This window comes from Dendrobates tinctorius, unplaced genomic scaffold (assembly GCF_039654945.1).
Source record: "Dendrobates tinctorius isolate UK_male_01 unplaced genomic scaffold, ASM3965494v1 ptg000017l, whole genome shotgun sequence".
In the NCBI taxonomy this organism is placed as follows: domain Eukaryota; kingdom Metazoa; phylum Chordata; class Amphibia; order Anura; family Dendrobatidae; genus Dendrobates; species Dendrobates tinctorius.
Window position 1 is genome coordinate 7,692,411 of NW_027361685.1, and position 144,179 is coordinate 7,836,589.

General features: G+C 46.3%; 1 long non-coding RNA gene and 1 other non-coding gene across 3 annotated transcripts; both read right to left on the reverse strand.

Moving 5' to 3' along the window:
* Positions 1–53,077: 53,077 nt before the first annotated feature.
* On the reverse strand, positions 53,078–81,269 carry LOC141082270 (uncharacterized). 2 transcript variants are annotated; one of them, XR_012230483.1, is made up of 4 exons: positions 80,994–81,269; positions 59,201–59,303; positions 58,955–59,122; positions 53,078–58,688 (listed from the first exon to the last, which is right to left on the reverse strand). It is a non-coding gene; the product is annotated as an uncharacterized lncRNA (long non-coding RNA). The 2 variants fall into 2 exon arrangements; XR_012230482.1 differs by lacking the exon at positions 80,994–81,269 and having other exon boundaries at positions 59,201–61,158.
* A 17,320-nt stretch (positions 81,270–98,589) lies between these two features.
* On the reverse strand, positions 98,590–98,672 carry TRNAL-CAG (transfer RNA leucine (anticodon CAG)). Its single transcript has one exon. It is a non-coding gene; the product is annotated as a tRNA-Leu (tRNA).
* Between the last annotated feature and the right edge of the window lie 45,507 nt (positions 98,673–144,179).

Consider the following 144,179-nt stretch of genomic DNA (forward strand, 5'->3'; position numbering starts at 1 on the left):
GAAGCGGTCTGATGGTCCTCCCTATATATTGCAAACCGCACGGGCATTCAAGCAAATAGATAACGAATTCTGTTGAACAATTCATACCATGTTTGATGGAAAAGGATTCTTTTGTCGAGGTAGATTGGAAGGTGGTTGTCTGTTGTATACTTTGACAACAGAGACATCTATTTCTCCTGCACTTTGAGACCTTTTTCAGTGGTTCTTTACTGGGTTTCGTGGTCATTTTTTGTTTAAGCCGACTTGGAGCTATTATTCCTTTTATGTTTGGGGCTCTACGGAATGTTATCCCTGGTTTCCCAGGTATGATTGATTTTAAGATGGGGTCACTCTGAAGTAGATGCCAATGAGTGTTCAAACATTTCCTGATGGTTTTGTGGCAATTATTGTATGTTGTTATAAAATTCAGTGCTTTCGCTTCCTCTGTCTTTTTCTTATTCTTCTGTGTTAGGAGAATTGCTTGAGGGATTTCTCCACTGTGTCTCTGCGTACTGGATATTAATTCCTTCGGGTAACCTCTCTCTAAGAATCTATCTTTGAGGATTTGGGATTGTGATGTATAATCTTCTTCTGAAGTGCAGTTTTTCTTTATTCTTCTGAATTGGTTTGCCGGGATATTACGCAACCATTTTGTGTAGTGTCCACTCTTGTAGTTGATGTAGGAATTCTTGTCTGTCGGTTTAAAATATGTTTTTGTGTAGATCTGTGTATCAACAGAAAAGATTGTAAGGTCAAGGAAATTGATGTTGTTTTCATGTGTTGTTGGCACGAACTTGATGCCCCAGTTGTTGTTGTTTATATTATCAAAGAAGTTGTCGAAATTGCCAAGCTCAGTGTCCCAGATGAGGAACAGGTCATCAATGTACCTTTTGTATAGGACCAGGCCTTTCTTATGTTCGTTGTCATATATATGTATTCCTTCAAAAAGACCCATAAATAGGTTTGCATAAGAGCAAGCTGTTTTTGAGCCCATTGCTGTGCCATGTTTCTGGTGATACATTGCACCATCAAATGTGAAATAGTTGTTGTTAAGTATAAAGTTCAGCCCATCGAGGATGAAATTGATGGTTCCTTTATCCAATTGTGTATCCTTTTTCAGGTAGTATTCTGTGCACAAAAGTCCTATGTCATGTCCTATGTTTGTATACAATGAAGTAACATCCATAGTGACAAATCTGTAAGATTTCTTCCATGTCATTCCTTTTAGGAACCTGATCATGTCTGTCGAATCTTTGATGTAGCTGTCTAATGTCACCACATATTTCTGCAGATTTTGGTCAATGTAGGTTGCGAGATTACTTGTGAGAGAGTCAATACCTGAGATTATTGGTCGTCCAGGGGGATTGACCAAATTTTTGTGAATTTTAGGTAGATGGTATAGAAACGGGGTGGGGGGTTGCCTTTTTATCAGAAATTTCTTTAAATCTGCAGTGATTATTTCTTGTTGGAATGCCGTATTTATTTTTTGGTTGTAAAGTTTTATCAGAGAGGGATATGGGTTATCTTTGATTTTTTCATAATATTTCGTATCTGATAATAACCTTGATGCTTCTTTTTTGTAATCATCAATATTTTGTATGACGATGCCCCCACCTTTGTCGGCTGCCCGAATCACTATTTCTCTGTTCTCGCTCAGATTCTGAAGTGCTTCTCTTTCTTTTTTCATCAGGTTATTTTTGTCCTTCATCCTGCCTGTGTAGGTGTTATTATTCTTTATAAGAATATCTTTCTTGAGGTCTTTCAATAGTAAATCTTGAAATGTCTCAAGTATGTGGCCCCTGCTCTCCAGGGGATAAAAACTGGACTTTGCTTTTAAATTGGGATTGGATTGTATTATGTCTCTATTATCACTGTTGTTGTCAGGTTTAAGTAAAAAGTGTCTTTTGAGGGTCAACCTCCTAATAAATTGATGCACATCTATGAAAAGTTTAAAATCATCTGGCTGGTTAGTGGGGCAAAATAGTAAGCCTTTATTGAGAACCCTTGTCTCCTCTTCTGTTAGTGTATGGTCTGACAAATTGATGATGTTCTCATTATTATTGGTAATTTTTTGTTTCAATCCCGAAAGCTTATTCTTACTTTTTTCCTTGCTTCCTTTTCCTCTTTTTCCCCTTTCTTTCTTTTTCCTGTGGTAGGGCTGAAAAACTTCGTTATATTTTGGTTTGATCCTTTTACTGCGGCTAAAAAAGGAACTATGCCATTGTTGTCATTTTTCGAGTTGTCCAGTATGACTCTTTGTGTGGGCGTGTCACTGTTCAGTTGTATCGTTGTTGGTGTTGTTATGTTGATTAGATCTTCCTGGATTTGATTGGTGCCTGATATGACCATCAAATCTGGTTCTGGACTTTTGTTATTGTTTGTTGTCTTGCCATTACTGTGCAATATGATTGGATCTAGGGGCTTCTCCCTATTGATTTTATTAATGAGTTCTTTGATCTTCTTTAGGTGTTCTTCATCACTTGTTGTTGCTTTTTTAATGGGTGTGTTGTCCTTAGGGCTATTGTGAACTTGTGCCACAGTGGTTATTTGGTTGTTACTAGCTACTTTATTTGTAGGTGTTGCACTATTTTCACTGTAAATCCTGCTGTCTGATCCCATCAAATTGCCGGGTAGTTTTGCCACATCAATGAACCCGTCCTCATCAAATATTTCATCTGGGAATAAACTGGATTCCTCCTCACTATTGATTTCCTCTTCGTCCATTATTTCAATCTCATCTATTGTTTCGGAGCCCGTTTTTCTATCCACTGCCTGTGTCTGATTTGGTGTCTGTGGGTTGGATTTGTTGGGGACGTTGTTGGACACTGTTTTAATCACTGACTGTATTTCTTTACTATTAGGTGGCATGACAGTGCTGTCCTTGATGTTGTTCTTTTTATTGTATATGGTTTTTTTGTCCTGATTATTATTATTAATATTCTTGTTACTACCCCTATCTCTCTCTTCATGATTCCTGTTTCTCCTATAGCTATTGGAAAAACTCCTCTCTCTTTGTTCTCTAGAATGTGTGCGAGTTCTGTTCCTTCTGTATGTATTGTTTTCCATGTCTGGTTTGCCTTGAGCGTAATCCTGTCTGTCTCTGTTGAGTTTCCTACTCTTCCTAATCGCCATATCGTGCTCAATTTGCATTAAGCTGGTGCTGATATTAGAATAAATCCTTTTGAATTCAGTACATGTGTGAAATCTATTCAAACTTTCACTAATCAGGTTAATTTCATCTGTCGCGGCATCTGCTAGCTTAGACCTTTTATCACATAAAATCCTTAATAATGTGTTCATGCATTTTCTTAATACAAAATTCCAGTTCGTGGTAAAGTCATTGTCATCAGGGAATGGAGAGTTCAATACTAATCTAAGGCCCCTAGGGCAGATGTTCTCTTCTATGTAAACAGATAAAAAGCGGGCATCAATGCCATACTGCACCAAAAATGGTGGGGGGAACAAGAGGCGCAATAGTGCCCTATCACTAGTGACACTGGAAGTAGTTCCCCCCACCATTTTTGTATTGATACAGTGAATCATCGTTTCTGTGGGAAAGGAACGTTGGTCTGGGACATAGCATCCCTATTTGAACAGAGTGCAGCATAAATAGAGTAACAAGATGGATTATTTACGTGGAAGATTTGCTTCCAGGGAGAAACTGATACAGCGGACCATAGGCGCTGTACAGACATCTTCTGAGGATAATGTGACTGTGAGTGGAACATTTAGCACTGAGGAAATTGAGAATATGAAAGAACTTTTGCATGCTTTGGAGGATGCCCTCAAGAAGGAGGTGCAGTATGGCATTGATGCCCGCTTTTTATCTGTTTACATAGAAGAGAACATCTGCCCTAGGGGCCTTAGATTAGTATTGAACTCTCCATTCCCTGATGACAATGACTTTACCACGAACTGGAATTTTGTATTAAGAAAATGCATGAACACATTATTAAGGATTTTATGTGATAAAAGGTCTAAGCTAGCAGATGCCGCGACAGATGAAATTAACCTGATTAGTGAAAGTTTGAATAGATTTCACACATGTACTGAATTCAAAAGGATTTATTCTAATATCAGCACCAGCTTAATGCAAATTGAGCACGATACGGCGATTAGGAAGAGTAGGAAACTCAACAGAGACAGACAGGATTACGCTCAAGGCAAACCAGACATGGAAAACAATACATACAGAAGGAACAGAACTCGCACACATTCTAGAGAACAAAGAGAGAGGAGTTTTTCCAATAGCTATAGGCAGGGCCGGATTAAGGTTGGTGGGGGCCCCTGGGCAGAAAATCTGGTGGGGGCCCCCATATCATTAACATTTTAGCCATAACAGTAGAGCGCGAACTGTAGCACTTAGATGTACAATCTAATCTTATCCTCTTGTTCTGCCACATTTCCACCACCACCATCATTGCATTCTCACCCACCACCCCATCATTGCCCTCTCGACCATCACCCCATCATTGTCTTCTCCCCATCACTGCCTTCTCCATCACCCCATCACTGCTTTCTCCCCATCACTCCCATCATTGCCTGCTCCATCACCCTATCACTCCCATCATTGTTTGCTCCATCACCCCCATCATTGCCTGCTCCATCACGCCATCACTCCCATCATTGCCTTCTCCATCACCCCATCACTGCGTTCTCCATCACCCCATCACTGCCTTCCCCCATCACTCCCATCATTGCCTGCTCCATCACTCCCATCATTGCCTGCTCCATCACCCCATCATTGCCTGCTCCATCACCCCATCATTGCCTGCTCCATCACCCCCATCATTGTCTGCTCCATCACCCCATCATTGTCTGCTCCATCACCCCATAATTGCCTGCTCCATCACCCCATCACTCCCATCATTGCCTTCTCCATCACCCCATCACTGCGTTCTCCATCACCCCATCACTGCCTTCCCCCATCACTCCCATCATTGCCTGCTCCATCACCCCCATCATTGTCTGCTCCATCACCCCATCACTGCCTGCTCCATCACCCCATCACTGCCTGCTCCATCACCCCCATCACTGCCTGCTCCATCACCCCCATCATTGCCTGCTCCATCACCCCATAACTCCCATCATTGTCTGCTCCATCACCCCATCACTGCCTGCTCCATCACTCCCATAATTGTCTGCTCCATCACCCCATCATTGCCTGCTCCATCACCCCCATCACTCTCCTCATTGCCTGCTCCATCACCCCATAACTCCCATCATTGTCTGCTCCATCACCCCATCACTGCCTGCTCCATCACTCCCATAATTGTCTGCTCCATCACCCCATCACTGCCTGCTCCATCACCCCATCACTGCCTGCTCCATCACCCCCATCACTGCCTGCTCCATCACCCCCATCATTGCCTGCTCCATCACCCCATAACTCCCATCATTGTCTGCTCCATCACCCCATCACTGCCTGCTCCATCACTCCCATAATTGTCTGCTCCATCACCCCATCACTGCCTGCTCCATCACCCCCATCATTGCCTGCTCCATCACCCCATCACTGCCTTCTCCATCACCCCCATCATTGTCTGCTCCATCACCCCATCACTGCCTGCTCCATCACCCCCATCATTGCCTGCTCCATCACCCCATCACTGCCTTCTCCATCACCCCCATCATTGTCTGCTCCATCACCCCATCACTGCCTGCTCCATCACCCCATCACTGCCTGCTCCATCACCCGGCCCCATCACTGCCTGCTCCATCACCCCCATCATTGCCTGCTCCTTCACCCCATCACTGCCTTCTAGACCATCACTCCCATGTCCCATCACTGCCTCTGCCTGCTCCATCATACACACAGATATACACACACACAGACACAGACATACATACATACATACATACATACATACACTGATACACACATACATACACACACAAGACACCACCTCTCTCCTCTCACCTGTCCTCCGCAGCATCGCCAGCGCTTCCTCCCTCACACAGCAGCGGCCGCTGAATGATGACGTGTGAAAACAGGAAGCGCGGCCTCCGGGCAGGAAGCAGGATGGACCCTTGCCTGCCGCTCCGTTCCTGCTATTCACTGACGGCGTCTAATATTTATCCTCGCGCTGCGTTGGCGGTCGCTGCCCAGTGGTGGGGGCCCCCTTAGAAGCTCTTGTGGTGGGGGCCCTGGGGCTGAAGCCCCGCCTGCCCCTCCTATAATCCGGCCCTGGCTATAGGAGAAACAGGAATCATGAAGAGAGAGATAGGGGTAGTAACAAGAATATTAATAATAATAATCAGGACAAAAAAACCATATACAATAAAAAGAACAACATCAAGGACAGCACTGTCATGCCACCTAATAGTAAAGAAATACAGTCAGTGATTAAAACAGTGTCCAACAACGTCCCCAACAAATCCAACCCACAGACACCAAATCAGACACAGGCAGTGGATAGAAACACGGGCTCCGAAACAATAGATGAGATTGAAATAATGGACGAAGAGGAAATCAATAGTGAGGAGGAATCCAGTTTATTCCCAGATGAAATATTTGATGAGGACGGGTTCATTGATGTGGCAAAACTACCCGGCAATTTGATGGGATCAGACAGCAGGATTTACAGTGAAAATAGTGCAACACCTACAAATAAAGTAGCTAATAACAACCAAATAACCACTGTGGCACAAGTTCACAATAGCCCTAAGGACAACACACCCATTAAAAAAGCAACAACAAGTGATGAAGAACACCTAAAGAAGATCAAAGAACTCATTAATAAAATCAATAGGGAGAAGCCCCTAGATCCAATCATATTGCACAGTAATGGCAAGACAACAAACAATAACAAAAGTCCAGAACCAGATTTGATGGTCATATCAGGCACCAATCAAATCCAGGAAGATCTAATCAACATAACAACACCAACAACGATACAACTGAACAGTGACACGCCCACACAAAGAGTCATACTGGACAACTCGAAAAATGACAACAATGGCATAGTTCCTTTTTTAGCCACAGTAAAAGGATCAAACCAAAATATAACGAAGTTTTTCAGCCCTACCACAGGAAAAAGAAAGAAAGGGGAAAAAGAGGAAAAGGAAGCAAGGAAAAAAGTAAGAATAAGCTTTCGGGATTGAAACAAAAAATTACCAATAATAATGAGAACATCATCAATTTGTCAGACCATACACTAACAGAAGAGGAGACAAGGGTTCTCAATAAAGGCTTACTATTTTGCCCCACTAACCAGCCAGATGATTTTAAACTTTTCATAGATGTGCATCAATTTATTAGGAGGTTGACCCTCAAAAGACACTTTTTACTTAAACCTGACAACAACAGTGATAATAGAGACATAATACAATCCAATCCCAATTTAAAAGCAAAGTCCAGTTTTTATCCCCTGGAGAGCAGGGGCCACATACTTGAGACATTTCAAGATTTACTATTGAAAGACCTCAAGAAAGATATTCTTATAAAGAATAATAACACCTACACAGGCAGGATGAAGGACAAAAATAACCTGACGAAAAAAGAAAGAGAAGCACTTCAGAATCTGAGCAAGAACAGAGAAATAGTGATTCGGGCAGCCGACAAAGGTGGGGGCATCGTCATACAAAATATTGATGACTACAAAAAAGAAGCATCAAGATTATTATCAGATACGAAATATTATGAAAAAATCAAAGACAACCCATATCCCTCTCTGATAAAACTTTACAACCAAAAAATAAATACGGCATTCCAACAAGAAATAATCACTGCAGATTTAAAGAAATTTCTGATAAAAAGGCAACCCCCCACCCCGTTTCTATACCATCTACCTAAAATTCACAAAAATTTGGTCAATCCCCCTGGACGACCAATAATCTCAGGTATTGACTCTCTCACAAGTAATCTCGCAACCTACATTGACCAAAATCTACAGAAATATGTGGTGACATTAGACAGCTACATCAAAGATTCGACAGACATGATCAGGATCCTAAAAGGAATGACATGGAAGAAATCTTACAGATTTGTCACTATGGATGTTACTTCATTGTATACAAACATAGGACATGACATAGGACTTTTGTGCACAGAATACTACCTGAAAAAGGATACACAATTGGATAAAGGAACCATCAATTTCATCCTCGATGGGCTGAACTTTATACTTAACAACAACTATTTCACATTTGATGGTGCAATGTATCACCAAAAACATGGCACAGCAATGGGCTCAAAAACAGCTTGCTCTTATGCAAACCTATTTATGGGTCTTTTTGAAGGAATACATATATGTGACAACGAACATAAGAAAGGCCTGGTCCTATACAAAAGGTACATTGATGACCTGTTCCTCATCTGGGACACTGAGCTTGGCAATTTCGACAACGTCTTTGATAATATAAACAACAACAACTGGGGCATCAAGTTCGTGCCAACAACACATGAAAACAACATCAATTTCCTTGACCTTACAATCTTTTCTGTTGATACACAGATCTACACAAAAACATATTTTAAACCGACAGACAAGAATTCCTACATCAACTACAAGAGTGGACACTACACAAAATGGTTGCGTAATATCCCGGCAAACCAATTCAGAAGAATAAAGAAAAACTGCACTTCAGAAGAAGATTATACATCACAATCCCAAATCCTCAAAGATAGATTCTTAGAGAGAGGTTACCCGAAGGAATTAATATCCAGTACGCAGAGACACAGTGGAGAAATCCCTCAAGCAATTCTCCTAACACAGAAGAATAAGAAAAAGACCGAGGAAGCGAAAGCACTGAATTTTATAACAACATACAATAATTGCCACAAAACCATCAGGAAATATTTGAACACTCATTGGCATCTACTTCAGAGTGACCCCATCTTAAAATCAATCATACCTGGGAAACCAGGGATAACATTCCGTAGAGCCCCAAACATAAAAGGAATAATAGCTCCAAGTCGGCTTAAACAAAAAATGACCACGAAACCCAGTAAAGAACCACTGAAAAAGGTCTCAAAGTGCAGGAGAAATAGATGTCTCTGTTGTCAAAGTATACAACAGACAACCACCTTCCAATCTACCTCGACAAAAGAATCCTTTTCCATCAAACATGGTATGAATTGTTCAACAGAATTCGTTATCTATTTGCTTGAATGCCCGTGCGGTTTGCAATATATAGGGAGGACCATCAGACCGCTTCACGAAAGGCTAAACAAACACCGTTCAAACATAAAGAATGGTCATAGAGCCCATGGTGTGTCACTTCATTATGACACCCATCACAACAGAGATATAAGAGCTATCAAACTAATCCCAATTGATCACATAGCAGACAATGTACCAAATAGGTTCGAACACCTAAAAAAACGTGAGAAATACTGGATGTTTAAGCTGGACAATTAAAACCAAAAGGCTTGAATATAATTTCTGAATTGATATGAATTCCCACACCACGCTCACTTCCTGACATTTATCTAAGTGGGTGACACAATCACAGGTAATAGATGCTATCAGTATAAACACATACACACTGAGATCACTCCCAATCCCTTTCTAAAATCTGTTATTTTCAAATCTGTTTCACCCACAGTTTTGTATTTACTTTTATTTATTTTTTTTTTTCCCCCACTGGTATATAGAAATCACAATTCACTAGTATTTGTTAGAATAATGTTCACTCGAACACAAGATACACGAATTCACAACAATAAACTGATGGTTTAATATATCTATTTCTACATAGTAACAGCATCCACACTGCTTGGTATGAATGTATGTAGTGCCATCTACTGGTGCTTTAGAATACTAACACAAGATCTAATGAACAGCTATATGAATTTGTCTTGTTTTTTTCTGGTTATTGAAGATAGTATATGAATACCAACACAAGATCTAATGAATACCTATGTGAACTTTCTGGTTTTTCTGATGGCGTGTATTTTCTCCTCATTGTCCTTTATGCTATATTGCTTGTGCTATATTGTTTGCGCCTGTATGGAGACCTGTGATCTTCCTAGGTATTAGAACCTAGGTTTGCTGTGCCAACAGACACACGATCTATGGGTGATACCACCACAGCCAATATATAAAATAGTGACCATAAACACACGGAAGATGAGAAACAGTTTTTAAGTCATTTTTAATAGTTTTAATACAATTTTTTAGATAATTTTTTATTGACAATAAATAATTAAAATAAAATAAAAATAAAAACTTTTAAGAAGCAGTTGATCTTAGGAATAATCTGGTTTATATTTTATGAAGTTTATTTTAATAGCAGTACCACTCTTTGCTCCCCTCCTAAAACAAAAATAAAGAAGATTGTTTGTTACCATAATAATAATATTTTTGACATATTTCTTTGATAATTTTTCATAACAATTCTTTTATAACAACCATAGGACCATATATTTAACAGGATAGTGTCATGAAAAAGCAGTTTATAGAACCTTCGATCCACAGGCACTGATACCAGTGAGATGGTGGCGCTCAACATTAGTCACAAGCGAAAACACTGAAACCAGCAAATACATGGGTTCTTCTACCCTGAAAGTCGGGTGATAATGGGTTTATAAAGCATTTTTTCTGCTGTGATAGTCTGGATATTTTAGCAATGTTTCTGCTGCATTTTTCATGGAAATTTTTACATCATTCTGTATGTAAGATTTTTATGTACATTTTAGCAAGTGTTTTGGACCATTTTCTTGTTTTATCATGCTATTTATGTGAAATTCCGCCAAAAATGTTGGCCCCTCCCCCAGTGATGACCATTATGACATCACATGTAAACAGAACACACCCATAATTGCTAATGTAAGGGGCTATAAATTCCCTGCTCCTATGGCTGATGTAATATCCCTGAGGAAGGTGCCAGGAAGGGCGCCGAAACGCGTAGGAGGAAATAAAGGAGTACACTGCTACAACATCTTGCATCCCAGGTGATTTGTGAATCTCGGCAGCGCGGACTGCAACACACCCTGCTTCCCACAACTTTCTCTCCAATTGTTATATGATAGCCCTATCACTTATGTAAAACTCCCATCACCACATCCCACTCCAATTAATATTCAGAGGGTACCAGGCAGGGCTGTCCTCTATCTCCGGCTCTTTTTGCACTTGCAATGGAACCCATTGTGGAAGCAATAAGGAGAGATCAGAATATCCTGGGCCCTGAGAATATGGGAGACCAATATAAAGTCAGCCTCTTTGCGGATGATCTCCTGCTAACATTAATAAGTCCCCACACTACACTCCCTCACTTGTTTTCTCTCCTTCTTAAATTTGAGAAGATCTCAGGGTTAAAGATTAACATTGATAAATCCGAAGCATTATTTGTAAATTTTCCTAAGAGCAAACTAATATAGCCTCCCATTTTGGGTTTATACACAAAGAACATTATCTAACATATCTGGGTATCAACTTAACAGCCAACAGGTCACCTCTGTTTCGGTGGAATTACACTCCACTGATCCAAAACTTCCAGAGGGACCTGGATAGATGGGCTTCCTCAAAGTTATCCTGGCTCGGCAGAATACAGGCATTAAAAATGGTGTCACTGCCTCGCTTCTTATATCTATTTAGGTCCCTCCCAATTATGGTACCAGCCAGAACGTTCACTCAGTTACACTCTATGATGTCTAAGTTTCTTTGGCTCGGAAAACAACCCAGAATTGTTCAAAAACTTATGTTCCGTCACAGAAAAGAAGGGGGTTTATCCCTCCCTAATTTTACACTTTATTACAAGTCGGCACAGATTGCTCCATTAATAAGTGCGTGTTCATATCCCAATAGTCCGAGATGGGTTATTCTGGAATCATTTCTCTCCAAACCATTCTCTTTATCAGGCCTAATGTGGACCACAGACCGACTTCCACGGGGGTTAATGAATGTGGCTCCTTTTACAGTCCACTCGTTGCTTCTTTGGAGGAAAGTCCGGTTTAAATATAACTTACAATCAAGCCCTTCTCCCCTGACAGCTATATTACAAAACCCCATGTTCCCGCCAGGCATTGAGCCACAAATGTTTTCTTGGTGGAAGCTGAAAGGTATTCATATACTTAAATTTGTGCTCCCCATTTAATATCTTACTTGACAGACAGAAATGGCCGGAGTGAGCCTCCCGACCCCCTGGAGGAGGCATGGGCGGAGGCCATCATGATAGGGGGATTGGAGGTTTTAGTGAGGGAAGGGTTAAAGGGGAGGGGGAGCTGGGGGGTATTTAAGATAGGGACTGGGGGGTTCCCGCCCTCTGTTCCTGTTTTCCCAGCTCCAGAACACTCAGTCCCATACACTTACAGGGATGGCTGGAGTCGACCAGATCCTGGACAGGCTGCGGGCGGCAGCGGCGGCGCAAGCTCCAGGATGGCTGGAGGCTCAGGTGGCCGGCCTGCTTCAGGGGGCGCCAGCGCAGGCCGAGGTGAGGGAGCGGAGGTCCAGGCGGGCGCGGCCTCCAGAACGGTTATCGCCCGACACCGCTCCCCGGGCCTCGCGTCGCTGTCGGAGCCCCTCCCGGGACCCTCCAGGCTGCGCGACGCTGACTTCCCCATCCGTGGCGGCGCGGCCTGGGAGGAATCCTTATGCGCGGCGAGGCCCTGCGGCGGCGTCCGGACCTTCGCCCCGGGGCAGGAAGGGGGCGGAGCCGGCGCACACCCGACTTCCGGCAGCACCAGCTCCTTCGTGGGGCCGCGGCGGTTATGGACGTGCCACGCGGCCTGCCCCTGCAGCTTCCAGCGTTTCGGCCGCCGGCAGCCTGCCAGGCGGCAGGGCCGGGTCCTGCTTCGTCCCCCAGCGGTGCGGGGGAACCGGCTGGAGTGGGGGGGCGCTACTGCGCTGGCCCCGCAGCGGCGCTTGCTTCTGACCCCCTGAACGTGTTTCACAGCCCTGGGGCTGCAGCGGGACCGGAGAGCAGCCCGGCTGGGTCGGGGCCGGCTGCAAGAAGATTCGAGCGGAGGACACTGTCGGGCTCCCAGTTGCCGTGGGGGGCCCCAGGCGGCCATGTGCCTCGCGATGGCACATCTGGAATGACTCTCGGCGGGGGGGCCAGGAGGCTTCGGATGTGGGGGTACTTACTGCTGCCTGGTTCAGTCCAGGGGTTCAGGCCTCCTACCCCGGCCCAGGCTGCGGGGGTGTTCGGGCCACAACGAGGCGGTGAGTCCGCCGCCGGGAGCCGTGAGGTCCACGAGGCGTCAGGGGATCCAGGATTTCTGGCTGGAGGGCACACAGCCCCCTCGCAGCCCGGTGAGTATGCGTCTATGTCCCCTGTTTGTCACCCGCTATTATCTTCGTCAGTGGTGGTAGGGGGCCCCTTAGCAGAATCCAGGGGCGGTGGGTTTGAGGCTGGGTTGAGCAGTTCTGGGTCGGCCGGGGGTGTATGTGATATGCTGGCGGATGTGCGTAGCTTGCTTTTACGTTTGGAGCGGGGTTTTGTTGGGTCGTCACCGGTAGCAGCGTGGGTCGGGCCACAGGGTGGTGGGTTGTCAGGTCAGGGCGCGGCTGCGTCGGGCCCTTGTGCTGGTGAGCCGGTGTCAGTGTCGGTGCAAACCGACAGAGAAAAGGAGTGTTGTGTGCATCTGGATGATCGGGCGCATGGCGAGGTGTATGTGTGCTTTGAAGGTTCGTTGGGGGCACATTTAAAAAAGGAGGTGAAAGAACGGATTTGGAAGGATGAATATGTGGAAATATTTTCGCTATTGCCTTTTGAGAAGTTTAATTTGGATAAAAGTAAGAAAGAGGATAGCAAAAAGGAAGAGGAGGAAAAGCGGAGGTGGCGCTTGATTCCTCAGACATTTGTAAATTGGCAGCAGGCTTTTGCCATTTTAGCGAGTGTTATTGGGGAACAGGCCCCTGATAATTGCACAGCGTTGTTTTGTTATTTAGATGCTATTGGGGAGGCTTACAGAGTATATGGCGGTCAGGCGTGGCTGAGGTATGACGAGCAATTTCGTCAGAGGAAAGCTGTGCGTCCGGCTATCCGCTGGGACCAAAAAGACATTGGTTTGTGGATGCGTGTGATAGCGCAAAATAAGTCTGGGAGTTCCTTTCATGGGGGGGCTGGAAGCACCAGCCAGAATAGTGGCACCTCCAGCTCTACGAGTGGCGGGGGTCAAGGGCAGTCGGGATCGCACAAGGCGGGGGTGTGCTGGCAGTTTAATGACGGCCAGTGTAAGTTCGGGGCCAACTGTAAATTTAAACACCTCTGCTCAAATTGCAATGGTGCCTCACACGGGGCATCAAAGTGTTTCAAGAAAGGGAAGTCCAAATCTGGTGGGGGTAATTCGCAAGGGGGAGACTCCAGTGAATCTGGAAAGGATGGTCCCCTATCTAAATAGGTACCCTGATAGGGTAAGAGCGGGGCTGTTGTATTCAGGTTTTAAGGAGGGTTTTCGCATTCCGGGTCCTCCGTTTGAAATCCCGCTTGTTTTGAAAAATTTGCGCTCCGCCTTGGAGCATTCTTCAGTTGTTTCGGAGAAAATCCGGAAAGAAGTTTCGTTGGGTCGCATGGCGGGCCCTTTCGTGTCCCCTCCTTTTCCGAATTTGGTGGTTTCCCCGTTGGGGGTGGTTTCGAAGAAGGAGCCCAATAAATTTCGGCTAATTCAGCATTTGTCTTACCCACGTGGGAGGTCGGTTAACAACGGTATTGATCCAGAGATTTGTTCAGTGGTATACTCTTCATTTGACGAGGCGGCAAGTTGGGTCCGGAAATGTGGTCGGGGTGCCCTTATGGCTAAGACTGATGTTGAATACGCTTTTCGTTTACTTCCGGTCCACCCAGAAAGCGTGAGGTTGTTGGGCTGTTTTTGGGAAGGCAGGTTTTTTGTAGATAGGTGTTTACCTATGGGTTGTTCATTGTCTTGTGCGTATTTCGAGGCTTTTAGTTCTTTTCTTGAGTGGGTCGTGTGCGACGTTTCCGGTTTTGATTCGGTGGTTCATTATTTGGACGATTTCTTGTGCATTGGCCCGGCTGATTCTTCACGTTGTCTCAGGATTTTGAAAGCGATTGAGTGGGTGGCGGATCGGTTCGGGGTCCCGTTGGCGCCCGAAAAAACTGAGGGCCCCAGTACGTGTTTGCGTTTTTTGGGGATCGTCATCGATACCGTCGAATGGGAATTTCGGTTGCCTGAGGACAAGCTAGAAGATTTGAGGTCTGAAGTGGTTCGTGCACGTCGGTTGCGAAAAATATCATTGCGGGATCTTCAGTCGCTGTTGGGAAAGCTTAACTTCGGTTGTCGGGTGATGCCGATGGGTCGAGTTTTTTCACGTAGGCTGGCTAGCGCTACTTCGGGGATTCGGGCTCCTCATCATTTTGTGAGATTGTCGGCGGAGCTCAGGGCTGATTTGGTGGTCTGGGAGTCCTTTTTGGAGGCGTACAACAGTCGTTCGTTGGTAATGGCTGATGTGGTTTGTAACAATGCGTTGGATTTGTTTACGGATGCGGCGGGTGGATTCGGTCTTGGTGCCTATTTTGGAGGGCAATGGTGCGCAGCTCAGTGGCCCGCTGCGTGGGTTTCGGCTGGGTTGGTGCGTAACATCACGTTGTTGGATATTTTTCCGATTCTGGTGGCGGTACATTTGTGGGGTCAGGATTTTCGGAATCGGCGCGTTCGTTTTAATTGCGACAACATGAGTGTTGTGAGCGCGATTAATGGTCTTACTGCATCGTCCCCTCCAGTTGTCAGGGTTTTGCAGAAGTTGGTGCTATCATGTTTGTCTTTGAATGCGCATGTGACTGCGACGCATGTGCCTGGAGTGAAGAACGAGATAGCTGATTCTCTCTCTCGTTTGCAATGGGATCGTTTTCGTTCCTTGGCTCCGGAGGCAGAGTTCGAGGGTCTGATTTGTCCGGAGGAGTTGTGGAGGGTGGCTTACGAGCCGCAGAGTCACTGATTGTATCGTCATTGGCACCAAAAACCTGGGAGGCCTACCGGAATGTGTGGCGTATGTGGGAAGAGGTCCTTATGGCTGGCCCCACCAGTGGGGTTAGGCTTGAGCAAGAGGGTCTGTTGTTGTCTTGGTTGGGGCAGGGCGCAAGCGAAGGTTGGTCTCGTGCGAAGATGACACGTTTGTTGGCCGGTTTGTCTTTCGGTTTTCGGTTGCGTGGGTGCAGGGATTTGACGAAAACGTTTCTGGTGAGACAAGCGGCGAAAGGTTTTCACCGTTTCCAAGGGGGGGTGATTTAAGACGGCCCGTGTCGTTTAATATACTAGAGCAATTCGGACTGGTTCTGGGATCGGTTTGCGCAGATGGTTATGAGGTTGTGTTGTTTCGTTTGGCTTTTTCCTTTGCATTTTTTGGGGCACTGCAGATTGGGGAACTCGTGTCTCACAATAAAGAGTCGATGGGTGGGTTGCTAGCCAGGGATGTGGTTTTGACTCCCCAGGGGGTCGAGTTCTGGCTGCGTAGGTCAAAAACGGACCAGTCTGGAAAAGGCCGTCGAGTTGTGTTGGGTGTTGTGTCTGGTTCTGGAATGTGCCCGGTTCAGTGTTTGGGTAATTTTTGGGATCTTCGTCCCAGTCTGGGCGGATCTTTGTTGTGTCACGCAGATGGTGGTAGTTTGTCTCGTTATCAGTTTGGCGCGGTGTTTAAAAAGTCCATTCGGTGTTTGGGGTTAGATGATTCTCGATTTGCCTCTCATTCTTTTAGGATTGGTGCGGTGACTGAGGCAGCTGAGCGTGGTTTGGGTCCCTCTTTCATACAGCGCATCGGCGGGTGGAGGTCTAATCGTTATCGCAGTTATGTTCGGCCTTAGGTGTGCAGGAGGTCGGCTTGGTTGGTGGTGTCCATGGGGTCGATTGAATGTTACAGGGGTTGGAGTTCTATCTTTGTTGCAGATATGTTTTCCTGTGAGTGTCGTTTTGTGTTTCAGGTGCGGAACCGCTGCTGGTCTGGATATTTGGTCACTCCTTTGTTTATTGGGGAGCGGTGCGAGCTGATGTCAGGAACGACGGCAGACAGTTGGGGATTTCCAGAACGGTGGTGGTGGTGCGGTGGCTCGGTTTTAGGGGCCTGGTGTGGCGTCGGGTGTTGCCGGAAATTCACGAGTGTGTCCGGTTGGACCGGGCACCAGATGTTCTCGTTATTCATGCTGGGGGGTAACGATCTGGCTGTCCGTCCCTTTCGGGAATTGATCAAGGACATTAAGCAAGATTGCTTGCGGTTGTGGGTAACGTATCGGGAGATCACGATTGTGTGGTCTGAGATTGTGCCACGTAGGCGTTGGCGGTCCATGAGATCGTTGGAAAAGGTCAATTGGGCCAGGATCATGGTCAACAGAGCGGTGTCTGCTTTTATAGTTAAAAATGGGGGAGTTGCCGTGCGACATTTCGATTTGGAAAAGGGTGAGGGCGATTACTGGTTGGCGGACGGGATTCACTTGAATGCAGTGGGTTCTGATATTTGGGCCCTTGCCCTTCAGGAGGGTATAGAGAAGGCTGTCGCTTGGCGGGTTGTGGGGGTCTCGGGTCATTGAGGTGTTCAAAGGCCCCTCGTTGTGGCAGTTTTGGGGGAGGGGGGAGTCCTTGAAGTCGGTGGAAATTGGTTTTGGAGACTCTGTGGGTAGGGTCTCCTTCGTTTAAAGGTATGCTGGTCGTGATCTGGTGAAAGGTGGATGCGGAGTTTTCCGTTGGAAGAGGGCGGATCTCCAAGGAGTTTGTGGACAATATCTATTGGTGTGCTGGTGCTCCCGAGCCTGTGGGGTAACGGCTGGGAGCAAATGGTTGGGGGTTGTTCACAATATTTTGGACTATTTCACCATGATCTTGTGGCTTCAAGGACTTCTCCTTCCAGGGTTAAATTCATTGTACTCATGTTATTTATGATACAGTGTTTATTGTTTGTTTGTTGTTGTAATAAAAGGCTGCTGTGGCCATAAAAATTCCAAAAGAAATACCGGTGTCTGTGTATTAGCTGGCGCCGAGGTGGTGGTGGTGGTTTTATGGTCACGGTGGGGTTTCGGGGGTAAGTCAAGATGCTTGTTATCCCCACGAGGTAAATACTTGACAATACCAACGTCAAGAAATTTGTTCAAATATTTGAACCTCCAGTTAGGGAGGTAATACAATTAAACCAGATCTTACACTTTGCAAAGCAGATCCTCCCGAGCGGTACTACTCTCAGGGCAACCAGTTTTGAAAATAAATGTCTAAATGACCCTTTGGGCAGGGGAACGATCTCATTGATCTACTATGCTATAAATTCTCCACAAGATGATAAAGAATTGAAGTATATGTTACAGTGGGAGAAGGATCTGGGATTTGAACAGTCAATTGATGAATGGTATCGTAGCTGTGACACCATATCAAGACTTCCCTTGTGGAGACCTCCTTAAAACTATTGCACAGAGTCTATTATGTACAGGAAAAAATTCACAGCATTTTTCCTAAAATCTCGGGAGACTGTTTTAGGGGCTGTGGAATATCTGGTGACATGAGACATATTTGGTGGTCTTGTATGGTGGTTTCTGAGCTTTGGGAGAAGGTGAAGCGTCTGATAGCACAGATGTATGGTGGACCGGTTGTTGTGGAACCTTCTACCCTTTTACTGGGAACAAGGCCTTCCCGTCTTCCAGAAAGCTTTCAGAAGTTAGTAAACTACTTATGTATGGCCACTAAAATCCACATTGCGGCAAAGTGGAAGTCGCCCTCACTGTCAATATCTATGGTGAAAGAGAAGATGAACGACATTATGTTATTCTCATTTGTGGCCCCAGCGTTTCTTGTAGAATAAATCCCTTTCTCACACAGTCCTGTAGTAATGACTTTGTTCTCACGTTTTGTAGGAGGGTTCGTCTGACTCCATCTTATGTTATCAGTATAAGTGCGAGAGATGAGAGACCGATGACCACAGTTTTACGGTGTGTCCGGCGTCATTTCTACAGTGTGAGAGATGCGGGGTCTGTGACCGAAGCTGGGGATATACGGGTGTATACAGCATACACAGAGGGGTCTGTGACCGAAGCTGGGGATATACGGGTGTATACAGCATATACAGGGGTCTACGACCGAAGTTGGGGGTATACGGGTGTATACAGAGTACACAGGGTTCTGCGATCGAACCTGAGGGTATACAGGTGTATACCGTGTACACAGGGGTCTGCTACCGAAGCTGGGGGTATACGGGTGTATACATCATACACAGAGGGGTCTGTGACCAAAGCTGAGTGTATACATTGTACACAGGGGTCTGCGACCATAACTGGGGATATACAGGTGTATACAGTGAACACAAAGGTCTGTGACCGAAGCTGAGGGTATACGGGTGTATACAGTGTACAGAGTGGTCTGCGACTGAAGCTGGGGGTATACGGGTGTATACAGTGTACACAGAGGGGTCTGTGATTGAAGCTGGGGGTATACGGGTGTATACCCTCCAAGACTTCTCCCGAATAGCCCCTATTCTCTGGAATTCTTTGCCCCAACAGGTCCGACTATCAACCACATTTGAATCCTTCAGACAGAACCTGAAAACCCACCTCTTCAAGAAAGCCTACAGCCTGCAATGACCCCGCTACCTCCTTCTCTCTCACCACTACCGGCAATATCACCTCAACCAACACCGTAACTGCTGCAACCCACCAACCTACTGTCTCCTTCCCCACCATCCTGTAGCATGTAAGCCGAAAGGGCAGGGTCCTCTCTCCCCTCTGTATCAGTCTGTCATTGTTAGTTTGTTTACTGTAAGTGATATCTGTAATTTGTATGTAACCCCTTCCAATGTACAGCACCATGGAATCAATGGTGATATATAAATAATAATAATAATAATACAGCATATACACAGGGGTCTGAGACTGAAGCTGGGGGTATACGGTGTATACAGTGTGAGAGACGCGGGGTCTGTGACCGAAGCTGGCAGTATACGGGTGTATACAGTGTACACGAGTCTGCAACCGAAGCTGGGGGTATATGGATGTATACATAGTACATAGAGGGCTCTGTGATTGAAGCTGTGGGTATACGGGTGTATACAGCGTAAACAGAGTGGTCTGCGACTGAAGCTGGAGGTATATGGGTGTATACAGTGTACACGAGGGTCTGCAACCGAAGCTGGGGGTATATGGGTGTATACAGTGTACACGAGGGTCTGCAACCGAAGCTGGGTGTATACAGGTGTATACAGTGTACACAGGGGTCTGCAACCGAAGATGGGGGTATATGGGTGTATACAGCGTACATAGAGGCGTCTGCGACTGAAGCTGGGGGTATACGGGTGTATAAAGAGCACACTGAACTGTCTGCGACCGAAGCTGGGGGAATACAGGTGTATACAGCATACACAGAGGGGTCTGCGACAAAACCTGGGGGTATACGTGTGTATACAGCGTACACTGAGGGGTTTTGCGACTGAAGCTGGAGGTATACGGGTGTATACAGCGTAAACAGAGTGGTCTGCGACTGAAGCTGGAGGTATATGGGTGTATACAGTGTACACGGGGGTCTGCAACCGAAGCTGGGGGTATATGGGTGTATACAGCGTACATAGAGGCGTCTGCGACTGAAGCTGGGGGTATACGGGTGTATACAGCATACACAGAGGGGTCTGAGACTGAAGCTGGGGGTATATGGGTGTATACAGTGTACACAGGGGTCTGCGCCCAAAGCTGGGGGTATACAGGTGTATACAGCGTACACTGAGGGGTCTGAGACTGAAGCTGTGGGTATACGGGTGTATACAGCATACACAGGGGTCTGCGCCCAAAGCTGGGGGAATATGGGTGTATACAGCGTACACTGAGGGGTCTGAGACTGAAGCTGTGGGTATACGGGTGTATACAGCATACACAGGGGTCTGCGCCCAAAGCTGGGGGAATATGGGTGTATACAGCGTACACTGAGGGGTCTGAGACCGATGCTGGGGGTATATGGGTGTATACAGCACACACTGAGGGGTCTGAGACTGAAGCTGTGGGTATACGGGTGTATACAGAGTACACAGAGGGGTCTGAGACCGATGCTGGGGGTATATGGGTGTATACAGAGTACACAGAGGGGTCTGTGATTGAAGCTAGGGGTTTACGGGTGTATACCCTCCAAGACTTCTCCCGAATAGCCCCTATTCTCTGGAATTCTTTGCCCCAACAAGTCCGACTATCAACCACATTTGGATCCTTCTGACAGAACCTGAAAACCCACCTCTTCAAGAAAGCCTACAGCCTGCAATGACCCCCGCTACCTCCTTCTCTATCACCACTACCGGCGATATCACCTCAACCAACACCGTAACTGCTGCAACCCCCCAACCTACTGTCTCCTTCCCCACCATCCTGTAGCATGTAAGCCCGAAAGGGCAGGGTCCTCTCTCCCCTCTGTATCAGTCTGTCACTGTTTGTTTGCTTACTGGGGGGAGGACAAAATCCAAAATTCAACTAATGGTCATAATAAAATTGCTTTATTAGAGTGGTCAGGCAAGGTACAAAGCAACATGCTGAAGTGCCATAAAAATATAAAAACATGCACATAGGGACACAGAGACTGAAGTTACCACTGCTGCACATTACAATACTGAAAAATATCTAATGAAAATATATTGCACTCAATAGAAAGAACATATTAGGTCCAGGCAGCAATCAAAGTATATATTCACATGAATCATAAGTTACCTGGACACAATAACAAGAAGCAGGTGGCAACCTGGGGGTCCCCGTGACCGCCCCAACGCGCGTTTCGGAACACCTTCGTCAGGGGGCGCAGCATGTAATATAAAAAGCGCTGTTTAAATAACGGGCAAAGACCGGAAGTAGGACTGACGTCAAAACCGGAAGTGTCATCCGTTACTATGGTGACGCGCATACAATCGCTATGTGGCTAATAGAACTAAACGGCGATGTAAGCCGATATCAGGGAGACGCCCACGCCATCCCCGGCATCACGACAGGAGAATGTGACGCCCATAAAACCTGACATCAGCACAGGGAGTGCAGTGGAAGTCACACAGACGCAAAAAGATTACACTCAAGGAGACGCCACCATATTAGAAACTGGCAAATGTGCATGGATCTCATAGGTCAATGAGGGCAGCTGTTAGCACAGAACGACCAGTATATCATGTTTATATAAGGTCAATACTGAAAAAAGAGACATTATAAAGGATACTATTATTATTATTACAAGCAGCAATAATAGAGCTAATGCATGTACACGTATCTGAATAAGGATATGCGCTGCTATGACATACATATAACAATAATCCAGATGCCAAATAGGTCAGAAAAGACAAATATATGCAGCCCCCATATATGCACATACATACACACGTACACACATGTTCACCACATACACACCCGCGTGCACGCACATGAATTACATACCTGCATACACGTGCATCCGTCCACATGCTCATACATGTGAACACAAAAATCAGCCGTCCCATACAAGCAATAACATAACAAAATATACCAAAACGGGGGTGGAAAGAAACAGCAAGGGCTACTCATATAGTCCTTACAGTATCATATAAACACAGATGCACAGAAAAGATGATAATAATAATAGTAAGCCAAGGGAACAATACAAGTCCATAATGCCATATAGAATGTTCACAGACATGCAGCTGTATAGACTCCCGGCACATCACCAGTAGAGAGGAGATACTTCATAGCTATACACGTCCACACCAACGGATTCATCCAGAAGCCCGTAAGCCGAACAGGATCAAACTGAAACAATAAAAAATAATTAAAAAAAAATATATATATAAAATATATAGGCAATAAAGCAAGGGGAACTCCGCAAATACCTATTCCAAAAAGGGGGCGAAACTGAGGTTTTCATTTAACCCCTGAGGGTGCACAGTCCTTAAAGTCCAAATCCAGCGGGATTCAAGACGTGCTAACTTGGTAGAGAGCTTACCTCCCCTAATACTAACATCAATGGCATAGATGCCCCTGAATCTAATCAAACTACTGTCACTCTCATGGAAAAGTTTGAAATGACGGGGAATCGTCTTTAATAAGGATACATCTACCTGGCCGACTGACGCCTCAATGCCCAGAACATGTTCACGCACACGCACCTTCAACTGACGTGTAGTGAGGCCCACATAGATAAGGCCACATGGGCATGTTGCATGATAAATAACATCGTGTTGCACATGTGATCAATTTCTTGATATTGTAGATCCTACCACTAGAGTCAGGGAAGGTGGTGGTGCGATCCATGTTCGGGCAGGCGACACAGTGGCCACATGGATAACTACCATGCCGCATTGCCCTACTGTCAAGAAAAGTAGTCCTTGGCTCGCCTACACAGAGTTTTGTGAGTTCATTTTCCCCTTCGTCACTGAGGTCTGGTGAACTCCCTATTCTGGTAAAGGAAGGTAATGAGCCTGATTATCAGGCACCTGAGTCTAATGATGATGACTGGCTGAGTGGAGTCACGGACTGGATATTAGGCTGCTGACGCCCTTCTGCCCTGCGGGTGATTTCTCTGTGGACTTCTAGGAAACCAGTCTGATTCCTGCTCCTCTAAAGCTAAGTTTTCTGCTTTGCCTTTTAGCATTTGTGTTTTGTTTTTGTTTGCCTTGCTTTTCTGGATTCTGCCATTCCCTGCTGGGGTAAGCTGATTCTTCTTTTGCCTGTTGCTCTGTCTTCAGAATATTCCTGAGTACTGACATAGTCTTTTTGAAGCCTAGCGTCTTCAGGGCCTTTTTCACTGTCAGTCTGTTGGCTCTTATTTTCGTAGGGTTTTTCATGGATTGCAGACAGCAGCCTTCCTGTCCTTTCCTATCTAGTTAGCTTGGGCCCCGTCTTTGCTCAGTCTATCTTTCTGTCTGTGTTGTGTTCTTTCCTCTTGCTTCACCGTCATTATATGTGGGGGCTGCCTTTTGCTTTGGGGTCTGCTCTGGGGCAGTTTAGATTTCCCTTTCTGTCTTTAGGCTATTTAATTCTCCGGCTGTGATCGAGGGGTCAAGGGCATCGTAGGAACCCCCCACGGCTACTGCTAGTTGTGTTGATAGGTTCAGGGGTCTGCAATCCGATAGCTACCAACCTCTCTGGTTTTCTGGACTTAGCTAGCATTTCTGTTTTTGCCTCCTACGGTGACTCAATCATAACAGAATCACCCGCCATACCGCAGATCCTAGGGTACTCAATAGCAGGAAAGAATTGTGTTTAAAAAAAAAAAAAGTGTGTATATTCTTTCCTCTATATCTCTGAGGCCGTAGGGGGAATTTTTTTTTCTCTCAATGGAGATAAAGCAATTGTCTGATCGTGTGGAGCAGCTCGCTGCGGAAGTGCGGGGAATTTCCGCCTACCTTGCTCGTTCGCATGCTGTTGAACCAAAGATCCCTACACCTGATGTATTTTTTGGGGATCGGTCTAAATTTTTGAGTTTCAAAAATAATTGTAAATTATTTTTTGCCTTGAAGCCTAACTCGTCAGGGAGCTCCGCGCAGCAGGTTAAAATTGTCATCTCTTTGCTGCGTGGCGATCCCCAGGATTGGGCGTTTTCTTTGAAACCAGATGATCTTATTCTGACTAATGTGAATGCATTCTTTCAAGCCTTGGGGTTGTTGTATGACGAACCTAATGCTATTGATCAGGCTGAAAAGACCCTGTTGGCATTGAACCAGGGTCGAGATTCTGCAGAGTTGTACTGTCAAAAGTTCCGAAAGTGGGCGGTCCTTACTATCTGGAATGATAATGCCTTGGCTGCTCTCTTTCGGAAGGGTTTGTCAGAAGCCGTAAAAGATACTATGGTGGGATTTCCTGTTCCCTCTGGTCTGGACGATTCTATGTCATTAGCCATTCAGGTTGATCGGCGTTTACGTGAACGCAGGATTGCACGAGAGGTGTTGCCACCGGTAGAACAGACGTCGGAACCCATGCAATGTGATAGAGTTTTGTCTAAGGCGCAACTTCAGGAGTTCAGAAGGCGTAATAAGCTGTGTTTTTTCTGTGGAGATGCCTCGCATATTATTTCTGTTTGTCCTAAATGAGAGAAACGCTTTGCACACACGTTTTCTGTTGGTGGTGTTCAACCTAAGTTTCTTCTGGCAATTACTCTGATCTGCTCCCTGTCCACATTTTCCGCCAAGGCTTTTGTGGATTCGGGAGCAGCGCTAAACCTAATGGACTTGGATTTTGCTAAACGTTGTGGATTTCCTATGACACCTCTGCAGACGCCTATCCCTTTGAGGGGGATTGATGCTACTCCTTTGCCGAAAAATAAACCTCAGTTTTGGACCCAGGTGGTCATGCGGGTCGCCCCAGACCATCAAGAAAATTACAGATTATTGGTGTTACATGGTCTGCATGATGCCGTTGTTCTGGGGTTTCCCTGGTTGCAAATTCATAATCCAGTCTTGGATTGGAAATCTGTGTCTGTGGTGAGTTGGGGTTGTCGGTGTGCCTGTAGTGAGGCTCCGGTTTTTTCCACCTCTCCTCAGTCGCATGATGTTCCTGACTATTTGGCGGACTTTTATGATGTATTTAGTGAGAATGAGTCTGCATCCTTGCCTCCTCATAGGAGTTATGACTGTGCAATTGAACTGAGCCCGGGGTGTAAATTTCCCAAGGGTCGGCTCTTCAATTTATCTGTACCCGAGCACGAGGCTATGCGGTCCTATATTAAGGAGGCGTTGGAGAAGGGTCATATTAGACCATCCTCTTCACCCTTAGGTGCCGTTTTTTTTTTTTGTGGCCAAAAAGGATGGTTCTTTAAGGCCTTGTATTGATTATCGTGCCCTCAACAAAATTACTATTAAATATCAGTATCCGTTACCCCTGATTTCGGATCTATTCTCTAGAGTTAGAGGTGCTTGCTGGTTTACCAAGCTTGACCTCAGGGGGCGTATAATCTTATCCGCATTAAGCAGGGGGATGAATACAAGACGGCGTTTAATACTCCGGAGGGACATTTTGAGTACCTGGTGATGCCTTTTGGGCTCACTAATGCCCCTTCTGTCTTCCAGTGCTTCATGAACGATATTTTCCGAGACTTTGTCGATAAATTTTTGATTATCTATCTGGATGATATTTTGATCTTCTCCAAGGATTGGGATTCTCATGTGGAACATATTCGGACTGTGTTCCAGATCTTGAGGGAGAATTCCCTGTATGTCAAAGGATCGAAATACCTTTTTGGAGTACAGAGGATTTCATTTATGGGATTTATTTTGTCTCCATTAACTATTGAAATGGACCCGGCCAAGATACAGGCCATTTATGATTGGGTTCAGCCCACTTCTTTGAAGGCCCTCCAGAAGTTTTTGGGTTTTGCTAATTTTTATCGGAAATTTATAGCAAAATTTTCTAGTATTGCCAAGCCATTGACTGATCTGACTAAGAAGGGTGCTGATGTGTTGAATTGGTCTCCGGAGGCTGTTTCTTCCTTTCAGGAGCTGAAGGGAAGATTTACCTCTGCCCCGGTTTTGCGGCAACCTGATGTCTCACTCCCGTTCCAGGTAGAGGTGGATGCTTCTGAGATTGGTGCAGGAGCTGTTTTGTCCCAAAAGGATCCTGTAACATCTAAAATGAATCCCTGTGCTTTCTTTTCCCGAAAGTTCTCTCCATCTGAACGTAACTATGATGTGGGGAATCGGGAACTGTTGGCCATGAAATGGGCATTTGAGGAGTGGAGACATTGGTTGGAGGGAGCTAAACATCAAGTTGTGGTCCTCACTGACCACAAGAATTTGATTTACCTAGAGTCGGCTAAACGCTTGAACCCTAGACAGGCTAGGTGGGCCTTGTTTTTTACAAGTTTTGATTTTGTGGTCTCTTTTCTTCCTGGAACTAAGAATGTCAAGGCAGACGCCCTCTCTAGGAGCTTCTTTGCTGATTCTCCTGTGGTGACCAAGCCTGCTACCATCTTAGGCGAAGGGGTAGTTCTTTCTGCCATCTTGCCTGATTTGAGACTTGCTCTGCAAGAGTTCCAGGAGGACAAACCTGAGCGTTGTCCCAGTGGAAAGTTGTATGTTCCTGACCAGTGGAAGAGGAGAGTGATGTCTGAAGTTCATTGCTCTGCATTGGCTGGTCATCCAGGTATTTTTGGTACTAGAGATCTGGTGAGTCACTCTTTTTGGTGGCCCACCTTGTCTCATGATGTCAGGAATTTTGTGCAGTCCTGTGGGACTTGCTCCCGGTCTAAATCTTGTTCTCGCTCTAGTGGGTTGTTGATGCCTTTGCCGGTCCCCAGGAGGCCATGGACCCATATTTCAATGGATTTCATCTCTGATATGCCGGTCTCTCAAAGAATGACTGTTATTTGGGTGATTTGTGATAGGTTCTCTAAGATGGTTCATCTTGTACCACTCCCTAAGTTGCCGTCTTCCACTGAGTTGGTGCCCCTGTTTTTGCAACAGGTGGTTCGCTTGCACGGGATTCCTGAGAACATTGTATCTGACAGAGGAGTTCAGTTTGTGTCTAGATTTTGGAGGACTTTCTGTTCCAAGCTGGGAATTCAGTTGTCCTTTCCAGTTGAGCCTTCTGCCTGCCCAGGTGTTGACACTGTGGTGGAGAGAATGCACCAAATCTGGGACCAAGTGGTGGATAAGTTATCTCTCTCCCAGAAAAGGCCCAGCGGTTTTCCAATCGACATAGGACCATTGGTCCCCAGTTTAAGATTGGTGATATGGTGTGGTTATCATCAAAAAATATTGCTATGAAGGTGGCTTCTCCTAAGTTTAAGCCTAGATTTATTGGACCTTACAAGATTTTGGAGATTATTAATCTGGTCTCTTTTCGTTTGGCTCTCCCAGTCACATTTAAAATCCATAATGTGTTCCATAAGTCCTTGTTGAAGAGGTTTGTTGAACCAGTTGTTCCTGGGGTGGCACCTCCGGACCCTGTATTGGTGGAAGGTAACATGGAATATGAGGTAGAGAAAATACTGGATTCCCGTCTGGCTAGACAGAGACTCCAGTATTTGGTTAAGTGGAAGGGTTATGGTCAGGAGGATAATTCCTGGGTCTCTGCCTCTGATATTCATGCCAAAAATTGGTGCGTGCCTTTCATCGGGCTCACCCTGATCGCCCTGGTGGCGTGGTTGAGGGTTCGGTGACCCCTCCTCAAGGGGAAGGTACTGTTGTGAGTTCATTTTCCCCTTCGTCACTGAGGTCTGGTGAACTCCCTATTCTGGTAAAGGAAGGTAATGAGCCTGATTATCAGGCACCTGAGTCTAATGATGATGACTGGCTGAGTGGAGTCACGGACTGGATATAAGGCTGCCGACGCCCTTCTGCCCTGCGGGTGATTTCTCTGTGGACTTCTAGGAAACCAGTGTGATTCCTGCTCCTCTAAAGCTAAGTTTTCTGCTTTGCCTTTTAGCATTTGTGTTTTGTTTTTGTTTGCCTTGCTTTTCTGGATTCTGCCATTCCCTGCTGGGGTGAGCTGATTCTTCTTTTGCCTGTTGCTCTGTCTTCAGAATATTCCTGAGTACTGACATAGTCTTTTTGAAGCCTAGCGTCTTCAGGGCCTTTTTCACTGTCAGTCTGTTGGCTCTTATTTTCATAGGGTTTTTCACGGATTGCAGACAGCAGCCTTCCTGTCCTTTCCTAGCTAGTTAGCTTGGGCCCCGTCTTTGCTCAGTCTATCTTTCTGTCTGTGTTGTGTTCTTTCCTCTTGCTTCACCGTCATTATATGTGGGGGGCTGCCTTTTGCTTTGGGGTCTGCTCTGGGGCAGTTTAGATTTCCCTTTCTGTCTTTAGGCTATTTAATTCTCCAGCTGTGATCGAGGGGTCTAGGGCATCGTAGGAACCCTCCACGGCTACTGCTAGTTGTGTTGATAGGTTCAGGGGTCTGCAATCCGATAGCTGCCAACCTCTCTGGTTTTCTGGACTTAGCTAGCATCTCTGTGTTTGCCTCCTACGGTGACTCAATCATAACAATAGAGGCTGCGAGTAAGATGGTCTTTCAAATTTCTTGCTCTTCTGAAAGATAATGCCGGTCTCTCAGGTATAATTTTTGATAAAATAGGATCTACTTTTAAAATGTGCCAAGACTTCTGGAGGGCTTGCCGCACCCTAGATGCCTGGGAGTTATAACCAGTTACGAATCTAACTTGTGATTCGTTAGATGGAATAGCAACACCCCTGTCACTATAGAGGAGGGACGACCGTACACACGGCTCCGCTCCGTACACCTCGTACACACACGGCTCCGCTCCGTACACCTCGTACACACACGGCTCCGCTCCGTACACCTTGTACACATGCGGCTCCACTCCGTACACCTCGTACACACATGGCTCCGCTCCGTACACCTTTTACACACACGGCTCCGCTCCGTACACCTCGTACACACACGGCTCCGCTCCGTACACCTCGTACATACAGGGCTCCGCTCCATGAACCTCGTACACATACAGCTCCGCTCGGTACACCTCGTACACACACGGCTCCACTCCGTACACCTCGTACACACACGGCTCCGCTCCGTACACCTCGTACACACGCGGCTCCGCTCCGTACACCTCGTACACACGCGGCTCCACTCCGTACACCTCGTACACACGCGGCTCCGCTCCGTACACCTCGTACACACACGGCTCCGCTCCGTACACCTCGTACACACACGGCTCCTCTCCGTACACCTCGTACACACACGGCTCCGCTCCGTACACCTCGTACACACACGGCTCCGCTCCGTACACCTCGTACACACACGGCTCCGCTCCGTACACCTCGTACACACACGGCTCCTCTCCGTACACCTCGTACACACGCGGCTCCGCTCCGTACACCTCACACACACATGGCTGCACTACATCCACCCTGTAAACCCCTCCTGACCCCACACATAAACTTCCCCTCATCCAGCACCATGACAACCAGCACAGCAGAGTCCTGCACACACTGAGGCCCCTGATCATGTGACCCCTGACTCCTCCCCTCCTGTGACCTCATCACAGGTCCTGTGTGCACAGAGCAGCTGTAGAAATCTCCGGCCTCCGGGGTCTCACCAGACTTTGCTCTTTTCTTGCAGGGGCCGCAGTGGATTTCATCCTGGATCCATAGAGCTGAATAGAGGAGCAATGTTCCTTCACTCTGATGGGAATTGATGGTGATGTTTGTCCAACGTCCACGTTACCGAGTAAATCCCCCCAGGACTGCAGCCGGTAAAGACCCCGATATCCACAGGTGTCCCCACTAATTGGGGAAAGGGATAGAAAAGCCTCTTATCCCGAGGGGAAACCCTGTACATGGAGACATCGGCCTCAGATCTCTCCTGTCCTGTTCTTCCAGAAAAGCCTCAAACTTCTGTGTGACTCAGAGCTGAGATCTAACGTGAGAGAAGATTCCAGTGCGGGGAAGACGGGAAACCTTCATATAGACGGCCGGTGGGGATGGAGGCAGTGACCGACTCTGGCCACATCTGTCTCTAGAGCCGCAGTAGAAGATGAAGATGTCGTCCTCATCATGAAGGAGTTATTTCTCATGTCGCGTGTAATGAATATCTCCTGCAGTATTGCTAATGCTGATTCCAGTGTCGGTAATGAGACGAGAATTAGCGTTATGGAAGATGAGTCTATGAGGAACGTGTTCAGCTGCCGACTCCGAGGAGGAAACTGCTTGTTGTCTGTGGCCTAAATATATAGGTTTTATTAGTAGATGTCAGGGAAGAAAACTAAACCCTGTAAGATAATAAATCTCCTCATATGTTTCCCTTATTATCTCCAGTAATTGTATTATTACACAGGATTCTTATGATGTTACATCGGATCATCTTCTCATTCAGGTCTCTACAATATCGGATCCTCTCAGTGAAGATCTTCTACAGAAGAGAATTTTCCTGATTTACCCATCAAGGATGGATATGGACAGAGACAAGATGGCGGAGAGGATATTACACCTCACCCTAGAGATCCTCTTCCGTCTCACTGGAGAGGTGAGAGATTCTGATGACATAGTAACATAGTTATTGAGGTTGAAGGGAGACTTTAAGTCCATCTAGTTCATCCCATATCCTGTCCTAACTTTCCCTAACATGTTGATCCAGAGGAAGGCAAAAAACCCATGTGGCAAACAGTAAGCTTCACATTGGGGAAAAAAATTCCTTCCCGCTTCCACATACGGCAATCAGACTAGCTCCATGGATCAACGCAATATTAAGGTAACTAGTGTATATACCCTGTAATATTATACTTTCCAAGAAAGGCATCCAGTCCCTTCTTAAATTTTAGTAGGGAATCACTCATTACAACATCATATGGCAGAGACTTCCATAGTCTCACTGCTCTTACAGTAAAGAATCCGCGTCTATGAGTATGCTTAAACCTTCTTTCCTCCAGACGTAGAGGATGCCCCCTTGTCCCCCCCGTCACAGGTCTAAGAGTAAAAAGATCATTAGAAAGCTCTTGGTATTGTCCCCACATATATTTATACATTGTAATAAGATCACCCCGAAGCCTTCGATTCTCCAAACTAAATAACTCCAGGTGTAATAACCAGTCTTGGTATTGCAGACCCCCTACTTCCCTAATAACCTTGGTCGCTCTTCTCTGCACCCGCTCCAGTTCAGCTATGTCTTTCTTATACATCGGAGACCATAGCTGTACACAGTATTCTAAGTGTGGTCGCACTAGTGACTTATATAGAGGTAAAATTATGTTCTCCTCATGAGCATCTATGCCTCTTTTAATGCATCCCATTATTTTATTTGCCTTTGCAGCAGCTGCCTGACACTGGCCACTAAATGTGAGTTTGTTGTCCACCCATACACCCAGGTCTTTTTCAGTGACAGTTTTGCCCAGTGTTTTACAATTAAGCACATAATTATACATCTTGTTCGTTCTACCCAAGTGCATGACCTTACATTTATCCCCATTAAAGCTCATTTGCCATTTATCAGCCCAAGCTTCTAGTTTACATAAATCCTCCAGTAATATAAAATTGTCCTCCTCTGTATTGATTACCCTGCAAAGTTTAGTGTCATCTGCAAATATTGAAATTCTACTCTCTAGCAGCGGGCCCAAAACTGACCCTTGCGGTACCCCACTGCTAACCGTGACCCAGTCCAAGTGTGCTCCATTAATAACCATCCTTTGTTTCCTATCCCTGAGCCAGCTCTTAACCCACCTACACATATTTTCCCCTATCCTGTTGTGAGTTCATTTTCCCCTCCGTCACTGAGGCCTGGTGAACTCCCTATTCTAGTGAAGGAAGGTAGTGAGCCTGATTATCAGGCACCTGGGACTAATGAAGACGATTGGCTGAGTGGAGTCACTGACTGGATTTAAGGCAGCCTACGCCCTTTCTGCCCTGCGGGTGATTTCTCTGTGGACTCTTGGACACCAGTCTGATTCCAGCTCTCCTAAAGCTAAGTTTTCTGTTTTGCCTTTTGCATCTAAGATTTGTTTTTGTTTTTCTTGCTTTTTGGATTCTGCCACTCCCTGCTGGAGTGTGCAGTGTTCCGTGAGCTCTGTCTTCTGAAAGTACCTGAGTGCTGATTTAGTTTTTGAAGCTTAGTTGCTTCAGGGCCATTTTTATATCAGCTTGTTGGCTTTTGTCGCTGATAGGGTTTTGGCAGATTGCAGACAGCAGCCTTCCTATCCGTTCCTATCTAGGTAGTTTTTGGGCCCCGTCTTTGCTCAGCCTGTCTTTCTGTCTGTGTAAGTGTTTTCATCTTGCTTCACCGTCATTATATGTGGGGGGCTGCCTATTGCTTTGGGGTCTGCTCTGGGGCAGTTAGATTTCCCCCTTTCCTTCTTTAGGCCTATGTATCTCTCCGGCTGTGATCGAGGGGTCTAGGTCATCGTAGGAACCCCCCACGGCTACTGCTAGCTGTGTTGATAGGTTCAGGGGTCTGCAATCTGATAGTTGCCAACTTCTCTGGTTTTCAGGACTTGCTAGCATTTCTGTTTTTGCCTCCTACGGTGACTCAATCATAACATAAAAGTTTTGTCTAAGGCGCAATGTCAGGAATTCAGAAGGCGTAATAAGCTGTATTTTTTCTGTGGAGATACCTCACATGTTATTTCTGTTTGTCTTAAACGTGAGAAACGCTTTGCGCACACGTTTTCTGTTGGTGGGGTTCAGCCTAAGTTTCTTTTGGCGATTACTCTGATCTGTTCCCTGTCCACATTTTCCGCCAAGGCTTTTGTGGATTCAGGAGCAGCGCTAAACCTAATGGACTTGGATTTTGCTAAATGTTGTGGATTTCCGTTGACACCTCTGCAGACACCTATCCCTTTGAGGGGGATTGATGTTACCCCTCTGGCTAAAAATAAACCTCAGTTTTGGACCCAGTTGGTCACGCGGGTCGCCCGAGACCACCAAGAAAATTGCAGATTTTTGGTGTTGCATGGTCTGCATGATGCCGTTGTTCTGGGGTTTCCCTGGTTGCAGATTCATAATCCAGTTTTGGATTGGAAGTCTGTGTCTGTGGTGAGTTGGGGTTGCCGGTGTAACTTTAGTGAGGCTCCGTTTTTTTCCACCTCTCCTCAGTCGCATGAGGTTCCTGACTATTTGGCGGACTACTATGATGTATTTAGTGAGAATGAGTCTGCGTCCTTGCCTCCTCATAGGAGTTATGACTGTGCAATTGAACTAAACCCGGGGTGTAAATTTCCTAAGGGTCGGCTCTTCAATTTATCTGTACCCGAGCACGAGGCTATGCGGTCCTTTATTAAAGAGGCGTTGGAGAAGGGTCATATTAGACCATCCTCTTCACCCTTAAGTGCCGTTTTTTTTTTTGTGGCCAAGAAGGATGGTTCTTTAAGGCCTTGTATTGATTATCGTGCCCTCAATAAAATTACTATTAAATATCAGTATCCGTTACCCCTGATTTCGGATCTATTCTCTAGAGTCAGAGGTGCTTGCTGGTTTACCAAGCTTGACCTCAGGGGGGGCGTATAATCTTATCCGCATTAAGCAGGGGGATGAATGGAAGACGGCGTTTAATACTCCGGAGGGACATTTTGAGTACCTGGTGATGCCTTTTGGGCTCACTAATGCCCCTTCTGTCTTCCAGTGCTTCATGAACGATATTTTCCGAGACTTTGTCGATAAATTTTTGATTATCTATCTGGATGATATTTTGATCTTCTCCAAGGATTGGGATTCACATGTGGAACATATTCGGACTGTGTTCCGGATCTTGAGAGAGAATTCTCTGTATGTCAAAGGATCAAAATGCCTTTTTGGAGTACAGAGAATTTCTTTTTTGGGATTTATTTTGTCTCCGTCAACTATTGAAATGGACCCGGCCAAGGTACAGGCCATTTATGATTGGGTTCAGCCCACTTCTTTGAAGGCCCTCCAGAAGTTTTTGGGTTTTGCTAATTTTTATCGGAAATTTATAGCAAAATTTTCTAGTATTGCCAAACCATTGACTGACCTGACCAGGAAGGGTGCGGATGTGTTGAATTGGTCTCCGGAGGCGGTTGCGTCCTTTCAGGAGCTGAAGCGTAGATTTACCTCCGCCCCGGTTCTGCGGCAACCTGATGTCTCACTCCTGTTCCAGGTAGAGGTGGATGCTTCTGAGATTGGTGCAGGAGCGGTGTTGTCCCAAAAGGATCCAGTAACATCTAAAATGAATCCCTGTGCTTTCTTTTCCCGTAAGTTCTCATCTGAACGTAACTATGATGTGGGGAATCGGGAACTGTTGGCCATGAAATCGGCATTTGAGGAGTGGAGACATTGGTTGGAGGGAGACAAACATCAAGTTGTGGTCCTCACTGACCACAAAAATTTGATTTACCTAGAGTCGGCTAAACGCTTGAACCCTAGACAGGCTAGGTGGGCCTTGTTTTTTACACGTTTTGATTTTGTGGTCTCTTTCCTTCCTGGAACTAAGAATGTCAAGGCAGACGCTCTCTCTAGGAGTTTCTTTGCTGATTCTCCTGTGGTGACAAAGCCTGCTACCATCTTAGGCGAAGGGGTAGTTCTTTCTGCCATCTCGCCCGATTTGAGACTTGCTCTGCAAGAGTTCCAGGAGGACAAACCTGAGCGTTGCCCCAGTGGAAAGTTGTATGTTCCTGACCAGTGGAAGAAGAGAGTGATGTCTGAAGTTCATTGCTCTGCATTGGCTGGTCATCCAGGTATTTTTGGTACTAGAGATCTGGTGAGTCGCTCTTTTTGGTGGCCCACCTTGTCTCATGATGTCAGGAATTTTGTGCAGTCCTGTGGGACTTGCTCCCGGTCTAAATCTTGTTCTCGCTCTAGTGGGTTGTTGATGCCTTTGCCGGTCCCCAGGAGGCCATGGACCCATATTTCAATGGATTTCATCTCTGATATGCCGGTTTCTCAAAGAATGACTGTTATTTGGGTGATTTGTGATAGGTTCTCTAAGATGGTTCATCTTGTACCACTCCCTAAGTTGCCATCTTCCTCTGAGTTGGTACCCCTGTTTTTGCAACAGGTGGTTCGCTTGCACGGGATTCCTGAGAACATTGTATCTGACAGAGGAGTTCAATTTGTGTCTAAATTTTGGAGGACATTCTGTTCCAAGTTGGGAATTCAGTTGTCCTTCTCCTCTGCTTTTCACCCTCAGACCAATGGGCAGACAGAGAGAACAAACCAGACCTTGGAGTCGTATTTGAGATGTTTTATTTCCGCTGATCAGGATGATTGGGTTTCATTTTTGCCCTTGGCCGAATTTGCTTTAAATAATAGAGCTAGTTCTGCCACTTTGATGTCACCTTTTTTTGTAACTTTGTTTTTCACCCTCGATTTTCTTCAGGGCAGGTGGAGCCTTCTGCCTGCCCAGGTGTTGACACTGTGGTGGAGAGAATGCACCAGATCTGGGACCAAGTGGTGGATAAGTTATCTCTCTCCCAGGAAAAGGCCCAGCGGTTTTCCAATCGACATAGGACCATTGGTCCCCAGTTTAAGATTGGTGATATGGTGTGGTTATCATCAAAAAATATTGCTATGAAGGTGGCTTCTCCTAAGTTTAAGCCTAGATTTATTGGACCTTACAAGATTTTGGAGATTATTAATCCGGTCTCTTTTCGTTTGGCTCTTCCTGTCACATTTAAGATCCATAATGTGTTCCATAAGTCCTTGTTGAAGAGGTTTGTTGAGCCAGTTGTGCCTGAGGTGGCACCTCCGGACCCTGTATTGGTTGAAGGTAACTTGGAATATGAGGTAGAGAAAATTCTGGATTCCCGTTTGGCTAGACGGAGACTCCAGTATTTGGTTAAGTGGAAGGGTTATGGTCAGGAGCATAATTCCTGGGTCTCTGCCTCTGATATTCATGCCAAAAGATTGGTGCGTGCCTTTCATCGGGCTCACCCTGATCGCCCTGGTAGCGTTGTTGAGGGTTCGGTGACCCCTCCTCAAGGGGGGGTACTGTTATGAGTTCATTTTCCCCTCCGTCACTGAGGCCTGGTGAACTCCCTATTCTAGTGAAGGAAGGTAGTGAGCCTGATTATCAGGCACCTGGGACTAATGAAGACGATTGGCTGAGTGGAGTCACTGACTGGATTTAAGGCAGCCTACGCCCTTTCTGCCCTGTGGGTGATTTCTCTGTGGACTCTTGGACAACAGTCTGATTCCTGCTCTCCTAAAGCTAAGTTTTCTGTTTTGCCTTTTGCATCTAAGATTTATTTTTGTTTTTCTTGCTTTTTGGATTCTGCCACTCCCTGCAGGAGTGTGCAGTGTTCCGTGAGCTCTGTCTTCTGAAAGTACCTGAGTGCTGATTTAGTTTTTGAAGCTTAGTTGCTTCAGGGCCATTTTTATATCAGCTTGTTGGCTTTTGTCGCTGATAGGGTTTTGGCAGTTTGCAGACAGCAGCCTTCCTATCCGTTCCTATCTAGGTAGTTTTTGGGCCCCGTCTTTGCTCAGCCTGTCTTTCTGTCTGTGTAAGTGTTTTCATCTTGCTTCACCGTCATTATATGTGGGGGGCTGCCTATTGCTTTGGGGTCTGCTCTGGGGCAGTTAGATTTCCCCCTTTCCTTCTTTAGGCCTATGCATCTCTCCGGCTGTGATCGAGGGGTCTAGGTCATCGTAGGAACCCCCCACGGCTACTGCTAGTTGTGTTGATAGGTTCAGGGGTCTGCAATCTGATAGTTGCCAACTTCTCTGGTTTTCAGGACTTGCTAGCATTTCTGTTTTTGCCTCCTACGGTGACTCAATCATAACACTATCCCCATTGTTCTCATTTTATGTATCAACTGTTGTGAGTTCATTTTCCCCTTCACTACTGAGGCCCGAGGAACTCCCTCTTCTGGTAAAGAAAGGTAGTGAGCCTGATTATCAAACACCTGAGCCTAATGATGATGACTGGCTGAGTGGAGTTACTGACTGGATATAAGGCTGCCAACGCCCTTCTGCCCTGCGGGTGATTTCTCTGTGGGATCCTTGGAGACCAGTCTGAATTCCTGCTCTTCTAAAGCTAAGTTTTCTGCTCGGCTTTTTGCATTTGTGCTTTGACTTTGTTTTGCTTTGTTTTTCTGGATTTCTGCCATTCCCTGCTGGGGTGAGCTGAATTCCTTTAGCTCTGTCTTCTGAAAATACCTGAGTGCTGATTTAGTTTTTGAAGCCTAGCTGCTTCAGGGTCTTTTTCCATATCAGCTTGTTGGCTTATGTCTTTGATAGGGTTTTGGCAGATTGCAGACAGCAACCTTCCTTTCCTGTTCTGTTTAGCTAGCTTGGGCCCCATCGTTTGCTCAGCCTATCTTTTTATCTGTGTGAGTGTTTTTTCATCTTGCTTCACCGTCATTATATGTTGGGGGCTGCCTTTTACTTTGGGGTCTGCTCTGGGGCAGTTTAGATTTCCTTTTCTGTCTTTAGGCTATTTAGCTCTCCGGCTGTGATCGAGGGGTCTAGGGCACCGTAGGAACCCCCCACGGCTACTGCTAGTTGTGTTGATAGGTTCAGGGGTCTGCAATCTGATAGTTGCCAACTTCTCTGGTTTTCTGGACGTAGCTTCTATTTTTGTGTCTGCCTCCTACTGTGACTCAATCATAACAGAATCACCCGCCATACCGCAGATCCTAGGGTACTCAATAGCAGGAAAGAATTGTAAAAAAAAAAAAAAAGAGTGTGTATATTTTTTCCTCTATATCTCTGAGGCTGTAGGGGGAATTTTTTTTTCTCTCAATGGAGATAAAACAATTGTCTGATCGTGTGGAGCAGCTCGCTGCGGAAGTGCGGGGAATTTCCGCCTACCTTGCTCATTCACATGCTGCTGAACCAAAGATTCCTACACCTGATGTATTTTTTGGGGATCGGTCTAAATTTTTGAATTTCAAAAATAATTGTAAATTATTTTTTGCCTTGAAGCCTAACTCGTCAGGGAGCTCCGCACAGCAGGTTAAAATTGTCATCTCTTTGCTGCGTGGCGATCCCCAGGATTGGGCGTTTTCTTTGAAACCAGATGATCCTATTCGGACTAATGTGAACGCATTTTTTCAGGCCTTGGGGTTGTTGTATGACGAACCTAATGCCATTGATCAGGCTGAAAAGACCCTGTTGGCATTGAACCAGGGTCGAGATTCTGCAGAATTGTACTGTCAAAAATTCCGAAAGTGGGCAGTACTTACTACCTGGAATGATAATGCCTTGGCTGCTCTCTTTCGGAAGGGGTTGTCAGAAGCCGTAAAAGATACTTGTCATGTCGGACACTGTTCACACCAGGGTGTCCGGCAGACAGCGGTAATACCCTATTCCACTACAGTATTGTCATGTCGGACACTGTTCACACCAGGGTGTCTGGCAGACAGCGGTAATACCCTATTCAACTACAGTATGCTCAGGGACTTTGTTGGGTATTCTGTTCCAGTCGGGATAGGGTTAACCAGGTTGTCATGCTGGCTGAGGGCTGGGCAACGCCCTTGGTCTTTAAATAGTCCGTCCTGACTATGGGCGTCGCCGACTATAGCTTTTGCCTAGTGCTAGCAATACCGGTCAGCAGTGGTGGTTTTGGAGCATCTGATATCTGGTGCAGTATATCTCTCAGTTGTTCTTTCTCCTATCTGTTATATATTTATATTTGGTTGCCCTTGCACATTATTGTATTCCCTCGTGTATTAATGGTGTGGTGTTTCTTTTACCCCTGTCCATACGTATTTGTGGGGTCTGGTGTCTGGTCCCCTCACTGGGTGGAGGGTGGTGGGTTCAGCTTAGGGCTGGACAGGAGACAGGGACAGGGTGGAGGCCCAGGCAGGCACACCTTCAGTGTAAACCCTGGGTTGAGGGACAGACAGGGTTTTCCCTAGTCTGAGGGACACTGCAGGGGTCCCGGGGTTTTCGCCTAAAGTAACCTAGGCATACCATGATATTACTATGGTGGGATTTCCTGTTCCCTCTGGTCTTGACAATTCTATGTCATTAGCCATTCAGGTTGATCGGCGTTTGCGCGAACGCAAAGCTGCACGAGAGGTGTTGCCACCTGTTGAACAAATGTCTGAACCTATGCAAAGTGATAGAGTTTTGTCCAGAGAGCAGCGTCAGGAGTTCAGAAGGCGTAATAAGTTGTGTTTTTTCTGTGGAGATGCCTCGCATATTATTTCTGTCTGTCCTAAACGAGAGAAACGCTTTGCACACACGTTTTCTGTTGGTGGTGTTCAACCTAAGTTTCTTCTGGCAATTACTCTGATCTGCTCCCTGTCCACATTTTCCGCCAAGGCTTTTGTGGATTCGGGAGCAGCGCTAAACCTAATGGACTTGGATTTTGCTAAACGTTGTGGATTTCCTATGACACCTCTGCAGACGCCTATCCCTTTGAGGGGGATTGATGCTACTCCTTTGCCGAAAAATAAACCTCAGTTTTGGACCCAGGTGGTCATGCGGGTCGCCCCAGACCATCAAGAAAATTGCAGATTTTTGGTGTTACATGGTCTGCATGATGCCTGTTGTTCTGGGGTTTCCCTGGTTGCAAATTCATAATCCAGTCTTGGATTGGAAATCTGTCTGTGGTGAGTTGGGGTTGTCGGTGTGCCTGTAGTGAGGCTCCGGTTTTTTCCACCTCTCCTCAGTCGCATGATGTTCCTGACTATTTGGCGGACTTTTATGATGTATTTAGTGAGAATGAGTCTGCGTCCTTGCCTCCTCATAGGAGTTATGACTGTGCAATTGAACTGAGCCCGGGGTGTAAATTTCCCAAGGGTCGGCTCTTCAATTTATCTGTACCCGAGCACGAGGCTATGCGGTCCTATATTAAGGAGGCGTTGGAGAAGGGTCATATTAGACCATCCTCTTCACCCTTAGGTGCCGTTTTTTTTTGTGGCCAAAAAGGATGGTTCTTTAAGGCCTTGTATTGATTATCGTGCCCTCAACAAAATTACTATTAAATATCAGTATCCGTTACCCCTGATTTCGGATCTATTCTCTAGAGTTAGAGGTGCTTGCTGGTTTACCAAGCTTGACCTCAGGGGGGCGTATAATCTTATCCGCATTAAGCAGGGGGATGAATGGAAGACGGCGTTTAATACTCCGGAGGGACATTTTGAGTACCTGGTGATTCCTTTTGGGCTCACTAATGCCCCTTCTGTCTTCCAGTGCTTCATGAACGATATTTTCCGAGACTTTGTCGATAAATTTTTGATTATCTATCTGGATGATATTTTGATCTTCTCCAAGGATTGGGATTCTCATGTGGAACATATTCGGACTGTGTTCCAGATCTTGAGGGAGAATTCCCTGTATGTCAAAGGATCGAAATGCCTTTTTGGAGTACAGAGGATTTCATTTTTGGGATTTATTTTGTCTCCATTAACTATTGAAATGGACCCGGCCAAGGTACAGGCCATTTATGATTGGGTTCAGCCCACTTCTTTGAAGGCCCTCCAGAAGTTTTTGGGTTTTGCTAATTTTTATCGGAAATTTATAGCAAAATTTTCTGGTATTGCCAAGCCATTGACTGATCTGACTAAGAAGGGTGCTGATGTGTTGAATTGGTCTCCGGAGGCTGTTGCTTCCTTTCAGGAGCTGAAGCGAAGATTTACCTCCGCCCCGGTTTTGCGGCAACCTGATGTCTCACTCCCGTTCCAGGTAGAGGTGGATGCTTCTGAGATTGATGCAGGAGCTGTTTTGTCCCAAAAGGATCCTGTAACATCTAAAATGAATCCCTGTGCTTTCTTTTCCCGAAAGTTCTCTCCATCTGAACGTAACTATGATGTGGGGAATCGGGAACTGTTGGCCATGAAATGGGCATTTGAGGAGTGGAGACATTGGTTGGAGGGAGCTAAGCATCAAGTCGTGGTCCTCACTGACCACAAGAATTTGCTTTACCTAGAGTCGGCTAAGCGCTTGAACCCTAGACAAGCTAGGTGGGCCTTGTTTTTTACACGTTTTGATTTTGTGGTTTCTTTTCTTCCTGGAACTAAGAATGTCAAGGCAGACGCCCTCTCTAGGAGCTTCTTTGCTGATTCTCCTGTGGTGACCAAGCCTGCTACCATCTTAGGCGAAGGGGTAGTTCTTTCTGCCATCTCGCCCGATTTGAGACGTGCTCTGGAAGAGTTCCAGGAGGACAAACCTGAGCGTTGTCCCAGTGGAAAGTTGTATGTTCCTGACCAGTGGAAGAAGAGAGTGATGTCTGAAGTTCATTGCTCTGCATTGGCTGGTCATCCAGGTATTTTTGGTACTAGAGATCTGGTGAGTCTGTCTTTTTGGTGGCCCTCCTTGTCTCGTGATGTCAGGAATTTTGTGCAGTCCTGTGGGACGTGCTCCCGGTCTAAATCGTGTTCTCGCTCTAGTGGGTTGTTGATGCCTTTGCCTGTCCCCAAGAGGCCATGGACCCATATTTCAATGGATTTCATCTCTGATATGCCGGTCTCTCAAAAGATGACTGTTATTTGGGTGATTTGTGATAGGTTCTCTAAGATGGTTTGGGCAGCACGGTGGCTCAGTCAATCCCACCAAGGACAACATCTGCAAGGAGTTTGTATGTTCTCCCCGTGTTTGCGTGGGTTTCCTCCGGGTACTCCGGTTTCCTCCCACATTCCAAAGACATACTGATAGGGAATTTAGATTGTGAGCCCCATCGGGGACAGTGATGAAAAATGTGTGCAAACTGTAAAGCGCTGCAGAATATGTTAGCGCTATATAAAAAATAAAGATTATTATGGTTCATCTTGTACCACTCCCTAAGTTGTCGTCTTCCTCTGAGTTGGTGCCCCTGTTTTTGCAACAGGTGGTTCGCTTGCACGGGATTCCTGAGAACATTGTATCTGACAGAGTTCAGTTTGTGTCTAGATTTTGGAGAACTTTCTGTTCCAAGCTGGGAATTCAGTTGTCCTTCTCCTCTGCTTTTCACCCTCAGACCAATGGGCAGACGGAGAGAACAAACCAGACCTTGGAGTCGTATTTGAGATGTTTTATTTCCGCTGATCAGGATGATTGGGTTTCATTTTTGCCCTTGGCCGAATTTGCTTTAAATAATAGAGCTAGTTCTGCCAATTTGATGTCACCTTTTTTTGTAACTTTGGGTTTTTTCCTCGATTTTCTTCAGGGCAGGTGGAGCCCTCTGCCTGCCCAGGTGTTGACACTGTGGTTGAGAGAATGCACCAGATCTGGGACCAAGTGGTGGATAAGTTATCTCTCTCCCAGGAAAAGGCCCAGCGGTTTTCCAACCGACATAGGACCATTGGTCCCCAGTTTAAGGTTGGTGATATGGTGTGGCTATCATCAAAAATTATTGCTATGAAGGTGGCTTCTCCTAAGTTTAAGCCTAGATTTATTGGACCTTACAAGATTTTGGAGATTATTAATCCAGTCTCTTTTCGTTTGGCTCTTCCTGTCACATTTAAAATCCATAATGTGTTCCATAAATCTTTGTTGTTCTGGGGGTGGCACCTCCAGACCCTGTATTGGTTGAAGGTAACATGGAATATGAGGTAGAGAAAGTACTGGATTCCCGTCTGGCTAGACGGAGACTCCAGTATTTGGATAAGTGGAAGGGTTATGGTCAGGAGGATAATTCCTGGGTCTCTGCCTCTGATATTCATGCCAAAAGATTGGTGCGTTCCTTTCATCGGGCTCACCCTGATCGCCCTGGTGGCGTGGTTGAGGGTTCGGTGACCCCTCCTCAAGGGGGGGTACTGTTGTGAGTTCATTTTCCCCTTCACTACTGAGGCCCGAGGAACTCCCTCTTCTGGTAAAGAAAGGTAGTGAGCCTGATTATCAAACACCTGAGCCTAATGATGATGACTGGCTGAGTGGAGTTACTGACTGGATATAAGGCTGCCAACGCCCTTCTGCTCTGCGGGTGATTTCTCTGTGGGATCCTTGGAGACCAGTCTGAATTCCTGCTCTTCTAAAGCTAAGTTTTCTGCTCGGCTTTTTGCATTTGTGCTTTGACTTTGTTTTGCTTTGTTTTTCTGGATTTCTGCCATTCCCTGCTGGGGTGAGCTGAATTCCTTTAGCTCTGTCTTCTGAAAATACCTGAGTGCTGATTTAGTTTTTGAAGCCTAGCTGCTTCAGGGTCTTTTTCCATATCAGCTTGTTGGCTTATGTCTTTGATAGGGTTTTGGCAGATTGCAGACAGCAACCTTCCTTTCCTGTTCTGTTTAGTTAGCTTGGGCCCCATCGTTTGCTCAGCCTATCTTTCTATCTGTGTGAGTGTTTTTTCATCTTGCTTCACCGTCATTATATGTTGGGGGCTGCCTTTTACTTTGGGGTCTGCTCTGGGGCAGTTTAGATTTCCTTTTCTGTCTTTAGGCTATTTAGCTCTCCGGCTGTGATCGAGGGGTCTAGGGCACCGTAGGAACCCCCCACGGCTACTGCTAGTTGTGTTGATAGGTTCAGGGGTCTGCAATCTGATAGTTGCCAACTTCTCTGGTTTTCTGGACGTAGCTTCTATTTTTGTGTCTGCCTCCTACGGTGACTCAGTCATAACAATCAAACTTTTGTGTGGCACCGTATCAAAAGCTTTTGAAAAGTCCATGTACACCATGTCCACTGCTTTCCCTTGGTCCATCTGGAACTTACCTCTTCATAATAGCTTATCAGATTAGTCTGACAGGAACGGTCACTCGTAAACCCATGTTGATATTGGGTCATGAGGTTATTCTTCTTCAGATACTCCAGTATAGTATCTCTTAGAAAACCCTCCAGGTTTTTACCCACAGTTGAGGTTAAACTTACTGGCCTATAATTTCCAAGTTCAGTTTTTGTCCCCTTTTTGAATATTGGCCCCACATTTGCTATACGCCAGTCCTGTGGTACAGACCCTGTTATTATGGAATCTTTAAAGATGAAAAATAATGGTCTATCTATGACTGTGCTTAATTCCTGCAGTACTCGGGGGTGTATCCCATCCGGGCCCGGGGATTTATCAATTTTAGTGATTTTTAGACGCCGCCGTACTTCTTGCTTGGTTAAGCAGGTGACATTTAATGGAGAATTTTTATCCCTGATCATGTTAACACGTGATGGTTTCTCCGCGGCTTGTGTTTTGCATGTTTTTGCATATTTCCCATAAGGGATGGGGGCATTGCTCTAGATCACTGCGTTGAGAAACATGTGATGGTGTCTCCGCAGTGTTGGATGTTTGATCTCCACGAGGTCACTCATCCTCATTTTCACAGTCTTTTACTAGGCATTTCTCCTACTAGCCAGTTTCCTACTCCACACTGATGAGGGGCAATACCCCGAAACAGCTGTCTGTGGATGGATACCATGTTTTGGCATAGGTGGTTTCCTTCATTGGAGACTGCCCTTCCCGTGGTTGTTCCTTCCCGGGGAAAGACCTGGCTAGTCATTGCTTGCGTTGAGAAACACGTGATGGTGTCTCCGCGGCTTGTGTTTTGCATGTTTTTGCATATTTCCCATAAGGGATGGGGGCATTGCTCTAGATCACTGCATTGAGAAACATGTGATGGTGTCTCCGCAGTGTTGGATGTTTGATCTCCACGAGGTCACTCATCCTCATTTTCAGTCTTTTACTAGGCATTGCTCCTACTAGCCAGTTTCCTACTCCACACTGATGAGGGGCAATACCCCGAAACAGCTGTCTGTGGATGGATACCATGTTTTGGCATAGGTGGTTTCCTTCATTGGAGACTGCCCTTCCCGTGGTTGTTCCTTCCCGGGGAAAGACCTGGCTAGTCATTGCTTGCGTTGAGAAACACGTGATGGTGTCTCCGCGGCTTGTGTTTTGCATGTTTTTGCATATTTCCCATAAGGGATGGGGGCATTGCTCTAGATCACTGCGTTGAGAAACATGTGATGGTGTCTCCGCAGTGTTGGATGTTTGATCTCCACGAGGTCACTCATCCTCATTTTCACAGTCTTTTACTAGGCATTGCTCCTACTAGCCAGTTTCCTACTCCACACTGATGAGGGGCAATACCCCGAAACAGCTGTCTGTGGATGGATACCATGTTTTGGCATAGGTGGTTTCCTTCATTGGAGACTGCCCTTCCCGTGGTTGTTCCTTCCCGGGGAAAGACCTGGCTAGTCATTGCTTGCGTTGAGAAACACGTGATGGTGTCTCCGCGGCTTGTGTTTTGCATGTTTTTGCATATTTCCCATAAGGGATGGGGGCATTGCTCTAGATCACTGCGTTGAGAAACATGTGATGGTGTCTCCGCAGTGTTGGATGTTTGATCTCCACGAGGTCACTCATCCTCATTTTCACAGTCTTTTACTAGGCATTGCTCCTACTAGCCAGTTTCCTACTCCACACTGATGAGGGGCAATACCCCGAAACAGCTGTCTGTGGATGGATACCATGTTTTGGCATAGGTGGTTTCCTTCATTGGAGACTGCCCTTCCCGTGGTTGTTCCTTCCCGGGGAAAGACCTGGCTAGTCATTGCTTGCGTTGAGAAACACGTGATGGTGTCTCCGCGGCTTGTGTTTTGCATGTTTTTGCATATTTCCCATAAGGGATGGGGGCATTGCTCTAGATCACTGCGTTGAGAAACATGTGATGGTGTCTCCGCAGTGTTGGATGTTTGATCTCCACGAGGTCACTCATCCTCATTTTCACAGTCTTTTACTAGGCATTGCTCCTACTAGCCAGTTTCCTACTCCACACTGATGAGGGGCAATACCCCGAAACAGCTGTCTGTGGATGGATACCATGTTTTGGCATAGGTGGTTTCCTTCATTGGAGACTGCCCTTCCCGTGGTTGTTCCTTCCCGGGGAAAGACCTTGCTAGTCATTGCTTGCGTTGAGAAACACGTGATGGTGTCTCCGCGGCTTGTGTTTTGCATGTTTTTGCATATTTCCCATAAGGGATGGGGGCATTGCTCTAGATCACTGCGTTGAGAAACATGTGATGGTGTCTCCGCAGTGTTGGATGTTTGATCTCCACGAGGTCACTCATCCTCATTTTCACATGATCATGTTAATCGTCGATTTTCTTGTGTAAATACTGTTGAAAAAAAGTCATTTAGCATATTGGCTTTTTCCTCCTCCTCATCCACCATTTCACCCAGACTATTTTTAAGGGGACCTACACTGTCATTTTTTAGCTTCTTACTATTTATGTAGTTAAAGAATATTTTGACGTCACATTACATCATTGTTATCTATGAGAATAACAGATGGACAGAACTGGAGAGGTGAGGACTCTGGAAATGTCTGTAGTGAGATTTATTAATGTGTCCCTCCTTTACCAGGATTACACAGTGGTGAAGAAGACCTCTAGTGATTGCTGTCAGGACCCTGTGTCTGAGGGATGGGGAAGACCCCTGAGCCCAATCACGGGGCCTCCACCTCACCCCCTGATCCATGAGGACATCAATGACCAGAAGATTCTAGAACTCATCTACAAGATGATTGAGCTGCTGACTGGAGAGGTGACACTGCTGGGAATGCTGGGACATTATACAGTATCACTATGAAGAGATCGGGGGGATGACCGTATCATTGTATGTCTCAGGTTCCTATAAGGTGTCAGGATGTCGCCGTCTATTTCTCCATGGAGGAGTGGGAGTATTTAGAAGGACACAGAGATCTGTACAAGAACATCATAATGGAGGTTCCCCAGCCCCTCACATCTCCAGGTAATAGACAGGACTAAATACACACGGCCTATAATTATCTGTATGTAGAGAATGAATTCAGTCCCTGTATGTGTTTCCTCCAGATCTATCCAGTAAGAGGACAACACCAGAGAGATGTCCCCGTCCTCTTCTTCCACAGGACTGTAACCAAGAAGATCCCAATGTTCCTCAGGATCATCAGGTAGATGGAGAGAAGGTGTCAGGAGATCTCCCCTATGATGTGTAGATGGCTGTAAAGGTCTTGTGCTCAGTCTTGTTTTATCTCACCATTCCTGGTAGCTCTTCTCTGAACTTGCACTCGCTTGTCAATGCTTTTTTTTAAATGTGATGCCCAGAACTGGACACAGTGTTCCAGAAGAGATCTGACCAAGAAGGAGTAGAGGAGAATAATTATTTGACGTGATGTAGACTCTATACTTCTCTTAATACATCACAGAACTTGTTTTTTCAGGAACAATCAGGAACAATATATGATAAGCCTAATAGATCAGGAATAAATCATTTGAGTGTCTCTATCTGTGCAGCATCTACAGCAGGCTGCTTCTCTCATACTCAGACACAGCAGGAAAACAGGAAATACAGTCACATGCTCTCCCTGTGTGAGCCTCTGGGAGTTTTTTTTTTAAACTTTATAAACAGCATACAAATCTAGCAACTGAACAGTCATGTACATGAATGGAGTTGTTGCACTAAACCTATTCCAACAACTTTTATAATGAGAACAGTGGATATGGCAGGATTAGAGAAGGGACTTCTCCATCTGTCTGTGACTTTTACAATATTTGTTTCAGGGTGAAGATCTGACCCATATTAATACTACAGAGACATATGTGTGAGATGATGAGTGGTGTAAAGAGGAGATTCCCACATATGACTACCCAGGTGAGTAGTAACCACTGAATGCAGAGAAGTCACAGATTCCTCTCAGTCACCGGCTGTGGCTGCTTTATCGGTGGTGTAGTCCGGCCGTATTACCATGATCACCATTTTGCCTCTAGACCACAACATTCTCCTCCACCCAAAACTGTTCAAATGACTTTGGGCATTGAAAGCCCTTTTCTATAGAACTTACGACCTGGAGGATCCACCTACCCCCTAGGATTAGGAGATGCTGATCGTTACCTGCCCAGATCTGTAACTATAAAGCCAAATGACAGCGTACGTAGAATGTGCTGACAAGTTAGAAAATCACTTGAAGAAAGCTATTATGCTGGGCCTGTAAGAGAAAGCGGAGGGTAATGATGCTGTTGGCTTCCTAGATCCCTGAGATCTAATTTCAGGGCTGAAATCTCATCTCCTGAGATCTTGATACCGAGATCTCCATCTGCGCATGTACCGCCCCCCGGCAGCCATGTTCACAGAGTCCACCGCACAGGAGGAAACCATGGACATGCGGGGGGCTCTGGCCTTTCACGAAATGTCGGCAGAGTCCCCCTGCAGCAGCGGACTCCCCGGGCAGCAGCGCCAGGCACCCCAGCAGCACCAAACAATCACAGCGGTGTACTGCACATCGGACCCCCCCTCATCCCACCCTGCGGCCTGCAGCATCACCCCACTCCTGCCTCCTCCAGCAGCGACCCTGGGACCCCGCTTCACCACAGAAATAAGACGCATGGATTATAAGAAACACCACCATTTTATTAAAAAGAAATTCCTATTTTTCTCCTCAAAATTTGGGGAGCGTCTTATAATCCAAAAAATACGGTAACATGTTTTTATTCTATTTCTTTTTGTTCAGGTTCATTTTGTATGGTAGTCTGATGATGGTGGGATCGGCCTGCCTCACTTATGTGATCTGCAACTACCTGGTAGCCTTTAAAATAAGTCTCCATTACCTCTGCCAGATGCCTGAGATCTAAATTTAAGACACATCAGCTCTGCACTATTATAAAAGGTTGTCCATGAATGTCTAATCTTTTTTCTTGAAACTCATCTGATGGAAAATATTGGCCCTTACGATAGTTTAGATTGCCAAGAGCCACCAAGCCCCATACTCTAATTACCCAGAGTTTTCACCAGGATAATAGGAAACAAATGCACCTTACAAATTATTCTCCAATGTCTCTTGAATCCAACAATCCCCTATATATGGTTGTACACTACTCTCTGGGCACATGCCAGGGTTAAGAAAGGAAGGAGCGCCATTTAGCTATTCGTACACAGATCTTGATGGAATAGTTTGCAGACACGATGTATTGGGAGCACTGTTAGTGATCACCCGGCAGATGAAAAGATGGCCACCACGAGAAGGCTTGGCTCTATCTACTCTATTTTCCAGATCCCAGTGATTGCCTTGCTCATCATCCTTTAACCCCTCTACATGGATCTGGAATTACACAGAGATCCCTAGGCTTGGGCCATGGTGTTACCTGCTATTCTGTGGGGTGAGATGGCAAGAAGAATAGTCAGGTAGTTGGTCATAACCAGGAGGGCAGAGAAAGTACAAAATCAGAAGACACAAGTGTAGTCAGTAAGCGGGCTGGGATTACACCAGGAAACAAATACAGCAGCTGAGCACAGAGGACTGAACCAGAGGAGAACAAGGCGGTATCTGGCAGATTCCGGGAATAGGCTTCAAGCTTTAGGAGGGTTTGGTGCTTTCTAATTGGCTTAAGCAGGTAGCAGATTACTACCAGATTGCTGGACAGCACACAAACCCATACTGCCAGGCTGGATGAAACTACTGGTCTCAGGCACCCTAATCTTAGTGGCTGGACAGAGCCAGCGCCTCCCAGAGCTTCTGGTTTCAACGTCTCTTCTATTACCAGCAACGCCTGCACAATAGATAAGGCGCTGCTTGGTGATGGAATCAAACATCGCAGGAGCAGATTCCAGAGGAGAGGGGACACACCATCTGCAGATGCCCTAATATAACAAAATTACAGGAAACTAAAGCAGTAGAAATCCCCATAAAGTGACTCCATTATGGAAATTATAACCCTCAGTGAATTATTCTATGGGAGTAGTGACACTTTATGCAAATTAGCTCGCACTGGATGTTGCAACATGAAAATTGCAATTTGCCATTTTATTATCCAACACATAATGCCCAGATTGTGCTCCAGGAGACACACACCGTAAATTAAGTGGGTTCTTCTCACTATAGTAATGCCAAATATATGGATGCTAAATATGGTTTGGGCGCACTACAAGGCTCAGAAGAGAGTGGATATTTGACTTTGGGAGAGCGGATATTGCTGGATTGGTTTATGGAAGCCATGTTGCTTTTCAAGAGCTGTTGAGCCACAAATATTGTGGAAACCTTTTGGTTTTCCTCTGACAGATGATGGACCTTAGTGGTGTCTTGTGTTTCCGTGAGATAAATAGAAGTTTTATTGGTATAATTTTTGCCTATATAATATTGTTTGTTGGCTTTTTATTCCATGTTTGGAAAGCAGAATGAACAAACCATTGAGCACCATGATGCGCTGGTTCATGCTATGAGGCTTTCGATTAGACTATGAACTGTCATTGTCTTGGTGAATAATTCAATATTTTTAAAAAGCTTGTATTTTTATGGACAGCTTAAGTAGAAATGTCCAAAAGTATAAAATTTAAGGATATTTTATTCAAAATTATTAATTGGTTTTATTTTTAGCAGATGACTGTACCAGGAGGTCAGAGGGAACGCTGCCATCTTCTATTTTTAAATCTGATGATCTTGAGATCTCACAGGATCCAATTGAAGTTAATGCCATTACTCCAGATATACCATCATCCCTTCATAGCAAAGATCTGTCATCTGATCCTATGAAACAGGTCCCATCTTTTGGTTCATTACCAATTACTAAGGAAAATCAAAGTCACAATATAAGCATTGAAAAATTAATTGATTCTAAAGGAAAGGAGCCATTTTCATATTCAGAAAATGGAAATAATTTTCTTGAAAAGACTTTTCTTAAACATGAAAAAATTCACATAACAGAGAATAGATTTTCCTGTTCAGAATGTGGGAAATGTTTCACTCAGAATTCAGATCTTGTTACACATGAGAGAATTCACACAGCAGAGAAGCCATATTCATGTTCAGAAAGTGGGAAGTGTTTTAGCAAGAAATCAGATTTGGTTAGGCACCAAAGAACTCACACGGGGGAGAAGCCTTTTTCCTGTTCAGATTGTGGGAAATGTTTTAGCCAGAAATCACATTTGGTTAGGCACCAAAGAACTCACACAGGGGAGAAGCCTTTTTCCTGTTCAGAATGTGGGAAATGTTTTGCACATAAATCACGTTTTGTTACACACCAAAGAACTCACACAGGGGAGAAACCTTTTTCCTGTTCAGAATGTGGGAAATGTTTTATCTGGAAATCAGATTTGGTTAGACACCAAAGAACTCACACAGGGGAGAAGGCTTTTTCCTGTTCAGAATGTGGGAAATGTTTTATCTGGAAATCAGATTTGGTTAGACACCAAAGAACTCACACAAGGGAGAAGCCTTTTTCCTGTTCAAAATGTGGGAAATATTTTAACCATAAATGAAATCTTGTTAGACACCAGAGAACTCACACAGGGGAGAAGCCTTTTTCCTGTTCAGAATGTGGAAAATGTTTTGTGAAGAAATCATCTGTTTTAAGTCACCAAAGAACTCACACAGAGAAGCCTTTTTAATGTTCTTAATGTGGGAAAAGTTTTACACTGAAATCAACTCTTAATAAACATCATGGTTCTCACAAGGGGAGAAGCCTTTTTCATATTCATAATGTTAGAAATAATTTAACTGAAAATTGTATCTTCTTAAAGGTGTTGACCACTACTAGGACAGCGCCTTGTCATTCCTCATGTTTGGCCATGTTACAATAAAAACACTCATTGTACGAGAATGATCAGTACTAAATATGTTGAACAGCCATGTCAGAGTTTGGTGAAATACTCCTAAATATTGTCATTTTGTGTTATCACTTTCTTTATTGTCTTTCCCTGCAGTATGAGGTTATCATGTATACGCCTTTTGCCGCTATATGTAGTTCGTTTGTCTAAATATATATACACTCACTGGCCACTTTATTAGGTACACCATGCTAGTAACGGGTTGGACCCCCTTTTGCCTTCAGAACTGCCTCAATTCTTCGTGGCAGAGATTCAACAAGGTGCTGGAAGCATTCCTCAGAGATTTTGGACCATATTGACATGATGGCATCACACAGTTGGCGCAGATTTGTCGGCTGCACATCCCTGATGCGAATCTCCCGTTCCACCACATCCCAAAGATGCTCTATTGGATTGAGATCTGGTGACTGAGGAGGCCATTTGAGTACAGTGAACTCATTGTCATGTTCAAGAAACCAATCTGAGATGATTCGAGCTTTATGACATGGCGCATTATCCTGCTGAAAGTAGCCATCAGATGTTGGGTACATTGTGGTCATAAAGGGATGGACATGGTCAGCAACAATACTCAGGTAGGCTGTGGCGTTGCAACGATGCTCAATTGGTACCAAGGGGCCCAAAGAGTGCCAAGAAAAAATTCCCCACACCATGACACCACCACCACCAGCCTGAACCGTTGATACAAGGCAGGATGGATCCATGCTTTCATGTTGTTTACGCCAAATTCTGACCCTACCATCCGAATGTCGCAGCAGAAATCGAGACTCATCAGACCAGGCAACGTTTTTCCAATCTTCTACTGTCCAATTTCGATGAGCTTGTGCAAATTGTAGCCTCAGTTTCCTGTTCTTAGCTGAGAGGAGTGGTACCCGGTGTGGTCTTCTGCTGCTGTAGCCCATCTGCCTCAAAGTTCGACGCACTGTGCATTCAGAGATGCTCTTCTGCCTACCTTGGTTGTAACGGGTGGCAATTTGAGTCACTGTTGCCTTTCTATCAGCTCGAACCAGTCTGCCCATTCTCCTCTGACCTCTGGCATCAACAAGGCATTTCCGGCCACAGAACTGCCGCTCACTGGATTTTTTTTCTTTTTCGGACCATTCTCTGTAAACCCTAGAGATGGTTGTGCGTGAAAATCCCAGTAGATCAGCAGTTTCTGAAATACTCAGACCAGCCCTTCTGGCACCAACAATCATGCCACGTTCAAAGGCACTCAAATCACCTTTCTTCCCCATACTGATGCTCGGTTTGAACTGCAGGAGATTGTCTTGACCATGTCTACATGCCTAAATGCACTGAGTTGCCGCCATGTGATTGGCTGATTAGAAATTAAGTCTTAACACACAGTTGGACAGGTGTACCTAATAAAGTGGCCAGTGAGTGTATATATCTATATATATATATATATATCTCAAACAAGGTCCTCCATATATTCAGAAGTAGAAATCAACAACATGGCCTACAAACGTTACTCCCATAAACAACATTTCAGTATGAAATTCAATTTCTTTATTTCAGCAAAACATAAAAACATGTAAAAAGGAGAGATTATGCAGAGAAAAATCATCAGGTATGTATATAAAACGTATGGAAATCTGTCCCAAAGTATAGTTTAGTAAAATCCTTTACATATACAGTATATATAACTGTAAGTGGAAAGCCCATATGGAAGAAGTATAACAATTATATCGCTTATCACCCTATATCGTTACATATCTCAGGTGTAAGGTCTCCGCCGAATGGTCAATAACAATTCACAATAAACCCAGATACAAAGAATATATAGAACGGGTTTACAATCCACACAGGAATAAATATTACATTGTAGACTCATAAAGTGACAGTGCTCATGGAAACATTAAAAAAATAGTACAGACAATGAATGTTATAAAGCCGATTCCATAGGGCATGTGTGGCATTATGGGCATGACACGGTCACGGCTTCACATAGAGTCTTCATTGCTGGTGCATAAATCCAGAAGCAGCAGAACGGGGCAAACTGCACATTACACGCGTTTCTCTTGTAGAAACCCCTTTCTGAGGAAGCATTACAAGCGAAACGTGCTGAAAAGAGCGCCTCTGGGTAATGTAATCCTCTCTATAGATCTGTCTTGTCTGTGTGTGCCTCTTTGGTATGTGGACATTGTGGGGTTCGCCACGTTCTCCTGCTTCTTGATTTATGCACTAGCAATGAAGACTCTTATTTGAAGTAGTCACCGTGTCAAAATACTATTTTGTCGTCACACTCACTCCCTGTGATTGTCTCTCTTAGGCCAGACACATCCACACAATCAACAAGTTTGGGTTATAAATTAGCTGTAAATATTATATAAATTATCAAATATATTTTTCTCCCATAACAAGATTCTTACAGGTAGAATCAACGTGGATGAGCACCTACTGTGCTTTCTCTCCCTAGCCACAATATCCCATCTTAATTCCATACCCCCCCTTTCCCACCTAGTCTACTTTCCCATCTAAATATATATATATCTACCATCCAACTAAATGAAATCCGTCATCCCGTACTACCCCTAATATCCCACATCATCCCATCAACCAGAGCCACCGGACTACTACCCCTAATATCCCACATCATCCCATCAGCCAGAGCCACCGGACTACTACCCCTAATATCCCACATCATCCCATCAGCCAGAGCCACCGGACTACTACCCCTAATATCCCACATCATCCCATCAGGCAGAGCCAGGGTCTACTAGCCCTAATATCTCACATCATCCCTTCAAAGCCACCAGGCTACTACCCCTAATATCGCACATCATTCTGTCAGAGCCATCGGTCTACTACCCCTAATATTCCACATCATCCCGTCAGAGCCAACATTCTCAGGTTGGCGCTGTTACATCGATTAAAATTATACATGGGTTGGAGAAATCCGTCTTGTGTTTCTTTTTTTAATCTGTGCTTGAATTTTTAAGTTAGTGAGATGCTTCATGCCAGACAAACAGAAGTTCCTGATTCTGGGCTCCCCCTGCAGTCTGTGTCAGAGGGTGGTCTGTGTTGGCACGGTAATAAATTGTGTTATTTCCAGATTTACAGAAACATCCTAGAAATGATAAGAATAATAAGTCTCAGTTACCGCAACTGTCTACAAGGAAAACTGTTGCTCATAACAACCAATCACAGCTCAGCTTTCATCTTTTAATCCCTTTACCCCCCAAGGGTGGTTTGCACGTCAATTAGCGAGCCAATTTTTACAATTCTGACCACTGTCCCTTTAGGAGGTAATAAGGGTTAACAGTTGACCCGCGATTTCTCATTTTTGCAACAAAATTTGCAAAAACATTTTTTAGGGACCACCTCACATTTAAAGTCACTTTGAGGGGTCTATATGGCAGAAAATACCCAAAAGTGACACTATTCTAAAAACTGCACTCCTCAAGCTGATCAAAGCCACATTCAAGAAGTTTATTAACCCTTCAGGTGTTTCACAGGAGCAGAAGAAACGGGGAAGGAAAAAATGGAAAATGGATGCCAAAAATTGTCCAATTTGTCCAGAGAATGCTGATACCCCATATGTGGGGGGAACCACTGTTTGGGTGCATGGCAGGGCTCGGAAGGGAGGGAGCACCGGTTGACTTTTTCAAACTAAAATTGGCTGGAATTAAGATCGGACACTATGTTGCGTTTGGCGAGCCCCTGATATGTCTACACAGTGGGAACCACCGATTCACCCCATTTTGGAAACTAAACCCCCTAAGGAACTTATCTAGATGTGTGGTGAGCACTTTGAACCCCCAAGTGTTTCACTAAAGTTTAAAATACCCGGGCATGAAAAAAAAATGTTTTTTTCCACAAACATGATCGTTTAGTCCCCAATTTTTTATTTTCCAGGGGTAACAGGCAAAATTTGACCCCAGAAATTGTTGTCCAATTTGTCCTGAGGACACTGATACCCCATATTTAGGAGAAAACTACTGTTTGGGCACACGTCGGGCTCAGAAGGGAAGTAGTGATGATTTGGAATGCAGACTTTGATGGAATGGTCTGCGGGCGTCATAAAACAGAGGAGAAAGCGACTTGCCTATACAATGGGAACACCACAGATATGGGTTTGTATAAACACAATTTTATTTTATTGAACAAATCCAACACAGACATGGAATAGCACAAACTCCATAAAAACATTTAAAAACATGTACACATAGAAGGAACAGGTCATGTCATGGAATAATGATGTGATAACCCACCCACATCAAAGAATCCCACAAAAATTGAGCAAATGACCACATAGAATATCTAATGAGACATGATTCATGATATGCATGAATAAAGCAGATCCAAACAGAATAAAAAAATACGGTCAAAGATATCTATGAGTAATAAAGACTTCACAGCACCAAGAAAAATATGAACTAAGCCCATATAGAACAATGAGGCTAGCATTTGTGCGGCCCTGGTGTGGTTAATGAAAGCATGCAAATCGCATGTTATCAAGGACATGCAGCCAATATGAGATAGTTAAATGCAAAAGCCCATATAAGACAAAGGAGCTGGTGGCTGAGCACCCCTGATATGGTTAAGAAAGGCATACAAACCACAAATTGCCAGAAGATGCAGACAAAAAAGATCAATAGACCAAAACTCCATGAATATGCTAATGCATGTAAGAAGATTAAAGTGCCTGGTGCCTCTGCAGGATTAGATGGTGGGGGGAGCAAACCCCACGTGTATCGCCACAAACGAGTGGCTTTCTCAAGGGAGGGATAGAGCGCTGAGTCCATGTGTGCGTCGGTCATATTTATATCATGAACACATGTGCGGTATAATTGAATTAACACTTACTGGAGTGAGGCGGCTGGAGAATCGCATGGCCGCGGCCATCTTGTCAGCGTGGCAAGGTCTAACAATAAAGTTAAGCAAGGTGATTAAACCGCGCATGCGTGGAAAACACCCAGCTGAAGTGAGGCGGTCAGAAGTAGTTGCGGCGTTGGCCATCTTGTCAACATCTGACAAGGTGGCAATAAAGTTTGGCAAATACCTTATTGGGATATGCGCAGAGATCAAAACCTTTTTCGCATGCGCAGATGTATAACGCACTGCCATATGAAAGTAGATAGCGCAAGCGCCAGAGCATATATTTGGATGCTTGTGCAAAGTACGTGCCTGCGACATTTGGGATAAAGTTTACCTTAAGGGCCCGTCACACTAAGCAATATCGCCAGCAATATCGCTATAACGTCACTGGTTTTTGTGACGTAGCAGCGATATTGCTAGCGATATCGCTCTGTCTGATACTTACCTCCTTTGCTCCCCCGCTGGTTATCGCTGATCGCGCGAGAAGATCCAGGACTGTTTCTCGTCGTCAGCTTCCTGCTGGGCTTCCTGTGGCGCCGACGAGCGAGGATGCGGGCGGGAGGACGCAGGATCGCCTAGTGTGACAGGTAAGTAACGACGCCCAACCCCAGCGATGTCGCTGGTGAGATCTGCCTGTGTGGCAGCTCACTAGCGACCACTTAGCGATGCACCAGCGATCCTGACCGCGTCATATCGCTGGTTGGGATCGCTGGTACATCGCTAAGTGTGACAGTACCTTTAGTATAGGACGAACAACACTATAAGTCTTTTTAATCAATCACTGCTGGACATTTGTCTATAAATAAGCCCTATGTATTGTGCAATGTAGACTATATAGCATAACCAATAGTTTATTCTAAATGAAACAGAACTACACGCATGCGCAGATGTCAGATATATGGACGTGAACAGCACATGCGCCAAAAACGTGCTTTAGCGCCTGCGCAGAGTTTATTCTTATGGTACTTAGGCTGAAATCTGCCTTAGTGCAACATGGAAGCAAAAAGAGGGCCGGTTGATCAACACATAGCGTCTACCGAAATAAGCATAATGTGCTGCACAAAAGAGACTGAATAGATAGTTAATATTAATCTATTCTGGAAAAACAGAACTATGAATATATAAGCCATGTTTGTTAATCAATACATATGTATATACAATTCCATATCATATGCAGACGTGTTGACAAAAAGTGCATGGGTGCATGATATCGTATCCAAGACGCATCTATAGATGTCAATACAATTTTATTTATAGCATATGGGCACCCAATGCATCGTCACATCAATGACACCTATATGGAATCAGACACGTGCGAGCACATATACGTTGATCTGAATATATCTACACATGATAGAAAAATCGTGTCCAAGATGCGTGCTTGTATATGCACATTATGAAAAATCAGCACATGCTGTTGTGCCTAAGATATCTATGTGCATGGCAAATAGAGAAACCCCAACTGAGAAAAGGAAGACATATACAAATGGATAATACAGTCGTAAAGGTAGTATCTCAATTTTATATAAACTCAGAAGGGTTAAAAACTACATGATTTGGATTGGGTACAAATTTATGCACCATAAAAAAAAACCTTACATCAGTGTGCAAAAGATGAAACGCACGGAAATCTTAAACAGGATTATCCTCATGCAGCATATGCTATTATAACAAGCAGCTCGTGTAGAAATCCAGATTAGTGTGCAAGACATTTAAACACACAGAACGAGAGACCAATAAATAACTCCTTTTCAGGATAAGCATGAGTCTTCCAACATAAAAATGATCAAAATGGGGCCAAAAACATGGTGCTGTGAATGATCAGATATCCTAGTAATATGGCAAACACACTGTGTATGGGCACAGACTAGTGTGCAATGAATTAAATACACAGAGTGAGAATACATGGGCAAACATAAGGAGCCAATAAATGGCCCTTCTCAAGGTGAACATGTGACTTCAAAAATAAGATCTGGTATGGTCACAATGGGACCAGGGACATGGTGCTATGAATGGTCAAATATGATGCCATAAATAAACAGCCAACTTGAATGTTGGCAGACAATGAGCAATCTTGAACAAAGACACAACAGGCAAGAATAGAAAAATGAAAAAATGGTAGGGGAAAGAAAGTCCATATGCGCTTTTTACAAAAGCAGGTGGCTGAAATTTAAAATCTTGCAGAGATTGATGATTCAATCGCCGGATCAAATGTACGTTATTTCAGATGAAAGCTGTAGCAAGACCTGAAAGGGTCTTGGAGTCCTGGAAACCACCTAAGATATAAGGAAAGAAAAGGAGGTGAATGTAAAGGCCTGGTATTATCCATAGAAACCTGAAAATAGAAGCTCCTCATTTAATCCCTGTGGGGCCATACTCTTTAAATTGTAGATCCAGCATGACTCCCTGCGAAGAAGTTCTTCTGTTGGATTACCGCCACAAATGTTACTCCGTATTTGATCAATTACTAACACCCGTAAACCCTGATGTCTACCTCCATGATAGTCCAAAAAGTGACTGGCCACAGAGGTTATGGGCTTACCCTTCTCACGGTCCATTTTGGCCTTATTCGCATTTGAAATGTGCTGTTGCACTCTCCGTCTGAGTTCTTGGCTGTTTTGTCCTACGTAAATTTTAGGGCATAGGCGGATCAAGAGATAAATCACATTTCTAGATTTGCAGTTGGAATAGTGCCTCAATTGAATTGTACCTGGAAAAATTGAGAGTGTAATGGTATCAGAAGCGATCATGAACGGGCAGATAGTACATCCACCACAAGGAAACGAACCTGATAGACGATGCCCAGTGCCAATCCTTGTCGTTTGTCGTTGATAATGACTGGTTGTCAATGGTCTTTCAAGTTCTTAGCCTTTCTGGCTACGATTTTTGGTCTATCAGAAAGAAAAGGTTTTAGTTTGGGTTCGTTCAGTAAAATTTCCCAATGCCTATCTAATACCTGATAAATCTCGCGCCACTGGTTATTGTAGGGAGTGATCAAGTTAATGGTATGAGAAGAATTTCGAGATTTAGGTTGAAGCAATACAGACCTTTCATTTGTCAAAGCTTTCTGATAAGCCTGGGAAATTACTCTGCGTGGATAGCCCCTTTCCACGAACGGTCTGCGGGCGTCATGTTCCGTTTGCAGAGCCCCTGATGTGCCTAAACAGTAGAAACCCTCCACAAGTGACCCCATTTTGGAAACTAGATGCCCTACGGAACTTATCTAGATGTGTGGTGAGAACTTTGAACCCCAAAGTGTTTCACTAAAGTTCATAATGATCGGGTACGAAAAAAAATTTTTTCTCCACAAACATGATTGTTTAGCCCCCAATGTTTTATTTTCCCAAGGGTAACAGGAGAAATTAGACCCTATAAGTTGTCCAATTTGTCCTGAGAACACTGATACCCCATATGTGGGAGAAAATTACTGTTTGGGCACACATCGGGGCTCGGAAGGGAAGTAGTGACGTTTTGTAATGCAGATTTTGATAGAATTGTCTGCGGGCGTCATGTTCCATTTGCAGAGTCCCTGATGTGCCTAAACTGTAAAAAAAAAACACAAGTGACATCATTTTGGAAACTAGACCCCCCAGGAACTTATCTAGATGTGCCCCCTTTTTGGAACTAATTTACTGCTTCCTGTAAAGTAAATTAGTAGTGCATGGAGGTGTGGTACAATTTGAAGCAATCCTTCATGCACAGGCCAGGTTTTTCTGGGCAGGTGTCGCATTGATAGATGGTGTTCTTGCGTATTCCCCTTTTGTTACACACTTGGCACCTTTTTTGCGACTTACCTCTTTTTCCAGTTTGTTGGACCTCTCCCAGGAAATGCTGACCTGGTACGATACGAGCACCTTCAGTTCTGGAAGTACTGGGGCCCGCTCCTTCCTTAGTGCCAAATATCAGGGCCTTAACTACTACCTCCTGGAACTGAAGGTACGACATAGTGACAGCAGGAAAACGTTGAGCATTGCCATTTGTATGATGTGCACGGCCAGCTTTTTGTACCACACCCTGGCCTTTCTCAAAGCACTGTACGGTTGGAGGAGTTGATTGGAGAGATCAACGCCCCCATGTTTTTGTTGTACCCCTGTACACAGTCCGGTTTGCAGACCTGTGTAGAGATACCTTGTACAGTGCTGAGGGCGCTGCCACCACCGTGTATGGTGGTAAAGAAAAGGACATCCCTCTTGTACTTGATCACCAGCAGGTGGTCGCTAAATTGGGCTCTGCTGTCACCCCTTCTGAGCATCTGCCCAAGTAGTGTCTTTGGGAGGCCTCTCTGTTATGATGAGTCACCGAAGGAGGAAAAAACAAAATACCAGCTAAGTCCAGAAATACCAGAGAGGTTGGCAGCTATCGGTTTGCAGACCCCTGAACCTATCCACAACAACAAGCAGTAGCCGTGGGGGGTTCCTACGGTGCCCTAGACCCCTCGATCACAGCCGGAGAACTATATAGCCTAAAGACAGAAAGGGGAAAAACTAAACTGCCCCATAGCAGACCCCAAAGCAAAAGGCAGCCCCCAACATATAATGACGGTGAAGCAAGATGAAAACACTAACACAGATAGAAAGACAGGTTGAGCAAATGATGGGGCCCAAGCTAACTACATAGGACAGGATAGGAAGGCTGCTGTCTGCCATCCGCAAAAACCCTATCAAAATGAGACAACCGACTGATAGGAAAAACAGGCCCTGAAGTCGCTAGGCTTCAAAAGACTATATCAGCACTCAGGTAAATTCTGAAGACAGAGCAAAATATCAACAGATCAGAGACAAAAATGGAATTCAGCTCACCCCCGGCCGGGGATGGCAGAACTCCCAAAAAACAAGGCAAAACAAAAACAAAACAGAAGAGTACAAAGCAGAGCAGAAAAACTTAGCTTTGAGATGCAGGAATCAGACTGGTCTCAAAGAATCCAGCAGGAAAATCACCAGCAAGGAAGAAGGGCGTCAGCAGCCTTATATCCAGTCCTCAATTCCAGCCACCCAGTCATAATCTAGCTGCCCAGGTGTTTGGTAACCAGTCTCACTACCTTCCTTCACCAGAGGAGGGAGTTCATCAGACCTCAATGGTGAAGGGAAAAATGAACTCACAACAGTACCTCCCCCTTGAGGAGGGGTCACCGAACCCTCATCCATGCCACCAGGGCGATCCGGGTGAGCCCGATGAAAGGCACGCACCAATCTTTCGGCATGAATATCAGAGGCAGAGACCCAGGAATTATCCTCCTGACCATAACCCTTCAACTTAACCAAATACTGGAGCCTCCGTCTAGCCAGACGGGAATCCAGTATCTTCTCTACCTCATATTCCATGTTACCTTCAACCAATATAGGGTCAGGAGGTGCCACCACAGGAACTACTGGTTCAACAAACCTCTTCAATAAGGACTTATGAAACACATTATGAATTTTAAATGTGACAGGAAGAGCCAACCGAAAAGAGACCGGATTAATAATCTCCAAAATCTTGTAAGGTCCAATAAATCTAGGCTTAAACTTAGGAGAAGCCACCTTCATAGCAATATTTTTTGATGACAACCAAACCATATCACCCACCTTAAACTGGGGACCAACGGTCCTACGCCGGTTGGAAAACCGCTGGGCCTTTTCCTGGGAGAGAGACAACTTATCCACTACTTGGTCCCAGATCTGGTGCATTCTCTCCACCACAGTGTCAACACCTGGGCAGGCAGAAGGCTCCACCTACCCTGAAGAAAATCGAGGGTGAAAACCAAAGTTACAAAAAAAAGGTGACATCAAAGTGGCAGAACTAGCTCTATTATTTAAAGCAAATTCGGCCAAGGGCAAAAATGAAACCCAATCATCCTCATCGGCAGAAATAAAACATCTCAAATACGACTCCAAAGTCTGGTTTGTTCTCTCCGTCTGCCCATTGGTCTGAGGGTGAAACGCAGAGGAGAAGGACAACTGAATTCCCAGCTTGGAACAGAAAGTCCTCCAAAATCTAGACACAAACTGAACTCCTCTGTCAGATACAATGTTCTCAGGAATCCCGTGCAAGCGAACCACCTGTTGCAAAAACAAGGGCACCAACTCAGAGGAAGATGGCAACTTAGGGAGTGGTACAAGATGGACCATCTTAGAGAATCTATCACAAATCACCCAAATAACAGTCATTCTCTGAGAGACAGGCATATCAGAGATAAAATCCATTGAAATATGGGTCCATGGCCTCCTGGGCACCGGCAAAGGCATCAACAAGCCACTAGAGCGAGAACAAGGTTTAGACCGGGAGCAAGTTCCACAGGACTGCACAAAATTCCTGACATCACGAGACAAGGCGGGCCACCAAAAAGATCGACTCACCAGATCTCTAGTACCAAAAATACCTGGATGACCAGCCAATGCAGAGCAATGAACTTCAGACATCACTCTCTTCCTCCACTGGTCAGGAACATACAACTTTCCACTGGGACAACGCTCAGGTTTGTCCTCCTGAAACTCTTCCAGAGCACGTCTCAAATCGGGCGAGATGGCAGTAGGGTGGATTGATTTAAATCACGCCGATTTAAATCATGATTTAAATCACGATTTAAATCAAAAGATTTTTTTCTATTTAAATCGGATCGATTTAAATCATGATTTTAATCATGATTTAAATCAAAAGGTTTTTTTTTAATATAAATCACGATTAAAATGAGAAGTGAGAGCAGTGTGCATGTGCGCCCATAGTTACACGGACGAAACTAGGGGCAACGATCTAACGCCAGGGTGAGGGGGGGGACCCCAAAGTAAGTAAAAATCTTTTTTGTTTTACTATATGGCAATAGGTAGGTGTTTAAAAGCAGCATGTCTTAATTGTATAAACTATTAATAGCCTCCACATTTTGTTCATACTGCCCCTTTAATTCCACACTTCTAGCATGGTTTCAGTTTTGGTTTAGTTTCTTTTTCCCTGCATTCAGTTGACATGCCCAAACTTGTTGGATAGTCAGCAGTACTTGGCTCAGGCTGTAGTAACATCAGCAGTGCTTGGCTCAGGCTGTAGTAACAATCAAACTTCATAAGTGATCTGTGTGAGCCATGGCAGCAGGTCGTAAGAGAGACCCTATTTGGGTTCATTTTGTTGAGATGCCAGCAGCAGATCTTGGAAAGAAAGGTGCAAGAGCAAAGTGCAAATACTGTCAAAAGGATATCCAAGGACTTGTTTGCCGTTTGAAATCACATTATGAAAACTGCAACCAGAAGGGAAATGAAGATGTTGATAGTGATACAACTAATGTCAATGAACCCCCACAGCTTCTTATGCACCAGGAGCCTAGTACTAGTGGTAAGTCTGGCAATTAATTTACAACCTATTTTTTTAACAGACATTTTACTGGGATGGTTAAAGTCTATGAAAAGAAAAATTTCTAGCACTGGTAGTTCTGGAGTATAGAATTTAAATTTATGTTAAGGCAATATTTCACAGAAAATTAACGCTAAAGGACATGTGCACCTTTATTTTTTTTAAGGTGCACATGTCCTCCCCCCGCAGCGCTCTTACCTCCGATCCCCGCAGCGCTGAGATCCGTGGCTTCGTTTTGACCGTCCGCCTCCCGTCCTCCGGTTGCGGCCTACTCGCAGTGATCCAGCGGCGTGACGTCAGCGGGCCGCACGCTCCATTGAAATGAATGGAGGCGCGCTCGCGGACGGGCAGAAGGAAGCCACGGATCCCCGCAGCGCTGACATCGGAGGTAAGAGAGCTGCGGGGGGAGGACATGTGCACACTGTGACTGGCTGCACCTTAAAAAATAAAGGTGCACATGTCCTTTAAGTAAAAATAAAGTGTGTATACGCTTATTTTTTTTTTTATTGTAGGCTGCAATTCACTTTTGAAGTCTGCCAAATTGACCATTTTAAAAAAAAAACATTTTTAAAACTTTTGTGACATAATTTTTTTCAGTTGCTGAGGCTCTGATATTAGTTACCAGTATTACAGCAACCTCACCGGAAAACTTGAGTAGCATAACTTTTGAGACAGCCCTTATAGGACGAGGACCATTACATTGTTCAAAAAGTTTGTTTCAATATTTTCGTTATATTTCTTCAAATACGCAGTCGATTTATATTTTTAATTTCTGTGCTTTCAGGGTCAAATATGGCTTGTGCTGCACGTGACAATCAATATCTGGGTACAACTTCAACAAAGCAGCCCAAAAAAAAACTTTGCGTGCAAAGTGTAGAAAAATTCATCTTAAAGACTACGACGAGCCAGAAAGAACATTTTGATGAATTAATTGCTAAATTCATATTTGCAACCAATTCTTCTTTCCGACTAGTTGAGCACCCATTGTTTGTACAAATGATCGAAGGAATTAGACCAGGCTACAAACCACCAAGTAGATTTGATATCTCAGGAAAACATCTTCAGGCTGTATACGACATAGAAAGAGCGGCTTGTACAAAATATTTGAAAGACAAGGTTGTTAACATGAGCTTGGATGGTTGGAGCAACATCCACAACGACCCCATAATTTGCACTTGTGTCACAACAGAAGATGGTGAAACTTACCTTACAGACACAATCGACACATCTGGAAATTCACATACTGCTGAATATTTACTTGAAATTGCTAAGAACTCAATTCACCAATGCCAAGAACAGTTTGGATGTAAAGTAAGGAGCTTAGTTACTGATAACGCAAGCAATGTGGCAAAAATGCGAGCGGAACTGGCACAGGATGACACAAATGTCATTACATACGGTTGTTCTGCCCATTTGTTGCATCTTTTGGCAAAAGACCTGCATATTTTGGGTGTCAAGGAACATGTTGTAGAAATTGTTAAATATTTCCGCAATAATCATTTTGCACATGCAACCTACAAGGAAATGGGAGGACTGAAGTTGGTTCTACCACAAGATGTTAGATGGAATACCTTGGCTGACTGCTTGGAACTGTTTATTAACAACTGGTCAAAATTACTGTCCATTTGCGAAACACATCGGGATAAAATTGATGCTAATATACGAAGCAAAGTATTAAATCTTGGTGTGAAGAGAAATGCCGAGGACCTTTTGGAAAGGTTAAAGCCAATATCGATTGCGTTGGATAAAATGCAGAAAGATACTGCAACCATAGCTGATGCCACAGAAGTTTGGAAAGATTTAGAAGGTTCTCTAGATCTCTTGAACCTCTCAAACAATGTAAAGGTTGCAATACAGCACCGCAAGGACCAAGCATTAAAAGAAGAACACTATTTAGCCAATATCTTGCATCCCATCTACAGAGGGAAAAAATTATCTGAGGCGGAAATCAACTCTGCAATGGAGTGGCTCGCCAATACTAACCATGACATTGTGGCAACTGTGCTGAAATTGAAGTGTGAATCTGCACCATTTCAAAAATACATGTTTGCAGATAACGTCGTTAATGAACTAAAACCACTGGACTGGTGGAAGTCGCAATCACTTGTTCTTCCAGCAAAGATAATAAATCTAGCTACTCAGCTACTGACTGCATCGGCTTCATCCGCAGGAGTAGAGAGATTGTTTTCTTCATTTGGTTTTGTGCACACAACAGTCCGAAACCGCTTAGGATTAGGAACTGCTAAAGCAGGACAACTGGTTTTCCTATAAAAAGTCCTAAATAAACAGTAGGCTTAAAGGACTGATGTATTCACTGAAGATGTTTGCTTACTTCAAACTTTAGAGATAGGCTATTGTTAAAAAGTACTTACTCTCTGTAGTTCAATTCTGAGTGTTTAATAGTGCAAATAAAAATTATTAGGTTTCATAATCAACTGTTTTAATATTTTTATTTGTGTAAAACAATTAGATTTGCAAAAAGACAAAGTTTTGCTTGTGTACAACTTGATTAAAAAATCTGATTTAAATCAAATGATTTAAATCAAAAAAATCTGATTTTTTTGATTTTTTAAAAAAAATCAAGATTTTTATCCACCCTGCATGTAACATGAAGATAACTATGTAATTGTCGGATGTCATTGAGACATATAGTAATATACAGTCCAGATCAAAAATATAAATCCAACCAATATTGGGAAATCCTTGCACAACACCGATGTATATACATATTAGCTCCATATGCAGTGAAGCTAGTCAGATCTTCCCCCACATTGGAGGATTCATATCGTTTGATCTCTAGTATATTGGGCAATGCGCTTCAATGGAAGTGAGGTTCTTGGCTCCGCCCACATTAGCTCTTATTTGTCATTTCACCGAATGTTTTGGTGGTTAGCTTTGCCCCCATAAGCTACTACTTGTGATGTCACCAAATGTTTTGGTTGTTGGCGTCACCTCCATTAGCTTCTACTTGTGATGTCACTAATGAGGATAGTAGCCCTTCAGAAGACAATGGCGCTTGACTGCCTGTTAGCAGGTGAAGGGGGCACTTGCGCTGTTATAGGTGAGCAATGCTGCTCCTAGAAGATGCACATGATTCAATAATGGATAAAGGAAAGGAGCTGCAGCAAAAAGCTGGAGATATATCCAAGGAGGGATGGAATCCCTTTTTCTGGATGGGGTCTATCAGAGTTGGGTTAAACAATTTATTCTCAACTTTTCAAAAGCCCACACAGTATTGGTAGTGATAGGATTGATGGTGTTGAGCTTGATTGCCTGGAAATTATTAATGTGATGTGATTCTCACTGCAGGAAATTAATTATATATTGGAGCCACTGTTAGACACAGGCGGAAGAGGGACACTGTGCATGAACAATATATGGATCCTTTGCAGCCCAATAACTCATCATAACGCCCAATTTCATCTGCTTTGGAGGTTGAAATGGGTCCCCTTACCTCTTGGCCCGTGGGCAATTTCACAATTTGTACCAATAACATGTCCAACCCTGTCCACCCCTGAATAGTACCATAGGAAGGATGACTACAGCTACAGAGGTGACCGTCTGATAGCCTAGGTCGACTACCCACCTCTCCTGAAGACCCTTTCAGCTTTTTGAGACTTGGGTGGAGGACATCATCTCTGAAAATAGGGTCCCACAGCTGTACCCCAACAGTTTGAGCAGACACTCCTAGATGAGTAAATAGCCTGAGATCAGAAGGGGCGCATAGCCCCTCACTGTGTCACTGAGGATGATAGCATTCTCCAGGGATTACTCTGGACTGTTTCTTGTGGTGGGATGCAGGTCTGGACAGCTGTCGTCATCCTATTAGATAGATAAGAATTAATATATGTGTGTTTATGCTTTAAAAGTAATCTGTCACCCCCCCCCCCCCCCCCGAGACGTATATGACCTATTAATATGGGCATACAGGTAATAGAAATGTTACGCTAGTCCTACCTGTATGCCTCATATTAATGGTCTTGTTATGGAGAAATGTTACATTTTTTTTAAGTTAATGAGTTCTTCCAGGCACTGGGGCTTGCATTGCCTGGAAGAAATCCCTGCCTTCTCTCTTCATTGTAATACTAACACCCTCTCATGCACGGCAGTTTTGGCCCTGGAATCCCACTCCTGCGCCCTGCACTCCCCCAGAAATACATATCTCATCCTCCCTTCTATGGGTACTGCACTCAGGGATCTTCTGCACAGGTGCCGGCGCCTTCCGCTCCAGTAATCTCTGGTGTGAGCACCGACAAGGTGCATGGCTGAGGCGCAGGATTCTGGGGCTATTACTGGCGCTGATGGGAGGAGGGTAGTATTGTAATGAGGAGAGGGGGCAGGGATTTCTTCCAGGCAGAGAATGCCCCGGAGCCTGGAAGAAATCATTAATGTAAAGACAGAATATAACATTTCTCCACAACAAGACCGTTAATATGAGGCATACAGGTAGGACTAGCACCTATTACCTGTGTGCCCATATTAATAGGTCATATATGACCTTGGGGGGGTGAGAAGTTTCCTTTTAATATAGATTGACTGAATACTTAGATGAAATGGCAACTGTAGGTAGCCAGGAATGGATGCCTGACATCCCATGATCTATGTAGACTAGCTCCATACTTCATGTAGGCAGGAACAGGGCCGCCATCAGGGCATTACTGCCCTTACTAGTGTATGGTGCCCGGTGAGCAGGAACAAAGGGGGGGGGGGGGTCGGACCTACTTCAGTTCCTTAGATTGTGTGCAATACTCTTTGTTGTTTTTATATTATGTTTCTCTGATCTCACAAAATGACCTTATTTTCATTGTGTTATATGTTATTGTTATATGTGTTGTTTTTGTTTTGTCTGTTTTCTTTGTTTTCTCTTTTGTTATTGTCACTGTAATTTTGCACTTTATGTAATTGACCAAAGGATTTAACTAAATGACTCCTATGAAAATAGATTTAGCTAGCAAAATATTTAGTGGGAATGTGTTATGAAGCTTTTATGTTTTGGGCATTGTCCACTCTCTAGTTATCATTATTAACCAATGAGTATATTATTATTATTTATTATTATAGCACCATTTATTCCATGGCGCTTTACATGTGAGGAGGGGTATACATAATAAAAACAAGTAGAATAATCTTAAACAATACAAGTCACGACTGGCACAGGAGGAGCGAGGACCCTGCCCGCGAGGGCTCACAATCTACAATTATATGAGATGATTAAAAGGCATTTAGTGCAGAAATTCAGCATAGCCTATATTTCTATTTCCCATATTTCATATTTGTTGCTGTAATTCAAGAAAGGCCATATTAGTAAGAGCCCTATCATCTCAAACACATTCGTGACCAATAACCAGAACATGGCTAATCCTTTTAATCATAGTTAATAAAGTTTTGCAAGAAAGTATGTAACCCCTTATATCATAAAATAAACAGAAACAACTTTTCTAATAGACTGGCACTTCCAGAAGAGATCCCTTATTAGCAGTCACCTCATTATCATAACAAGCAGGATTACAATGAGAGATAACAGGGTACACCATTCCCAGTAGGTAATGTCACAGCTCACCTCTTCCCCCTTCCTGCACAATGACATCTGCATGTAATGTCACTAAACGTAAGAACATGAATAGAAAACTCTCCCAAGGAAATAGAGTCCCCTATAATGTGTTATGATATATATACACATGTAAATGTCCAATATCCATATCTCCAAACAGGCAAGAGAGCAGCTCCCATAAATGTTCAGGAAACAGCATACAATAATCTGCAATCAGAAATACAGATTATACAAAAAAGATTATAACAATAGGATTTCAATTAGTTTAAAAAATGTATGTGACACATTCCCTTAAAGAAAAACAAATAGAAAATATTCCTAATAAGATGATTGGATATTTTAAGAAACGTTTAATAGGTTAGAGTAGAGTAGGGCCCTGCCAGAAGAGTCTACCTTGTCGTGGTGGCAGGCTTAAAAAATCCGTTGGTCAAAATAAAAGCTGATGGTTATGTATGTGATACAGTTCCATGGGAACAGTTACTGTGTGATTGGTGAGGATGGGGTAGAAGAGTTTTTCCAGGAGTGGGTGGTGGGACTGTGGAAAGTTTGAGGGGTGTAGGTGGGGCTTGAGTGGAGGCAGAACTGAGGTGGAGCCTGGACGGAGTCTCAAGGGAGCCCAAAAATTTTGCCAGTATGGGGCCCTGAAATTCCTTTTGGCAGCCCTGATCAGGAACATAGCTTACATAATATGTGATGGTTTCATTATCACAATGGTGAGATAATGTGAAAGAAATGATAACTCCATTGTCTTACCCTTGATCTTAGTATCTCTTGGTACATGTATCAGAGATAGAATAACTGTTGTTGCTTTGCGATAGTTCCTTCTCCCATTTTCCTTTATTTTCCCTTGTTTCCCCTTTTTTTTTCCCTTTTCTTTTCCTTTATTTTGTTTAACTCTATTTTGTATAATAATTAGCGATGCCGGATGAACCCGGCCGGACGGAGCGCAAAGAGAGGGGAATGTAGATTTACAATCTTCTTTTATTAATGTAGTCCAATGTGATTAATATAAGAAGATTCTAAATCTACACTCCCCTCTCTTTGAGCTCCGTCCGACCGGGTTCATCCAGCATCGCAACCTCCTTCCTCTTTGGAGGCACCCGGCTGGAGCTGCATTGATCTCCCCAGAGAAGGCACGGCTGGCGCTCCTCTGTGACCGTCATTACCTGGATTGTATAATAATTAGGACATTTTCAATAAAAACAATTTGAACAGGATATAGAATATCTGCCTGGTAAAAAAATGCTTTTGTGACTCCTTCGTGAGCATCATGTGCTAGAGAAGAGCCCCGTCCGGCTGAGCCAAGGTGCAGGGTGATGATGGACTTTATCTGGTCACTTCACATTCTTCATGGTGCCCATCAGGAGGTGGCCAGTGGCTGTGATTTTTTTTCTCATGCTGAATTAGTATGAGATAGAGAGTACAGCTCTGCTCTGCCCCATGGTATAATATTGGGTCTAGCGCGATCTGATAAGACATCGGATAGTTCTCGACCATATCATATAGTTATGTGAACGAACTCTCATTGTAATAAACTAATTTTCTTTTCATTTGGAGCAGCTGTGATCATGTTGGCTTATTATCCCAAACAGGAGCCTCCGCTCAGGGCCGTGTTTAGAGTTTGTGCTGCCCTGGGCACTTTTAGTGCTGCCCCCCATTGATGAGGATGACTAATGCAGACACTGTTGTCAGGGACTTAGGCTACTGTCACATCAGCCATTTATGCCATTCGCGGCAGATCCGGCAAATGCTGTATTGCTGCAACGGAAAACAACGCTGCTAGCTGTGATTTTTTGTTTCACTGCAAGTTCAAAACCGCAAGTGCAGCACATGTTCGCAATTCCCACAGAACCCCTTTCTGCCATGTGACGTACTATCCCGTCCATGTGCCCTGGGACTTCATTCCCAGGGACGGGATAGTAGGTCACAGCGATCAGCGGCCCCCACGTGGTGAGCGCTGCTGATCGCGGCCGGGTGTCAGCTGATTATCACAGCTGACACCCGGCACAATGTGTCAGGGGTGGTCACGGACCGCCCCCGACACGTTAACCCCTTACACACTGCGATCAAACACGATCGCGGTGTACCGGGAGTTAAAGGGAAGCATCGGCAGGGAGGGGGCTCCCTCCGTGCTTCCCTGAGCCCCTCACAGCAGCGCAATGTGCAGCGCTGCTGCGGGGGGCTCTATCCCTGCAGGTCCCCGGATCCAAGATGGCGACGGGGACCTTTGGGGGCCTTCAGGGAGCCGGCTTCCTCAGTGCCTGCAAAGTGCAGGCATGAGGAAGTCTGCAGCACTGCCTGTGACAGATCGCTGATCTGTCACAGTGATCTGTGATGTGACAGATCAGCGATCTGTCACAGGACAGTGATGTCCCACCTGGGACAATGTAATAAAGTTAAAAAAAAAGGTGTAAAAATAATTTTAAAAAAAATCGCTAAATAAATTTAAAAAAAAAAAATTCCCTAATAAATTCATTTTTTGGAAATAAAATAAACCCAAAACAATAAAAGTACACATATTTGGTATCGCCGCGTCCGGAACGACCCGCCCTATAAAACTATCCCACTAGTTAACCCCTTTAGCGAACCCCTTAAAAAATAAAAATAAAAAACTAAGCAAAAAATAATGATTTATCATACCGCCAAACAAAAAGTGCAATAACGCGCGATCAAAACGACGCATATAAATATCCATGGTACCGCTGAAAACATCATCTTGTCCCGCAAAAAACGAGCTGCCACACAGCATCATCAGCGAAAAAATAAAAGTTATAACTCGCAGAATAAAGCGATGCAAAAATATTTTTTATATAAAATTGTTTTCATTGCATAAAAGCGCCAAAACATAAAAAATGACATAAATGAGGTATCGCTGTAACCGTACTGACCCGAAGAATAAAACCGCTTTATCAATTTTACCGCACGTGGAACGGTGTAAACGCACGCCGAAAAGAAATTCATGAAACGCTGGTTTTAGTTCATTCTGCGTCACAAAAATCGGAATAAAAAGCGATCAAAAATTGTCACGTGCCCGAAAATGGCACCAATAAAAACATCAACTCGTCCCGCAAAAAATAAGACCTCACATGACTCGGTGGGTCAAAATAAGGAAAAATTATAGCTCTCAATATGTGGTGATGCAAAAACTATTTTTACAATAAAAAGCGTCTTTTAGCATGCGACAGCCGCCAAACATAAAAACCGCCATAAATAGTAAATCAAACCCCCCATTATCACCCCCTTAGTTAGGGAAAAATAATAAAATAAAAAAATGTATTTATTTCCATTTTCCCATTAGGGCTAGGGTTAGGGGTGTGTTGGGGTTCGGGTTGGAGTTAGAATTGGGGGTTTCCACTGTTTGGGCACATCAGGGGCTCTCCAAATGCAACATGGCGTCTGATCTCAATTCCAGCCAATTCTGCGTTGAAAAAGTCAAATGGTGCTCCTTCCCTTCCAAGCTCTGCCATGCGCCCAAACAGTGTTTTACCCCCACATATGGGGTGTCAGCGTACTCAGGACAAATTGCAAAACAACTTTTGGGGTCCAATTTCTTCTGTTACCCTTAGGAAAATAAAAAATTGGGGGAAAAAAATATCATTTTTGTGCAAAAAAATGATTTTTTTATTTTCACGCCCGGGCGTTATAAACTTCTGTGAAGCACTTGGGGGTTCAAAGTGCTCACCACACATCTAGATAAGTTCTGTGGGGGGTCTAGTTTCCAAAATGGGGTCACTTGTGGGGAGTTTCAATAGTTTAGGTACATCAGGCAGCCAGGGTCATATTTCTGTCCAGCCGCTTCACCGATGCCTCCATCTTGTGCCAGTCATTACACTGGCTACCTATTCGCTACAGGGTCCAGTATAAACTCATCTCTCTCACCCACAAAGCTCTCCACTGTTCTGCACCGCCTTATATCTCCTCTCTCATCTCTGTCTATCGCCCTACACGTGCCCTCCGTTCTACAAATGACCTAAGACTAACATCCCCCGTAATCCGAACCTCGCACCTCCGTCTCCAAGACTTCTCTCGTGCTGCTCCAGCTCTCTGGAATGCACTTCCCCAGACGATCAGACTGATACCTAGCCCTGACCTATTCAAGCGCGCTTTGAAAACCCATCTCTTCAAAGAAGCCTATCACATCAACTACTCAGCAAGCTAACTTTGCCCTGTTCCCTCCTTCCAAATGTTATTCTGAATCTGCACCCTACTATTCATCTGTCTCCACACCCTTCATGCACATGATAACTGCACTTGATACTTGTCTATTGCGCTTAAACACACGGGCTGATGACCGGATCATGCAGCTTTATATGAAAATCCCTATTATAATTGCCAGACCTGAATTAACAAGCATTTCTCACCTACTGTGTCCCCCCATTTCCTTGTAGATTGTAAGCTTGCGAGCAGGGACCTCACTCCTAATGTCATGGTTTGAATTGTCTTAACTTGTATTGAATTTATTGTCTGTACATGTCCCCGCTTAATTGTAAAGTGCTGCGGAATATGTTGGCGCTATATAAATAAAAATTATTATTATTATTATTATTATCAGGGGCTCTCCAAACGCACGACACCCGCAGACCATTCCATCAAAGTCTGCATTACAAAACGTCACTGCTTCCCTTCCGAGCACCGACGTGTGCCCATACAGTAGTTTACTCCCACATATGAGGTATCAGCGTACTCAGGACAAATTGGACAACAACTTTTGGTTCCAACTTCTCTTGTTACCCTTGGGAAAATAAAAAAAATGGGGACTAAAAGATCATGTTTGTGGAAAAAATACGATTTTTTTATTTTCACGCCCAGTCATTATAAACTTCTGTGAAGCACTGGGGGTTTAAAAGTGCTCACCACACATCTAGATAAGTTCCTTAGGGGGTCTAGTTTCCAAAATGGGGTCATTTGTGGGGGGTTTCACTGTTTTGGTACATCAGGGGCTCTCCAAACGCGACATGGTGTCCGATCTCAATTTCAGCCAAAAACGTCAAATGGCGCTGCTTCCCTTTCGAGCTCTGCCATGCGCCCAAATAGTCGTTTACCCCCACATGTGAGGTATCAGCGTACTCAGGACAAATTGCACAATAACTTTTAGGGTCCTGTTACCCTTGGAAAAATAAAAATTGGGGGTGAAAAGATCATTTTTGTGGAAAAAATATGATTTTTTAATTGTACGGCTGTACGTTATAAACTTCTGTGAAGCCCTTGGGGGTTCAAAGTTCTCACCACACATCTAGATAAGTTCCTGGGGGGGTCTAGTTTCCAAAATGTTGTCATTTGTGGGGGGTTTCCACTGTTTTGGTACATCAGGGGTTTTCCAATCGTGACATGGTGTCCGATCTCAATTCCAGCCAAAAAAGTCAAATGGCGCTGCTTACCTTCCGAGCTCTGCCATGCGCCGAAATAGTGGTTTACACCCACATATGGGGTATCAGCGTACTCAGGACAAATTGCACAATAACTTTTAGGGTCCTGTTACCCTTAGAAAAATAAAAATTGGGGGTGAAAAGATTATTTTTGTGGAAAAAATATGATTTTTTTATTGTTCCGCTGTACGTTATAAACTTCTGTGAAGCCCTTGTGGGTTCAAAGTTCTCACCACATATCTAGACAAGTTCCTTGGGGGGTCTAGTTTCCAAAATGGGTCACTTGTGGGGGGTTTCCACTGTTTAGGTAATTCAGGGTCTCTCCAAACGTGACATGGCATCCAATCTGAATTCCAGCCAATTTTGCATTGAAAAAGTCAAACGGCGCTCCTTCCCTTCTGAGCTCTGTCATGCGCCGAAACAGTGGTTCCCCCCCACATATCAGGTATCAGCGTACTCAGGACAAACTGCACAATAACTTTTGCAGTCCAATTTCTCCTGTTACCCTTGGTAAAATAAAAAAAATTGAATCTGAAGTATTTTTTTTGTGAAAAAAGTTAAATGTTCATTTTTTTAAATATTCAAAAAATTCCTGTGATGCACCTGAAGGGTTAATAAACTCCTTGAATGTGGTTTTGAGCACCTTAAGGGGGTGCAGTTTTTAGAGTGGTGTCACTTTTGGGTATTTTCTATCACATAGACCCCTCAAAGTGGCTTCAAATGTGATGTGGTCCTAAAAATAAAATAGTGTTGCAAAAATGAGAAATCGCTGGTCAACTTTTAACCCTTATAACTTCCTAACAAAAAAAAGTTTTGGTTCCAAAATTGTGGTGATGTAAAGTAAACATGTGGGAAATGTTACTTATTAAGTTTTTTGTGTGCCGTACCTCTGTGATTTAAGGGCATAAAAATTCAAAGTTGGAAAATTGCGAAATTTTAAAAATTTTCGCCAAATTTCCGTTTTTTTCACAAATAAACGCAAGTTAATTGAATGAAATTTTACCACTAACATGAAGTACAATATGTCACGAGAAAACAATGTCAGAATCACTGGGATCCATGGAAGTGTTTCAGAGTTATTACCTCATAAAGTGACAGTGGTCAAAATTGTAAAAATTGGCCTGGTCATGAACGTGCAAACCACCCTTGGGGGTTAAGGGGTTAACTGACCCAATTTAGAAAATAGGCATAAATGGATCAAAGCTAAAGCGGAATTTGACCTTTAGCTGGACAGACTAGAAAGAATAAGGGGGAACCAAAAAACATCTGAATTTTTAGATACGGTAAGGCTAGTTTCACATTAGCGTTTTTTTGCGCAGCGCATCGTGCGCATAAAAAACGCAAAGAAAAACGCAAAACAAACGCGCGTTTTTTTAACATCATGCGCACGCTGATGCGTCAAAAAAACGCAGCGTTGCTTGCGTTTTACATGCGTTTTTGCATGCGTTTGCTTTTTTTTATGCACATGCGTTTTTAGGTGTGACATTTTTTCCATTGTCTAGAGAACATTCTAGACTTGTTTCACTCAAAAACGCATGCGCAAAAAAACGCAACCGTGCGCAAGACCATGCTCACGCATGCGTTCCCATAGACTTCAATGTGTTGTTTTTGCGCATTCCGTGCGCAAGCGTGCGCATGCGTTTTTTTGCCGAGACAGGGCGCACCAAAAAATCCAACATGTTGCGTCTGGCGCGCCTGGCGCAAAAGACAAAAAAATGCATGCGCACGAAAACGCAACCGTGCGCAAGACCATGCGCACGTCATGTTAAACATAGGTGCGCAGTGCGCATGCGCACGGGTGCGCACGATGCGCAGCGCACAAAAGCGCAAATGTGAAACCAGCCTAATAAGGCTGGTTCATTATTGGCTCGCTTGGCAAAAGGTCGAACACCTATGATATTTATAGGTAGCTTGAATGATCACAAAGGTTCACCACAAACAGACCCAAAAATCATAAATGACAGCTGGCATAAATACTATAACACATTGTATGAACAAGAACCAGTAGATGGAGAAGAGGGGAAGACATTCCTAGACAGATTATCCCTCCCAACAGTCTCAGAAGGTGAGAAAGATTCAACTCTACAATAAGAAAGGAAGAGATAGTGGACACTATTAACTCCCTGAAAAATAGCGAGGCCCCCGGACCAGATGGGCTGCCAGGGGAGTTCTGCAAAACATTAGTAGAAGAGGTTTCTTCTCCACTGGTGGAAGTTTTTAATCAAATCCTAAAAGAAAAGGTATACCTGCCAACAGGAAATACGGCTAATATTAAAGCACACTACCATGTAAAAGTTTAGGGTCACTTAGAAATTTCCTTATTTTTGAAAGAAAAGCAGTTTTCTCTAATGAAGCTAACATTAAACGATTCAGAAATACACCCTATACATTGTTAATGTGGTATATGACTATTCTCGCTGCAAACGTCTGGTTTGTAATGCAATATCTTCATAGGTGTATAGAGGCCCATTTCCAACAACCATCACTCCAGTGTTCTTATGGTACTTTGTGCTTGATAACTGTGTAAGAAGGCTAATGGATGGTTAGAATACCCTTGAAAAACCTTATGCAAGTATGTTAGCACAGCTGAAAACAGTTTGGCTGATTAGAGAAGCTATAAACCTGACCTTCCTTTGAGCTAGTTGAGAATCTGGAGCATTATATTTGTTGGTTCCATTAAACTCTCAAAATGGCCAGAAAAAAAAGAACTTTCATGTGAAACTTGACAGTCTATTCTCGTTCTTAGAAATTCTATATAAGAAATTGCCAAGAAAACTGAAGATTTCGTACAACGGTGTGTACTACTCCTAGAGCAAAAACAGGCTTTAACCATAGTAGAAAGAAAAGTAGGAGGCCCCACTGCACAACTGAGTAACAAGTACATTAAAGTCTGTAGTTTGAGAAATCGATGCCTCACAGGTCCTCAACTGGCAGCTTCAATAAATAGTACCCACAAAACGCCAGAGTCAACGTCTACAGTGAAGAGGCGACTCCGGGATGCTGGCCTTCAGGGCAGAGTGGCAAAGAAAAAGCCATATCTGAGACTGGCTAATAGAAAGAAAACATTAATATGGGCAAAAGAACACAGACATTGGACAGAGGAAGATTGGAAAAAAGTGTTATGGACAGACGAATCCAAGTGTGAGGTGTTTGTATCACACAGAAGAACATTTGTGAGACGCAGAACGACTGAAAAGATGCTGGAAGAGTGCCTGACGCCATCTGTCAAGCATGGTGGAGGTAATGTGATGTCTGGGGTTGCTTTCTTGCTGGTAAAGTGGGAGATTTGTACAAGGTAAAAGGGATTTTGAATAAGGAAGGCTATCACTCCATTTTGCAACGCCATGCCATACCCTGTGGACAGAGTCTGATTGGAGCCAATTTCATCCTACAACAGGACAATGACCCAAAGCACACCTCCAAATTATGCAAGAACTATTTAGGGAAGAAACCGGCAGCTGGTATCCTATCTGTAATGGAGTGGCCAGCGCAGTCACCAGATCGCAACCCCATTGAGCAGTTGTGGGAGCAGCTTGACCGTATGGTACACATGCCAAAGGTCTGCAATGCTGAAATTGCTGAAAAGGGAGCATTCTTTGACGAAAGCAAAGTTTAAAGGAGAAAATTATTATTTCAAATAAAAATCTTTTTTTCGAACCTTGTCAATGTCTGGACGAGATTTTAACCCCTTACAGACCGCTGACGGGATAGTACATCAGCGGTCAGTATCTTCTGCTTTGATGTGGGCTCCGGTGGTGAGCCCACTTCAAAACCTCGACATGTCAGCTGTTATAAACAGCTGACATGTGCCGGCAAGAGGCGCGGGCGGAATCAAGATCTGCCCGCGCCTATTAACTAGTTAAATCTCACTGTCAAACACTGACAGCGGGCATTAAACTAGTACTTCCGGCGTCCAGCCGGAAATGAGCGTATCACCAACCCCCGTCACGTGATCGGGTGTCAGCGACGCGTTGCCATGACAATCAGAGGTCTCATAGAGACCTCTATGGTTGTTGCCGTCAGATTGCTCATAGCAATGCTGTATTACTGCTACATATGGGCGATCTGCTCATCTCCCATATGTAGCAGAGCCGATCAAGTATGGCATGCTTCTACTCTCCCTTGGAGGCTATTGAAGCATGCCAAAAATAACAAAAAAGTGTTTAAAAATGAAAGAAAATAAAACATAAAAATTCAAATCACCCCTCTTTCGCCCCAATCAAAATAAAATAAAAAAAAAATCAAACCTACAGATATTAGGTATCCCCGCATTCAGAATCGCCCGATCAATAAAAAAAGGATGAACCCGACTGCTAAACGGCGTAGCGAGAAAAAAAATCATATGACAGAATTACGTTTTTTTTGGTCGCCGTGACATTGCATTAAAATGCAATAACGGGTGATCAAAAGAATGTATCTGCAAAAACGTGGTATCATTAAAACCATCAGCCCGGTACGCAAAAAATAAGCCCTCACCAAGCACAAGATCACGAAAAATGGAGATGTTACGGGGCTTGGAAAATTGTGCTTATTTTTTAGCAAATTTTGTATTTTTTTTCACCACTTAGATAAAAGAGAACGTAGACATGTTTGGTATCTATGAACTCGTAATGACCTGGAGAATCATAATGGCAGGGCAGTTTTAGCATTTAGTGAACCTAGCAAAAAAGCCAAGCAAGAAACAAGTGTGGGATTGCACTTTTTTTGCAATTTCACCGCACTTGGAATTTTTTTCCCGATTTTGAGTACAAGACATGGTAGAAGCAATGGTGTCGTTCAAAAGCACAACTCACCCCGCAAAAAATAACCCTCACACGGCCATACTGACGGAGAAATATACAAATTATGGCTCTGGAAATAAGGGGAGCGAAAAACGAAAAAAGCTCCGTTTATTAAAGGGAATCTGTCACCCCATTTTAGCCCTATCAGCTGCGGCCACCGCCATCAGGGGCTTATCCACAGCATTCTGTAATGCTGTAGATAAGCCCCCGATGTAACCCGAAAGGTAAGAAAAACACGTGAGATTATACTCACCGGGGGGCGGGGGGTGTTGCAGTCCGGTCCAGGGCCTCCCATCTTCATACGATGACGTCCTCCTCCTACCTTCTCCCTCGGCTCCTGTGCAGGCGTACTTTATCTGCCCTGTAGAAGGCAGAGCAGAGTACTGCAGTGCGCATGCGCGGGACCTCTGTGACCTTCCCGGCCCCTCGCACTGCAGTACTCTGCTCTGCCCTCAACAGGGCCAATAAAGCACGCCTGCACAGGAGCCGAGGGAGAAGTTAGGAGGACATCATCGTATGAAGATGGGAGGCGCCGGACGGGAAGGAGACACCAATCGGACCGGACTGAACGCCGGGGTGAGTATAATCTAACGTGTTTTTCTTATCTTTAGGTTACATCGGGGGCTTATCTACAGCATTACAGAATGCATTACAGAATGCTGGAGATAAGCCCCTGATGGCGGCGGCCCCAGCTTATAGCGCTAAAATGGGGTGACAGACTCCCTTTAAGGGGTTAAATTAATTTGGCAACTCAATAGATGAATAAAAGTCAGAGTTTTCATGGAAAACAAAATTGTCTGGGTGACCCCAAACTTTGGAGCGGTCGTGTATTACACAAGCGATTCCCCTGAGGATTAATAATCCTCCCTGCCCCCTAGATGAGTCCCCAGAGGTGGAGGGGGTAACATGGGGCCACTTGTGGGGTCTCTGCTGTTCTGGTGTCAGAGCTCTTCACACGGCGTCCACCGTCTATCCCAGCCACAATGGCGCCCCTTCCCTCCTGAGGAGTGTCCGGCCCCTTATGGGGTATCGGCGCTCAGGGGAAATTGTGGAACAAGTGGTTTCTGTTTTCTCCTCTTCTCCCGTGTGATAATTACAGACTTGGGGACGGAGCGACATTTTACTGGGAACATTTCATTCCTCCGCTCAATGTTACACAATTCTGTGACCCCTGAGGGTTAATAATCCTCCCTGCCCCCTAGATGAGCCCCCAGAGGTGGAGGGGGTAACATGGGGCCACTTGTGGGGTCTCTGCTGTTCTGGTGTCAGAGCTCTTCACACGTCACACGGCGTCCGCCGTCTATCCCAGCCACAATGGCGCCCCTTCCCTCCCGAGCCTGTGGGGTATCGGCACTCATTAGACACGGCGCACTGTGCGGCCTCAGCGCTCCTGTCACCTTTAGGACAATGATATATTTGGGGCTAAAGTGACATTTCTGTGAGGAAAACAGTAAAATTGTCATTTCTTCCTTCCACATTGCTGAAATTCCTGTCACACTGTCCGAATTCAGAGATTGTCCTGTCAGAAAGGAGAAGACAGGGGGCGGAAGGGTTAATAGGACTTACAGGAGGAACCGGCCCAGAAAGCAGAAGGTCCAGGAGCGTCCGCCACATATATGACTGCTCTGTGCACACAGGACCTGTGGTGACGTCATGCCCATGTGACCAGAAGGGGCGGCGCCACCTCCTCCATAGAGCAGACGGGAGGAAGCTGTGGCCCCGCCCACACTGTCCAGCATCTCCCCATAGGAGAGAAGTGTGGACGACAGGAAGTCACACCGTCACCAGGGGGAATGCAGCTTGTGGCCCCTAGAGGGGAATTTTCTTCATCTTATTCCAGAAGCCATGTTTTACCAAACTGAAGCTTTTTTTTTTTTATTCAGAATTTTTTTTCCCCCTTTTTTTTTTAGTTTTTTTTTTTTTACAGATTTAATGACAAAACTTAAAAATAAATAATAATAAATTTTATTTTTATAGCGCTGACATATTCCGCAGCACTTTACATTTCAGAGGGGACTTGTACAGACAATAGACATTACAGCATAACAATAATCACATAGATTATAACAGATACCAAGAGGAATGAGGGCCCTGCTCGCAAGCTTACAGTCTATGAGGAAAGAGGTAGACACGAAAGGTGGGTGGTAACAGTTGCCCTGATTGTATGGACCAGCCATAATGTTAAGTGTGTAACAGTACAGACACAGAGGGCTAATGGATGCATAAAGCATGTGGGAACATGACGCGGGGAACCTGGTTATGGTAAAACTTTTGGCTGTGCCACACAGGGATAGATTAGGTTAATGTGTTGAGGCGATAGGCCAGTCTGAATAAATGTGGTTTTCAGGGCACGCTTAAAATTGTGGGGATTGGGGACTAATCGTATTGACCTGGGAAGTGCATTCCAAAGAATTGGTGCAGCACGTGTAAAGTCTTGGAGACGGGAGTGGGAGGTTCTGATTATTGAGGATGCTAACCTCAGGTCAGCAGAACGGAGGGCGCGGATAGGGTGGTAGACTGAAACGAGGGAGGAGATGTAGGGTGGCGCTGAGCCACGGAGAGCTTTGTGGGTGAGGACTTCCCGCCTCTCTCCACGCTCCCAGCATCTTCCGGTCCCAGTAATCCTTTGCGAGAATGACTGCAATGACGTCTCGGTCTCGGACCGGACGATGCCGGGAGCGTGGAGAGGCGCGGAAAGGCTGCGTGGGACGCCGGAAGATGAGAATAACAATATTTTTTTTGATTATTTTTTACATTCTTTTACTACTGATGCTGCATAGGCAGCCTCAATAGTAAAATGTTGGTCACACTCGTCAAACACTATGTTTGACGAGTGTGACCAACCTGTGAATCAGTTCTCCAAGCGATGCTCCAGATCGCTTGGAAAACGCTAGCATTCCGTAAGCTAATTACGCTTGCAAATCGCTAGTTTTTCCACGGGAAAATCGCGGGAATTTAAAATGCGATTTTCCCGCGGAATGGAATTCCGGAATTCTTGCGGTAACTTCCGTGGGAATTCCGCTATGTGTGAACTTAGCCTAACGATTGTCGAGGAATATGATCCCGGCTGCAGCATTCTAGACAGATTGGAGGGGGGAGAGTTTGGTAAGAGGGAGACCGATTAGAAGAGAGTTACAATAGTCAAGACGAGAATAATAAGAGAAACAGTGAGGCTATGTGCCCACGTATGCAGAAAATTTCTGCTTCAAAATCGGACTCCTTCCCAGAAAACGCGCGTTTTATTTCCGCGCAAAAACCGCGCGTTTATGCGTTTTTTTCCATGTGTTTTCTGACTCATAGGAAAGAGCAAAAACGCTGACTTTTCTGCAAAATTAATGAGCATGCTGCATTTTTTACCGTGAAGCGTTTTTCGCGGAAAAAAAGCGCATCAATGTGCACAAAATGTGTGGACTTCATTTAAAACGAATGGGATGCTTCTTGTATGCGTTTTTGAAGCATTTTGACCTGGACAAATGCTTCAAAAACGCTTACATGGGCACACAGCCTAAGAGTTTTTGTGGAGTCAAAAGTAAGAAAAGGTCGAATTCTAGAAATGTTTTTGAGGTGCAGATAACAAGAGCGAGCCAGTGATCGGATGTGGGGGGCAAAGGAAAGCTCGGAGTCAAGTATGACCCCAAGACAGCGGGCATGTTGCTGGGGAGTAATAGTGGAACCACACACGGAAATGGCAATGTCGGGTATAGGTACATTAGCAACGGGAGGAAACACAAGGAGTTCAGTCTTTGACAGGTTCAGTTTCAGATATAGTGAGGACATGATGTTAGACACAGCGTTTAGACAATCACTGGTGTTTTCTAGAAAGGCAGGCGTGATGTCAGAAGAAGAAGCGTATAATTGGGTGTCATCAGCATAGCGATGGTACTGGAAACCAAATCTACTGATTGTTTGACCAATCTACTGATTGTTTGACCTGATCCTTGAGGAACCCCAACAGTAAGGGGAAGATGAGAGGAGGAGGAACCTGCAAAAGATACAGTAAAGGAGCGGTCAGAGAGATAGGAGGAGAACCAGGAGAGAACGGTGTCCTTGAGGCCAATGGAACGGAGCATAGTGAGGAAGAGCTGATGATCCACAGTGTCAAATGCTGCAGAGAGATCCAAGAGAATTAGCATGGACTAATGACCATTTGATTTAGCTGTTAGTAGATCATTAGAGACTTTAGTGAGGGCAGTTTTAGTAGGGCGTAAAGAACGGAAACTGGATTGGAGAGGGTCGAGAAGAGAGTTATCAAAGAAATAGTAGATAAGACGGGAGTTGACAGGCAATCCAGGAGTTTAGAGATGAAGGGAAGATTAGAGACAAGTCTATAGTAAAGCCCCCGTTACACACTGTGATATCGCTAGCAATATTGCTGTAAAGTCACCGATTTTGTGACGTTGCAGCGATATTGCTAGCGATATCGCTGCATGTGATACTTACCTCCGACCGGCTCCCCCGCTGGTTATTGCTGATCGCGCGAGAAGCTCCTGGATCATTTCTCATCGCCAGCTTCCTGCGGCGCTTCCTGCTGTGACGATGAGCGACGCGTGGAGCCGGGCGGGAGGACGCAGGATCGCCGCGTCTGACAGGTAAGTAGCGATCCCCGTCCCCTGCGATGTCGCTGGTGAGATCTGCCTGTGTGGCAGCGATCCTGACCGCATCATATCGCTGGTCAGGATCGCTGGTGAGTCGCTAGGTGTAACGGTACCCTTAGCGGCACAGTTTTGGTCGAGGGATGGTTTTTTTAAGTAGTGGATATATGATGGCATGGTTAAATGAGGAGGGAAAGATACCAGAAGAGAGAGAGAGGTTATTTTAGTTAGGTGAGGGGTGAGAGCAGGGGAAAGGGACTGGAGGAGATGTGACAGAAATGGGTCACTGGTGCAAGTAGTTGGGTGAGATGATGCAAGGAGCCTGCTTACTTCTTCTGTGACTGGTTCAAAATCATAGAGTGCGCTAGATGCAGTGGGGGAGGGAGGACTGTTATGGATGAGTCACCGAAGGAGGAAAAAACAAAAATAATAGCTAAGTCCAGAAAACCAGAGAAGTTGGAAGCTATCGGATTGCAGACCCCTGAACCTATCCACAACAACTAGCAGTAGCCGTGGGGGGTTCCTACGGTGCCTTAGACCCCTCGATCACAGCCGGAGAACTAAATTAGCCTAAAGACAGAAAGGGGAAATCTAAACTGCCCCAGAGCAGACCCCAAAGGAATAGGCAGCCCCCAACATATAATGACTGTGAAGCAAGATGAAAAACACTAACACAGATAGAAAGATAGTTTGAGCAAATGATGGAGCCCAAGCTAACTAAATAGGACAGGATAGAAAAGCTGCTGTCTGCAATCCGCAAAAACCCTATCCAAAAATGAACCAACAGACTAATAGGAAAAACAGGCCCTGAAGTCACTAGGCTTCAAAAAGACTATATCAGCACTTAGGTATATTCTGAAGACAGAGCCAGAGATCAACAGATCAGAGACAAAAATGGAATTCAGCTCACCCCCGGCCGGGGATGGCTGAACTCCAAAAAACAAGGCAAACAAAACCAGAACTAAAGTGTACAAAAGGCAGAGCAACACTTAGCTTTGAGAAGCAGAAATCAGACTGGTCTCCAAGAATCCAGCAGGAATTCACCAGCGAGGCAGCAGGGCGTCGGCTGCCTTATATCCAGTCATCAGTTCCTGTGACCCAGTCATCATCTACCTGCTCAGCTGTTTGGTGATCAGCCTCACTACCTTCCTTCGCCAGAAGAGGGAGTTCATCAGACCTCACTGGTGAAGGGAAAAATGAACTCACAACAGAGGACAGTGCATGGTATGAGGTGATAGGGAGATAATTTCCTGTCCGAGCTGGTCAATTTTTTCTTTGAAGTAATTCACCAGATCGTTAGGTTGAAGCTCCGTGGTTGGGGCCTGTACTCTTGGGTTGAGTAAAGAATGAAAAGTGTCAAAGAGACGTTTAGGGTTATTGGACAGTGAGGTGATGAGCGTGTTGAAATAGGTTTGTTTTGAGATGTGAAGGGCAGTGTTGTATGTTCTAAGCATAAACTTATAATGGATGAAATCTTCGTGTAGATTGGATTTTCTCCAGACGTTCAGCGCACCTGGAGCGCCGCTGCAGGAAACGTGTTTGCAGGGTATGCCAGGGTTGTCGCCATCTGTGTTGTGGTGGTCTATGTTTAGGAGGTGCAAATTCATCCAGGGCACTTTGAAGTGTTTCATTGTAATGTTTCAATGCAGAATCAGGACATGAGAGGGAGGAGATAGGGGCCAATGAAGACTGCAAGTTCTCCATAAGTTTCTGGGTGTTAATGGCCTGTATGTTTCTATAAGTATGGACAGTGGGGGTGACCTGAGCGGCCTGGCAGTTCTTGATAGAGAATGAAAGAAGGTTGTGGTCAGAGAGCGGGAGAGGGGAGTTTGCAAAATCATCCATGGCACAAAGCCGAGAGAAGACCAAGTCGAGGGAGTTTCTGTCTCCATGCATTGGAGAATTAGTAAGCTGCGAAAGGCTGAACGAGGAGGTTAGAGATAAAAGGTGAGTAGCAGATAGGGAGAGGGGAAGAGCAATGGGGATGTTGAAATCGCCCATGATGAGGGTAGGGATGTCACAAGAGAGAAAATGTGGAAGCCAAGTGGCAAAATGATCCAGGAACTGATGGGAGGGGCCGGGAGAATGATATACCACCGCCACTTGCATTGAGAAGGGGGTGTAGAGTCTGACGGCATGGACCTCAAAAGAAGAGACAAGTGAGGGTACTTGAGGGATAACCTGAAAGGTACATTTTGGTGATAGGAGCAGACCAACGCCTCCACCTGCTCTAATAAAATACAATGCGGCGAGGAGCCCTGCTGTGAATAACGCTTAAAAGCAGCTACAAATATGATAAAACTGCATAAAAAGGGCATCTAAGTGGGCACCGAAGGGCGTTACTGAAAGGGTTAAATGACTGAACCCGGCCCGAATGGGTTATGACCATGAGAACTGGCATGAAAGCCAGCAAATAGCCATGGTATCTCCATTTCACCTAATCTTGAAAGCTGGCCACTGGAAGGGCATGGTGAAACCAGAGTTACACAGTGTAAATCACTACAGGGTGGGCCATATATATAGATGCACCTAAATAAAATGGGAATGGTTGGTGATATCAAATACCGGGCACACCCAAGGATTTTTGGTGCAAAAAAAATCAGAATTTTAATATATACAATAGCCACTAGTTACAAACGTTTCAGTCGTGATAGACCTTCATCAGTGTACTAGGGTTAGTTTCTAGATGCTAGTGTGAGTAAATCACAAATAGTAGCCAAAGATCGGGTAAAGAGTGTAGTACGGAACATAGGGAGGTGACAACTCCCTGTCTTGCGGTGGATACTGTGACATAGGATACCTGGCATATACCTATTTTGGCATACTGCAGGTCACTGACCACCTAAGTTCCGGGCTACACTCTTTACCTGATCTTTGGCTATTTGGCTACTATTTGTGATTTACTCACACTAGCATCTAGAAATTAACCCTAGTACACTGATGAAGGTCTATCACGACCGAAACGTTTGTAATTAGTGGCTACTGTATGCATTAAAATTCTGATTTTTTTGCACCAAAAATCCTTGCGTGTGCCTGGTATTTGATACTTGGTTATAAGGTTTGGGAACCTACTGTGTGGCACCTCCCTGTTTGGCTGTGCTAACATTTATTCCTATATGGTTGGTGATATCAACTTCCTGTTTGTGGCACATTAGTATATGGGAGGGGGAAACTTTTCAAGATGGGTGGTGACCATGGCGGCCATTTTGAAGTGGGCCATTTTAGATCCAACTTTATAAATGGCCCACCCAGGTGTATCCATATAAATGGCCCACTCTGTATATAAGGCCAGAGAAACATAACTAAGACAGAAGCAGAAACCTGGGTACCTGTACACGTGTACAGTGTTGTAATACCTGCACAAGTGGGGACGCCCATGCAGTGTTGTGAATTTCCCAGGGGTTCTCTGTCTTGGTGCATCTCTGATATTCCAGATGGATGATGTTTAAAAGCTTCTTGGTGATGATGTGAGTATACAGTATGTAGTTAATGTTTATATGTGCTTAATCATTATATGTATTTAATCTTTATATGTACTTAACCTTTGTATCTTAAAATATACAAAAGTGTACAATCATACAATCAGTGTACAATCAGTGTACAAGTGTACAATTGTACAATTGTACAAGTGTACAAGTGTACAATCATACAATCAGTGTACAATCAATCAGTGTACAAGTGTACAATCATACTATTCAATTATACTATTCCTTTAATTTTGTACTTTAAAATAAGTAGTAGCCTTATTTAAAGCCGTATCTGAACCTTAGTGTAATAACTTGTTAATATAGCATAGTATATGTGTATGTATGCATGGTATATGCCTGGATGTGTATATATGCATGGTATATGCCTGGATGTGTATGTATGCATGGTATATGTGTATGTGTTAGGTTGAACAATAAGCAAAGCTCCCAACAGTCCCGATTCTCGCGGGACAGTCCTGTTTTTGACACCCCCAACCCGCGTCCCGCCCGGGACGCTATTTTTCCCGCATTGCACTGAGCCGCCATGCCCCACCATTCACCGACCCCATGATCCTCACCCTCCCAGAGAGCCACCGCAGCCTGCAATTGTTAGGGACGGCGGAACGCACTAAATATAAATTAACGTAAAGTGTGTTCGCTGCCCGGGATCCACCGTGCAGAAGGTGTTAACACTGCTGCTAGCTGATGTCGGACGTACAATATGGCGGTATAACGCACGCGGGTTGAACGTCACCCAGGTGCACTGAGCGATCTCTGTTTTACTCACAGAGATGCCTTAAGTGCAAAACACAAAAGGGCTGAGCCTGTTAGCATCACAGGTCTCAGAGGAGTGCACGCATGGCATATGGTCACAGGAGCTGGGCCCTAGGCAGAGGATCAGCGTCCGTCTAGACCTACCGTGCGTGCGGCGTCGCAACTGCGGACGCCAAAAGGAGCTGCAGACTGCAGCGCGGCGACAGACACTGCCGCTAGTCGACAATGCCCAAGAGGGGCGCACTGTCGGACGCTAGTACTGTGTAGATGCTTATTGTGGCTAGAGCTTGCCACTGGCTGTTACTGACGCTAAAGCTAAGTGTGACGCCCCTGAGGCTCAGTCGCCACAGAGGTACTGCACCTTGCTCTCTCTCCAAGGTGGGGTACCCCACCATCCAAGTAAGGTGGGAACTCCCTTTCTACACTCCAACACTCGCACCCCACACAACAGGGTAGTTCTGCACAACCACATTGTGGCTCCATGCTCAGAGGGTAGCAGAGCACCTTTGGTGGTTCCCCGCTTGGAACACTGGATGTGCTGGGAGGTGGGTGGAGTTAAGATACATAAAAGAGTGGGAAAGTATAGGATGTGAGGTTCAGTCTGACAGAAGGTCGGGAGGGTAGGAAGTCACTCAGACAGGAGTGAGGATCCCTGGAAGAAGGGATGGAGGAAGGAGTGCTGCAGCTGCCTCAGTGATCTGAGCCACCTGGCACAGGAAAGGAACAGAAGGAGAAAGACATAAAACTGAAACCTAAGCTTCCATAAGAAAGAAAGACAAGTACGGAACAAAGGAGTAGAGAGAACAGAGAGGACGTGGGTTAGAAGAGGAACCCTGACTATAGGTTCTCAGCGCAAGGCTGGGGCCCGATCCCCGAGGTTGTATGGACACTTATGGTTCTGCAGCAGACAACGGTGGAGTAGATGGCTGTAAATGCACTACTCCCATCTAAGACTTGGGGCACAACAGCAATTGTATAGGGAGCCGGGACTCAGGAGGAGGGAGTCCCCGAAGCAGGCTACAGCTGTCTGCCGTACAAGTAGGTTCTTGGGAACATCTGACAGGAGGAACTCCAGCGTACCACGGTACTGGAGATCTTCACACTTCAAGGAGCTATAGAGGAGACGTTCAGGAAAAGCACATAAGTTGGCGGAGTGTGGAGGGGAGCTTTCCATCTTGCCTGAGGTTGACTGGGTCCCTGACCTGGAGAACACGGCACAGAAGCGGGCACTACTGACTGTGAGTAAAGCCTTGGAACTACATGCCCTGGTGTCCTCCATTCCTTCCTGCGTCCGTCTGCCTGACACTGCTACATCCCCTGCGCCGGACACTACACCATCAAAGTGTCCCCACATCTACACTGCCCTGGGACAACAGCCCTGCCTGTGGAGGGCTATACCATCATTGCTGCATCACACCATCTGTCCCAGAGGATCGCTTTGCAGCGTCGGCTTAACACCTCCCTTGCCGAACACCACAGGTGGCGTCACAAACTATTCCATTCCATTACACCATTCACATCCCCGCCATTGACTTGGGCGCCCAGGGCCACCGCTGCTGTGACACATCCCACTGACACCGGCCCGGTACCCCACGGCCCTGGGAGGGCGACCCACTAAGTCCCTATACACACTCATAATATCAGAGGGAGGGGATCTTAATGAGTCATTCGCAGGTTCATGCAACCATCATCATTCACACAGTAGCAACTAGAGACTATACTAGCGCATGGCTGAGCGGCCATGCGAACCTTTTATAGCCAGGACTTTCCGGAAGCTTCCAGATCCCTGAGATGGACCAATCAGATCTGGAGAAGGATCTGGACATGTGGCTCCCGTTCTGCAATGGGAGATTGTCTCGTGAGCATGCTCAGTGGAGCGACAGAAGGACTTAGCCTCTGGAGCGATTTGCTGCTGAGCAGACTGCATTGCCATTGCTGACCCAAAGGTGGCAGCAATAGCCAGCCCCACAGAGCAGGTCTGGGCAGAGTGTCTGGGAAGCTGGGATTGCTGAGCAATCTCCTCTGCGGTCGGTCGGTCGAAAGACAATGGGAGACTGCAGAATGTGAGGCTCTGGATTCCTGTAGAACCGCAGCAGGAACGCGACACCTAACATTACCCCCCCTAGGGCCCCCTTCCCCTTGAGCCTTCCAATCCACCAAATAAAGTTTTTTGCCACGTACCACCTTGTGTCCCACAGAGGCATAGGCCTCAGGCTCGTCCGAAGACAAGTCTGACTCCGCAGATGACTCGGAAAACAGGGACATGTGAACAGGTTTGAGAAGGGACACGTGGAAGGCGTCAGGGATGGCTAAGTCGCCAGGAGAAGTTGGAGCGGGGCACCGATGTGTGTCGACGGGCGTCTTCACTCACTTTAGAGGATAGAGTGACATGCGGGGTGCGACCCAGACTGTCGCGAACCTCCATTGCCCGGTCTGCCACCGGCAAGGGATACAGTAACCCAGCCAGCCTCTGTTTAGAGGAGCTGCTCCGAGCATAAGAGGCGTATGCCTGAATGTATTTTTTAGCGTCCCGAGCCCTGTGCGGCCACCAATAAGAGCTTGCCAGGAGTTTTGTGGTCTGCTTGTAGCCAAAGTGACCATCCACCCTGGACGCGTGTGCCCACGTGAGAACCTTGGACCGTAGATGAGGCGGGACAAAGGTCTTGCCTGGCAGCAGTGACTCGAGGACGACCGGAGCCACGGTCTTCAGATTCCCAGTAGGTGGCGCGGAAAGATCTGCAGGCACCTCCGCAGAGGCTACTTGGACGACTCCCCCCATGCACTTTCCCACACAGTCTTTGCTCCATTCTATTATTCTCCCCGAGGAGAACTCTATATGAGGGGAATGGCAACAGAGCCAGGGAACCCCGAGGAGCACCTGATCGATGCCCTCTGGCATAATGAGCAGGGACACCGTCTCCCGATGAAAAGGTGGAATTGAGAGCTTAAAGGGGTGCTGTTTGGTGGGTAATCTGGGATGATAAGGTCGACCCGTTTACCACCCTGATGGGTACTGAGTGAGGAAGTGGTACCAATGGGATAGCGTGCTGTTGGGCGAAGAACGAGGACATAAAGTTCCCTTCTGCCCCGGAATCCATTGTGACCTGTACCTCCCAGGAGGAATCACCGCTATCTAACATCCCTTGGAGCGCTGGATTGGGGGAGACGGTCTCCATAGCGAATAGACCCTCACCAATTACCAGTGGACGTGGTCGTTTTTTCGGCCGCTGCGAACACCTGTTAGCCACGTGACCAGACTGTCGACACTGGTAACAGCGTGTGGAGCGTTGTGCCGGCCGTGTCTTGAGACCGGCGTGGGACACCTCCATGGGCTCTGGAGGTAAACTCTCTTGCTCAAGAGGTTCTAGAGGTTCAAAGAGGTTGGGAGCCAAGCTAATCTTCCGTCTGGATTGAGCACGCTCCAGCCCGCGCTCCGAAAAACGGAGATCGATGCGGGTGGAAATAGCAATCAGCTCTTCCAGACTTATGGGAACCTCCCTGGTAGATAGAGCATCCTTAACATGCTCCGCCAAACCTCTCCAGAACACAGGGATGAGGGTTTTATCAGGCCATTCCAGCTCGGAAGCCAGTGTCCGGAAACGGACGGCGTACTGGCTGACCGAGAGGGATCCCTGTGTTAATGCTAGTAACTGGAGAGAGGTGTCGTGAGTGACCCGTGGCCCCAAAAAGACCTGCTTCAGAGATGTTAGGAACTGAGCAGTGGTCCGAATCACAGGGTCACCACGCTCCCACAGTGGCGTGGCCCACTCCAACGCCCTGCCCGACAGAAGGGAAACGATAAACCCCACCTTAGCCCGCTCTGTAGGGAATCACGCGGCCAGTAACAAGCTGGATAGAGCACTGGCTCACGAAACCCCTGCAGGAGGCAGTGTCACCAGAAAATTTATCAGGCAACGGGAGGCGGCAAACTGTCGGTGCAGACGTGGACACATGCGAGACAGCCTCTGCGACTGACTGCACAGCAGCCTCAGTAACCTTCACAGCTGAGGCGGAACTCTCGAGAGTCGCCAACCTGCCCTCCAGCTGCCGAATGTACTGCAATAGCTGCTGCTGGTCCGCCATTACTAGCCAGACCCTGGCGCTAGTATAATGTTAGGGACGGCGGAACGCACTAAATATAAAATAACGTAAAGTGCGTTTGCCACCCGGGGTCCACCGTGCAGAAGGTGTTAACACTGCTGCTAGCTGATGCCGGACGTACGATATGGCGGTATAGCGCACGTAGGTTGAACGTCACCCAGGTGCGCTGAGCGATCTCTGTTTTACTCACAGAGATGCCTTAAGTGCAAAACACAAAAGGGCTGAGCCTGTCAGTGTCACAGGTCTCAGAGGTGTGCACGCACGGTATATGGTCACAGGAGCTGGGCCCTTGGCAGAGGATCAGCATCCGTCTAGACCTACCGTGTATGCGGCGTCGCAACTGCGGACGCCAAAAGGAGCTGCAGACTGCAGCGCAGCGACAGACACTGCCGCTAGTCGACAATGCCCAAGAGGGGGCGCACTGTCGGACGCTAGTACTGTGTGGATACTTATTGTGGCTATAGCTTGCCACTGGCTGGCGCTGACTCTAAAGCTAAGTCCCTATACACACTCGTAATATCAGAGGGAGGGGATCTTAATGAGTCATTCGCAGGTTCATGCATCCATCATCATTCACATAGTAGCAGAGTGGCCATGCAAACTTTTTATAGCCAGGACCTTCCGGAAGCTTGCAGATCCCTGAAATGGACCAATCAGATCTGGAGAAGGATCTGGACATGTGGCTCCCGATCTCCAATGGGAGATCGTCTCGTGAGCATACTCAGTGGAGCGACAGAAGGACAGCCTCTGGAGCGATTTGCTGCTGAGCAGCCTGCATTGCCATTGCTGACCCAAAGGTGGCAGCAATAGCCAGCCCCACAGAGCAGGTCTGGGCAGAGCCTCTGGGAAGCCGGGATTGCTGAGCAATCTTCTCTGCGGTCGAAAGACAATGGGATACCGCAGAATGTGAGGTTCTGGATTCCTGTTGAACCACTGCAGGAACCCAACACCTAACAGTAATGATGTGGCTGGGCTGTGTGTTCTGTACGCACAGGACCTGTGAGAGGGGAGGAGTCAGGGTTCACATGATCAGGGGCCTCTGTGTCTGCACTCTGCAGGACTCTGCTGTGCTGGTTGTCTTGGTGCTGGATGAGGTAAAGTTTCTGTGTGGGGTCAGGAGTGCTTTACAGGGTGGATGTAGCAGAGCTGTGTGTGTACAGAGCAGAGCCGTGTGTGTATGAAGTGTACAGAGCGAAGCCACATGTGTACAGAGCGGAGCTGCGCGTGTGTGTGTGGGGCGTACGGAGTGGAATCACGTGTGTATGGAGCCGCGTCATGTGTGTATGAGGTGTACAGAGCGGAGCTGCACATGTATGAGGTGTACAGAGCAGAGTTGTGTGTGTACTTGGTGTATGTAGCGGAGCCATATGTGTATGGGATGTACAGAGTGGAGCCAAGTGTGTACAAGGCATACAAAGCAGGCTTTTCCCAAAGGACACAGGAGTACATGGCGGAGCACTTTAAAACTTGCACATGACAGTCCACCAGAAGTGATGTACTGGAAATTAGGTAAATTCAAGAGGAGATTGTGACGGAACCAGGAATGCTTCGGATCCATCACCATGTACTTCTCCGACAGTGCGGACAGCAGGATCGCCTTGGAATCGGGGATGTTGGCCATGTGAGTGGATCATGATATGTCCTGCACCGGGAGGGTCAGGTGGGCGTTACAATGGGAGCTGGGCTGCTATAGAATCTTTCTTTCTCATTCTATGTTCTGTCTTTCCCTCTATTTTTCTTTCTCCCTCTCTGGTCTTTCGTTCTCTAATCTTTCTTTTTTTCTTTCTCTCTCACTGTTCTTTCTTTCTTTTTCTTTCCTCTTTCTTTCTTTACTTCTTTCTCTCTCTCTGTTCTTTCTCTGTCTCTGTGTTATTTCTTTCTTTCCCCTCTTTCTTTCTCTCTGTTCTTGCTTTCTTTCCCCTCTTTCTCTCTGTTCTTTCTTTCCCCTTTCTCTCTCCCTGTTCTTTCTTTCTTCCCCTCTCTCTTTCTCTCTGTTCTTACTTTTGCTCTGTTCTTTCTTCCCCTCTTTCTTTCTGTTCTTTCTTCTTTCTCTCTCTGTCCTTTCTTCTCTTGCTGTTCTTCCTCTCTGTTCTTTCTTTCTCTCGCTCTCCTTTCTCTGTTTTCTTTTTTCTCTCTTTCTTTTCTCAGTACCTGTCAGTGTGCCTATAGTACCAGCCACTGTGCCCATAATGCCAGCCACTGTGCCCTCTTTACCAGTCAGTGTATTCAGCAGTGCTAAATGGGTGCAGTTGGGCATGGACATGAGTGTGAATAGTTGTGAAATGGGTGTGGTCAGGGGCGTGGCCTAAATTTTGCCACGGCTCGCTGTGCGCGCCGCATTATTTTTCCCTCTTTTCCTTCTTCAAAAGTTGGGAGGTATGCAATAAGAAATGTTCACTAGTTGCATGCTCCTGGCCAAATGGATACTGATTAGTGTGCAATAAAAAATCACACCAGAGACACAGGCGGATGTAACCTCTCTTCGATCAATCTATGGCACAACTCCAAGAGCTTTATTAATCCAAACATAGGTTTATATATCCCCTGTAAGGGGGCTCTAAAATGGGAGTGATCGGATGTATTCCATTGGTTAGTGGGTTGGGCAGTGAGCTAGTCCGTGGGCGGATCCATAAGGTAATCTGGCTGGGTTGGTCCATGAGGTCATCAGAGTGGGCGTCATCGTGGGCGGATCCATGAGGTCATCAGAGTGGGCGTCATCTTGGATACCAGCACATGGTGTGTGGTGAAACAGGAAATGGCAGCTATCTTTAGTGTCCCACTTTGATCTGAAAAAGCTCATGTAAGGTGAAATAATACACTTTATGGGTAGTTCTCAATCTCTTATGTCGAGGTTATTTAAGTATTTGATCTTAAGGCTCTCCTCAACATATGTATGCATGGTATATGCCTGTATGAATGTATGATGGTATATGTGTAGATATATGCCTGTATGTGTAAACATGCATGGAATATGTGTATGACTGTATGTATATGCATTGTGACACTTCGACTATCTGTGGACGGGGAATACTCACTTGGCCAGTCGTTGAGGCATACGCTGGGACACTCAGGGTTAAAACAAAAGTCCAATCGATTTATTAATACTGAGCATAAACCGAATCTCAGGTACTTGGTAACTTGCAGCACCCCGTGCACTGTTCGGCTCTACAGTACCCATGGACCTCACTGAGTCTTTGTGTACCTAACACGGATTAGTGTCCATTAACTGCCCACAGGTTCCTCGATACCTCTTATCCTCAGAGGCATCCTCTCCCGAGGTATACCACAGGTTTTCTCTCTCTGGCACAGCCTAGCCAGCACTGCCCGTGCACAAACACACAGACTCCATCTTGGGTCTTCAGACACACCCCCTTGGGTGGGGTATGTAGGTGTCTGGATCCACCCATCTCTCCAAGTCACCTGGAAGCCTTCCCAATGTATATTAACCTTCAGCAGTACATCTGCTGAGCAAAACAAGCCCAGGCTTCCATCACAGGGCCACCCACCTCTGTGATACATACCGCCCATTAACCACATGGACACTCGCCATACCACATACCTCCCCACTCTGCCTAAGGCTCCGAGGCTTGGCACTTGCTATTACCCGACCAGAAACCCATCTCAGTCGCCTCTGAAAGTCACACCGTCTGTCAAAATCGGGCCGAATCACTGAACCCTTTTGGAACTATCCGTCGTCCGACTCCTTCACCTCCTCTGATAGTGTTGCCCCTTTGTTGGACCACCCCCATCCCTGGCGGTCAGTACAGTGTGGTGATTCCCTGACACCTATACCTTCTGTCTGGTCTGACCCTTTGTCACCACGTCTGCTACAGGGGTTTCCTGCCTAGGTCACGCATCACTGAACTCACAGAAGAGTCACTACTTCTAACTCTTCCTTGTCCTCTTCCATCAGGCCACTTTCGGTTGTCTCTCTATTGACAGTTTCTCCTTTTGTCTTTATTACCCAGAGAGGAGTCGTTCCATTTATCTTCCGGTTGAGTACTTCAAGCCTTTAAAGAAACCCTCGTCTCTCAATACCTCGAGTTGAAAATGGCCGCCATCTTCTTCGTCTTTCCTGCAGCTGTTTATTAATTTGCAGTCTCTCAAGTGTCAGCTGCTCTACCACTCTTAGGTACGCCATGCGATGTTCCAGGAGCATTCGGATATTCTCAAGGCTCTAGATTGATCCGACAAGGAAGAATGGAACCATCCCACCTTCACCAGCTACCTGGGCTTCATCATCAGCCGGAATCCTCACTCTAGCCACAGCAGACTTATCTACGATATAAGCACCTCTATATTTTCCAATATGGCCTTGTTCACTGATTGACACGTTGACAAGTGACCTCTGAGCTCAGAGACTTCCTTCTCCAGCTCATCAACTCTGTACTCAGCCACTTGTCTCAGGTCCTTTTCTCGCTCGACATGGTCTCTTATTGTCTCTTTAACCATCTCCACTTCGTGAGCCTGTTCCCTTTTGGCTAGCACGTGTCGGACCATAAATTCATTAATTAAAGTTTCAGATGGGGCAGCTTGCCAATCCACTCTCTGCTGCTTCAGAGTTCAACCTATTTCTTCATCTGCAGGTTAAGATTTTTGTGGGTCTTCCCTCCATTACCATCAACCACCCCTAGGGCCTCAACAGGGCTCTCTGAAGAGTCAATGTTCTCGCTCCCAGACTCCATCTCTCCACCCTCGGGTTCTCTGGAGTTCTCACCCCCTACTGTCCTGTTGTCACACGCCTCAGTATAGTTCCCTTCCTCTTCCAGAATTTTGGCACAGTTGTCATTTTCCACCACCTCTGAGGCAAATGAACCACCAGTCCACTCTCCATAACCTTTGTGGGTTTTCACTCCACCTGCACTCTCTGGGATTTCTCCTACCACGATCTTTGCTGAGGCATCTCCACCATCACAATATGTCAGTTTAATTTTCAGCACATCAACTGTTACCTCTGTGCTGGGGTTTGTCAGCGGCAATGTGACCTCTTTATCTAGGACATTAAGTTTGTTTGCACCTGACCCCGTCTCTTCTTCAGAGTGTTCAGCCTGACCTGCCTTTCTGCAGCCGCCATGTCCCTGGCGACCAGGGGAACCCTTGCCATTTTTACTCGAGTCCACCTTGCCGCACTCTCTTCAGACATTTCCCTCTCCTCCCTCAGTTCCCAAAACCATTTAAAGTCCCGGCCTTTTACAATAGGGAATGGCAAGTCCAGGACTACAGGGACGTCATGGCTGGTAATAATCGTGGGTGTCTCAATCTTTATTTTTTTATATAGCGCTAACATATTCCGCAGCGCTTTACAGTTTGCACACATCATCACTGTCCCCGATGGGGCTCACAATCTAAATTCCCTATTAGTATGTCTTTAGAATGATTACTCTGGACACTAGATAATTCCTAGGGACCCCATGGATGCTGTGGACTTCCATCTTCCTTTTGGGAATCAGATAGATTCCCGTCTACACCACCACACTTCCTCCTCCAGCCTCTGTCTTCCCCCCTCCAGCCCCTGACGCCCCCCCCTCCAGCCTCCTTCCTAATTTAGAGCTTTTGTTTTTTTTATCAGCATAAATTGTCATTTAAGAAACGATTGTCCATTCAAGAAGAGATTTGTGTTGGCAGATTATCCTAGGAAAGCGTGTTAGATGATAATAATCGTGCTGCCCATCTCACCCGACGAGCAAGCAGCACCCTTGTTCGTTGGGTGAATTGACCTTTTAAGGGAGCCCGACGTACTCACTAAATTGTCCCTATCCCTAAGTTTTTTTGGATGCAGATTGCTCTCACACGAGTGTTTTTTTGATTTGGAAAAGAAATAAATGAGGATGGAGAATCAAAACTTTAAGGCTAAAAAATATACTCACACATATATACACCAACTGTATAGACACACATATAAATATTTATGGTGTATACATTAGGCTATAAGACCTGGAGACTGTTATTACACATGCTGCCACTAGGTTTATTTTCTTTTCTTTAAAAAAAAACAAAAAAAAAAAAAACTGTCGCTGTCAGGAGTGGGATTCGAACCCACGCCTCCACGTGGTGACTGCAGACGCTGAACACGCTCCCTGGTGCACAACAGCTTGCACCTCCAGGGACCAGTACTGCTGCTGTCAAGGAGTGGGATTTGAACCCACGCCTCCACATGTGGTGACTGCAGACGCTTAACACGCTCCCTGGTGCGCAACAGCTTGCACCTCCAGGGACCAGTACTGCTGCTGTCAGGAGTGGGATTCGAACCCACGCCTCCACGGGAGACTGCAACCTGAACACAGTGCCTTAGACCACTAGGCCATCCTGACTGCTGACATTGACATGCTCCCTGGTGACACAAGAGTTTGCACCACCAGGGACTTCAGTACAGATCTGCTGTCCAAATCAGACATTGGGGCCCCTGGTGGGACTTCTGGCAAAGCCAGAGGGGACATTGGGATGTCATTTGAAAGCTAATTACCAGACTGAGGTGAGGGAGCAGTTCTTGGGGCTGTGTGGTGCTCTGTTGGGCATTTGTGCACCCTCAAGCCTGCACCACAAGGACCACTTTTATCCATGGACAGCCAGGCTCTGACCCCCTGAATTCAAATTCCATTTGGAGCAGGGGGACAAGTGATGTTGCTGTATGTAGGTGGCCTCCTGGATGATGTTCCTGCCAAGCTTGATTTGCCTGACCCCTTCTGCAGAGTAGTTAAGGGGATTGAGAACCCCCAAGACTGCCCCAGACTGAAAATGTCTTTTCAAATCTGCTGTCCAAATCAGACATTGGGGCCTCTGGTAAAGCCAGAGGGGACATTGGGATGTCATTTGAAAGCTAATTACCAGCTTCTTTTTCATTACTTTAGTTCTGCAGACAGATGGTAAACGCCATTGTCTGTAAAGACCCCGTTACACACTGCGATATCGCTAGCAATATTTTTGAACCCCTCTCCATAATCTTTGAAAATTCTTGGAGAACAGGAGAAGTGCCAGAAGACTGGAGAAGAGCAAATGTTGTTCCTATCTTTAAAAAGGGGAAGAAGGTGGACCCAGGCAACTATAGGCCGGTGAGTCTGACTTCTATACCAGGAAAGATCTTTGAACAAATTATTAAACAACATGTATGTCAATACCTGGATAAGAATGAAGTGATTAAACAGAGTCAGCATGGGTTTCTAACTAATAAGTCATGTCAGACTAACTTAATTTCCTTCTATGACGGTATCACTGATTGGGTGGATCAAGGAAATGCTGTAGATATAGTATATCTTGACTTCAGCAAAGCATTTGACAAAGTCTCTCATACAATCCTTATTGAAAAAATGACTAAGTATGGAATGGACAAGGCAACTGTTAGGTGGATTCATAACTGGCTTAGTGATCGGACCCAAAGAGTGGTCGTAAATGGCTGCACATCCAGTTGGAAGAATGTCTCAAGTGGGGTACCACAGGGCTCTGTCCTGGGCCCTGTATTGTTCAACATCTTTATCAACGATTTAGATGATGGAATTGAGGGTAAACTGATTAAATTTGCTGATGACACAAAGCTAGGAGGGATAGCTAATACTAGAGAAGAGAGAGAGGATTCAAAAAGATTTAAATAAACTGGAGAAGTGGGCAGCAACTAACAGAATGGTTTTTAACAGGGAGAAATGCAAAGTACTACATCTGGGCAATAAAAATGAAAAAAGCATATATAGAATGGGAGGAATAGGGCTAAGTGACAGCACATGTGAAAAAGACTTGGGTATACTAATAGATCACAGACTGAATATGAGTCAACAGTGTGATGCAGCAGCAAAAAAGGCAAATGCAATTCTAGGATGTATTAACAGAAGCATACAGTCTAGATCACGTGAAGTCATTATTTCCCTCTACTCCTCTTTGGTCAGACCTCATCTGGAATATTGTGTCCAGTTTTGGGCACCACATTTTAAAAAAGACATCAACAAACTGGAGCAAGTTCAGAAAAGAGCGACCAGAATGGTGACCGGTCTGCAAACCCTGTCTTATGAGGAAAGGTTGCAGGATTTGGGAATGTTTAGTTTGCAAAAGAGAAGACTGAGAGGAGACTTAATAGCTGTCTACAAATATCTAAAGGGCTGTCACATTGTAGAAGGATCAACTTTATTCTCATTTGCACAAGGAAAGACTAGAAGCAATGGGATGAAACTGAATGGGAAGAGACACAGATTAGATATTAGAAAAAACTTTTTGACAGTTAGAGTGATCAATGAGTGGAACAGGCTGCCACGAGAAGTGGTGAGTTCTCCTTCAATGGAAGTCTTCAAACAGAGGCTGGACAGACATCTGACTGGGATGATTTAGCGAATCCTGCTTTGAGCAGGGGGTTGGACCAGATGGCCCAGGAGGTCCCTTCCAACTCTACGATTCTATGATTCTATATTGCTGTAAAGTCACCGATTTTGTGACGTTGCAGCGATATTGCTAGCGATATCCCTGCATGTGATACTTACCTCCGACCGGCTCCCCCGCTGGTTATCACTGATCGCGCGAGAAGCTCCTGGTCCATTCCTCGTCGGCCACTTCCTGCTGGGCTTCCTGTGGCGCCCAGGGCGGGAGGACGCAGGATCACCGCGTCTGACAGGTAAGTAGCGATCCCCGTCCCCAGCAATGTCGCTGGTGAGATCTGCCTGTGTAGCAGCTCACTAGCGACCACCTAGCGATGCACCAGCGATCCTGACCGCGTCATATCGCTAGTCGGGATCGCTGGTGCATCGCTAGGTGTAACGGTACCCTAAGTGTTACAATGAGTCACTTCTAACTGGCTAGATAGAAAAGTTGCAGACTCTGTAATCTCAGGATAAATTACCGTATTTTTCGGACTATAAGATGCAACGGACCATAAGAACACCCCAATTTTCAGTAGGAAAATAGGGGGAAAAAAAATAATGTGTCAAATGGGGGTCCGTCTTACAGTCCGAATTCAGCTTACCTGGGAAGGGATCTGGCACAGGTGAAGTAGTCACAGGGGTCATTCAGTGGTCCAGGCTCGTGCGGTGGCGGCTCTGTGCTAGGGCAGGTTGGTTGTGCTGGGGCAGCTGCGCTGAGGCAGGGGCAGCAGCAGCGCTGAGGCAGGGGCAGCAGCAGCGCTGAGGCAGGGGCAGCAGCAGCGCTGAGGCAGGGGCAGCAGCAGCGCTGAGGCAGGGGCAGCAGCAGCGCTGAGGCAGGGGCAGCAGCAGCGCTGAGGCAGGGGCAGCAGCTGCGCTGGGGCAGGGGCAGCAGCTGCGCTGGGGCAGGGGCAGCAGCTGCGCTGGGGCAGGGGCAGCTGCGCTGGGGCAGGTGGGCTCTGTGGTGGTGGCAGCGGGCGGCGCTCTGCGGTGCGGTGGTGGCAGCGGGCTGTGCTCCGGTACAGGGACGGCGGCTCCGCCGCGATTTCTTCGCAGCCCGGAGGCCCCCGCACTTCCCTTGCTGGCCGCCGCCATGTTGCAGTGGCCTCTGGGAGCATGGACGCCGGAAAGAATCTGCCGCAGACCTCAAAATTTGAAATCTCATTTTCAAAAGTGAGAGCCGGCTAATGGTGCCAAAAATGAGAGCAATAGCTTTAACAACCGGTTCCACCGAACCGGGGAGAACCCGCTGAATCCCACCCCTGGCTGCGCCCCGAGGGCTCATAGTGCTGCGCTGTGTGGAGTGGGATTCGAACCCACGCCTCCACGTGGTGACTGCAGACGCTGAACACGCTCCCTGGTGCACAACAGCTTGCACCTCCAGGGACCAGTACTGCTGCTGTCAGGAGTGGGATTCGAACCCACGCCTCTACGGGAGACTGCCCCGAGGGCTCATAGTGCTGCGCTGTGTGGTGCGGGGTGGGCAGGGTCAGCGCTGCGCCCCCAGGGCTCATAGTGCTCCGCTGTGTGGTGCGGGGTGGGTGGGGTCAGCGCTGCGCCCCCAGGGCTTATAGCGCTGCGCTGTGTGGTGCGGCGTGGGCGGGGTCAGCACTGCACCCCCAGGGCTCATAGTGCTCCGCTGTGTGGTGCGGGGTCATCTCCCATCTCCTCCCTGGCTCTGTGCTGCTGTGTAAGATCGCTTAGTGGTGGGGGAGGGGCGGCAGTGACTGGCCGGTGGGCAGGGTCACTGTGCTATGGGAACCAAGATCCGGCCTGCATAGAAGGTGGAAGAGGGAGGAGTCGTGTGACACGCCGAGCTGCCTGTGACTCATCCCCTGGCTCGGGGGGCGGAGTCAGCGCCGTGCAGCACACAAACAGTCTCTCCCTGGCTTGCAGTACAGTGAGGCTGGGGGATGGGCGGCCGGGCTCTGTGTCACGTGGCTCCGAGCCCACCCCCTGCTTTCTCGGTCTAACTGCAGCAACAATGACGTCACCTGAGCGCCAGATTTGAACCTTGGAGCTGCCGGCCGGTAACTGTATGCCTGTATGGGGTCAGCTGTGGGGGGAGGCAGGGGGTCCCTGCAGAGTGTATGGGGTCAGCTGTGGGGGGCACTGCGGGTAGACAGGGGGTCCCTGCAGAGTGTATGGGGTCAGCTGTGGGGGGCACTACGGGGGAGACAGGGGGTCCCTGCAGTGTATGGGGTCAGCTGTGGGGGGCACTGCGTGGGAGACAGGGGGTCCCTGCAGAGTGTTTGGGGTCAGCTGTGGGGGGCACTGCGTGGGAGACAGGTGGTCCCTGCAGGGGGAGGTGAGGACAGTGTATGGGCACAGCTGTGGGGGGCATGGCGGGGTACAGGCGTTCCCTGTGGGGTAGGGGAGGGTTAGGGGGGCTGTGTTGTCACTCTGCTGTGAACACTAATTATGAATGCAATATTTCCCTTATTAATTATTGTTTTTTTATTTCTCTGTCTCTCAGTAGGTAACACTTGGGGCAGTCGCCCGCTCTCTGTGTGTCTGCTGGCAATATACGCTCGTAGAAAAAGGGGTTAATGTACCAGTACAATTCATAGGACTTAATTTTTATTCTATGTCAAAATTCAATAATTTCCTTTTCCCTTTTTTTTCCAATAGGTAACAAGGCATCGTGGACACTAAACTGGCTCAAGAACTGGCGGGACAAGGACACCAAGTTTGCCTAATGGACGACATCGCTATGGAGGAACACAGCTCTCCGGCCACCATCATCATGTGGAGCAGCTAAGCCTCTTCATCCTCGGTTTGGGTAAGTGACAATCCATGTATGTATGGTCTAAGGAGCGGTCATGGCACATGTACATACATGTATGTGTAAACATGTATATACAGTCAGCTGTCATGGCACTCGGGAAGTCACACCAGGGGGCTGTGTGGCCCTGTAGGCCTCTACACCACCACACAGCCTCCCGCAACCCGCTCTACAGCACCACACAGCCTCCCGCAGCCCCGTCTACACCACCACACTTCCTCCTCCAGCCTCTGTCTCCCCCCTCCAGTCCCTGACGCCCCCCCCTCCAGCCTCCTTCCTAATTTAGAGCTTTTGGTTTTTTTTATCAGCATAAATTGTCATTTAAGAAACGATTGTCCATTCAAGAAGAGATTTGTGTTGGCAGATTATCCTAGGAAAGCGTGTTAGATGATAATAATCGTGCTGCCCATCTCACCCGACGAGCAAGCAGCACCAGGGTGGATAAAAATCTTGAATTTTTTTAAAAAATCAAAAAAATCAGATTTTTTTGATTTAAATCAGATTTTTTTGATTTAAATCATTTGATTGCAGTTTTCATAATGTGATTTCAAACGGCAAACAAGTCCTTGGATATCCTTTTGACAGTATTTGCACTTTGCTCTTGCACCTTTCTTTCCAAGATCTGCTGCTGGCATCTCAACAAAATGAACCCAAATAGGGTCTCTCTTACGACCTGCTGCCATGGCTCACACAGATCACTTATGAAGTTTGATTGTTACTACAGCCTGAGCCAAGCACTGCTGATGTTACTACAGCCTGAGCCAAGTACTGCTGACTATCCAACAAGTTTGGGCATGTCAACTGAATGCAGGGAAAAAGAAACTAAACCAAAACTGAAACCAAGCTAGAAGTGTGGAATTAAAGGGGCAGTATGAACAAAATGTGGAGGCTATTAATAGTTTATACAATTAAGACATGCTGCTTTTAAACACCTACCTATTGCCATATAGTAAAACAAAAAAGATTTTTACTTACTTTGGGGTCCCCCCCTCACCCTGGCGTTAGATCGTTGCCCCTACTTTCGTCCGTGTAACTATGGGCGCACATGCACACTGCTCTCACTTCTCATTTTAATCGTGATTTATATTAAAAAAAAACCTTTTGATTTAAATCAGTGATTTAAATCATGATTAAAATCATGATTTAAATCGATCCGATTTAAATAGAAAAAAATCTTTTGATTTAAATCGTGATTTAAATCATGATTTAAATCGGCGTGATTTAAATCAATCCACCCTGAGCAGCACCCTTGTTCGTTGGGTGAATTGACCTTTTAAGGGAGCCCGACGTACTCACTAAATTGTCCCTATCCCTAAGTTTTTTTGGATGCAGATTGCTCTCACACGAGTGTTTTTTTGATTTGGAAAAGAAAGAAATGAGGATGGAGAATCAAAACTTTAAGGCTAAAAAATATACTCACACATATATACACCAACTGTATAGACACACATATAAATATTTATGGTGTATACATTAGGCTATAAGACTTGGAGACTGTTATTACACATGCTGCCACTAGGTTTATTTTCTTTTCTTAAAAAAAAAAAAAAAAAAAAAACTGTCGCTGTCAGGAGTGGGATTCGAACCCACGCCTCCATGTGGTGACTGCAGACGCTGAACACGCTCCCTGGTGCACAACAGCTTGCACCTCCAGGGACCAGTACTGCTGCTGTCAAGGAGTGGGATTTGAACCCACGCCTCCACATGTGGTGACTGCAGACGGTTAACACGCTCCCTGGTGCGCAACAGCTGGCACCTCCAGGGACCAGTACTGCTGCTGTCAGGAGTGGGATTTGAACCCACGCCTCCACGGGAGACTGTTATTACACATGCTGCCACTAGGTTTATTTTCTTTTCTTTAAAAAAAAAAAAAACTGTCGCTGTCAGGAGTGGGATTCGAACCCACGCCTCCACGTGGTGACTGCAGACGCTGAACACGCTCCCTGGTGCACAACAGTTTGCACCTCCAGGGACCAGTACTGTTGCTGTCAAGGAGTGGGATTTGAACCCACGCCTCCACATGTGGTGACTGCAGACGGTTAACACGCTCCCTGGTGCGCAACAGCTGGCACCTCCAGGGACCAGTACTGCTGCTGTCAGGAGTGGGATTTGAACCCACGCCTCCACGGGAGACTGCAACCTGAACACAGTGCCTTAGACCACTAGGCCATCCTGACTGCTGACATTGACATGCTCCCTGGTGACACAAGAGTTTGCACCACCAGGGACTTCAGTACAGATCTGCTGTCCAAATCAGACATTGGGGCCCCTGGTGGGACTTCTGGCAAAGCCAGAGGGGACATTGGGATGTCATTTGAAAGCTAATTACGAGACTGAGGTGAGGGAGCAGTTCTTGGGGCTGTGTGGTGCTCTGTTGGGCATTTGTGCACCCTCAAGCCTGCACCACAAGGACCACTTTTATCCATGGACAGCCAGGCTCTGACCCCCTGAATTCAAATTCCATTTGAATTCAAATACAACACAAAAAACACAAAAAGTTGTGCATACAACTTATACCACAATGAACAGATTACTAATAAAACAATCCACCAGGAGTTAACAGTGGACATGTGGAGCTTTCATGTAGCCTCACTGTGCCCAGTAACATTGGCTGGTCACCCTACATGAGAAAAAATTGTAATATTCCAATATTCTAAACTCTGTCCCTGTCTAATTTCTTTGTAACAAGACATCAGATGATCGTAGATAAAGGCATTTTATTCAACTTTTCACAAAGTTAACAGAGAGGCTGTAAAAACATCAAGAGACATTTTTTGGCTTAAAAAAAAAAAAAAATGTAAACTGATGAATCAGCTGGTAAGTGTTTTTGGATGTACAGTGGTCAGATGGATTTGAGAAGGACGTTCTCTCGGCAGACGGGTGCCTGTTATACCCTATAGAATATATTCAGTGTACACGTCCTGGTGTGAAAAGAACCTAATATATATATTTTTTTTTTTTACTCCAAAAACAGAAAAAAAAACAGAGTGAAGGCCATCAGTTTCCACCAGACACAAACAAACCTAAGTTTGCTTCGGCCAGAAATCACTCGAAATAAAAGGGTTTCCAGGACCTTCAGGCCCCTGAAGCTTAAAACTAGCGAAGAGACTGGGGGGGGGGTGAAAACTAAATTATATATATATATACACACCACCTGCCCAGACTGGACTGATGACGACCCGACCAGAACCCATGTGAGGCCTAGTCGGCCCCGGTAACTGAAAAGGCCACTACTGTTATGCTTTTAATCCTTTCCCAGTCATATAAAAGAATTTAAAAAAAAATGGCCGGAGAGTTGCTATATGGCGCAAGTTCCCCCCCAAAAAAAGTTTCTAACACATTCAGTTACAAATGTGTAATTTTCCTACATCTGAGGGGGAAAAGGCCACCATGGAGGTGTGTGTAAGAAGGTATGGCCGCTCCCAGGGTCCTCCATCACATACAGAGGCCTAGAGACATCACCGGCCTCACACGGCCCCGAACTACGCGCACAGACTGAAGAAGAAGGGGCTCCGCCATTACCGGAGGAGATTGTGCGCCTCCATGCTGCGGTTCTGGAGCACACCACGGCCACACGGAGCGGGGGGGACGGCATTATGGTATCAGGCCGCCGAGATCTCCCCCTCACGAAAACCTCCTGACTCGGCGGAGACACGGTGAGGAGGACCGCAGCCGCTGCTACAGATGGCGGCACTTCCGCCTGTGCTCCGCCACCACAGGAACTAAAATGGCGGCCGGGCGGGGAAGTGACGTGTGGTGAGGAGACGTGGGAGGCCGGACTGAGTCATGGAGGAGGCGACGGTGGTGTCGTAATGTTTGCTGTGGAGAGCGCGCAGCAGAGGAGCGGAGCTGTCAGCGGGGAAGAGCGCGGCACAACACAAAGCCCGGAGGAGGGAGCGGCGACACCCCGCAGAGGACAGAAGGGAGACGGTGTGTGGGGGGAGAGTGGGGGGAGCAGAGGCTGAGCATGGGGGGGAGCAGAGGCTGAGCATGGGGGGGAGCAGAGGCTGAGCATGGGGGGGGAGCAGAGGCTGAGCATGGGGGGGGGGAGCAGAGGCTGAGCATGGGGGGGGAGCAGAGGCTGAGCATGGGGGGGGAGCAGAGGCTGAGCATGGGGGGGAGCAGAGGCTGAGCATGGGGGGGAGCAGAGGCTGAGCATGGGGGGGGAGCAGAGGCTGAGCATGGGGGGGGGAGCAGAGGCTGAGCATGGAGGGGGAGCAGAGGCTGAGCATGGGGGGGGGAGCAGAGGCTGAGCATGGAGGGGGGAGCAGAGGCTGAGCATGGAGGGGGGAGCAGAGGCTGAGCCTGGGGGGGGGAGCAGAGGCTGAGCATGGGGGGGAGCAGAGGCTGAGCATGGGGGGGGGAGCAGAGGCTGAGCATGGAGGGGGGAGCAGAGGCTGAGCATGGAGGGGGGAGCAGAGGCTGAGCATGGGAGGGGGAGCAGAGGCTGAGCATGGGAGGGGGAGCAGAGGCTGAGCATGGGGGGGGAGCAGAGGCTGAGCATGGGGGGGAGCAGAGGCTGAGCATGGGGGGGGAGCAGAGGCTGAGCATGGGGGGGAGAGCAGAGGCTGAGCATGGGGGGGGGAGCAGAGGCTGAGCATGGGGGGGGAGCAGAGGCTGAGCATGGGGGGGGGAGCAGAGGCTGAGCATGGGGGGGGAGCAGAGGCTGAGCATGGGGGGGGAGCAGAGGCTGAGCATGGGGGGGGGAGCAGAGGCTGAGCATGGGGGGGGGAGCAGAGGCTGATCATGGGGGGGGGAGCAGAGGCTGAGCATGGGGGGGGGAGCAGAGGCTGAGCATGGGGGGGGGAGCAGAGGCTGAGCATGGGGGGGGAGCAGAGGCTGAGCATGGGGGGAGCAGAGGATGGTGCTTGGGGGGCGGAGCCGGAGCTGGAGTGTGGTGGACGGGAGATAAAACACAACCTTAGTATGTAGGGCTGTGGAGTCGGAGTCGGAGCTCATTTTGGTGGAGTCGGAGTTGGTATAAAATGGACCGATTCCGACTCCTAAAATATATAATAAATTGGGTACAGTAGTTCAATGCAGAATGTGCTGAATATTTTTTCATAGGAATTTGGGAAAGTTATGAAATGTCCTATAAATGGCTGTTCTATTCCTGATCTAAGGCTACATTCACACACAGCGTTTTTCCTGTGTTTTTTGAGGATACGTTTTTCAGTTGCAAAAGCAGATCAGCTTTTTAAAAACTGCATCACCTGAAAGGTTTTTGAGCTCATAGATAATGTTTTCAATATCAGAGCAGAGTTCTAATCTGCTTTTATTTATATATCTGTCTATCCATATCATATCTGTACCAAAAAGAATGAAAGCCGGATAGCACACAGACTAACACTCCTTTTTTTTAGCACCAGTCAGGTCCACCTCATAGCTGCCCAAAAGGACGCCCAGGACAGGCATTGCTCGTCTTCAGTAACATCAACTGATAGTTGGAATAAATATACTGCATTCACCACCACATCTTCTTAAGGTGCAGGCTTTATTTTCAAGTGTAGGGGTGTGCAGTATGAGGTTCTGCCCCCCCCAGGTTTGATCCTGGCTACGCCCATGATGTGGATGTAGCCTGAGGATATAGGCTTTGTCTTAGCCGAGATAAGTCATAGTGTGTGTGTGTGTGTGTGTGTGTATATATATATATATATACACACACACACACACTACAGACCAAAGGTTTGGACACACCTCAATCAAAGCGTATTCTTTATTTTCATGACTATGGTTTAATAAGTGGGATTTCTTGCCTTATAAATGGGGTTGGGACCATCAGTTGTGCAGAAGTCTGGTGGATACACAGCTGATAGTCCTACTGAATAGACTATTAGAATTTGTATTATGGCAAGAAAAAAGCAGCTGAGTAAAGAAAAACGAGTGGCCATTATTACTTTAAGGAATGAAGGTCAGTCAGTCCGAAAAATTGGGAAAACTTTGAAAGTGTCCCCACGTGCAGTGGCAAAAACCATCAAGCGCTACAAAGAAACTGGCTCACATGAGGACCGCTCCAGGAAAGGAAGACCAAGAGTCACCTCTGCTGCGGAGGATAAGTTCATCCGAGTCACCAGCCTCAGAAATCGCAGGTTAACAGCAGCTCAGATCAGAGACCAGGTCAATGCCACACAGAGTTCTAGCAGCAGACACATCTCTACAACAACTGCTAAGAGGAGACTTTGTGCAGCAGGCCTTCATGGTAAAATAGCTGCTAGAAAACCACTGCTAAGGACAGGCAACAAGCAGAAGAGACTTGTTTGGGCTAAAGAACTCAAGGAATGGACATTAGACCAGTGGAAATCTGTGCTTTGGTCTGATGAGTCCAAATTTGAGATCTTTGGTTCCAACCACCTTGTCTTTGTGCGACGCAGAAAAGGTGAACGGATGGACTCTACATACCTGGTTCCCACCGTGAAGCATGGAGGAGGAGGTGTGATGGTGTGGGGGTGCTTTACTGGTGACACTGTTGGGGATTTATTCAAAATTGAAGGCATACTGAACCAGCATGGCCACCACAGCATCTTGCAGCGGCATGCTATTCCATCCGGTTTGTGTTTAGCTGGACCATCATTTATTTTTCAACAGGACAATGACCTCAAACACACCTCCAGGCTGTGTAAGGGCTATTTGACCAAGAAGGAGAGTGATCGGGTGCTACGCCAGATGACCTGGCCTCCACAGTCACCAGACCTGAACCCAATCGAGATGGTTTGGGGTGAGCTGGACCGCAGAGTGAAGGCCAAAGGGCCAACAAGTGCTAAGCATCTCTGGGAACTCCTTCAAGACTGTTGGAAGACCATTTCCAGTGACTACCTCTTGAAGCTCATCAACAGAATGCCAAGAGTGTGCAAAGCAGTAATCAAAGCAAAAGGTGGCTACTTTGAAGAACCTAGAATATAAGACACATTTTCAGTTGTTTCACACTTTTTTGTTAATTATATAATTCCACATGTGTTAATTCATAGCTTTGATGCCTTCAGAGTGAATCTACAATTTTCATAGTCATGAAAATAAAGCAAACTCTTTGAATGAGAAGGTGTGTCCAAACTTTGGTCTGTACAGCCATGGCTAAAAATTTTGAGAATGACACAAATAATAATTTTTACAAAGTCTACTGCTTCATTTTTTCTAATGGCAATTTGCATAACTCCAGAATGTTATAAAGAGTGATCAGCTTAACAGCAATTACTTGCAAAGTCGATATTTGCCTAGAAAATGAACTTTATCCCCCAAAACACATTTCAACATCATTGCAGCCCTGCCTTAAAAGGACCAGCTAACATCATTTCAGTGATTGCTCCATTAACACAGGTGTGGGTGTTGATGAGGACAGGGCTGGAGATCAATCTGTCATGATTAAGTAAGAATGACACCACTGGACACTTTAAAAGGAGGCTGGTGCTTGGCATCATTGTTTCTCTTCTGTTAACCATGGTTATCTCTAAAGAAACACGTGCAGTCATCATTGCACTGCACAAAAATGGCCTAACAGGGAAGAGTATCGCAGCTAGAAAGATTGCACCTCAGTCAACAATCTATCGCATCATCAAGAACTTGAAGGAGAGAGGTTCCCTTGTTGCCAAAAAGGCTCCAGGGCGCCCAAGAAAGACCAGCGAGCGCCAGGACCGTCTCTTAAAAGTGCTTCAGCTGTGGGATCGGACTACCAGCAGTGCAGAGCTTGCTCAGGAATGGCAGCAGGCAGGTATGAGTGCATCTGCACGCACTGTGAGGCGGAGACTCTTGGAGCAAGGCCTGGTCTCGAGGGCAGCAAAGAAACCACTTCTCTCCAGAAAAAACATCACGGACAGACTTATATTCTGCAAGAGGTACAGGGAGTGGACTGCTGAGGACTGGGGTAAAGTCATTTTCTCTGATGAATCCCCTTTTCGATTGTTTGGGACATCTGGAAAACGGCTTATTCGGAGAAGACCAGGTGAGCGCTACCACCAGTCTTGTCTCATGCCAACTGTCAAGCATCCTGAAACCATTCATGTGTGGGGTTGCTTCTCAGCCAAGGGAATGGGCTCTCTCTCAGTCTTGCCTAAAAACACAGCCATGAATAAAGAATGGTACCAGAATGTCCTCCAAGAGCAACTTCTCCCAACCGTCCAAGAGCAGTTTGGTGATCAACAATGCCTTTTTCAGCATGATGGAGCACCTTGCCATAAAGCAAAGGTGATAACTAAATGGCTCAGGGAACAAAGCATAGAGATTTTGGGACCATGGCCTGGAAACTCCCCAGATCTTAATCCCATTGAGAACTTTTGGTCAATCATCAAGAGACGGGTGGACAAACAAAAACCTTCAAATTCAGACAAAATAAAAGCATTGATTTTGCAAGAATGGACTGCTATCAGTCAGGATTTGATCCAGAAGGTGATTGAGAGCATGCCAGGGAGAATTGCTGAGGTCCTGAAGAAGAAGGGTCAACACTGCAAATATTGACTTACTGCATTAACTCATTCTAACTGTCAATATAACCTTTTGTTACTCATAATATTGTTGCAATTATATTTCTGTATGTGATAAAAACATCTGACAAACACACATAAAAACCAGAGGGCAGCAGATCATGTGAAAATATATTTGTGTCATTCTCAAAACTTTTGGCCATGACTGTACTGTATACATGTAATCGATATTATACAGCGTATTACATATTTACAATTTATTACAGTTTTTTGTGTTCTAAAGTTGTATTCCTATAAATAGATATGTTCTATCTAAATATCTTGATTATTGGATCATAGAAATTATTAAATGTCTGATGTTCACATTGTACTACAATAAATTTTTCACTTAAATATAAGCAATATATGTCGGAGTCATGGAGTCGGAGCCGGTGTAAGGGAAATTGAGGAGTCGGAGTTGCAGGTTTGGCTTACCGACTCCACAGCCCTGGCTAGGTGTACGGAGCGGAGCCGTGTGTGTACGAGGTGTACGGAGCGGAAACCTGTATACACTATATACACCTGTATTCCCCCAGCTTCAGTCGCAGACTCCTGTGTACACTGTATACACTCGTATACCCCCAGCTTCAGTCACAGACCCCTGTGTACAATGTATACACATGTTTACCCCCAGCTTCGTTCGCAGACCCCTGTGTACGCTGTATACACCCGTATACCCCCAGCTTCGGTCACAGACCCCTCTGTGTACGCTGTATACACCCGTATACCCCCATCTTTGGTCACAGACCCCTCTGTGTATTCTGTATACACCCGTATGCCCCCAGCTTCGGTCGCAGGCCCCTCAGTGTGCACTGTATGAACCAGTATACCCCCAGTCAGTCAGACACCTCGCTGTACGCTGTATACACCTGTAATCACACCAGCTTTGGTCACAGACCCCTGTGTGTAGGCTGTACACACTCGTATATCCCCAGCTTTGGTCGCAGACTCCTGTGTAAGCTGTATACCCCCCAGCTTCGGTCGCAGCCCCCTGTGTATGCTGTTTACACCCATATACCCCCAGCTTCGGTAACAGCCCCCTGTGTACGCTGTATACACCCATATACCCCCAGCTTTGGTCGCAGACCCCTGTGTACGCTGTATACCCCCAGTTTCGGTTACAGACACCTCTGTGTACTCTGTATACACCCGTATACCCCCAGCTTCGGTAACAACCCCCTGTGTACGCTGTATACACCTGTATACCCCCAGCTTTGGTCGCAGACTCCTCAGTGTGCACTGTATACACCCGTATACCCCAGCTTCGGTAACAAACCCCTGTGTACACTGTATACACCTGTATACCCCCAGGTTTGGTTGCAGACCCCTCAGTGTACGCTGTATACACCCCCTATCTGTGCTGATGGGGAAACACGGACATGAGAGGAGCACCGTAGGTCAAATAGGGGACTCGTGGCATCTGTGAAAAACATGATAAGTCATGTGAAGGGGCCGTACAGTCACATAATAGGAAACAGCAGAATTGCCATCTTTTTCTACATCCCACCTCGCAAACAGCAGAATAAAAACAAGTCCTACATGTCCCCCAAACTACTCTGCTAAATTCCCTCTGGCTCCGTTGCCGATGGTTCAGGCTCCCTGATGGTTATTCATTTTGCAGCTATAATATAAGGTGAAGCCACAAGACCTCTGCAGCCCAGTGCTGAGACTGACTGAAACCCCCAGAGCCACAAGACCACTACAGCCCAGTTCTGAGACTGACTGAGAACCCCGGAGCCACAAGACCACTGCAGCCCAGTGCTGAGACTGACGGAGACCCCTGGAGCCACAAGATGACTGCAGCCCAGTGCTGAGACTGACGGAGAACCCCGGAGCCACAAGACCACTGCAGCCCAGTGCAGAGACTGACGGAGACCCCCGGAGCCACAAGACCACTGCAGCCCAGTGCTGAGACTGACGGAGACCCCTGGAGCCACAAGATGACTGCAGCCCAGTGCTGAGACTGACGGAGAACCCCGGAGCCACAAGACCACTGCAGCCCAGTGCAGAGACTGATGGAGACCCCCGGAGCCACAAGACCACTGCAGCCCAGTGCAGAGACTGACGGAGACCCCTGGAGCCACAAGACAACTGCAGCCCAGTGCTGAGACTGACGGAGAACCCCGGAGCCACAAGACCTCTGCAGCCCAGTGCTGAGACTGACGGAGACCCCCAGAGCCACCAGACACCTTCAGCCCAGTGCTGAGACTGACTGAAACCCCCAGAGCCACAAGACCACTGCAGCCCAGTGCTGAGACTGACGGAGACCCCTGGAGCCACAAGACAACTGCAGCCCAGTGCTGAGACTGACGGAGAACCCCGGAGCCACAAGACAACTGCAGCCCAGTGCTGAGACTGACGGAGAACCCCGGAGCCACAAGACAACTGCAGCCCAGTGCTGAGACTGACGGAGACCCCCGGAGCCACAAGACCACTGCAGCCCAGTGCAGAGACTGACGGAGACCCCTGGAGCCACAAGACAACTGCAGCCCAGTGCTGAGACTGACGGAGAACCCCGGAGCCACAAGACCACTGCAGCCCAGTGCTGAGACAGGCAGAGACCTCCCGGAGCCACAAGACCCCTGCAGCTTAGTGCTGAGACTGGCAGAGAAGCCTGGAGTCACAAGAACACTGCAGGCCAGTGCAAAGAGTGGCAGAGACCCCCAGAGCCACAAGACCCTTTGTCAGGGATTTTTTATGTTCCAATTAGAAATCATCCAGACCTGAATAAGTAAGATGTTTCTTTATTGGACATGCTGGCACGGAGAGAGAGAATGACAGCCACACTAGGTGTGGGCCGTCCCCTGTCTAACTCAATACATATTCTTAAGAGTTTAAATAGGAAAAGAAGGCGTTGAAAACACTACATTTGCAAGAAAAATAGTACATGCAATTAGAATAAGCGTAGCTGTTAATCCTTATCTACGTTACCAGAGAAGTCATGCAAGATAAGGAAAACCAGCTAACGTTCACAAAAAGTAACACCCAAAGGTAACACCCATATGTTCACAATACGTAAGCTAAAAAGAGTTTCAAAGTCTAGGCAAAATAAATGGCTTATGCAATCATGTGTGCATGTATACTGTGGATGCACGCATATATACACTCACTGGCCACTTTATTAGGTACACCTGTCCAACTGTGTGTTAAGACTTAATTTCTAATCAGCCAATCACATGGCGGCAACTCAGTGCATTTAGGCATGTAGACATGGTCAAGACAATCTCCTGCAGTTCAAACCGAGCATCAGTATGGGGAAGAAAGGTGATTTGAGTGCCTTTGAACGTGGCATGATTGTTGGTGCCAGAAGGGCTGGTCTGAGAATTTCAGAAACTGCTGATCTACGGTGATTTTCACGCACAACCATCTCTAGGGTTTACAGAGAATGGTCCGAAAAAGAAAAAAAATCCAGTGAGCGGCAGTTCTGTGGCCGGAAATGCCATGTTGATGCCAGAGGTCAGAGGAGAATGGGCAGACTGGTTTGAGCTGATAGAAAGGCAACAGTGACTCAAATTGCCACCCGTTACAACCAAGGTAGGCAGAAGAGCATCTCTGAACGCACAGTGCGTCGAACTTTGAGGCAGATGGGCTACAGCAGCAGAAGACCACACTGGGTACCACTCCTCTCAGCTAAGAACAGGAAACTGAGGCTACAATTTGCACAAGCTCATCGAAATTGGACAGTAGAAGATTGGAAAAACGTTGCCTGGTCTGATGAGTCTCGATTTCTGCTGCGACATTCGGATGGTAGGGTCAGAATTTGGCGTAAACAACATGAAAGCATGGATCCATCCTGCCTTGTATCAACGGTTCAGGCTGGTGGTGGTGGTGTCATTGTGTGGGGAATTTTTTCTGGGCACTCTTTGGGCCCCTTGGTACCAATTGAGCATCGTTGCAACGCCACAGCCTACCTGAGTATTGTTGCTGACCATGTCCATCCCTTTATGACCACAATGTACCCAACATCTGATGGCTACTTTCAGCAGGATAATGCGCCATGTCATAAAGCTCGAATCATCTCAGATTGGTTTCTTGAACATGACAATGAGTTTACTGTACTCAAATGGCCTCCTCAGTCACCAGATCTCAATCCAATAGAGCATCTTTGGGATGTGGTGGAACGGGAGATTCGCATCAGGGATGTGCAGCCGACAAATCTGCGCCAACTGTGTGATGCCATCATGTCAATATGGTCCAAAATCTCTGAGGAATGCTTCCAGCACCTTGTTGAATCTCTGCCACGAAGAATTGAGGCAGTTCTGAAGGCAAAAGGGGGTCCAACCCCTTACTAGCATGGTGTACCTAATAAAGTGGCCAGTGAGTGTATATATATATACATACATACACATGCACATAAAAGAAAGAACTTTATTACAATTATTATAACATTCCCTCATCTTGTAATAAAATCATCTATCTGTACACATTGGGGACAGATTTCTTTTTGTCAGATTTCACAGAACATCTTCATATAATATAGATGGAGAGTAATATGTTCAGTAAATTTATCATTAAGTCCCAACATTTTCATTCTTCCAAGGTCTCCATTCCTTGATGCATAGTTTTTGTTATGGCAGAGTCAATCAGTCTTTGAACAAGTCCTCTAATGCATAGAATAGCACAGTGTCCACAAACAATCACCACTCCGGCCATGATGGTAAGAGATGTCAACACAGAAGTGAATACTCCGGACCATTTCCCAAACCATCCTTCAGTCCAGGAATATGTCGTCATATCCAGAGTTCTCTGCTAATTTATTAGGCAGTCAGTCCATCAAGAGCTTTGGAGATACTTCCATCAGAATCTGTATCAGGGATAAACGTGCAACAAAAATCCTCCAAACATTTTATATACACCTCCCTTTTCTGCTAAGAACTTGTCTAATGCCATCCTATTCTACCAAGCCATGAGAGGAGTTGGTCCTAATTGCTCAGCTATCCCTTTAACTGCATCTCGGGTATAATTAGCAAATCTCTGCTGGTTATAGTATAAGTAGTTTATCCAATCTACATTCATTTTTATAATCGCCCACCAAATTATGGATTCCCACCCGGCTGCTACCTGGATCCTAGCCTTGTACTCGTCGGTCACTCCCCTGGGAACTCCAATGTCATCTATGTAGATACTAGAATGGAAGGATCCTTGCGGAGTTTCACGCTTCTGTCTCTTCCACTACGTACCTTTGGCCATATCCCTGTTGACAACAGGTGGAACGGAATGATTAGCTGGACCACCGCACAATCCCCTCGGGAACCATGTGGTAGTCTGGCTCTTATCCTTTATCACCGCATAACCACCATATATCCGCTCTCAGGGTAGTGTGGTCTGACCATATGGCTGAGTACTTGGCCCTGTGGGAGACAATGATCCATTCTCTACAAGAGTCGCCTTGGAGCTCTCCGAAGTCGTGTCCATGCCCTGGAAGACTAAAACAAGTATAGTTACTAGGATTAGCAATCACCTGTGGTGGGACATCCGGTTTCTCTAGTGGAGGATATAAAAATGATAATATTTTACATTTTCCTTCACTTTCTGAGCAGTTATAAGTTTTACCATACAACTTAAATTTTTTTTAAGGTTTTTGCAATATATTTAAGCCATTCTAACCATTCATTCTTCTCACAGCCTCTCTCTAGAGCTAGTTTATCTTCATAAGTTAGGTTAGACAATCTAACTATGAACCCTATGGACTCTGTTATGGTTCTCTCTGGCATACCTTCCTTGGGTCTATGTATTATTATTAATAATGCTATTAATAATGCTATTATTCTGAACTTCTATGTAGAAATATCATATTGGGTCTGCTCCTGACATATCAGCTCCTAAACCTTTGATCCCTCATCTTAGGGTTTTTTAAAAGTTCTCAGTAGCTGATTACAATTATTCTTATTTGTGTAAGGGGATCTCCTTTCTCCTAATGGAGAATCAGGCTTTAAAATCTATGTAGCCATAAGGCTTATACCTATAGTCTCGGGCTGCAGTTGTCCACGCTGCTTTACTCCAGTCACACACATCCATCCCCTCTGCTATTAGAGCTCATAACACAGACATACTTATCAGACTGCTAGTTTCACAGCTTGTTCCCTGTCTCTGCATCATTTATACAACAGACAGAAATCCACTAACATGGCGGCCTCCTGCCCGATTTCAAAAGTAAGATTTAAAGTCCTAAATCTGAAACCATTCTACCACCCTGGACTTTCCTCTCCTGCTGGGTCTATTACCCTCCACTCTCCCATCACTATGGTCACGAAGAATATACCTGTGACTAACCCTGATGTACACATCCTAGATCTGACCGTCTTGTCCGGGAAGGGGGATGAATGGGAGACTTCACCAGTTTGAGACAAGCTTTCCCTTGTGGAAAACCTCCCTTTGTAGCTGGACTTTGACAAGCAAGTCAGATCTTACTCTGTCCCTACCTGTCTGACAAGTTTACAGTGTGAGAGATGGATCCAGGAATCTTGACCACAGTAGGAGTAGTCCACAGGACCTGGTAAGGACCTTCCCACTTGAGATGGTGCTGGTGTCTCTTCTTTATCACCTTCACAAGGCCCCAGTCTGCAGGTTTCACGATCTCAGGTTTTGTTAGTGGGTTTCCTGGAACAAAACTACGAGTAGAAACTTCTTTGTGAGTTAATATCTTAGCCATATATTCTGCTAATGTACAATCAACTTCCTCATCTATCCTTCTAAAGGGTTTTAGCTGATGTAACAGAAAAGATCTCTCATATATAACTTCAAAGGGTGTTACCCCTACAGATGTCCATGTGACATACATATTTAGTACAACCAATAGGAAACAGTACAACCAATCTTTCCTGTTTCCTGCATGGTCTTTGTCAACCTGTTTTTCAAGCTCCCACTGTGTCTCCCAACCAGTCCGGCTGACTGAGGATGACGGGCACAGCGGTTTCCCAACTCAATTGACAATGCTTTAGGTAATAATAACATTACTTAGTTTACTATATATTTTCTGGAACCCCAAATCTGGGTATGATTTCCAATAGAAGGGCCTTCGGTACCATTAATGCATCAGGGTGGACAGCTTCAATCCACCTGCTGAAAGCATCCATAATAACAAGGCCGGACTTTTTCCCTCACACTTGTTCAATGAAATCCATACAAATGTGTTGGAATAAGTATTCAGGGTGAGGACATTGTCCTCTCTCTGGTCTCAGGTTCCCTTAGGAATTATTTTTTTGCACAAGTAATGCAGATTAAACAAAAATTTTTTAATAGTTAGTAAAGTCATACATCCTAAATACGTAACATATGATCTCTACCATCCCTCCTGTTGAGACATAGCTTATGCCATGGCTCAATACTGTGACATATCTTAGGAGGTCACTGGGCAGTTTATACATATAGGTCATCTTTAAAGATAACCCCTTTTGTTACCAATTTGTTTGTATTCTTTTTTTAATGCCAATAGCATGTCATCCACATATAAGAGCATCTGGCTCCTTCTGGTGACTCACACTGAGCTAGGTTAGCCGATTTTACCTGGAAACAATAGTAGGTGATTCACAGTTCCCTTGTGGGATTCTGGTGAATGTATACCTGCTCCCCTTATATGTGAGTACAAACCAAACCTGGCTCTCTGGATGTACCAGGATGCTGAAGACATTACTGTAAAGACCTTATGTTCCGGCCTCCAGTCATTCAGCAGAGTATGGGGGTCTGGCACTGTGGGGGCTCTTGGAATCACAGCCTCGGTTACAGATGGGGGCGCCCTCCCTACTGGAAACAAGGCTGCGTTACAAGGTGAGCTGGACAGGGTATAATCACCCCTATTATCGATCCCACATCTGCAGGTCATGAGGACCACAAAGATTCTGGGTATGTGGTCAATTCCTCCTCTAATTCTGGGAAAGGATCAGCATTTCTCACTCGTTCCCCTGCCTTCCTGCAGGTGGACACTGGGTTTAGAAATGGTGTTCCACTTTAGTACTTGTGACCATACCTGCAGTCTGGCATTGTAGAATGAGCCATCACCCAAATCCTCCCATCGTTACTTTCCTTACACTCCAACAAAATCACTAAGGAATTTCCATGATCTACCTTCACATCTGGAGAGGGAAACATGTGGCTCGGGGCCTCTAAAAAGCAAAAACAACAATTTAATTTGTTCTGACAGATTACAACTGATAGTAGAAACAAAATAGGAGAGAGGAGGGGGCGCTCCTGGTGTGATACCCGGTGGTCAAATAGAGTAGGTTAAGAACAAAGTCCACTAACCTGCCGTGGTTATGCTGCCGGAATAACCACGTTTGCAGAGCCTGCTGTGCTTATCGTGCACCATTCGTCATCCTGGCTTCCAGGTTCCAAGGTTAGCCGGTCACAAGGGGCGTCACGTGATGCTGATGTCAACACAGCTCCTCCGACTTTCAGGCCTTGCAGGATGGTTGGAAACCTGCTGGGTCCGTGCTGCACCAAGCCGCTCACCCAAGAAGGGTGTAAAATGATGCATCACCTGATAAAGGTGCATTCACTGCCGAAAAGCTTTGTGAGGACATAATGACCAAGTAAAGAAGTTTCTTTTCCATCCAACACAAGTGTCTGTCTTGGTCTGAGCGCCCTAATCAGCCATTCTTCTCTTTCCTTGTAGTTTACAACTGGCGACACAGTTCCCTTATGATCCCAGTATAGAGTGTCCAAGAACACTCCACAGGGAGAGACACAGCGTCGGACTGGAGCACCTCGGGCCCACCAGAGAAAATCATTCTTGGGGCCCACTATGTAGCTACATAGAAATAAATACAAGACCGCCAATTGTGTGGTAAGACACGCTAATATCAGGGTATAATATAAGGTAGTACACGTCTTAATTATGTAGCAGGGGTTGGGGTAGAATCATAGAGGGGTAGCCCTAGAATATAATGTAGCCTCCCTCATAAAATATAATGCAACCCCCTCATAAGGTATAACACAGTCCCCACCATAGAATGTAATGTAGCACCCTCATAGGGCGTAATGCAGCCCCCCCATATAGTATAATACAACACCAACACAGAATATAATGCAGCCTCCCCATAGAGAATACTGTAGCCCCCTAATAGGGCATAATGCTGCCCCCTCATATAGTATGATGTAGCCCCCCAGAATATAATGTAGTCCCCTGAGAGAATAATGCCGCCCCACCACAGAATATAATGCAGCCCCCCATAGAGTATACTGTAGCGCCCTCATATAGTATGATGTAGCCCCCCAGAATATAATGTTCCCTGAGAATAATGCAGTCCCCATCAGAATATAATGTAGCCCCCTCATAAAGTATATTGCAGCCCCTCTCCACCCCCATCATTGTCCTCACCACCTCCATCATTTCCTTCTCCCCCACCATCCCTATCATTCTCCCCCACCACTGCCTATTCCATCACCTCAATCATTGCCTCCTCCCCACCATCATTGTCCATTTTATCACCTCCATCATTGCCTCCCCCACCACCATCATTGCCCATCACATCCATCATTGCCTCCCCCACCGCCATCATTGGCCATCACCTTCATTATTGCCTCTCCCCACCACCATCATTGCCCATCACCTCCATTATTGCCTCCCCCACCTCAATCATTGCATCCCCACCTCCATCATTGCCCTTCACCTCCATCATTGCCTCCCCACCAATCATTGCCCATCACCTCCATCATTGCCTCCCCACCATCATTGTCCATCACTTCCATCATTACCCATCACCTCCATCATTGCCCATCACATCCATCATTGCCTCCCCCACCGCCATCATTGCCCATCACCTCCATTATTACCTCCCCCCACCACCATCATTGCACATCACCTCCATTATTGCCTCCCCCACCAATATCATTGCCCATCACCTCCATCATTGTCTCCCCCACTGCCATCATTGCCTCCCTCACCAATATCATTGCCCATTACCTCCATCATTGTCCATCACCTCCATCATTACCCATCACCTCCATCATTACTCATCACCTCCATCATTGGCCATCACCTCCATCATTGCCTCCTCACCACCATCATTGCCCATCACCTCCATTATTGCTTCCCCATCAATATCATTGGCCATCACCTCCATCATTGTCTCCCCCACTGCCATCATTGCACATTACCTCCATCATTGTCCATCACCTCCATAATTGCCCATCACCTCCATTATTGCCTCCCCCCACCACCACCATTGCCCATCACCTCCATTATTGCCTCCCCCAACAATATCATTGCCCATCACCTCCAGCCTTGTCTCCCCCACTGCCATCATTGCCTCCCCCACCAATATCACTGCCCATTAACTCCATCATTGCTTCCCCCACCAATATCATTGCCCAACACCTCCATAATTGTCTCCTCCACTGCCATCATTGCCCATCACCTCCATCATTGTCTCCCCCACTGCCATCATTGACCATCACCTCCATCATTGCTTTCCCCACCAATATCATTTTCCATCACCTCCATCATTGCCTCCCACCACCCCTCACACACACACACATACACACAGCACCGGTCCGCATCACTCACTCACATAGCAACTCATCACACACACAGCACCGCATCACTCTCACACACACACAGCACCACATACACACAGGCACACAGCACAACTCAGCTCCCCGCAGCAGCAGCAGCACATCCTGGAAGCCTCTTTCTCTCTGGCAGCTTTCCCTTTGATACAGAACGCTGGATGATGATGTCATCCCGCTGGGCTGTCACAGACAGGAAACGCCCAGAAAGCAGGAAGCCGGGAAGTGCTGCGGCTGCGGGGAGGTGTGATGTGCTGTGTGCCTGTGTGTGTATGTGGTGCTGTGTGTGAGAGTGATACGGTGCAGTGTGTGTGGTGCGGTGTGTGAGAGTGATACGGTGCAGTGTATGTGGTGCTGTGTGTGAGAGTGATGCGGTGCAGTGTATGTGGTGCTGTGTGTGAGAGTGATACGGTGCAGTGTATGTGGTGCTGTGTGTGAGAGTGATACGGTGCAGTGTGTGTGGTGCTGTGTGTGAGAGTGATACGGTGATGTGTGTGTGGTGCTGTGTGTGAGAGTGATACGGTGCTGTGTGTGTGGTGCTGTGTGTGAGAGTGATACGGTGCAGTGTATGTGGTGCTGTGTGTGAGAGTGATACGGTGCAGTGTATGTGGTGCTGTGTGTGAGAGTGATACGGTGCAGTGTGTGTGGTGCTGTGTGTGAGAGTGATACGGTGCAGTGTGTGTGGTGCTGTGTGTGTGAGAGTGATACGGTGCAGTGTGTGTGGTGCTGTGTGTGAGAGTGATACGGTGCAGTGTATGTGGTGCTGTGTGTGAGAGTGATACGGTGCAGTGTATGTGGTGCTGTGTGTGAGAGTGATACGGTGCAGTGTGTGTGGTGCTGTGTGTGAGAGTGATACGGTGCAGTGTATGTGGTGCTGTGTGTGAGAGTGATACGGTGCTGTGTGTGTGGTGCTGTGTGTGAGAGTGATACGGTGCAGTGTGTGTGGTGCTGTGTGTGAGAGTGATGCGGTGCAGTGTATGTGGTGCTGTGTGTGAGAGTGATACGGTGATGTGTCTGTGGTGCTGTGTGTGAGAGTGATACGGTGCAGTGTATGTGGTGCTGTGTGTGAGAGTGATACGGTGCAGTGTGTGTGGTGCTGTGTGTGAGAGTGATACGGTGCTGTGTGTGTGGTGCTGTGTGTGAGAGTGATGCGGTGCAGTGTATGTGGTGCTGTGTGTGAGAGTGATACGGTGATGTGTATGTGGTGCTGTGTGTGAGAGTGATACGGTGCAGTGTATGTGGTGCTGTGTGTGAGAGTGATACGGTGCTGTGTGTGTGGTGCTGTGTGTGAGAGTGATACGGTGCAGTGTGTGTGGTGCTGTGTGTGAGAGTGATACGGTGCAGTGTGTGTGGTGCTGTGTGTGAGAGTGATACGGTGCAGTGTATGTGGTGCTGTGTGTGAGAGTGATACGGTGATGTGTGTGTGGTGCTGTGTGTGAGAGTGATACGGTGCAGTGTATGTGGTGCTGTGTGTGAGAGTGATACGGTGCTGTGTATGTGGTGCTGTGTGTGAGAGTGATACGGTGCAGTGTATGTGGTGCTGTGTGTGAGAGTGATACGGTGCTGTGTGTGTGGTGCTGTGTGTGAGAGTGATGCGGTGCAGTGTGTGTGGTGCTGTGTGTGAGAGTGATACGGTGCTGTGTGTGGTGCTGTGTGTGAGAGTGATGCGGTGCAGTGTGTGTGGTGCTGTGTGTGAGAGTGATACGGTGATGTGTGTGTGGTGCTGTGTGTGAGAGTGATACGGTGCAGTGTATGTGGTGCTGTGTGTGAGAGTGATACGGTGCAGTGTATGTGGTGCTGTGTGTGAGAGTGATACGGTGCAGTGTGTGTGGTGCTGTGTGTGAGAGTGATACGGTGCAGTGTATGTGGTGCTGTGTGTGAGAGTGATACGGTGATGTGTGTGTGGTGCTGTGTGTGAGAGTGATACGGTGATGTGTGTGTGGTGCTGTGTGTGAGAGTGATACGGTGCTGTGTGTGTGGTGCTGTGTGTGAGAGTGATACGGTGATGTGTGTGTGGTGCTGTGTGTGAGAGTGATACGGTGATGTGTGTGTGGTGCTGTGTGTGTGAGTGATACGGTGATGTGTGTGTGGTGCGGTGCTGGGGATGGGCTGCCCACTATTAACCCCTTCCTGACATGAGACGTACTATCCCGTCCACGGTACCCGGGCCCGTATGACCGGGGACGGGATAGTACGTCTACCGCGATCAGCGGCGCCCACGTGGTGAGCGCCGCTGATCGCGGCCGGGTGTCAGCTGATTATCACAGCTGACACCCGGCACAATGTGTCAGGGGCGGTCACGGACCGCCCCCGACACGTTAACCCCTTGCACACCGCGATCAAACATGATCGCGGTGTACCGGGGGTTAAAGGGAAGCATCGGCAGGGAGGGGGCTCCCTCCGTGCTTCCCTGAGCCCCCCACGGCAGCGCAATGTGCAGCGCTGCTGCGGGGGGCTCCTTTCCTCCAGGCCCCCGAATCCAAGATGGCGACGGGGGCCTTCGGGGGCCTGGGGAAGCTGGCTTCCTCAGTGCCTGCAAAGCGCAGGCATGAGGAAGCCTTCTGCACTGACTGTGACAGATTGCTGATCTGTCACAGTGATCTGTGATGTGACAGATCAGCGATCTGTCACAGGACAGTGATGTCCCACCTGGGACTATGTAATAAAGTAAAAAAAAAATTAAAAAAAAGTGTAAAAATAAATTTAAAAAAATCGCCAAATAAATTAGTAAAAAAAAAAAAAAATATTCCCCAATAAATTCATTTTTTGAAAATAATAAAAAAAAAAACAATAAAAGTACACATATTAGGTATCGCCGCGTCCGTAACGACCTGCCCTATAAAACTGTCCCAATAGTTAACCCCTTTAGCGAACCCCTTAAAAAACAAAAATAAAAAACGAAGCAAAAAATACTGATTTATTATCATACCACCGAACAAAAAGTGCAATAACGCGCGATCAAAAAGACGCATATAAATATCCATGGTACCGCTGAAAACGTCATCTTGTCCCGCAAAAAACAAACCGCCATACAGCATCATCAGTGAAAAAATAAAAAAGTTATAACTCGCAGAATAAAGCGATGCAAAAATAATTATTTTTTATATAAAATAGTTTTCATTGCATAAAACCGACAAAAACATAAAAAAACGACCTAAATGAGGTATCGCTGTAACCGTACTGACCCGAAGAATAAAACCGCTTTATCAATTTTACCGCACGCGGAACGGTGTAAACGCACCCCCCCCAAAAGGAATTCATGAAACGCTGGTTTTTGTTCATTCTGCGTCACAAAAATCGGAATAAAAAGCGATCAAAAAATTCCACGTGCCCGAAAATGGTACCAATAAAAACGTCAACTCGTCCCGCAAAAAATAAGACCTCACATGACTCGGTGGGTTAAAATACGGAAAAATTATAGCTCTCAATATGTGGTGATGCAAAAACTATTTTTACAATAAAAAGCGTCTTTTAGCGTGCGACAGCCGCCAAACATAAAAACCGCCATAAATAGTAAATCAAACCCCCCGTTATCACCCCCTTAGTTAGGGAAAAATAATAAAATAAAAAAAATGTATTTATTTCCATTTTTCCATTAGGGTTAGGGCTAGGGTTAGGGCTAGGGGTGTGTTGGGGTAGGGTTAGGTTAGGGTTAGGGCTAGGGCTAGGGTTAGGGCTAGGGCTAGGGTTAGGGCTAGGGTTAGGGGCGTGTTGGGGTTCGGGTTGGAGTTAGAATTGGGGGTTTCCACTGTTTGGGCACATCAGGGGCTCTCCAAATGCAACATGGCGTCTGATCTCAATTCCAGCCAATTCTGAGTTGAAAAAGTCAAATGGTGCTCCTTCCCTTCCAAGCTCTGCTATGCGCCCAAACAGTGTTTTACCCCCACATGTAGGGTATCAGCCTACTCAGGACAAATTGCAAAACAATTTTTGGGGTCCAATTTCTCCTGTTACCCTTAGGAAAATAAAAAATTGGGGGCAAAAATATCATTTTTGTGGAAAAAAATGATTTTTTTATTTTCACGTCCGAGCGTTATAAACTTCTGTGAAGCACTTGGGGGTTCAAAGTGCTCACCACACATCTAGAAAAGTTCCGTGGGGGGTCTAGTGTCCAAAATGGGGTCACTTGTGGGGAGTTTCAATAGTTTAGGTACATCAGGGGCTCTCCAAATGCACATGACACCCGCAGACCATTCCATCAAAGTCTGCATTCCAAAACGTCACTACTTCCCTTCCGAGCCCCGACGTGTGCCCATACAGTAGTTTTCTCCCACATATGGGGTATCAGCATACTCAGAACAAATTGGACAACAACTTTTGGGGTCCAATTTCTCCTGGTACCCTTGGGAAAATAAAAAAATGGTGACTAAAAGATCATGTTTGTGGAAAAAATACGAATTTTTTACTTTCACGCCCGGGCGTTGTAAACTTCTGTGAAGCACTGGGGGGGTCAAAGTGCTCACCACACATCTAGATAAGTTCCTTGGGGGGTCTAGTTTACAAAATGGTGTCATTTGTGGGGGTTTCCACTGTTTAGGTACATTAGGGGCTCTCCAAAGGCAACATGACACCCGCAGACCATTCCATCAAAGTCTGCATTCCAAAACGTCACTACTTCCCTTCCGAGCCCCGACGTGTGCCCATACAGTAGTTTTCTCCCACATATGGGGTGTCAGCGTACTCAGGACAAATTGGACAACAACTTTTGGGGTCCAATTTCTCCTGGTACCCTTGGGAAAATAAAAAAATGGTGACTAAAAGATCATGTTTGTGGAAAAAATACAAATTTTTTATTTTCACGCCCGGGCGTTGTAAACTTCTGTGAAGCACTGGGGGGGGTCAAAGTGCTCACCACACATCTAGATAAGTTCCTTGGGGGGTCTAGTTTACAAAATGGTGTCAGTTGTGGGGGGTTTCCACTGTTTAGGTACATTAGGGGCTCTCCAAAGGCAACATGACACCCGCAGACCATTCCATCAAAGTCTGCATTCCAAAACGTCACTACTTCCCTTCCGAGCCCCGACGTGTGCCCATACAGTAGTTTTCTCCCACATATGGGGTATCAGCATACTCAGGACAAATTGGACAACAACTTTTGGGGTCCAATTTCTCCTGGTACCCTTGGGAAAATAAAAAAATGGTGACTAAAAGATCATGTTTGTGGAAAAAATACGAATTTTTTATTTTCACGCCCGGGCGTTGTAAACTTCTGTGAAGCACTGGGGGGGTCAAAGTGCTCACCACACATCTAGATAAGTTCCTTGGGGGGTCTAGTTTACAAAATGGTGTCATTTGTGGGGGGTTTCCACTGTTTAGGTACATTAGGGGCTCTCCAAAGGCAACATGACACCCGCAGACCATTCCATCAAAGTCTGCATTCCAAAACGTCACTACTTCCCTTCCGAGCCCTGACGTGTGCCCATGCAGTAGTTTTCTCCCACATATGGGGTATCAGCATACTCAGGACAAATTGGACAACAACTTTTGGGGTCCAATTTCTCCTGGTACCCTTGGGAAAATAAAAAAATGGTGACTAAAAGATCATGTTTGTGGAAAAAATACGAATTTTTTATTTTCACGCCCGGGCGTTGTAAACTTCTGTGAAGCACTGGGGGGGTCAAAGTGCTCACCACACATCTAGATAAGTTCCTTAGGGGGTCTAGTTTCCAAAATGGTGTCATTTGTGGGGGGTTTCCACTGTTTTGGTACATCAGGGGTTTTCCAAACGCGACATGGTGTCCGATCTCAATTCCAGCCAAAAACGTCAAATGGCGCTGCTTCCCTTCCGAGCTCTGCCATGCGCCCAAATAGTGGTTTACCCCCACATGTGGGGTATCAGCGTACTCAGGACAAATTGCACAATAACTTTTAGGGTCCTGTTACCCTTGGGAAAATAAAAATTGGGGTGAAAAGATCATTTTTGTGGAAAAAATATGATTTTTTAATTGTATGGCTTTATGTTATAAACTTCTGTGAAGCCCATGGGGGTTCAAAGTTCTCACCACACATCTAGATAAGTTCCTTAGGGGGTCTATTTTCCAAAATGGTGTCATTTGTGGGGGGTTTCCACTGTTTTGGTACATCAGGGGTTTTCCAAACGCGACATGGTGTCCAATCTCAATTCCAGCCAAAAACGTCAAATGGCGCTGCTTCCCTTCCGAGCTCTGCCATGCGCCCAAATAGTGGTTTACCCCCACATGTGGGGTATCAGCGTACTCAGGACAAATTGCACAATAACTTTTACGGTCCTGTTACCCTTGGGAAAATAAAAATTGGGGTGAAAAGATCATTTTTGTGGAAAAAATATGATTTTTTAATTGTACCGCTGTACGTTATAAACTTCTGTAAAGCCCTTGTGGGTTCAAAGTTCTCACCACATATCTAGATAAGTTCCTTGGGGGGTCTAGTTTCCAAAATGGGGTCACTTGTAGGGGGTTTCCACTGTTTAGGTACATCAGGGACTCTCCAAACGTGACATGGCGTCCAATCTGAATTCCAGCCAATTTTGCATTGAAAAAGTCAAACTGCGCTCCTTCCATTCTGAGCTCTGCCATGCGCCGAAACAGTCGTTCCCCCCCACATATCAGGTATCTGCGTACTCAGGACAAATTGCACAATAACTTTTGCAGTTCAATTTCTCCTGTTACCCTTGGTAAAATAAAAAAAATTGAACCTGAAGTATTTTTTTTATGAAAAAAAGTTAGATGTTCATTTTTTTTTAAATATTCAAAAAATTTCATGTGACGCACCTAAAGGGTTAATAAACTTCTTGAATGTGGTTTTGAGCACCTTAAGGGGTGCAGTTTTTAGAATGGTGTCACTTTTGGGTATTTTCTATCATATAGACCCCTCAAAGTGGCTTCAAATGTGATGTGGTCCTAAAAATAAAATGGTGTTGTAAAAATGAGAAATCGCTGGTCAACTTTTAACCCTTATAACTTCCTAACAAAAACAAATTTTGGTTCCAAAATTGTGCTGATGTAAAGTAATCATGTGGGAAATGTTAGTTATCAAGTTTTTTTTGTGCCGTATCTCTGTGATTTAAGGGCATAAAAATTCAAAGTTGGAAAATTGCGAAATTTTCAAAATTTTCGCCAAATTTACGTATTTCTCACAAATAAATGCAAGTTATTTGAATGAAATTTTACCACTAACATGAAGTACAATATGTCACGAGAAAACAATGTCAGAATCACCGGGATCCATGGAAGCGTTCGAGAGTTATGACCTCATAAAGGTACAGTGGTCAGAATTGTAAAAATTGGCCCGGTCATGAACGTGCAAACCACCCTTGGGGGTGAAGGGGTTAAAGAGGAATGGTATTCACGCCTCTCCACGCCCATAGGGGCGTGGAGAAGCGTGAATATTCATTTCGTTTTAGCAGCGGGGACAGGAACTTGTCTCCTGCTGCTGCTAGCTGGCACAGGGTGGGCCCCCTTGACTCAGGGGCCCTATACCCACTGACTTGGGGGCCCTCGAGCAGTGGGGGCCCTTGGAGCAGTGGGGCCCTAGGCATTTGCTGGCCAGTAAGCCAGCAGGTGTCAGTGCCTGGGCCCACCGGAGAATCCTCCGGTTCTCCGGTGGGCCAGTCCAAGCCTGCATAGACAATGGTCCTCTGTGGCTTACCACTTGCTCCTTTTACCACTATGCAGGCAGCAGACAGTCCAATAGTCGGTATCTCTTCTGGATGTACTAAGGTTCTAGTGCTGCTGCTGAATCAACAAGAGAAGTGACCTCATGGCTTCCCACAAGGAGAGTTACATCTGGAAATACAGTGTTTTATAAATGTATTTCTAATTTAGCCAAATTAAATATTTCCTCTCATTACACATTTCTTGTACCAAATTTTCACATTTTATCAAAGTAGTTTACCATCAAATACAACCCATCTGTCAGGGGACACACTCAGCTCTTCTAGTGGCCCCTTCTTATCTCAAAACCACAACCACATTCCACAACAATCCTCAGGCTCACAGCTTATCTCCCACCTCAGGACTGTTTGCTCTGGGTGGTGCCGTCTCCTAGTTTTTCAAGATTAAAAAGACATTGTCAGGGATATACAATGTTTACTCTCTATTTGTTATAATATGTAAGAGTTAGGCCTATAAGTTACCAATAAGGACACATTGCACATCTGATCTGAAGACTGTTCTCTCTGGGTACCTGATGAGAAAGGACCATATCCGGTCTCATTCCAGGGATACCTTCTTGGTACAATCTTAATAACTTTCCAGCCATCAGATGAAATGGTCAATAACAATTCTGCCTTAAGGGCCTGTCACACTAAGCGATATCGCTAGCAATATCGCTATAATGTGACTGGTTTTTATGACATTATAGCAATATTGCTAGCGATATCACTGTCTGATACTTACCTACAACCCGCTCCCCCGCTGGTTATCGCTGATCGCGCGAGAACGTCCTGGACCGTTTCTCGTCGTCAGCTTCCTGCTGGGCTTCCTGCTGGCGCCGACGAGCAACGCGTGGACGCGGGCGGGAGGACATCAGGATCGCCTCGTCTGACAGGTAAGTAACGACGCCCAACCCCAGCGATGTTGCTGGTGAGATCTGCCTGTGTGGCAGCTCACTAGTGACCACTTAGCGATGCACCAGCCATCCTGACCGCGTCATATCGCTGGTCGGGATCGCTGGTGCATCGCTAAGTGTGACAGTACCTTTACAATGAGGACAAGACCTTAAAATATAGCTATGGGACAAAGTCCCATAAGGATGTTACATGAAATTCTTAAATACAAAAGGCAAACAAGATGAGGACTATACACAATATAAACCCTGGAGCACAATCGATTTCTACCCACTTATAAGAAGTCTGACAGATATCAGTGAAATTCATAAGTCAACAAGAAGATAATAAACCAGTAGCAACAATACAATTACTGCTACTAATATCCAGGATCTAAATAATCCTCACTGATTACACTATGTCCTAGGTTCTCACCAGCTTGTATCCCTATATCGTGCCACCTCCGTCCGATGAAGGCCTGTAAGGGGCGAGTGTGACAACACAGTGTAATAATAACAAAGTGCCCCAAGGACTATGGCTACTGATATCACAAAGATACATATGCTCACAAGGACTTCGGACTAGTGCAAAGGCCCTTTACATTTAACGATGCACCAGTGATCCGACCTGCGATCCGACCAGGTCAGGATCGCTGGTGCATCGCTAAATGATCGCTAGTGAGCTGTCACACAGGCAGACCTCACCAGCGATGCAGCAGCGATGCAGTGGACAATACTTACCTTTCACACACAGCGATCCTGACGTCCACCCGCCTCCACGCGTCACTCGTCAGCACCAGCAGGAAGCCCCAGCAGGAAGCTGACAACGAGAAATGGAGCCAGACATTCTCGCGCAATCAGCGATGGACAGCGGGGGAGCCGGTCGAAGGTAAGTATCACACATAGCAATATCGCTAGCGATATCACTATGTCACAAAATCGGTGACATTATAGCGATAACGCTAGCGATATCGCTATGTGTAAAACCCCCTTTACAGTACAAACACACAATTTTCACAGTTAGGGACTGGACATACACACATACACAGAGACATATAAGACAAGAGAGTAAAGTTCCCTCGTACTCTTACAACCTGAACTGCTGAGATAAAGTCCAATGACACCGCCTCTTTATATCCAGAGACGTTCCCGTTCTTAATATCAGGTATTCAGAGCACCACCGGCGCAGACTCTCCTCAGTGAAACGAGGAGGGTTCAGTCACTCTGTGTTATTAAAAGAAAAACATATAACAAAACAACATAGAATATTCTCTATGGGGATCAGGTGACATGTACCTAGGTGATTTATACCACTATAATATTCTATGATTTGTCTCCAGTCCATACATGACTGTCAACCACGCCTACTGGACTCCCCTATACAGTCAGGATTTTATATTCCAATCCTTATACATTCACTCAAGATAACATTCAAAGAGTCTCATGTGTAACATAAATCATATAGTTATGGCGTTTTAGTTCTATATAATTTTAAAAGACAGACAAAACAGCACACTTACCAGGAAACAACATTCAACAAAGTACAGAAGACAGAACAGAATACCGGCAAAAATTCATCTTATACTGGGTTCTATTTTAGGTTAATCCAGCGGATTCCTTAATCCGACGAGAATCTCCCTTGATTCTCCCATCTAGATCAATTTAACGTGCACACACAGTTGCCTTCTCACACTGGCTTTGTACCCATTCTACAGAATTTTTTACAAGAACAAACCCCATTCCTATGGAGCTTTGCAACTTACAGGAGTTATTATAACTCCAATTGCATGTAAACAACTTCCAACTTACAGGAGCCTCTCACAAACCCCAATTGGAAAAGTCCACAATCACAGTCCCCATTCAATTCCAAGAATAACATTCATACTGGATTAACAAGGTTACCGAATATAATGAAAACTATTAAATGTTCTTACCTGTATTCAGATACAGACGATTCCCAGAGATCCTTAGACTATATGAAATCCGTCACTTTCCCTCAGACCGGGATAACTGATAATGCCCCTGTTGACGCCTACTGTCAAGGTGGAGGACTTACTTAAGGAGTCCCAGACTCCCCCGTGCACGGTTTACAGTACTCACCGGTGAGGGAAAGGTGTTGGATTTCTCAGCCAACGCACCAAATGTCAGTGGTTTTAGTCTTCCAATTAGAAATCGTCCAGACCTGAATAAGTAAGATCCTTTATTTGTCATGCCGGCATGGAGAAAGATTGACAACCACACCAGCTGTGGGCAGTCATCTAAAGTAAACCCCGGCACTCAAATGAGGAAAAGAAAGAATGTATATGCAAAAGTGAATTTATTAATTGACACACTGCAAAGGGAACCTAACCAAAGCAACAGCACCAACGTTTCGGCATAGAGCCTTTCTCAAGGTTGTTGCACCCCTTGTCAGAGCAGGGACACATGGGTCTCAAGGATTACCGGATTATTCGAAGAGAGGTGAGGTGCCATACGGTTTGCAGAGTGTGCATGGGTGAGAGATGTGATAAGGTCACTATGGAGAGTGAATGGACACCTGCAGTAGAGGTCCAGGACAAGCGCGGGTGGCGAGGGGAGCGGCTGCAGCGGCATGGTGTAATTGGCCTTGAGACCCATGTTTCCCTGCTCTGACCAGTGATGCAACAACCTTGAGAAAGGCTCTATGCCGAAACGTTGGTGCTGTTGCTTTTGTTAGGTTCCCTTTGCAGTGTGTCAATTAATAAATTCACTTTTGCATATACATTCCTTCTTTTCCTCATTTGAGTTCCGGGGTTTACTTTATTGCCTATTTATGATTCTTTACCCCCAGAGCACCTTCAGTGTGTGGTAGAGCCTGGAATTTATATACTCTCGTGGGCAGTCATCTGTCTGACTCCTTACAGATTTTTAGAGTTTAAATAAGAAAAGAATAGGGCGTTCAAAATACTACATTTGCAAAAATAGTACATACATTGGAATATGCTTAGCTGTTAACAATCCTTATCTACGTTACCAGAGAAGTAAAGGTATGACATTTTATTTTTGTACGTTAGATAAGGATAGCAACCTAAGCATTACACCCATGTATTACATCAGCTGAAAAGAGTGTCTAGGCATAATAATGGCATATATGCAATCATGTATATACTGTACAGTATATATATATACTCACACACATACACGTATGCATATATATATACATGCACATAAAAGAAAGGACTTTATTACTATTATTATAACATTAGTAGTTTGGGGGACATGTAGGACTTGTTTTTAATCACTTTTTATTCTGCTGTTTGTGAGGTAGGATGTAGAAACAGACGGCAATTCTGCTAATGTTTTCTATTATGTGACTGTACGGCCCCTTCACACGACCTGTCATGTTTTTCACAGATGCCACGTGTCCCCTATTTGACATACGGTGCTGCTCTTATGTCTGCTCCGTGTTTTCCCAGCAGCACATGTGGGTATACAGGTGTATATGGGTCGCCCCATCCCAGGGCTGTGGGGTACTCGGTACCGGTGTCAGCGGGATGTGTCACAGCGGCGGTGACCCGGTCTGTGGCCCTGGGCGCCCAAATCAATGGTGGTATGTAGTTAATGAAGTGGAATAGTTTGTGACGCCACCTGTGGTGTTTGGCAAGCAAGATGTTAAGCCAACGCTGCATGCAGATCCTCTGGGGCTGATGGTGTGTTGCAGCATAGATGGTGTAGCTCCCCACAGGTGAAGCTGTAACCCCAGGGCAGTGTATAGGCGCAGGCGGTGTGAGGAATGTTGGTACCCAGATGTAGCAGTGCTGACGGTGTTGGCGCACAAAGGAATGGAAGACACCAGGGCTTGTAGTTCCAAAGCTTTACTCACAGTTCATGGTACACACTGGCACCTGCCTCCGTGCCGTGTCCTCCGGGGTAGAGACTCAATCAACCTCCCGGGCAAGTCAGGATTCTCCTCTCCAACACCCCGCCAACTTGTACCTCTCCTGAACGACTCCTCTATTGCGCCTTGTAGTGTGAAGAGCTCCAGTACCGTGGTACTCTGAAGTTCCTCCTGTCAGATGTTCCTAACAGCTCTCCTTGTACGGCAGACAGTTGTAGCCTACTTTGGGGACTCCCTTTATCCTGAGTCCCGGCTCTCTATACAGATGCTGTTGTGCCCCAAGTCTTGGATGGGAGTAGTGCATTTACAGCCAACTACTCCACCGGTGTCTGCTGCAGAACCATGTCCATACAACCTCGGGGACCGGGCCCCGGCCTTGCGCTGAGAACCTATAGGCAGGGTTCCTCTTCCAACCCACAACTCCTCTCTGTTCTCCTACTCCTTCGTTCCGTGCTGTTCCTTCTCTTATGGAAGCTTAGGTTGCAGTTCTATGTTTGCTCCTTCTCTTCCCTTCCCGTGCCAGCTGGCTCAGATCACTGAGGCAGCTGCAGCACTCCTTCCTCTCTCTCTCGGACTCATCCTCAGTCTCTCCTAACTGACTGTCCTTCTCCCGCCTGACCTCCCGTCAGACTGACCTGTCATTCTAAACCTTCCCAACCTTTTATGTATCTCAACTCCACCCACCTCCCAGCACATCTCGTGTTACAAAGCAAGGACCCACGAAAAGTGCTCTGCTATCCTCTAAGCATGGAGCCGCAATCTGGTCCATTGCTGAACTATCCTGTGTGTGGGTGCAGGTTTTGGAGCGTGGAAAGGAGTTCCCAACTTACCTAGGTGGTGGGGCACTACACCTTAGGAGAAGATGCAGTACCTCTGTGGCGACCGAGCCCCAGGGGCGCCACATATACAGTGTACACAGAGGGGTCTGTGACTGAAGCTGTGGGTATACGGGTGTATACCGCGTACATGGGAGTCTGTGACTGAAGCTGAGGGAATACAGGTGTATACAGCATTCACAGAGGGGTCTGTGACTGAAGATAGGGGAATACAGAGTACACAGAGTGGTCCCCTCCGTACACACACGGCTCCGCTCCTTACACCTCGTACACACACGGCTCCGCTCCGTACACCTCGTACACACACGGCTCCGCTCCGTACAACTCGTACACACACGGCTCCGCTCCGTACACCTCGTACACACGCGGCTCCGCTCCGTACACCTCGTACACACACGGCTCCGCTCCGTACACCTCGTACACACGCGGCTCCGCTCCGTACACCTCGTACACACACGGCTCCGCTCCGTACACCTCATACCCACAGGGATCCGCTCCGTACACCTCGTACACATAGGGATCCGCTCCGTACACCTCGTACACACGCGGCTCCGCTCCGTACACCTCATACCCACAGGGATCCGCTCCGTACACATGCGGCTCCGCTCCGTACACCTCGTACACACGCGGCTCCGCTCCGTACACCTCGTACACACACGGCTCCGCTCCGTACACCTCGTACACACACGGCTCCGCTCCGTACACCTCGTACACACGGCTCCGCTCCGTACACCTCGTACACACACGGCTCCGCTCCGTACACCTCGTACACACACAGCTCTGCTCTGTACACCTCGTACCCACAGGGATCCGCTCCGTACACCTCGTACACACACGGCTCCACTCCGTACACCTCGTACACACACGGCTCCGCTCCGTACACCTCGTACACACACGGCTCTGCTACATCCACCCTGTAAACCCCTCCTGACCCCACACAGAAACTTCCCCTCATCCAGCACCATGACAACCAGCACAGCAGAGTCCTGCACATACTGAGGCCCCTGATCATGTGACCCCTGACTCCTCCCCTCCTGTGACCTCATCACAGGTCCTGTGTGCACAGAGCAGCTGTAGAAATCTCCGGCCTCGGGGGTCTCACCAGACTTCGCTCTTTTCTTGCAGGGGCCGCAGTGGATTTCATCCTGGATCCATAGAGCTGAATAGAGGAGCGATGTTCCTTCAGTCTGATGGGAATTGATGGTGACGTTTGTCCAACGTCCACGTTACCGAGTAAATCCCCCCAGGACTGCAGCCGGTAAAGACCCCGATATCCGCAGGTGTCCCCTCTAATTGGGGGAAAGGGATAGAAAAGCCTCTTATCCCGAGGGGAAACCCTGTACATGGAGACATCGGCCTCAGATCTCTCCTGTCCTGTTCTTCCAGAAAAGCCTCAAACTTCTGTGTGTGACTCAGAGCTGAGATCTAACGGGAGAGAAGATTCCAGTGCGGGGAAGACGGGAAACCTTCATATAGACGGCCGGTGGGGATGGAGGCAGTGACCGACTCTGGCCACATCTGTCTCTAGAGCCGCAGTAGAAGATGAAGATGTCGTCCTCATCATGAAGGAGTTATTTCTCATGTCGCGTGTAATGAATCTCTCCTGCAGTATTGCTAATGCCGATTCCAGTGTCGGTAATGAGACGAGAATTAGCGTTATGGAAGATGAGTCTATGAGGAACGTGTTCAGCTGCCGACTCCGAGGAGGAAACTGCTTGTTGTCTGTGGCCTAAATATATAGGTTTTATTAGTAGATGTCAGGGAAGAAAACTAAACCCTGTAAGATAATAAATCTCATATGTTTCCCTTATTATCTCCAGTAATTGTATTATTACACAGGATTCTTATGATGTTACATGATCATCTTCTCATTCAGGTCTCTACAATATCGGATCCTCTCAGTGAAGATCTTCTACAGAAGAGAATTTTCCTGATTTACCCATCAAGGATGGATATGGACAGAGACAAGATGGCGGAGAGGATGTTACACCTCACCCTAGAGATCCTCTTCCGTCTCACTGGAGAGGTGAGAGATTCTGATGACGTCACATTACATCATTCTTATCTATGGGAATAACAGATGGACAGAACTGGAGAGGTGAGGACTCTGGAAATGTCTGTAGTGAGATTTATTAATGTGTCTCTCCATAACCAGGATTACACAGTGGTGAAGAAGACCTCTAGTGATCGCTGTCAGGACCCTGTGTCTGAGGGATGGGGAAGACCCCTGAGCCCAATCACGGGGCCTCCACCTCACCCCCTGATCCATGAGGACATCAATGACCAGAAGATCTTAGGCCTCATCTACAAGATGATTGAGCTGCTGACTGGAGAGGTGACACTGCTGGGAATGCTGGGACATTATACAGTAACACTATGAAGGGATCGGGGGGATGACGGTATCATTGTATGTGTCAGGTTCCTATAAGGTGTCAGGATGTCGCTGTCTATTTCTCCATGGAGGAGTGGGAGTATTTAGAAGGACACAGAGATCTGTACAAGAACGTCATAATGGAGGTTCCCCAGCCCCTCACATCTCCAGGTAATAGACAGGACTAAATACACACGGCCTATAATTATCTGTATGTAGAGAATGAATTCAGTCCCTGTATGTGTTTCCTCCAGATCTATCCAGTAAGAGGACAACACCAGAGAGATGTCCCCGTCCTCTTCTTCCACAGGACTGTAACCAAGAAGATCCCAGTGCTCCTCAGGATCATCAGGTAGATCGAGAGAAGGTGTCAGGAGATCTCCCCTATGATGTGTAGACGGCTGTGAAGGTCTTGTGCTCAGTCTTGTTTTATCCACCAGTATTATATGTTTTATACATGTGTAATGAGAGCGGTGGAGATGGCAGGATTAGAGCTGATCATAGATGGGACTTCTCCATCTGTCTGTGACTTTTACAATATTTGTTTCAGGGTGAAGATCTGACCCATATTAATACTACAGAGACATATGTAAGGGGTGATGAGCGGTGTAAAGAGGAGATTCCCACATATGACTACCCAGGTGAGTAGTAACCACTGAATGCAGAGAAGTCACAGATTCCTCTCAGTCACCGGCAGTGGCTGCTTTATCGGTGGTGTAGTCCAGCCGTATTACCATGATCACCATTTTGCCTCTAGACCACAACATTCTCCTCCACCCAAAACTGTTCAAATGACTTTGGGCATTGAAAGCCCTTTTCTATAGAACTTGTCACCTAGAAGATCCACCTACCCTCTGAGATTAGGAGACGCTGACCGTTACCTGCCCAGATCTGTAACTATAAAGCCAAATGACAGCGTACGTAGAATGTGCTGACAAGTTAGAAAATCACTTGAAGAAAAGTATTATGATGGGCCAGTAAGACAAAGCGGAGGGTAATGATGCTGTTGGCTTCCTAGATCCCTGAGATGTTATCGGATGAATCTTCTCTCCCTTCTGTGCTGCTGAATATCTCATGGTCCTGTAGTAATGGCCCGGATTGGGGGGTGGTCCACTGCTTTCCGCGACCAGACGACACAGACACCAGACGGAGGCAGATTTTGGTTGCAACAGGTCCAAGTTTATTGGCCATCCTCCTGACGACCGTAGCCATACACCGCAGCTCCTTTACAGCTCTCCGTATTCAGGCCCAGGTACCTTCACCTTCCTTCTGTTGTAGTGACGTTCCTTGCGGATCTTTTGCTGGGGCTGCCCTAGGCCTATCTACCGCCAACGCTTCACCAGTCCAAGGTCGTCGTCTGTCCTGCGGTTCTTTGTGTCAGGTCCACCCCCTGACTGTCTCTTCCTGTCAGTCCCCTGGTCGAGCTCTCCACCGTCGTCAGTCCTCCGTACTGAGTCTTCTCCTCCTGAGCTCCTCCCGGGACTAGCCTAGCCTGGAACCCTGTCCTGTCCTATTTATCCCCTTCCTCAGGAATTTCCCTCCTGGGTTTCTATCTCCCCGCCCCCATGACTAAGTATTTTCTAAAGCCCTAAGCTGCTGTCAAGTCCTGAACTACGCTCCCCCTGCCATCTTGTGGTCAAATCTATGTATTGCACTCCTTTTCTATCTTCCCCAGCTGTTTCCCTTCTGTCATTGCCAATTTCCATCTATAGTGCACAAACCGTCCCTTCTTCCTTCAGTCAAGTCTATCCTTCAAGTCACCTTCCCACACTCTCCCTTCCTTTGTGTATTGTCATCCCCGACAATCATACTCCTTACCTACGTTGTCCTGAAGCTTGTCCACCGTCTGTTGTCGGACTGGTTGTTGGGCCAAACCCGCCACACACGGGGGGGCGCCGAACCAAACCGGGAGCACCATGCTCCGAGCAGCCTACTGCTACACGCCGGCGCGCACGGCACGTGACAGCTTCTTTCAGGTTGGCGAGGTCCACCCGGACTACTCTACGGCATGTACCTCCCACTGCTCTCCGTTTCTGTTACCCTCTACTGTCCGGAACACCATGACCGAGGCCTTTCGCCTACCAGGCCATCGCTAGCGCCCGCCCATCCTTTTAGGGTGTCTGTGGTGTTGTGGACCCACTGACGGACCACTGTCTGGCTCAATATCTTCCGTCTCTTTGTCCATCAAATTAAAAAGAGTCATGGTCGGCGTTTTTATCCTACCCTGTACCCGGGACCTGTTACACTTTTTTATACATACTACACATTAAATCAACTTGTTAGCATACCGTTACCTCTACTTTAATAACAGTATGAGTAACAACTTTTCTTTTTTTCCTGTTTTTCCTTTTTTTCTTTCAACACATTTTAAAACAGAACAGGAATACTCCCCCTTCCTTTAACATTAGCACTTTCTCCCTGCATCCCCAATTGGTCAGGAGAAAACAATAAACAGCAAAACATAAAAACATTTTCCTTCTCTGGAACACGAAACTGTCCTCTAGGCCTGCACAACGGTGCATCGAAATCCCGGTAGTCCGGGCCAGCTCCTGATAGCCGGTGTTATGCCGATAGTAGGGGGCTTCACAGCCGTGGAGCTCCCGGGATGCTGGGAGTGTCTTTGGGGGTTCCTTTTTTTACGGGGGCGCGTGGCCTTCGGGTTCGACGATCACGGCTACCGCATAATAGCCGCGGGGACAGTATTCTTTATAGTATGACACAAGTCCCCCTCCCGCAAAGCCCGGCCGTGACGGATGGAAGTCACATTAAGATATACCTTTTGGCCGGTTGCGAGGTCTCGAATGAACCCGTATCCCTTCTCCAGGTTGGTATACACGAGCCACTGGTGGATCGGAAAGCCACCATGCCTGCCTCTCCTTTTTCGTGGAGCAGGCTCCAGATCTCCCACTCTCGGGCCTTCTTCTCTATGACTTCTGCTACCCATACGGAGGGTCCGTAGTAGGCCACGGAGTTCGGTGAGAGGGACGTGGCCGGGGTCGAGAGCGGGGGAAGAGGCGGCCACAGATTCCGGCGGCCCAGCAGCTGCTGGGGCCGGACGGTGGGCAGGGGCAGCCGTGGGTCCCGGTGGATAGGCTACAGAGCCCAACAAGTGGGCCGCAGCCAGCTTCGGGAGTGAAGTGGACGCGGCCGCTGGGCTGGCCGCAACTGGAGTCGCAGACGGAGCCGGAGTGGTGGCAGGCTTCGGTGGATAGGCCGCCGACTCTCGGTGGAACGTGGCAGGGACGGCCACAGGTGGGTTCCGCACTGGCGACACAAGACATGGCGCCGCCGGGCAGGGTGGCTCGGGGACATGGGCAGAGGCGTCACTCAGCCCAGCAGAGGCCGCAAAGCCCTCTCTCACCCCATTGCCACAGCCTCCGGCAGGCCACCCCGCAACCTCCGATCTTCACCCCGCCATACAGCAGGGTTAGCCTCCAGGCTTGTCGGTCCCACGGGGAGGCTCCCAGGCGATGTCTTCGGCGGCTGCTCCAGCAGGGCCCACAGTCGCTCCTCTTCTCCAACCGATGTCTGGGGTGCTGTCAGTGGCTCCCAGGGGCAGGTCTCCCGATGAGATTTGACCTCTTGACGCCACTGCCACTCCAGGCGTCCGAGATCGCGGCAGCTGCAATAGGTCTGAGTTTATTGGCCGTCCTCCTGACGAATGTAGCCATACACCGCAGCTCCTTTACGGCTCTCTGTATTCAGACCCGGGTACCTTCACCTTCCTTCTGTCGTAGTGATGTTCCTCGCGGATCTTTCGCTGGGGCTGCCCTAGGCCTATGCACCGCCACCGCTTCACCAGTCCAAAGTTGTCGTCCAATCTGTACCCCTGGGGCCTCGTCTGTCCTGCGGTTCTTTGTGTCAGGGCCACCCTCCTGACTGTCTCTTCCTTTCAGTCCCCTGGTTGAGCTCTACACCATCGTCAGTCCTCTGTACTGAGTCTTCTCCTCCTGAGCTCCTCCCGGGACTAGCCTAGCCTAGAACCCTGTCCTGTCCTACTTATCCCCTTCCTCGGGAATTTCCCTCCTGGGTTCCTATCTCCCCGCCCCATGACTAAGTAGTTTCTAAAGCCCTAAGCTGCTGTCAAGTCCTGAACTATGCTCCCCCTGCCATCTTGTGGTCAAATCTAGGTATTGCACTCCTTTTCTATCTTCCCCAGCTGTTTCCCTTCTGTCATTACCAATATCCGTCTAGAGTGCACAAACCGTCCCTTCTTCCTTCAGTCAAGTCTGTCCGTCAACTCACCTTCCCCACACTCCCTACAAGACCAGGTCCAGTCTTTCTGGCCAAACTTCCCTTTTATGAGCGACAACAGTAAATGTGCCGTGAGGCCAAGTGTGAATTTTTGTCCAATAGCAGCAGAGTTTCCCTTTATCCTGACTTTTACATTTGTATTAAAACCAACTAACTTCCAGGAGGATTGTGATAATCTCCAGGACAAACATTCCACCTGTGCCCTGATAGATCTCTAAGCTGTGCGTGGCTGATGGCTGTAATATACATTTATTCCCGCCTGCAGGAGATGTGTTGGCTCCAGCCCTGGTGTCATGGATTCTCTCCACGTCACAAATTCCATTATGTTTTCCATCCTAAAGAATTCAGATTACTGCACAATCTTTCCTCAAATGAGGAGAACTAATAGTTTCTCTACTCTTTTGGTCAGGACTCACAGTAGCTCAAATAGTTCACCAGAAATGAGTGCAACTCTGGTTTACTGTTCTCCCCTCATATTTACTGTACATTGTTGTTGGGGATGTAAAATAAGTTTTTACTCTGTCTTTTTCTACATCTTCATTCTGTATGATAGTTTGTGGTGGGATCGGCCTGTATCACTTATGTAAGTCTGTAACTCCCTGATAGTCTTAACAAAAATCTCTCCATCGCCTCTTCCAAATGCCAAAGGACTAAATTTAAAGGGAACCTGTCAGCAGGATTGTGCTCAGTAACCTACAGACACTGTCAGGTCAGCGCCGTTATACTGATTACAATGGTACCTGGTGATGAAATCCGTCTTGTGGTTGTTGTTTAATCTGTATTTGTAGTTTTCAGTTAATGAGATTCTCGTGCTCTGGGGCGGGGCTTTATGTGGTGCTCTGATTATATATTCATCTGTATTGGCTAATGACAGGTCGCTGAACCCTCACTGACCTGCCCCCCATTATTACATAATGCATATAATAGCATTGATATTATTGGTGATAATGCCTATAATATTGTGGCTATTGTGAGGCTTAGAAAAAAAATTACATCCAACAAAATGTCACCGGCGATGGCGGCGCCTGCGCAGTAGCCTCTATCTCTTATCAGGTGCTTCTGTGGTGTCAGATGGCAAGAAGAATAGTCAGGTAGCTGGGTCAGAACCAGAAGGACAGAATACAGAATCAGAAGACACAAGAGTAGTCAGTAAACGGGCCACGGTCACAGCAGGAAACAAATACACAAGCCACAAGCTGAGCACAGAGGACTGAACCAGAGGAGAACAGCGCTGTATCTGGCAGATTCCGGCCATGTGCTTTGCGCTTTAGTAGGGTGTGGTACTTTCCAATTGGCTGAAGTAGGGAGCAGATTACTCCAGCTGGACAGCAGGAACAGATCCCAGATGAGATTGGACACATCATATGCAGAAACCCTAATATAACTAAGTGACAGAAAACCAGAATAGTAAAAATCCTCATAAAGTGATTCCATTTTACAAAGTAATTCACTGAGGGTTATAATCCTTAGGAGGAGTGAATATTGTGACTCCACAGCCACTTTCTGGAAATTAACACGCAGTGGATGTTGGAGAGTGAAAATTACACATTTGCCATTTTCTTACCCAGCACATAGTGCCCAGATTGTGCTCCAGGAGACACCGCAAATTAAGTGGGTTCTTCTCACTATAATATTGCTAAATACAGGGATCCTAAATGTTGTTTGCGCACACTGCAAGACTCCGAAGTGAGAGCGGATTTTGCTGGATTGGGTTATAGAAACCTTGTCGCTTTTCAACAGCCTTTGAGCCACTAATAGTGCGGGAACCTCTGTTTTTCCATTGACAGATGATGGACCTGAGTGGGGACTTGTTTTTTCTGAGATGAGAATTGGTATTATTTTCGCCTACATAACATTGATTGGTTTCTTTTTATTGGATATTTGGGAGGCAGAATGAACCAACA